The sequence below is a fragment of the Pinus tabuliformis genome, chromosome 3_1 (genome assembly GCF_031772625.1).
Source record: "Pinus tabuliformis cultivar Carrire ecotype Pingquan chromosome 3_1, CPIR1, whole genome shotgun sequence".
NCBI classification, from domain to species: Eukaryota; Viridiplantae; Streptophyta; class Pinopsida; order Pinales; family Pinaceae; genus Pinus; species Pinus tabuliformis.
In genome coordinates, this window is record NC_142301.1 from 740,604,875 (window position 1) to 740,749,053 (window position 144,179).

Sequence of the window (144,179 nt, forward strand, 5' to 3'; positions counted from 1 at the left end):
ATGTTATGTGCGATAGAAATTCTTCCTTTTTTTCTTAATGTTTTCATCGATCAATTTTTGTTTCCGCTAATGAGTAGAGTATATTATTGTATTATGTTTTAGCATATCACATAAGATGTTGAATCTACAAGTAAAAATGTGCATGGTATCGGAGATGAATACATTATAGAAGAGGAAAATTCAAGTTTGTTGTGCAGGTTAAATCGAATTTGCAGGTTCATACTTCAGATTCAACAATATGTCATTCTACGGTTTGAGACTTGAGTATGTCTTGGAGAGCAACTCGAATTACATAGCTTGGAAGGAAAAGATGGAGGCAGTGCTAGAAGACAACGAGCTGAAGGAATTCATAGATCATGACATTCTGAAGCCTCCAACACCTGATGATAAAGATCTCGTTGAATAGAGAAAGTGTGTGGCAAAAGAGCAAAGGATTATCCTAGAAGGAGTTAAAGATCATATTGTCTTGAATATCCAAGGTAAGGAAACTTCATTTGCAGTATGGAAGGCATTGACATACTTGTTCAAAATAAGAATAACCACAGGAAGCTGGCACTGAAGGAAAAATATAGAAAGATCAGATGGAGAAGGGTGACTATATTCCGAAGTACTTGACCAAGTTCACCCAATGTCAGGATGAGCTTGGAAGTGTCAAGATTACTATTGCCAAAGACGACCAAGTGATCCTAGCACTTCTAGGACTTCCCAAGAGCTAGAACAGTTACTAGGACTCATTTAATCAGAGGGAGAAGCTACCAGAGTGGGAGAAATTGTGGTCCAACTTGGTACAGGAAGAGATTTAGCAGAACACCAGAGACGGATCCTCATCAAAGCATAATGATGAGGAGAATTGTGCCTTAGTAGGTAAGGCAAACAAAGGGAAGGGGAATTCATCCCATTCTAGATCATATTATTGTCAGGGAGGCAAGAAGAAGGACATGTCAAAAATCAAGTTTTTTCACTGTCACGAGCTGAGACATTTTGACACAAAGTGTCTGCATGAGAAAGAAATCATGAAGGATCTTGCAATAGCAACAACAAGTGAAGCTCTACCTTCATAATTCAAACTTGATTTCATTCTCATTGCATGCATGGAAACAATGTAATGGGAAGCATGCAGTATCTCAACAACGATGCCTCATTCCATATGACATGGAATAGAGATCTCTTCATTGACTTGGGGGAGAAAGACCTCAAGCAGAACATAGACTTTGGAGATGATGGGAGGTATAGCATGACCAAAATTAGTACAGTTACCTTTCAGAGGGACTCTAGACCCCCTCTCAGAATCACAAATGTGATGTATGTTCTAGGACTAAAGAAGAATCTTGTTTTCGTCGTGGTATTAGAAGATCATGGCTACGATGTGTTTTTTTAGCAAAGGAAAGGGTTTCCTTAGAAACATTGCCACAAGACAAGTGAAACAGATTGGTGTGCGAGTCAAGAACCTATAAGCACTTAAGATAAAAGATGCATGCAAAGCCTTAAGGAGCAAGGAAAATTTTAGAGACTTGGTGGTTGAGAGGGAGCATGAATTACCTCTCAACATGCAGCCTCAGAATGTTGTGGAACAACCACAATTAGAGAAGCAGAGAGGAGACAGAGTGGAGACATCAACTCAAGCAAAGACCTCTAGTAGGGTGAAATTTCGAGCCAAGTGGGAAGAGAGAGCACATATAGCCATACCTCCAGGTGAGCGGTGGGGCGATGTCAAGTAATAGTCCCAAGAGTGCATAAATTTGGGCTTTGGTCTATTGAGATGTTTTGTCTCATGGATCATTACCTTGCTACGGGAGCCCACAATACATGGTAGAAGGATGTATCAATGGCAATTGATGCATTTAGATGTTAGAGTGATAGAGGAAAATACTGGTAGTAGTCATATATTAGGGAGCACCGAGCAGAGTTGGCATCAATGTAAATGGCATAGTGCAGAGTCAGCAATAGCGCATAGTTTTCAATAGATAGTAGCAGTTAGAGACTCTAATCACAAATGAATCATATTGATTTAGTTTGAATGCTTTTTTAGTTTCAGAAGTTGTAGTAGCAACAACACTAGAGAGAAGTGTTTCATGCAGAACATTCCAAAGGTATCGCATCAAGATAGAGTTGAATTCCTTTCTTGTTGAGAAGGAGTGTAGAAAATAGCAACAAGAAATGTTAAAGATAACATCTAAAAATTCTACTTTAATTTGTCCTTGAATTAAATTAGGAATTAAATCAAAATTCTATTCTCATAGCATTTTGTAATAGTTAACTAAGTTAATTTGACTTAGTTGGCTCAGTAAATTCGAGTTGGAAGTCTATCTAGAGTCATGTAGAGTGATTCCTAAATTTTAGGGGTCCAGGTTGAGTTCTTTTGAGTTGTAATTAATTAACTCAGTCTAACTGAGTTAAAGTCAGTTAAACTAGTTCAAACATGTGGAGGAACTAGTAGGAGGCCTAGTAGTGGAGACAAGCACCACTGCAACTTCACTACTCCACCAGTTAACTAAAGATTCACTCATAAATAACTCATGCGTTTCAGTTATGAGGAAGACCCACTTGAGATTAAAGTTCAGGGACAATGTACTATCAATTGTATAATTTTATGAGTTGTACAGATGGTGCATGAAATTAGTTGAGGGCCTATGGATGGACTACACAGTTATTGAGAGAGAATTTCCCAATTAAATATGGGCTAATTCTCTTAGGAATTGTGCAAGGAAGTAGGAGCTTGGAAGGCTATGAATCCGGCTAATTATTGGCAAAAGGCAATCAATCAGACAAAGGATAGAAAATGATTGTGCAGGTTGAGCTCAAGGTTGAGAAGAGCATATTGTGTTTATCCAAGGCTTGCCTAAGAAGTAGAGAGATAGATTGTACTTGTGCATGCATTGTTCAGGTTGAACAAGCATTGTATTTTCTTCTTACATCTTATGATTAATGCAATATACATATAGTTGGGATTTTGAGTAGTTGCTTTCCCAAGAAAAATATTGTGTTATGTGAAACTGAAATTATTCCTTTTTTACTTAGTGTTTTCATCGATTTATTTATTTATTTTACTTATATATATATATATATATATATATATATATATATATATATATATATATATATATATATATATATATATATTCAACGCTAATGAGTAGCGTAGATTCTTTTTTTATGCTTTAGCATATCACATAAGTTGTTGGATCTACAAGACCCGTGTCCTCTGTAAACTGCATTGAACTTCTTGTACGCCATTTCATTCTCCTTGTTACCTATATCCTGAGGTCTTCTCACTTCTTTCCCACTTTCCTTTTTTCTTGTCATCACCCTTCCAATCACACTTAGGCTCAGAATTACGCTTAGATTGCTCATAACAATGCTTCGACTTTCCAATGACTTCCTCCAATGACTGAGGTTCATCATACTCAATCTTATCCTTAAATGTTAAAGGCAATCCACTAATGAATCTTTGGAATTTTGTCTTCTCATCCCTAAGAAAAGGCACATACCTCAACAACTCCAGAAACTTATTTGTGTACTCTTCATCTATAATAGAACCCATCCTCATCTCATAGAACTCCTTATCTTTTACATCGTAATATCTCTCGGACAAGTACTTCTTTCTGAAGGTTCTTTTAAACTCATGCCAACTCAACTCCTCTATCTTGATGCCCCTGACACATTTCACATCTTCCCACCAGCTATATTTTTTCCCTTTGACACTGAAAATAGCTATCATGTCTTTCATATTCTCTATATAATGATGAAATTCGAAGAACTTCTTCATCGCAAGTAATTATGCTTCTGCATCTTCTAGGTTCTTTAACACTCTATCAAAGGTAGTAGGCTTGGATTTCTTAAACTCATCTGGAAAGTAATGCTTATCACTCCTCCTATAAGGATGATACTGGTGATGACCATGATGTCTCTTTGATCCCGAGCTAGAATAAAACCCATAACCACTACCTCTCCTCTCAGGTGTATCCAACCATATACAACCTTTGACTGTGTCATCCCTATTCAACCTGTGCCCTCCATGACACCTGCTACCATATGCACCGTTTGTCCTTTCCTCCTATCCATAACTGATTCTTAGTTTTCCATGTCTCTACAATTATGATAAGCTTTGAAGGATGACTGCATTGACCTCTTCTTTCTCTTCCTGAGCTCTAGCAAGCCTTTCTTGTGACTGAATTATCCCATCATTATCTCCCTTGCAACTTTTGATTTCTTCCTTTAAACTTCTCAGTGTATATTTTATATCAGGAGAGTACTCATCTCCTTGTCGCTCAATTGATCCATAAGGAGATTCACGTGAACTGTAATCCACCATTCTTCTTATCATCTCTGATGGTTTTCTTCCTGCAAACATATCGTGTTAGATAAACGAAACATACACATAATCAAACATGTCATAGTGTGTTTTAGGGGAGGCTATCTCATTTTCATAAATCAATCCATATTAATACGCTATACATGTATATATATAAATAATGACACTAACATATCAACATTATAACATACCAACACCATCATAATGACACAAGACTGCAACAATGACCATCGCCATGCATGAAGAGCAAACATATCAAAAACTGACATGCATGCATAACAATCACATCTACGCTGAGTTCCAACGTTGTAACCTCACTCTGATACCACTCTATAAAATGTTGGTATCATAGGAAATGTTGTAGGGAATGGAATCACTCTTATACCACCCTATAAATGCCTCACCCCACATTTCCCCAAATTTACAAGCTCGTCAGGGTAAGCATGAAACGAGTGTCACTATGACATGGTACAACCTCCAAGTTCTAGTTAAGGAAGTGGGGCCTACAACTGCACACTTATAACATCCTAAAGGGACTACAAATCACTTAGGATCTAAAGAACCATCCCAAGTGAAGAATCCTTGAGTTGGAACATGTTTTATCTAGCCTAGCACCCCAACCGCACACACAAAAAGGAAAGAGTGCAGTTATAGGCCTCCAACTACACGCATAGGCCTGCTTCCATGTGGTTATGGCCTAAATCCTTTAGTTCTAAGCATGTGATTCCAAGACCTATGCAACCTTTTCAGGCCAACTTCCAAACCACTACCTAAAATTTCCTACAACTTTCCAGAATCATAATTTACATGACAACAATGCTAAACATTCAAACTTGAAGCAAGAACTTGACCTAACCTACCTTATCCATAACAAACATTTCATCAAACATATGGGAAACATGTAAGCTACAAGTCATTAATGCATATTTAATCATAAATCGATAGTCTTCATTTGAAAATCAGCTAGCTGCAATAGCACTTGTTAGTCAATGCATTCATCAACCAATCAATAACTTATCAAAACATGTCAAGAGCCATAGATAGATTACACTATATAACCAACGTAAAACTAACATAGATACCATGGCAACTCAACCATAATATCACTAGAATAATCACTACAAGTATTCATAAATCATAGTAGGAAAATAACTCTTATTAACATATGAAAGTGCCAACCAAGTCAGGGACTTCCACGCACCACCCGACCATAGCTTGGGTTGAACCAAATATTTCTTTTAGTCAATCACCCTCGTGCCATATTCTATGCATGAACGTGGTATCTCGTGTAATAAACCAAGACAAAACCAATTAGGGCTTACAGAGGCCAAACCATCTCAACACTCAACCATAATGATTCCACCTCTATGGTCTGGAAATCACTAAGATAAACCAGATCAGTCTCTACCCACGTAGGCAAATGTGAAGACAAGATGACACCCAGACACGAAAGCAGAGAAGTGTCATGTTCAAGAGCGACATACTCCCGACTTAACAATGATTGTGACTCCATTTTCCCCACCATTTCTGGCGAGTACCCCGATTATTTTTGATGACAAGCTTGACAGGGATAGCATATTCTTGACAGGATCCGATGTCATCAAAGTTTAACGAGCTTGACAAAGGAAAAACTCGGTGTCTTTTCATGTTTAGAGAGTTTGAAAAGATAGCAGAAAAGAAAACTCCAGGGGGTCCTTTTTCGTAAATTTGTGTCTCACGAGCCCGAAAAAATATAAAACAATGCTCGAAAGAACTGCCCGACCATTACGATCGAGGAGTACTTTTCTTATGTAGTGACGCCGACCTGAAAAAGTAAAAAAGTGATCGATATCACGTCGTTTCATAACCATTAACGAGCTTGAAATGACAAGGGCCCGACAATCTTTTTGCTTTTTACACGGTTGGAAAAGAGTTTAAAGACGACCGCCTCTTATTTACGTTTAACGAGTCAAGAGGGAAAACTCGGCAATCTTTTCATCTTTAGACGGCCAGAAAAGAGCTAAAAACAGACCTTCATAACGAGTCAAAAAAGGAAAAATACTCGGCAATCTTTTCATATTTTACGAGTCAGAAAAAATCTTAAAGGAGACTTGTCCTAGAGGAACAAGTGGTATAAAGGGTAGAAACTGGTTCCGGTAATGGTGGAACTGCTCAAAACATATAATGGTCAAGAGGCTGGCTAATAAAACCACTCATCGCTGCAGTTCCTCAGGAAAGGATAAACAACCAAGTGAAAGCATATGATCAGCCAAAGAGATGGTGGCAATGGAATGAAACAACCAAGGCTCATCTAGCAGAATTTAGCGGATAAAAGGCAATCACAAGATGTAAATTAGGTATGGGTTCATTTTTACACAAGCTTGAACCATGGAGAACTCTGCTTGGATTTGGTTTCATGTTTACACAAGCTTGAAACGAAAAACTATGCTTGTTATAAGTTCGCATGCCCCCAACATAATAACGCAAATCGAGGTACATGCCCCCCAAGCTTCATTGCATTCAACAAAGTGGATGGAATGAAGGTTCACTCTCGAGATCTTAGAAAGACGCGACTTGGATTTTACGAGATCTTAACCAAAGACTCGATTTGGAAAGAGAGTTGTTTCATTTTTTAATGAGGTTGACACAGTAAAAGAACTATCCTCATAACCCTTATTTCATTTTTAACGAGCTTGACACAATATAAGGAACTATGCTCGGGACACGTTGTTTCGTTGTTTAACGAGGTCACCACAAGATCAAAACTATCCTCGGACACCTAGTTTCATTTTTTAAGGAGCTTGACATAGGACAGGGAACTATGCTCCGACCAAGCCGAGTTTCATTTTTTAAGGAGCTTGACACCAGAAAGGAACTATGCACCAACCAAGCCGAGTTTCATTTTTTAAGGAGCTTGACACCAGAAAGGAACTATGCTCCAACCAAGCCGAGTTTCATTTTTTAAGGAGCTTGACACCGGAAAGGAACTATAATCCACCTGAACTTCATCAGAATGAATAGAAAGTCGGGGCTTCCAAGATTGCCACTCCCGGTGGAAGGGAAAAATCTTGGAAGTCAGGGCCCAATGCCCCCAAGACATTATGCACGATGGCGACATCACTGGATCCAGGCATGGGATAGGTGACCACGTAGTTGATCTGTGGTGGGATAAATGCAACTGGTGGATGAAAACCAGGAGGGGGTGACAACTGCGCAGGAGGCACCTGGGAACGGACGAACGATAATTGATCTATAGTCACGATTCTTCCATTGTGTGGAAAGCAAACCACACGGAAAAGTGAAGAGACAAGGGCCCCCATGGCATAAACATAGTCACGGCCAAGGAGAAGACTAAAATCTAAAGCACCTTGGGTAACCGATACGTCTATATAGATGGTCTTGCCTCCCAAAGTAACCGGGAACTTTGGAAGGATCCCTAATGGTTGACTAGTTCCTCCGTCAAAAGCCGTCAGATTCGGTGCGACGGGCACAAGCAGTGGGAAACCCAAAGCTTGCCAGGTAGTAACAGGCATAAGACTAACAGAGGCTCCATCGTCCAACACAGTTCCAGGTAGCGCCGTATTATGGGCATGTACAGTGACCCAGAAAGGCACATGAGATGGAAGGGGGGAGGTAGTCAAACGACTCCAGTCGAAGGAAACGACTGAACTACTTGGTGGGGGGATCATATGATTGCCCCCCTGCTCGAACGGAACCGAAGCAGAATTCTCCGGAGCTACTGGAATGAGAGAGTCATTTGCGAGCTCAGGAGAATCGGAGGAGACGAGAAGAACATGGGAATTATGCTCTTCCGAAACAGAGTGATCGGGTGGTGGACTCGAATCGACACTTGTCCCAACCAATGGTTGGTCTGGAATAGGCTGGGCACAGCCAGGTTCGGGAAGAAAAGATTGAACAAGAGAAGAATTTGAACCAAACTCGTTGTCAGCAGGGGGATGACCTGTAACTGCAGAGAGATGTCTATATCCAACAGGGAGTTGGGGTGAAGGAGCTGCGAGACTTTCCAAAACACTGGAGGCTTTATCCATGAGCAGACAAAGGTGAAGGGGGTGATGGCCTTCACAAAGTCGACAGGGGAATTGAATCTTCCCTTTTCCCTTACCATTCCCAACGAATAAGGTAGCATCGCCATGAGTTTCAGAGGACGATGAGGGGCGAGCCGGATCACGAAACCATACTTCTAGGACCCTGGGAATGCCAGGACAATTGTGAAGGAGATGGTCCTCCTTGCATAATCGACAAGGAAACTTGACCTTCCGCGGAGGAGCAGAAGGTGGCCCGACTTCAGGGGGACTCGAAGAGTACGAGGTGTACTCACAGCCTCTCCTTTAGGAGACTTCTTCTTCTTGGTCCTCTTCTTCTTCTTCTTAGCCACCTGGTTACTCGAATCGAGACTTTCACCAGGAGAAGTAGAAGAGGAAGACGTAGAAGTAGGCGTCGAAGGGGAGAGGTCCACCTTAGAATCAACATGATGTTGTTCAGGTGGAGGGACTGATTGACCAGACAGTGAGATGGCAGGGACCAAAGAGGTTGAGAACAACCATACAGGCAACCCAACAGTTAACCCTGGGAGGGACAACGTTGCCATATAAGGAGCAACAACATTCCCAAGAGGAGGGAAATGACCAGGATTCCCGTCAGAGGGGATCCCTGGGTTGGTGAACCCCGGAAAAGTTGCCATCAAAAACGAAACCTACTCAAGCTAAGGCGAACAAGATCTAACCGGGTAAATGTGAACGTGGCCAAATAAATTTTAAGACAAAGGAACTGAACTTGACCTTTTCATGTTTTAAGAGTCGAGAAAAGGACAAAAATGTGACTCTAGTCGCCTTCGAATGTTTTGTGAGCTCGAAGTGACAAACTACTCAAGTGAGCCTTTTCTTTTAAAGAGTCCGAAAAGGATCAAAAGTGACTACTCTGGAGAAACTAGGCAAAGAGTTTACCAGACAATCCGTAAAACTGCATATACACCTTAGCAATCATATGAAAACCAAGGACTTTCCGTACGGTAGTCAATCTTCCCGAAGGCTATGTTCGGTGCGTTACGGCTTGTAAGGTGGCAGACACGACTTCCTATGGATCAAGGATGATAACCTAGTGGGGTCTCCCCATATACGCGACGGTACGTGGGAGCACAATCCGTGTTAGACCATTATCGAGTCACAAGAGGAGGAATCACCCAACCATAATGTGAAACAACAGTGACTAGGTTTAACGACTCCGGAACACATCTCTAGCCTATACCTCTAGATGTTTGCGTTAAGTTCCAATGCGTTGTTAAGTTTATTCAGTTCATTTTACGGTTGATCTTTGATTAGGTTTCAGTTTTCAGGTCCTACCGTATGTGATCTCTCAAAATTGCCTAAATGCAACTATATGCCAAAATATGTCATTTCATTCGATGAATGCTAGCTACGAGAGGGTTTAATAGCTTTCATGCAAATGAAATGATCACAACACAACAAATAACTTCCCTAATGTCGCTAATGGAAATTCACAAACTTTTCTTCAAGATCACTAATCACTAATCAAAATGAAAAGCTTCTAACTTTCATTAACTAATATAAAGCAAAAGAGATTTTTCTTTTTGTTGATGGCAAAGTGCATTAAACCAACTTTGAGAAATGATAACAAACAAATGTGGAAAACCGGTTGACCCCAAACAATTGTGATCTATGTCCGGGTAGCGAAGAGAAATCGAAACAATGTAAGGATTGGTTCAACAACGATCACTAGACAATCAACCAGAAGCAAGCAAAGAAGCAAGTCACTGCACATATTTTGTTGTACACTTCATAAGTTTATAAAATTTGATTGATAAGATAAAATGTTTTGGAATTCTAGTACAATTAAATTGACTAACAATTCCCATCTTCTCGAATTCAATGGTGTACTATAGTACACTCCGCCTCTATCTCTACCTCATGTAGTGCCATTGAATCCATTGGTCCTCCAAATACCCAACAAGGTGGAATCAAGCCTTTATGAGGGTTTTAAAATCCTCCCACGTAGTTATTGGGGAATCACCCTCCATCCTAAATGTCTTTGTATGACTTTCCCACTAGGAAAGGGAATGGCCCTCTAACTTCAATCTAGCAAATGATATTTTTTGCTCCTCATATACGGGGTGAACGATAAAGTGAATTTCTAATAGTTGCAACCAATGACTTAATTTTAAAGCATCAACCTTACCTTGATATGATTTTATGTATTTATTTGCATCCATCTTAAATAAGGATCATAAATGGTTCACGTCACTAAAACTTGGTTGATCCTTTTTAGGTTCTTTGCTTGACTCCTCAAGATATTACTCATCCCTCAATTTTCCATTTGATCTGACCTATGAGTTAGAGCCTCCATCCTCTTTGATAAACCTAGGTTTTTTTTATATGGCTACCATGAGGAGGTTCACATTATAGTTTATATCAATGAATTAAGCTTATAGCTATGGACATCTCCTCTTTGTTGGATCTCAAGGGCTATTATGAACATATTTGTTGGCTATGATTGGGATGTTACAAGTTCCTACTTAAATCGATCCCTAGATCCCCTGCAATTTCACACAAAATTCACAAAGAATCTTTCATTGATATCCATTAGGGGATTTTTGAGGTCTAAAATGAGCCTCCTAAAGAAATTATAAAATAATAGTGGAAATAATAAAATAAAATTAGATTACATCATCAAATTTTAGAGGTAAAAAGAAGAAACTATTTTTTCAACTCGTATTTTCAACTTATCTACTTATGGGTTTACTCAAATTTCCAGCGGAAACACTCATTGGATGCAAAATTTGATTCCTCATCCAAGGAATACACATGTTGCATATTTTCGATGGACCTTGTTACATGAAAAATGAGAAATACATGAAAAACGTGATTGCAATCACCTTTTTTCATGCATTTCTCCTTTTTTCTGTAGCAGGGTCCATCGGAAGTATGCAACATGGGTACTCCTTGGATGAGGAATTAAGTTTTGCATCCAATGAGTAGTTTTATTAATTTTATTTTTTTACTCCAAAAATGATGAATCATCCCCATGGTTGAAATCATCATCTTGAATCTTATTGGTTCTTATAAAGTTTATTTTTGTTGTACATTTTTCTTAGGAGGCCCATTTTAGACCTCAAAACTACCCTAATGAATATGATCCATAAGTTGTCATGGACATTCCACTAAATAGTTCATCATAACATATCTGATAAAAATAGACAAAAATATATAATATGGGGGTTAATTTCCTTTGATTCTAGATTTTTTAATTATAATTTTATGCTTATGCATGTAAAATACAAAATGTAGAAAATAGGGAACAATGAAATACGATAATGCAATGACCACATTGAACACAATATATTCTCTAGGAATCCATTATGGGAGAAAACTGAGCTAGAAGGTTAGGTTGCTCTATTGTTTCCTTCTCTAGAATATAGTAGTTCAAGTACAAAAATGGATGACACTCTCTGTGGAGTTACCCAAAACTCGTGGCTTGATAGGATCCTACAGACACCAAACCCCCTGTGTTATGCCCTCTCACTCTCACTCCCAAGTTGTTCTTCTCTAGTGCAAAACAATATATAATCGAAATGAATGGAACTGTTATTCCTCTTAGTGGCCCAATATTAACATATCTTAATAGCCAACTAGGATCAAGTTTGAATCCTTCATCTCTCAACTAGAGTTATAACTTTGGCTCTTCATGAGTATTCTTCATAATCACCATGTGGCTAGACTCTTTTGCATGAGTAACAACGATTGACATGGCGTCCTCTTGAACCATAGTGGTCAATAATAATAGCTCAACTAGAACAACATCACTAGATCTCACATTAAAGCAAGAAATTTTTACCCCCCAAAAATTATCATTTAAGGCTTAAAAGCAACACAAAAGGTTTCAGACTCCAATTCTCCAAAGTGGGTCCCACCGATTTTTAAAAAATTGTTCATGTAGTCTAACTCCTCCAAATTTTCCACTCTAAAAGCATCAATATGGATGAAAAATAATAAATGATCCAATCCTAACCAAATAATACTTTTTATGGGAATTCTTTCTTATTGGTTTTGACACAACGAATAATGGTTGGAAAAGGTAAACTTGAATTGAATTTATTGATACGTATTGTTCTTCATTAAATATTTGAAGATGGATTTTTAGCTTGGGGAATAAGTAATGAATTGGTGTATTATATGATATTGGTATTGTTGGAGTTGTAGTTATTTGATGGTGTTCGAAGAATATAATTTCTCCTTTATAACAATGTAGAGATCATCTCATTTAATAAGAGCTATACTAGAATGACTTATTAATGTGGTGGCATTAAGTTCAAAATCGATTTGTGTCTTGGAAAAAATGGAGTTCGATGATTCATCCACCATTCCTAAAATGTCTTCTCAGTGAATCATAGTGCATTTCATTTTTTGTTGTTTTGTCCACTCTAAACATGAATTTGAAAAAATACCATTTTGTAGATTTAGGGGTTTAAACTTTCACCATCTAGTGTACTCTTGAACTTAGGTGATGTTACATGGATGCCCAACTAGATATTGAGTTTAGGACTTGCCATTGGATTGGAATACATGAGTGCATTATGTTTGCATACATTGCGTTGCATTTTCCAATGCCTCCAAAGTCATGTTTTGGATATGTACAAATTGCATTGTTGTCATCATGACTTGAATTATAACTATGAAATTTTATGGACTTGGTTGTTGTTATGTAGCTACCACGTCTTTCAAAGGAGCCACATCTTAAGGTATTATCTTGAAGAAAATTAGGGGTGTTTTGTGCTTATTTTTATCATTTTGTTCAATCCACAAAAATAATTATAAGCTCAAAGATGGAAAATGAGTTCCTCTTGAGGTTAGCTAGGCTTTGTTTTTCAAAATTCTTAGTGCAGGGAGAAATGAGTTCCCTTTCATTTTAGCTAACCTTTTCTTCATATGTAAAATTCAATTGTGTACCAAATTAGTGTGAACATAGGAAATCAGAAGTGTAAGACCTTTGAATCCATAATCATAAATGTAATGCATTAGAATGACATAAGGTATATATCGACTCAATTAATACAACAAGACTAATTAGCCTAAAGTCACATTCATTGAGATTTATTTTTATTTAAGTTCTTATAGGATTTATTTACATATTGTCTCATCAATATGTAGGGATTACCATGCCATGGTGATTGCCACATACAATGATAAAGAATATCCATTAACTTAACACAATGACAACTAACCATTTATATTAAATAAAGGCTCTAGATTATTTATGGACTAACTATGTCCATTATTTAAGAGTGACTAATAAAAGTAATTTATGTCCATTATTGAATCAAATCGAAAAAGATTGAAAAAACACCAAAAAAATGTACCTCACTTCTTCCCAACCTTAACACATATCTCTACCATTTATTGCAATCCATTTAGCTCAAGAAATTTTCTTAAAAAGTATTATAATAATTAATTATTTATTATTATTACTCTACGAACCTTAACACATATCTCTACCATTTATTTTGATCTATTTAATTGAAGAAATTTTCTTAAAAAATATTATAATAATTAATTAATTACTACTATCTTTTTAATAATTTATATATTACCATGAAAATTAAAATTAATGTAATTTATATATTACCATATAAATAGTGTTGGTGGATTATTGCTAAAATTTGGTTTTTTTTTTCAAAACTATTTCATTATAACAAAAACAATTTTACGACACATTCTAAATATATTTTTAATAATTAATTTAAATTTAAGAGTTTTTATTCTAAATATATTTTTAATAATTAATTTAAATTTAAGAGTTAAAAAACTGTGTCTTCATTTTAATAATAAATCTAAACGATCCAGACTCGAAAATAAACATTAGAAGACAGGAAGGAATAAATAAAACTCCGTCTTTTATATTTACTTTGGAATTTTAAAAAACACAAAAAGATCGCATAAGCAAAACCCCATTCTCTCTCTTTATTAACCTCGTTGGGTAAATATTTCACGACTAGTACTTTCTCCTTTTACACTCACAAACTGGGTTCTGATTATCAAACATATATTAAAAAATTAAACAAATGCAGACATAGAATAAGAGAGTAGCAAAACTAAAAACCATATCTGCGCAATATTTACAAAAGCAGAGGCAGAATTGGTTAGTAAACTTAAACAAAGGCTGACAGATGTGGGAAGAAATACAAAATATATTTCTGTAATATTTACAAAAGCACAGGTGGAAAAAGCTGCGAACTCAAATTTTGCATGGAATTCAAATTGCAAGTGGGATGTTGATGGACCCACTCTCCCTTCCAAAAAGCTCCCAGTGACCGTTTGAGAGAATCATTATATAACGCCATCTCTCATAGAGCGCGTTCAAACTTTCATCTCATCATCTTCTTCTCTAGTCTGTATTGCATTGGCTTGCCAGGTTTCACTTTCAAGTTTATTTTCTCTGTTGGATGGCCATGCATTTTGGGTTTTGCACTGTTTTTATTTTCGTTGTGTTTCTCTATTTTGATTGTAATTATGCTTTTTTAAAGAGTGATTGCATGGTTTATTTTGGCGATTTTATTTTTATTTTGTTGTTGTTATGTTATGTTGAGCAGAAAGATCGATATTGATGAAATTCTTGATTTGTTAGAATGAAATTCTCAAAATTGTTGAAGAAATGACTGGAAATTGTTGAAGAAATGCTTGATCCTTTGTAATGAAATTCTGGAAATTGTTGAAGAAATGCTTGATCCTTTGTAATGAAATTCTCGAAATTCTTGATCAATAGAAGCAGGTATGCTTTTATTTTTCGATGTCTATGGTTTTTACTAATAAATTTGTACAGTGAAAAGCAGAGTGGTAGATAATCCTTATCTGAACCAAAACTTGTCAACAGTTTGAATTCATTATTTATTTCTTTATTACGGTGAAGCCGTGGGAAAATCTGAAGGGCTTTCACCGTAGAGGTTGTGCTTTTATTTTATTCGGCAATTTTTGCTTAATGGTTTTGACCTGCCTACTAATTTTGCAACAGGGAAAAGAAGGGTTCGCTATGGAGGGATATTATAAGACGAGAAAGCTTCGATTTCTGAATCTGTCTTCTGTTCTCTCACTGGTTTCTTATTTCTTTATCCGTCTAAATCCGCCGCCGATGTGAATTTTGTCTGTCAAATCTTTCTAATACGGTATTTAAACGGTTTGCGGTGAATCTAGACAGGTGAACAACACGCAGGACAAAAAGACGCGTTCAAAACGATGTTCGTACACCACTTTGCGGCATTTATTTTATTAGGTAAGGTGCGTAGCGATTCTTCTCTTCTCAAAGAGAGAAATCATCATTCGGTTATTTGGTTCGCTCTCTGCAAATTCTATCAATTCATCATTTCTTGTTTACTTACCAGTGATTTCCTCAATGCCATCAGTTAAATGTCCAGAACCTCCTATATTTATGGGTAGATGTCCAGAACAGGTAGATGAGAATGCCCAAGTAAACAGGTAAGGGTACAAATTAATTGATTAATTTGTTCAATATTGCCTGTATGTATGCAGTATCCACCATGGAATTGTTATTGTTATCAAATTTTGTTGTGCGCTGTTTTGCCATATTTTTGATATAGTAGGAGAGGTTAAATCATTTTCATTTATTATTTCACATGGTTTTAATTATTTGCATAAGGAAGTGATAACCGTGATTATATACATGTTTTAAAGAATAATTACTGATTTGGGCAATCGAATCGCGAAAGGAATAATACTTCGTTTGGCCTCGTGCAGAAAAAAGAGGACACGCCGGCCTTTTGTACTTACTTTTCAGTGAAAGCGATCAATCATCACAGACGCCAAATACTTACTTTTCAGTGAAAGCGATCAATCATCACAGACTAGGAGATCACGACATCTTCATGGTTTATGAGAGGTATTTTTATATTCATTATGGGTGAAGTTGGCCTAGCCTCCAGGTATGTATTATGGGTGAAGTTGGCCTAGCCTCCAGGTATGTATTAGTGAATGATTGTCCGTGCAGTCCTTTTTTCGTATTTAGGTAAGTTGCTAGCCCCACAGAAGATACGGTTGGTTAAAGTATAATGGTTATTTATAGATTTAAAGAATGTTGGCCTAGCCTCCAGGTATGTATTATGGGTGAAGTTGGCCTAGCCTCCAGGTATGTATTAGTGAATGATTGTCCGTGCAGTCCTTTTTTCGTATTTAGGTAAGTTGCTAGCCCCACAGAAGATACGGTTGGTTAAAGTATAATGGTTATTTATAGATTTAAAGAATGTAAAGTAAGTATTGGTTAAAGTATAATGGTTATTTATAGATTTAAAGAATGTAAAGTAAGTATTTAGGAATGGATAATATTAAATTTCATTAATCATATTTTTTTCATTTATAAAATTATATTGATTTAAGAAGATATTATTAAATTTTACTAAATATTTTTTTATATGCAAAATGATATTGATTTTGGAAATCCAAAGTGTATGAAATTTTAATACATAATCATAAATGTAATGAATTAGAGTTACTAAGGCACATATCAATTCAATTAATAAAATAGTACTAACTAGTCTAATTTCTCATTTGTCTAGTCCCACCCATATTGTTTTTACATAATCTATTTACACCATGTAAGATCAATATCCTAAAAATTATGCCAAAGTGATTGTCATATTATACAATAAATGTCTTGACTATTAAACCAACTAATCACCCATGTTAAATCTATTAAACCAACTAATCGCCCATGTTAAATCTCTTCACATTTTGTAAGATCATTATACTAAGATTAGTATGCCACAATCATTGCCACATACAATAATAAAGGTTATTAGCTATAACTTAACACAACCAACTAATCCTCAATAAAAACTATTAGCTAGGTTAACACAAAGTCAATTAATCACTCATTTTAACTAAAAGCTTTCCATCTCATTGACTAACTTTACCCTTTATTTATTTAGGAATAACAAATATCTTTACCCTATATTATAATTTAATTAGCTTAAAAAAATTTCTAACACATCACAATTATTCTTTCATGTAATTTTTATATTCAAATGGAAATAAATCTATACCAACTATTAGTTAGATATTTGTTTTTTCCACTTAACTTTTATATTTAAATCTAAAATATATACGAACTATCAGTTAAATATTTGTTTTTTTCACAAATTTCTAATAAAATTTCACGGCATACAAAAACACTTTTAATGTAATTTATAAAATTATTTTAATAATTAATTCAAATTAAAATATTATATATGCATTCTAATAATAGATTTAGATTACTGAAATTTTAAAATTTCACTGTATCCAAAAAACGCTTTCAATGCAATTTATAAATTTATTTTAATAATTAATTTAAATTAAAATATTATATATGCATACTAATAATAAATTTAGATTACTAAAATTTTAAATCGCTTTGAAAATATATATATCTATATAAAACATAAAATCGTACATAAAACCACGTCATTTTCACAATAAACCTACATTTAATCATATATATATATATATATATATAAACATACATTTAATCATATATATATATATATATATATATCTATATAAAACATAAAACCACGTCATTTTCATAATAAACATACATTTAATTTGGATTAGAAAAAGAAAATATCCACTCTTCTTCAACCTTGTCACTAATTTAAGTCAAAGCCAACTAATCACCAATGCCAACTAACTTATATTTACATCATGTAAGATCAATATACTAGGATTACTATACCATAGTGATTGCTACATATAATGATAATGACTATTAGCTAACTTAGGGCAAATCTAACTAATCATTAATACCAATTAATCACCAATATTAAATCTATTCGTAAAATCAGTATACTAAGATTATTATGCCAAAGTGATTGCCACATACAATAATAAAGACTATTATCTAACTTAGGACAAAGTAAGCTACTCACCAATATTAATCAAAAGCTATTTTGTCCACTAACTTTACCCATTATTTATTTAAGAATGATTCATCAAAGTAGTCTATAATTTTTTTTTTAAAAAGGGGAGGGGAGGGGTGGGATGGGGGACTAATCCCTTGAAGACATTGTTATATTAAGCTCATTGTTCAATATTTACATATATACATCAGTCACATCAATCACATATCACCGATATATAATTGCACCATGATAGCTGTGCAGCGCCACAATGGTGAGAATCGATCACACGGGTGCGAGAAAGCCGACAACCCCCATGGCGTGAACTGTGCCCCTAGATGCAAAGTAGTCTATACTTATTACTAATTGCACCATGATAGCTGTGCAGCGCCACAATGGTGAGAATCGATCACACGGGTGCGAGAAAGCCGACAACCCCCATGGCGTGAACTGTGCCCCTAGGTGCAAAGTAGTCTATACTTATTACTAAATCAAATTCACAAAATAAGATACCAATACAATCTACCTAACTTCCTATTAAACCTTTAACAAATATATCTACCATATATTACCATATATTATGATTCAATTAACTTAAAAAAAAATTCTAACCCATCACAACAACCATCCTTTCTTTCATCTAATTTTTATATTAAAATCAAAATAAATCTAATATACATAGAGAATCTATATATATATATATATATATATATATATATATTTTCCATAAATTTCTAAATAATTTTACCATCCAATACATACATTTATTTTAATAATTAATTTAAAATAAAAAAAATACATCTGTATTTTAGTAATAAGTCTAACTCACTAAAAAAAATCTAAAACAATTTTGCAGGCAATATATAAATTTATTTTAATAATTAATTTAAATTAAAAAATACATCTGTATTTTAATAATAAATCTAAATTACTAAAAAATATAAATTTATTTTAATAATTAATTTAAATTAAAAAATACATCTGTATTTTAATAATAAATCTAAATTACTAAAAAATTTAAATCGCTTAAATAAAAAAAATCTGTATAAAACATAAAAACTTAAATAAACACATACCACGTCATTTCCATAATAAACCCCTATATTTAATTTGGATTAGAAAAAAAAAACCCCATTTGGATTGAAAAAGAAAAACCCACTCAGTTCTTCAACCTAGTTGGCTAAATATCCCACCGCGAGCATCTATTTTCGTTTTTTCATTTTTCACCGGCGAACGGGTTACGAAAAATATATTAACATCAAACAAGGCCGGACAGAGATCACACAGGTTACAAATAAAAACCATGTCTGTTCAATATACAAAAACAGAGACATTCAAAATTGGGTTTTTGGTCAAGCGCGAAGGGGTTTCTAATCGTGAAATATATGTTATATGTTAAAATTAAAAAAAAGTAAAATCATATTTCTGCAATGCATAGAAACTCAATTTTTTTTCGTTCTGGGAACTCAAATTTTGCTTGGAACTCAAACTGAAAGTGGGATGTTGATGCCATGTCCACTCCCCTCCCAAAAAGCTAACAGAGATTATATAGGACAATCTCTCACACACAACACGTTCTCGCCTTAATGTCGTTATCTTCTTCTATCCTCTCCTCTGCATTGCATTTGCTTTCCTTGTTTCCTGTCCAAGTGTATTTCCTCTGTTGCATTTTGGGTTTTACGGTGATTTATTGTTTGCCTCAGCAATGTTATTTTGTTGCTGTTATGTAGAGCAAAAGAATTGATAGAGATGAAATTCTTAATCTATTCGAGTGGATGAGCAAGTATGTTTTTGTTTCTTTATATATAGTTTTTTATTAATAAAATTGTACTGTCTGGTAGATAATGACTATGCATAGTCCAGTTGTTCAACAGGTTTTATTCATTCTTTTTTTATTGCAAAGCCGTGGAAGAATCGCAAGGGCTTTCACCGCAGAGAAAGTGCTTTTATTTTCATTGACAGTCTTTGCTCACTGATTTTTAACCTGCTTAATAATTTTGCAGCAGGTGAAGAAACCGGTTTGCCATGGAGAAGAAACCGGTTTGCCATGGAGGGACAATATAGGAATAGAAGCTTCGATTTCTGAATCTGTTTTCTGTTTTCTCACTTGTTCCTTATTTGTTTATCCATCTAAATCCATAACAGATGCGGAGTTTGTCAAATCTTTCTAGCATGGTATTTAAATGGTCTGCAATGAATCTGGACAGGTGAAACAACAACAGGACAATAATACACGTGCCAAAAGAAGTTTGTAAACCATTTCGCGGCATTGATTTTATTAGATAAGGTAAGTACCGATTCTTCTTTTCTCAAAGAGAGAAATCAATCGGTATTTTGGGTTCGCTCCGCTCTCTGTAGTTACAAATTCTATCAATTTGATCATTTTTTCCGTTTACTTACGCTTGATTTTGCTCAATGTCATCAGTTGGAGGTCCAGAACCCATATTCATGGAGATGGCCCAGGTAAACAGGTAACCCGGTAGAGGATGAACATTAACATTAATTGATTAATTTGTTCACTATTGCCCTGTATCTCTGCACGACCGCATTTCTATTTTATTTTATTTTGTTGCATGACGGCATTTTTATTTTATTTTGTTGCATGGAACCGTAAGAGCTGTTTTTATATATTATTTCACATGGTTTTATTTTTTTTGGCATAAAGCCGCGATAATTGTCCTATGGTCGATATAGATTGTCTGTAGTTGTTCATATTTTTGGCAGTTGCTTTCTTATTGTTTAATTTTTTTGAAAGAGGTAAGCCGGAAAAGATGGGGTTCGCCATGAGGAAATGAAGATGACAGAGCTCAGGTTTGTTTCGTTTTACTTAAGCTGTGACTATATATCTATCTTTCCCTTTCACAAATGTTTTACTGTTGAATTATAGAAAGGACAAAGAATACTTACTTGTTTGTGATCGAATTGTAGGGGAAAGGAGGAAGAATACTTCCTTTGGAGGAAAAATAGGACATGAAAGCCTTTTGTACTGAAAGTGTGGACAGGTATGAGATCACGAAATCTTCATGGTTTATGTGAGGTATTTTCATACTCATTTGGTTTGAAGTTGGCCTAGGTATGTGTAATATCAGTGAATGGTTTTTTCCTACTTTCCATCTGGGTAAATTGCTAAACCCGTAGAAGATGGGGTTAAAGTCTTGCTAAATGGACGTGAAATAACAACTATTTAGAAATAGGTTATTGCTAAATTTCTGAGTGATCTCACTTTTGTGTTTGGGATGTTTATATGAAATCTGTTGGAGTGGATGAGCTTCATAGATGATTTTGCTAGATGGATTAATATGTCTATAACCGTAAGAGTTTATTTGAAAGAGTTAATAATTTAGAAGATATTAAACCTTTTTATTGATTATTTCAATCATAAGTTAATAATTTTTATTGATTATTTCAATTTTCAGAATGATGCTTATTTGTTTTTAATTTCTTTGGTTATTTGTTTGGGTCCCATTTATGCTTTGAAATGAACTTTGATTTGCAACAGGTTAGGAGGGTTTTTTGTTGATGTACTAGGGAGTGTCTTTATTCATGAAGTGAGTATGTCCCCCTCTCCTCACCTTTTTATTTATAGCAAAATGTTGCTTGTCCTCAAGCAACTGAAGTGATTGATGCTGCAAGATCTTCTCACTCTCCCAAGTGGCATCCTCATCCGGTAAATTCTTCCACCTCACCAAAAATTCCCAGACTGTCCTGCTCCGCAGCAGCCTCTTCCTGGTATCAATAATAGCCTCTGGCTGTAACACCAAATGCCCCTCATCATTCGTGGGTGGTAGCTCATTTATCACTATCACATGCTGCCCCAATGCCTTCTTCAGTCATGATATATGAAAAATGTTATGAATCTTGTTGCCTTGGGGCAGCTCCAACTCATATGCAACCTGTCCAATCTTGCATATCACCCTGTATGGCCCATAAAAGCGGGGTTTGAGCTTCTTAACCCCCTTCTGCTTTAGTGACGACTATCGGTATGGCTGTAATCGTAGGTAGACTAGGTCCCCTACCTCAAACTGTCTCTCCACCCGACCCCTGCGCATCACCCTGTATAGCCCATAAAAGCGGGGCTTGAGCTTCTCAGCCCCCTTCTGCTTCAGTGACGACTGTCGGTATGGCTGTAGTGTAGACCAGGTCTCCTACCTCAAACTGTCTCTCCACCCGATCCCTGTCAGCGTACAGCTTTTGCTGGTTCTGCACTATAGCCATATTATCCTTGAGAGCTCGGAGAATATCCTGACTCTCTTGGATACAAATCTTGGCTCTCGGAGCCTTGCTAGCACCAAACATCATGTCAACAAAAGATAAAGGATGATATCCATACAAAGCATAGAATGGTGACATACCGATGGACATGTGATGTGTAGTGTTGTAGCAGTACTCCCCCAGATGCAGCTACTTCAACCATGACCTCTGCTGCCCACTGACATAGTTACGCAAGTAGCCCTCTAGCCACTTGTTAACTATCTTTGTCTGCTCGTCCGTCTGTGGGTGATAACTGGTACTCGGTGTCAACTTCGTCCCCACCAACCGGAAAAGCTCCTGCCAAAACCCACCCATGAAACAGCTCTCCCTGTCACTGATGATGGTCTTAGGAAGACCATGTAGTCTGAAGACATCTCTGAAGAACAACTCAGCCACCTGTGCTGCTGTGTAGTGTGCGGATATGGCGAAAAAATGTGCGTACTTTGTCAGTCGATAAACGATGACAAAGATACAATCCTTGCCCTGCACCATGGGCAACCCTGTGATGAAGTCCATCGAAATACTCTCCCATTTCCCCTCTGGAATGGGAAGAGGCTGCAATAATCCTACGGGATGGCTCATCTCCCCCTTGTTCCTTTGGCAAACATCGCACTCCCAGACATTCTAGAGTACGTCCTCCTTGAAGACCTTCCATGAGAACCTCTCTCTAATGGCCCTGTAGGTTTTGGTAAACCCTTGATAACCTACCAATGGTGAATCATGTGACGCCTGAAGTATCTTCTTCTTGAGCTAAGACCCCTCAGTCAAAAAGATCCAGTCCCTATAGTAGATGATCTCATCGACCACCCTCTACCTGTCATCCGCCACCTGCCCATCCAGAACCTCACATTCAAATTTGTCCTTGGAGTAGTCTACTAAGAGTCGAGCCCTCCAATCTGCGTCCAAGCTCATAAGAGACAACGTGGATGGCCTATGTGAAAGGGCATCTACTACCACGTTGTTCTTACCCTTGACATACTCGACGTCAAAGTCATATGCTAGGATCTTGCTGATCCACTTCTGCTGCTTCTACTCCAAAAAGAACTTGAGGCTATTGTGATCAGTCCTCACCCTGAACCTGTTACCCGCCAAATACTGCCGATACTAAGCCAATGCATGCATGATGGCTAGCATCTCCAAGAAATACACTCAAAATAGCAAAAGAATGGCTTCTCTCTGGACTGCGTCCCAGCTGCTAGAAAACTATCGCGTTGGCGCTGCTGCTGAAAATAAAATGAAGGTTTGGGACTGTTCCCCTCCTCTGAAAAAACTATCGCATTGGCGCTGCTGCTGAAAATAAAATGAAGGTTTGGGACTGTTCCCCTCCTCTGAAAAGGCTGAAACTCTGGAATCGGACTCTACTTAAGAAACCCGGAAAGACCCAAAAAGCTTTTTTGAAATGGTCGACCTTCAAAAATCACCCCTTGGGGATCTGCGCAGTCCCTCAATGCTCTGTGCTGCCTCTGAAGAAACTCCTCCAGAACTCTGCCCAAAATCCTCCAATATGCAAGGGCTGGTCCCTTACTCAATCACCCAGCACAAATCCTCCTGCAAAACCCCAATCCAAAACTCCTGCCAAAAAGAACTGCATCATCCCTCTCAGTGTTGCGCAGTCATCCAAGATGCTCAATCCTCCTGCCAAAATGCTGGTGAAACTACTGCAAAAATGTTGATGGAAATACCTTGCCCGAGCAAGCACTCGAAGTCCCCCGGGGCTAAGGGTGAGATCTCCGAATGGAGACATTCAATGCACTAAACAGTGCTGCAGACTAGCTAAACAGCCTACGTGCTTTAAGTTGAAGTGACTAGCTCAAATGCACATAATTGAATGACAAAATGAGGAGGCTCCCCTCTCCTTTATAGTGTTGCCCTCTCTCAATCCCAAGGCCCAGCTCCTCCAACACAGTCCCTTTCTTGCCACGTGTTCCTTTCCATCTGCGCAGTCCCTCCAAGTGTCTACGTGGGCCCCATCTCTGCAACGTCCTTTCGCCCCCTTGGCTCCCCTTTAAGTCACAATGTTGTGCTACTAGGAAGTGACTTTATTCTAAAGGTGAGTTATGTCCCCCTTTTCCTCCCATTTTTATTTATAAATAACTATAGAAGGCAAAATGTTGCTTGTCAAAATTAGGAATATTAGGAATATTACAGTCTCCCTCGGCAAAATGTTGCTTGTCCTCAAGCAACTGAAGTGATGGATGCTGCAAAATTTTCTCACTCTCCCAAGTGGCATCCTCATCCGGTAAATTCTTCCACCTCACCAAGAATTCCTATATTGTCCTACTCCATAGCTGCCTCTCCCTGGTATCAATCATAGCCTCTGGCTACAACACCAAATGCCCCTCATCATCTGTGGGCAGTAGCTCATCTGTCACTGTCACATTTTGTCCCAATGCCTTCTTCAGGCATGATACATGAAAGACGTTATGAATCTTGCTGCCTTGGGGCAGCTCCAACTCATACGCAACATATCCAATCCTGCGTACCACCTTGTATGGCCCATAAAAGCGGGGCTTGAGCATTTTAGCCCCCTTCTGCTTCAGTGACGATTGTCGATATGGCTGTAACTGTAGGTAGACCAAGTCCCCTACCTTAAATTGTCTCTCCACCCGATCCTTGTCGGCATACAGCTTCTGCTGGTTTTGTGCTGTAGCCATATTATCCTTGAGAGCGTGGAGAATATCCTGACTCTCTTGGATCCAAATCTTGGCTCTCGGAGCCTTGTTAGCACCAAATATCACGTCTGCAAAAGACAAGGGATGATATCCATACAAAGCATAGAATGGTGACATACCAATGGACATGTGATGTGTAGTGTTGTAGTAGTACTCCCCTAGATGCAGCCACTTCAGCGATGCTCATTGCTGCCCACTAACATAGTTATGCAAGTAGCCCTCCAGCCACTTGTTAACTATTTCTGTCTGCCCGTCCGTCTGTGGGTGATAATTGGTACTTGGTGTCAACTCTGTCCCCACCAACCAGAAATGTTCCTGCCAAAACCCGCCCATGAAACGACAGTCCTTGTCACTGATGATGGCCTTAGGAAGACCATGTAGCCCGAATACCTCTCTGAAGAACAGCTCGGCCACCTGTATTGCTGTGTAGTGTGCGGATATGGCGGAAAAATGTGCGTACTTTGTCAGTCGATCAACGATGACAAAGATACAATCCTTGCCCTGCACCATGGGCAACCCTATGATGAAGTCCATCGAAATACTCTCCCATTCCCCTCCGGAATGGGAAGAGGCTGCAATAATCCTGTGGGATGGCTCATCTCCCCCTTGTTCCTCTGGCAAATGTCGCACTCCTGGACATGCTGGAGTACGTCCTCCTTGAGGCCCTTCCATGAGAACCTCTCTCTAATGGCCTTGTAGGTTTTGGTAAACCCTTGATGGCTTGCCAATGGTGAATCATGTGACGCCTGAAGTATCTTCTTCTTGAGCTGAGATCTCTCTATCAAGAAGATCGGGTCCCTATAGTAGATGATCTTATCGACCACCCTGTACCTATCATCTGCCACCTGCCCATCGAGAACCTCACATGCAAATCTGTCCTTGGAGTACTCTACTAAGGGTCGAGCCCTCCAGTTTGCGTCCAAGCTCATAAGAGACAATGTGGCTGGTCTACGTGAAAGGGCATCTGCTACCACATTGTTCTTACCCTTGACATACTCAATGTCAAAGTCATACGCTTGGATCTTACTGATCCACTTCTGCTGCTTTTCCTGTAGCTGCTTCTACTCCAAAAAGAACCTGAGGCTGTTGTGATCAGTCCTCACCCTGAACCTGTTACCCACTAAATACTGTCGGTACTTGGCCAATGCATGCATGATGGCTAGCATCTCCTTGTCGTATATGGAATACAACCTCTCGTGCGAAAGGAGCTTCCAGCTCTTAAAGGCTATAGGGTGACCTCCATGCATTGACACTGCGCCGATCCCCTCTCCCGACGCATCACACTCCAAAATAAATGGCTGCGTAAAATCTGGCAATGCAAGCACTGGGCAGCTGCTCATAACCTCCTTGAGCCTATCAAAGGCTCGCTACGCTGTATCCGACCAACTGAATGCCCCCTTCCTCGTCAGATCTGTCAGGGGTGCAGCAAGCTGTGAGAAACTCTTGATGAACTTCCAGTAGTAAGTACAAATTCCAATGAATCCTCGAAGTTCTGTCACGTTTCTCGGCTCCGACCAATCTCTGATGGCCCTGATCTTTTCCTCGTTGACCCTCACTCCATCCACCCCTATGATGTGTCCCAAGTATAACTTCTCCGTCAATCCAAACTCACACTTGGAGAGTTTGGCATAGAACTGATACTCCTCCAAGATGCGCAATACTGTCCCAATGTGTTGGAGATGCTCCTTCCAAGTCTTGCGGTAAATGAGGATATCATCAAAGAACACCCACATAAACTTCCTTAAGTGACTGCGGAAGATGTGATTCATGCAAGACTGGAATGTACCTGGGGCGTTGGTTAGCCTGAAGGGCATCACCAAAAACTCAAAGTGCCCATAGTGACACCTGAAGGTGGTCTTGGGAATGTCCTGCTCCCTCACGTGAATCTGATGGTACCCAGATCTCAAATCAGTCTTTGAGAAGAACCGTGCTCCTCTCAACTCATCCGTCAACTCATCGATCCTGGGTATGGGGTACCTGTTCTTCAGTGTCTTCTTGTTCAGGGCCCTATAATCAATGCACATCCTCAATGTGTCGTCCTTCTTCTTCACCAACACCACGGAAGAAGCAAAAGGACTTGTGCTCGGCCAAATGTGCCCAAGAGCCAGCAACTCCTGAATGGCCCACTCAATCTCATCCCGATAGGCCTTGGGATGCCTATAGGGGGTAGTAATCACTGCCTGTATGCCTTGCTCAAACTCAATGGTGTTCTCAAATCCCCAGTCCGGTGGCTGTCCCAACGGAATCTCCCCAAATACTATGGCATACCGGTCAAGGATTGATTGTATCTCCGGGTGCACTGTCTTCCCTGTAGTCCTTGTCTCTGATGCACGTAGCTCTACTGCCCACTCTATGTCTCCCTTCCGGAACACTACCTCCATCCAATGAGCCAAAACAGTCTGAGGCGGATATGTGTGTTGTCCCCGTATCTTCTCATGCCTCCTTGTCTTCTCATCATCCCACTCCATCTCTAGGCCCTTCCAATCTGTCGTGACCTTCCCTAGAGTGATAAGCCACTGAGCACCCAGTACTATGTTGGTGTCCGGAATATTGACCACGAAAAAGTGGTCAGTCAGTGTCTAGGTGCCCATTGTCACTGATAACTCTGGGACATAACAAGCACACACCATGGTCTGATTTCCTGTGACCAAAACTGAAAAGACATCGAAGCTCTCTGTCTGTATACCTCTCCGCTCAACCATCTGTGCATCGATGAAGTTGTGGGTTGCCCCACTGTCAACGAAAACTGATACACGCTGGCCACGTACTGCCCCCATACGCATAGCCTCAAATACTTGGGAACTCCTCACAATGCTACAAGGGCCCCTCCGGCAGGTGCAAAAGCTGTACCACCTGTTGTTGGTGGTGGAGGTGGCAAACGATCCTGCGCGGCATGACTACCTCCTGCTTCCACATCATCTTCCTCATCCTCTTCCCTGCTACTCTCGGAGAATACCTCAATGAAATGTGCTTTGCCAGCAGCACATCTATGTCCTGGTGCACACGGCTCCTGATAGGTAAAGCACAACCGCTTCTTCTTGAACTCCCTCCTGGCATCATGATCAATCTGTGCTCGTCCTGGATTCCCCTTTGTAGGCGGAACCCTCACATCCTTCCCTTTAGGCTGGAAAGCCTGTCTCTGGGGGTAAGGTGACCGGGTCCTGGGTAAGGCATCCTGTAAGTCCCGGGTCCTACTAATAGCATCCTGAAGTGTGGCTGGTCTAGTGGACTTGACTAGACCTCGAAGTGGCTCTGCTAACCCCTCAACATACATGTAGATCCTCCGTGTCATGGATAGATCAGGCACCATCACTGAAACCCTCAAGAAGTTTGCAATGCAGGTCTTTGGGTTTCCAATCTGTTTGAGCCTTTTCAACTCAACAAAATGCTGTTCTGGATCCCTCCGGTTGAACCTCTCTATCAGTGTCCTGGTGAACTCGTGTAACCAACCCATGGAACCACCAGTCCTGGGCCTCACCATCCAAATGTAATGTCGCCACCTTGATGGCCTTGTCTCCGACATCTGGTTAAGCTGGAAATAGATGTCTAGCTTCTCCACCCAAGACCTTGCCGAATTGTTTGATGAGCCATCAAACGTAGGCAAGTGAAATCTACTAGCTGTGCGGTGGGTGTCTCCATCATGATAATGTCGGTATCCTCTGTGATGGTCGCGGGGTCTACTATCCCGTTGGAGCTGAACAAAGTCTCTAAATGAGAGAGCATCCTTGAACTCCTACCCATAGGCCTGGTACTTCGCAAGATAATGGCCCATATGACCGGGGTTTGCCTCCTGCTGTGCTCCGGCCACCGTATCTGCTCCTAGGAAAGTGGGCATGGTAGAGCATATAGGGGCATGTGAGGCCACTTGCTAAGCAGTATCATGCTGAGTGGCACCCTGCTCTCGCAAACGGTGAGTTGCACCTCATACCTCTCCAACTTGGAAAACTCATGGGCTCTCATGCTGTCTAGCCTCCACTGCCATGAATCTCTGCCCCATCACCTCGATTAGCCTCGACAGATCCTGCACTGATTTGAGGAGCATCTCCGCAAATTTCTTCCTGTCATCATCTGCCATCGATTCCTCCTGCTTTGCGTCCACCACAGGCTCCTCCTGTTCTGTGTCCACCACCCGAACATAGTCTCCCTTTCTGTAGGTGTTCTCCAACCTACGCCCAGTGTCTCTGTATCTCCTACCTCTGTAACAAATGTAGGGCCTTTCCCCTGGTGTCATAGATTGCTAGCTCCACACGCTGAGCTAGATCTATGCTCTGATACCACTGTAATATCCCTAACCTGAAATATTCCTCAAACCCCAGCAAAATCTCAACCAGCGAAACGTACAAGTGGTATAGTAGCCGAGAAAATCACAGAGATATAATAAAAGCAGTACAACAACAATAATGTATATATGAAATATAAACAGATACTCGAGAAATGCAGTGAGAAATACTAAGCCATTTTTATATACTGAGTAGACGAATGAGTACAGGAGGTGATCAGGAAGATGGCACCTCAACTTGCACAAGTGAAGAAATACACTCATAATAGCAAAAGAATGGCTTCTCTCTGGATTGCATCCCAGCTGCTGGAAAATTGTCGTGCTGCTGAAAATCAAATGAACGTTTGGGGTTGTTCCCCTCCTCTGAAAAGGCTGAAACTCTGGAATTAGACTCTACTCAAGAAACCCAGAAAAACCCTGAAAGCTTTTCTGAAACGGCTGACCTCCAAAAATCACCCCCTTGGGGATCTGCACATTCCCTCAATGCTTTGCGCGGCCTCTGAAGAAACCCCTCTAGAACTCTGCCTGAAAATCTGCCCAAAATCCTCCAATATGCAAGGGTTGGTCCCTTTCTCAATCACCTAGCACAAATCCTCCTGCAAAATCCCAATCCAAAACTCCTGCCAGAAAGAACTGCGTCATCCCTTTCAGTGTTGCTCAATCATCCAAGATGCTCAATCCTCCTGTGAAAATGCTGGTGAAACTACTGTAAAAATGCTAATGGAAATACCTTGCACGAGTAGGCACTTAAAGTCCCCCGAGGCTAAGGGTGAGATCTTCAAACGGAGACACTCAATGCACTAAACAACCAGCGTGCTCTAAGTCAAAGTGACTAGCTCAAATGCACATAATCGAATGACAAAATGAGGAGGCTCCCCTCTTCCTTATAGCGTTGGCCTCTCTCAATCCCAAGGCCCAGCTCCTCCAACATAGTGCCTTTCTTGCCACGTGTTCCTTTCCATCTGCGCAGTCCCTCCAAGTGTCTGCGTGGTCCTTTGGCCCCCTTGGCTTCCCTTTCAGTCACAACGTTGTGCTACTAGGAAGTGACTTTATTCTAAAGGTGAGTTATGTCCCCCTTTTCCTCACCTTTTTATTTATAAATAACTATAGAAGGCAAAATTGAGCAAAATCGAATATTCCAATAGTCGTGGCTAATTAGGAATATTACACAACCAGAGATGGACTGGGAGAGCATTTACCAGATATGTCGCCTCTGAAAAGAGGACAAGATTTGGAGGCTACCTGGCCCTTTCCAGACTCTATCCAAGAGTATAGGAAAAAACACACAAGTGGTATAGTAGCTGGGACGCTCAAAGAGATAAAAATAACAATGCTACAACATATAACAATATAACCATAAGCAGATACTCAAGAAATGCAGAGAGAAATGCTAAGCCATTTTATTATACTGAGTAATAGAATGAGTACAGGAGGTGATCAGAAAGATGGCACCTCGACTTGCACAAGGCAAGTGAAGAAATACACTCAAAATAGCAAGGAATGTCCTCTCTCTGAACTGCGTCCAAGCTGCTGCTGCTAGAAATCAAATGAGGATTTGGGGCTGTTCCCCTCCTCAGAAAATGCTGAAACTCTGGAATCGTATTCTACTCAGAAAACCCAGAAAAACCCAGAAAGTTTTTCTGAAATGGCTGACCCTCGAAAATCGCCCCCTTGAGGATCCACGCAATCCCTCAAGGCTCTGCACTGTTGCTGAAATGAACGCACCACAACTTTGCCTGAAACTCAACCAAAATCCTCCAATATGCAAGGGTTGATCCCCTGCTCAACCTCCCAGCACAAATCCCCCTGCTCAACCTCCCAGCACAAATCCCTTCAGAATCTATGTAAAGAAAATATGGTGACAGGTCTTCCAATGGTATCTTGCAGAGATGGTGTTTGTTCCAGATGTGTACTCGGAAAACATCATCGGGATAGTTTTGAAAAACGTGCCTCTTAGCACGCCTCAACCCCTTTACAACTTGTGCATAGTGAACGTGCCTCTTAGCACGCCTCAACCCCTTTACAACTTGTGCATAGTGATTTATGTGGTCCACTTCCAGTTGTTTTATTCTCTGGCTACAAGTATTTCTTAACTTTCATTGATGATTTCTCCAAACACACTTGGGTATACTTCTTAAAACTCAAGAGTGAAGTATTTAACATGTTCTTGGCCTTTAAGGCCTTTGTTGAAAAACAATCTGGACATCAAATTCTTAAGCTAAGACCTGATAATGGCGGAGAATATGTTAACAACAAATTCATCAACTTTTGCACTGAGAATGGAATTCAAATGCAACATATTGTTCCATATACTCCACAACAAAATGGTGTACCTGAAAGGAAGAATCACACCTTAAAGGAAATGGCTAATTGTATGCTTCAATCTAAAGGACTTAGTCTTAATTTTTGGGTAGATGCAATTAACTGTGCAAATTACATAATAAATCGCACTCCTACTAAGGTTTTAAAGAATATCACTCCAAAAGAAGCATGGAGCTCAATTAAACCAGTGTAAGTCACTTTCGTGTTTTTGGATGTGAAGCATGGGCCCATATTCCAGATGAGAAACATAAAGCTTTAGAACCTAAGAGTGAAAAATATATTTTTGTTGGATATTCTAAAGATGTCAAAGGATATAGACTTATTCCACTTAAGTCCAAAAATGTTATCATTAGAAGAGATGTAAAGTTTGCTGAAAATATATCGGCCTACGAGCCTAGTTCGGTGGATGTGCCACCTCTCTCTATCTCTTCTACTTTTGAAAATATTTCTTCTTCAGATGATGAAAGCGAGGATGACAATCCTCCCCCACCTTCTCAGGATCCTCCTTCAGTTCCTCAGCTTCCAAAATGGGTCTGTGCTACTCGGGATGCAACAGGCGCTCTTGTCGGTGATCCAACAGATCAGCGACATACATGTCCTTAGGTCAATAGAACCTCTTCTTTACTGGCTCAAGCTTCAGCGAATTATGATCTTGACACCTTTGCAGAAGCTTTAGGCCATCCAGATTCGGACGTAGCTATGAATGAAGAATATCATTCATTATTGGCAAATGATACATGGGATCTTGTTCCTCTATCAAAGGGACGAAAACTTGTTAGATGCAAATGGGTTTACAGAACCAAGTATGGACCAGATGGAAAAGTTGATAAACATAAAACTTGTCTTGTTGCTAAGGGTTTTTCACAAGTTGAAGGCATTGACTATACTGAAATCTTCTCCCTTGTTGCCAAAATGAACTCTATCCACCTTGTTCTTTCCCTTGCTGCCTCTTTCAAATGGGAAGTCCATCAGATGGATGTTAAATCTGCCTTCTTCCATGGGGACTTGCATGAAGAAATCTATATGGAACAACCCACCGGCTTTATACAAAAAAACTCCAGCCTTGTATGACGGCTTAAGAAATCCCTTTATGGTCTCAAGCAAGCTCCTCGGGCTTGGTATGCCAAAATGGATAGCTTTCTTTTAGAAACTGGCTTTTCTAGGTGTCATTCTGACAATACTGTCTACACCAAGAAAGTGGGCAAGTCTCTTATCATTCTTGTTCTTTATGTTGATGATCTTATCATTACTGGTAGTGATCCCAACCCTATAAACCATGTGAAGTCCAGCCTTAAAAAGAAGTTTGAAATGAAAGACTTAGGACACTTGCATTATTTTCTTGGTCTTCAAGTCTTGCAATCCAAGGAAGGTATTTCCCTTTCCCAGTCCAAGTATGCATGTGATCTTCTACGCCATTTTCACATGGAAGACTGTAAGCCAGCCCCTTCTCCCTTTCAGTCTGGAGCCAAACTTTCAGTCACTTGTACTTCCCCTGAAGTTGATGCTACCTTATACCGTCAACTTGTAGGAAAAATTTTGTATCTGACCCATACTCGTCCTGACCTTTCCTTTGTTGTTGGCCTTATTGCTCAGTTTATGCAAAACCCACATGAAAGTCATTGGAAAGTAGCTAAAAGAATACTTCGTTATGTTCGAGGTACAGTTCAGTTTGGGATTCATTACAGTGCAAAAGCATCTCCTCTATTGGTTGGTTTCACTGATTCTAATTGCGTTGGTGACCCTGATGTTCGGAGGTCTACTACAGATTATGTGTTCACTCTTGGTTCAGGACCTATTACATGGGCTTGCAAGAAACAAAGTTCCATGTCTCTTTCTTCAGCAGAAGCAGAGTATTGTGGTGCTGTAGAAGCTAGTAAGGAAGCCATGTGGCTTCGTCAGATCCTGTCAGAGTTTGGCTTTTAGCAACAACATCCGACTACACTTTGATGTGATAATCAAAGTGCCATTCAACTATGCAAATATCCAGTCCAACATCAGTGCAACAAACACATTGAACTGCACATGCACTTCATCAGAAAGCTCATTCATGACCATGTTCTTGAAGTGCAATATTGTTCAACAGATGATCAAGTTGCAGACATCTTTACAAAGGCTCTCACAGAGGCGAAGTTTACTAAACTTTGATTTATGGTTGGAGTTCAGGAAGTTGTCACTAAGGGGGGATAGGCTCTAATGCCTCCTTCCTTCTCCTATTGTGTCATATTTGTACATCCTTCAATCCTATCCCAAGTTCTTCTTAAGGGGGGATGTTAGGATATTCTGACGCATAGGAAATAGTTAAGTATAGCTTGGTCTAGTGTAGAGTTAGGTAAAGTGTGTTTCTTTACTATGTACTTTTGTAATTTACAATCTGATGGTCACGATATGTAGTGATCCGACGGTTCATTCTCTCCTCAGTATTACCGACACTTGATCCATGGCTCAACACCCGATTGGTCCATAATCTCTATTTAAAGAGCATGGAGGGTCAGTTGTAGGGTAACCGTTCATGAGAGAAGCTTATGTAAATTTTCATTCTTTTATTAATAAATTGCCTGAAGTGGTCGCGTTGGCTCAGGCCATGGACTATTTCCCTCTTTGAGGGTTTTAACCACATCAACAATACTAGTGTATTGATGTGATTTATTTGTGAGCGGTGTCCTTTGGTGTTTTGTCTAAGGAACTTACCCTATAAATTCCTACAAAGAAAAATTGAATTGGTTTCTTAGGACATTGTCTTAGTTGAGATTATTAGATATATTATTTCCTACAAGGTTATTGACCTCTCTTTACAAGATAAAAATAATTAAGTTATGAAAATGAGCAAGGCAAAGAGAAGTTTTTGCAAGTTTAATGAGGATCTAATTTATAGCAATAACAAATAATCCAAATAGTAGGCATGCAAATAAAGCTCGATTCAAATGATTTAAACTTCAAGCAACATGTAGACAAACATAGAAATGACTTACACTTGCACCTTAAAAATAATACATGAGGAAGTGGGATATATGATTTGACTAAAAACAATCCAAAAATAGTAATTTGATCCAAAATCAAATGATTTTGTGTGGGGATTCATGAGGGAGCATATAGGTTTTGTTATTTTTTGTCTAGAAAACTCTATTTGGTACCTAATTCAAATCTCTAACATCTAGATATTCAATTTGTGAAAATAAATTTTAGTTTGAATATTATGGAGTTTGACAAAAACCAACCATGATTAATGAGAGAAGCATGTATAATAAATCTTTCATTAATACAAAAGACTCAAAGCCTTTGAGTCCAAATGACTTGAATGAGTGGAATAAATTTGGCACAATTTAATGAAAAAGGAAAAGAAAATAAAAAAGTTGTGCAGCTAAAACAAGAAGTACAGTTATTTAAGAAAAGATGCAATACATAAGATTAAGCTAGACTCAAGTCGATTGGACTCCAAATAAGTGAGGTTATCATGTGCATTACAACTCATCCTCCTTCACAAAAAATATACGGAGCAGAGGACAAAGAGACATACTCAAGATTGGGTTGTGCGTCCTCTTGAAAAACAAACTAATATTGCATCCTTTCTATAGATTTGAGAACAAGATTATCATTAACATCGTTGATTATAGGAGAAAACACTAATGGTTTGGCTATTCACAAGACTCCAAGCAACACTTATGGGGGGATTTCAATTTACCTTGTAGGGTAACCGTTCATGAGAGAAGCTTATGTAAATTTTCATTCTTTTATTAATAAATTGCTTGAAGTGGTCGCGTTGGCTCAGGCCATGGACTATTTCCCTCTTTGAGGGTTTTAACCACATCAACAATACTAGTGTATTGATGTGATTTATTTGTGAGCGGTGTCCTTTGGTGTTCTGTCTAAGGAACTTACCCTATAAATTCCTACAAAGAAAAATTGAATTGGTTTCTTAGGACATTGTCTTAGTTGAGATTATTAGATATATTATTTCCTACAAGGTTATTGACCTCTCTTTACAAGATAAAAATAATTAAGTTATGAAAATGAGTAAGGCAAAGAGAAGTTTTTGCAAGTTTAATGAGGATCTAATTTATAGCAATAACAAATAATCCAAATAGTAGGCATGCAAATAAAGCTCGATTCAAATGATTTAAACTTCAAGCAACATGTAGACAAACATAGAAATGACTTACACTTGCACCTTAAAAATAATACATGAGGAAGTGGGATATATGATTTGACTAAAAACAATCCAAAAATAGTAATTTGATCCAAAATCAAATGATTTTGTGTGGGGATTCATGAGGGAGCATATAGGTTTTGTTATTTTTTGTTTAGAAAACTCTATTTGGTACCTAATTCAAATCTCTAACATCTAGATATTCAATTTGAGAAAATAAATTTTAGTTTGAATATTATGGAGTTTGACAAAAACCAACCATGATTAATGAGAGAAGCATGTATAATAAATCTTTCATTAATACAGAAGACTCAAAGCCTTTGAGTCCAAATGACTTGAATGAGTGGAATAAATTTGGCACAATTTAACGAAAAAGGAAAAGAAAATAAAAAAGTTGTGCAGCTAAAACAAGAAGTACAGTTATTTAAGAAAAGATGCAATGCATAAGATTAAGCTAGACTCAAGTCGATTGGACTCCAAATAAGTGAGGTTATCATGTGCATTACAACTCATCCTCCTTCACAAAAAATATACGGAGCAGAGGACAAAGAGACATACTCAAGATTGGGTTGTGCGTCCTCTTGAAAAACAAACTAATATTGCATCCTTTCTATAGATTTGAGAACAAGATTATCATTAACAACGTTGATTATAGGAGAAAACACTAATGGTTTGGCTCTTCACAAGACTCCAAGCAACACTTATGGGGGGGATTTCAATTTACCTTGTAATAGAAGCTATGACCAATTCTCTCGTGCTTCAAAAAAAACTTCCATCTCCAATTGAATTGGGTTGATAACCATGTAGAGTATGCATTATGAAGGCTCAAGCTAGATTTATGGACCTCATTTGAAAACTTTTGAAATTGTCTTCTAGCGTAACATGATTATGGACCTCATTTGAAAACTTTTGAAATTGTCTTCTAGTGTAACATCATTGGATAGGTATTTCCCTATTTTTCTTAAGATTGGCATGAGTATGGCCAGAAACAATCTCTATGATCAAGTTATTATGAAAATGCTTTATTATTGTTTCCAAATTCATTTAAGCTTTGCTTTAAAAATACAAAATCAAATTATGTTATTAAACTAGTTTTGTGAAATCAATAAAATACAAAGTTGAAATATGAGATCCAAATGAATCAGGTAGAATTTGATATTTGTTGTTCATCTCTATGAATCTTACAATAAGATAACACTCATGAAAATAGTAAATACTCCAAAATTACCCCATAAGAATACTATCATCGGTTTGTCTCTTTCGTTGTCCTCGGGATTGACTACAGCATGTCGGACATGGACAAGGATGTGGTCTATTGTGCGACAGACCCTAATCCCTACGAGCGCATCTGGAAGAGCCCTAATGATTTGCCAGAGGTAACAGTTGCTCGGTCCTTGGGAACGCCATATCCGTTGTACACTGACTTTCCACTGGCCCGTTCTTGTCCCGACCCTTCCGTGCCTAGTTTGTCATTCGCTACACTCTCTATTGCCTCTCCGAGCCTTGACTGCCCCCGTCTCTCCAGCTACGCTTCACCTTCTTGCCACTTGCATCCCACCCTCCCCCTCATATGACTCTCTGGCACTGGTTTCATCGCCACATCTGCCCTCCGCTGCACTTCCCACCTTGGTAGGGTTTGTTCCTACAGTGGATTTATCTCCTCTCCAGCCAGATTCCCTCCCTTTCCCTCACATCACGGCGAAGCCCGGTCCATCTACCTCCCCTTCTAGATGCTTTGACTCGCCGGTGGTAAACCCTCGCACCAGTAACCCTTTATCTCAGCAAGAGAACCAAGGTATTCAGGATCCCCTTCAACATCACCCAACAACGCCTCACTCTGGTAAGGTAAAAAAATTGAAGTGTGTGAAAGCCTCCTAAAAGTATCAGTCTCTCAGTTTTGGGCAGGGGGTGCAAATGGGGGAAGTTGTGGATACGGCAAACAAGGTATTAGTGGGCAGAGTCAGAGGTAGAGCATATTCAGTTGCTCATCTGCGCCTTTGGGTCATGGAAATTTGGGGGAATATCTTCAAAGAGCTCCCAACAGTTACTACCCTAGCTCGGGTACAGTTCGCACTCAGCTTTCAAAGGGATAAATATACCTCTTAGGCACTCTCCCAGTATTGGCATATCGAGATGGCTCTTGTATTGCCCAAGAGATGGAACCCATTATTCGATCCTAAGCGGGAACAATTAGGCGCAGGACCGCTTTGGGTTAGGCTTCCTAGGCTACCCCTCCACTTCTGGTCTGAGGATATCTTCACTGGCATTGGGAATGTGCTTGGCACCTTTCTGGACTACGACAAGTCTTACGCTACTTCAGGGAATAAATCAATGGCTCGCATTTTGGTATACCTGGATACCAAAGAGGGTTTGGAGGAGAAGATTACATTGCATTGGAGAAGATTCACGCGTATACAAATTCCAGACTACGAGGGGGTGCCTTTCAGATGCAGAGGTGTCACAAGGTTGGTCATCTCTATAAAGAATGCCCTCTAGTTTGCTCTGTCGTCTCCCCCTCCAAAGTCGTGGATGAAGTTGTTCCTACTGCACCCTCATCTGTTAAAGGCCAAACACCTCGGTCACAGGGTCCTAAGACAACAGAGTGCAGATCAACTCAGGTGCCACCTTCGGCCTCTCCCCGTCGTCTCTCCCTGCCTATAACAAGATCCATGGCGGCTGTTGTGGTTGCTCACTCATCAGGTACTCCTCCTCCCCTCTGCTTTGTATATGCTATATCTTTAACTTGTTATGCACAACACTTACATGTTGCATATGCATCCATACTTGGAATATCTCCATCTGCTATTACTTGTCCTTTGGAATTCCACCATCCATCTATCTCGACCATTCCACCATCTATTCCTGGGTTGACTCTCACATCCTCACCCCGGGATCTTTCAACCACCTCTGGACATTCTCACTCATACAATCTTCGATCCTGAGTTTCACACCCTCCTGAGCATGTCGGGATCGGGTTGATCTCCCCTCCTAAATTTTCCAAGAGCACCAAGGGCCGACACTCTTTCATTTCAAAAGCTATCATACAGGTTTGGGTGGAAGTGGTTCATGGTAGACAATCCACACTTGACATGGTTCTTAGAGCATCGAACACCCTCCCACAGTCCCCCCCATGAAGTGGATCTCCTTTAATTGCAGAGGGTTGGCTAGCCCTCCTTAAAAACTAGCCCTCAGAAGACTATTAGACTCTGAGCCTATCAATATCATTTTCCTACAAGAAATCCTTGGTTTGGCTGATCAGGTTATCCCTAGCCCGCAATCTCTGAAAACAAGCTAGACTTTCCATACACTCGATGTCATTGTTAGATCTGAGGACATTGCCCCGGGCATTAATCCTCGCACCATCAAAATTAGTGCTACTTGGGGAGGGGATTGGTTTCATTGGTATGGATATTTTCTCCGTGGAGCTAGGAATGGACTTTAGAATTATCAATGTATATGCCCCCTGTCATAATAGAGCTGAGTTTTGGCACCATCTCCTCAACTTATCTCTAGCTAACTACGACAATCTTATTCTGGGTGGGGACCTGAATTTCTCTATTGGATATGGGGAATCTTGGGAAAGCAGTGCCCAACTGGATCCTTTATCGGACACTATGGAATACCTTCTGCAGCAACAACATTTGATTGATATACTCATGCATAAATCACAACCTACCTGGCGCAATAGAAGAACTAGAGAAGAAACTCTGGCCAGGCATTTGGATCGCTTCCTCATCAAGGAACATCTCGTAAGATCCCTGTCTAATTATAGATAGTGGGTAGGATCTGGTGGCATATCTGATCACTCACCTATTTTCTTGGCGCTGTCCGGCCCCTTCCGGAAGCCTAGGGCACCTTTTAAATTCAATTCTACTTGGCTGAAGGACCCCAATTACATCATTTTGGTCAATGATTACTGGCATACTCACCCACCTGCTCAAGGGAGAACCATTGCAGAAGGTTTTTGTCACAATCTCCTAAAGATAAAGAGCTTCTCTATCAAATGGGCTAAGGAAAAGCGAGACCAGGATGATTAGACTCTCAGCAACATTGAGACCAAACTGGTTGATCTCTTGGACGAGCAAGGTCGAGGGTTTACATCTGATGAGGCAAAAACAATACTCGTTGATTTGGAGACTCATAGATCCAAGATCCTCAAATATCGGGAGGAAAATTGGCGCCTTAGGAGTGGGGCTATTTGGTTACAGGAAGGAGATGATAATACGAAATTTTTTCATAATTATGCGAAGGGGAGAAGGGCCAGCAACCCTATTTGGAAAATGCCAACTGAGGATGGCCATTTCGCCAAATCTTTTCATTAATTAGCACACTTGGGCAATTCACATTTTCAGAAACAATTCAAGGCCCCCCTGGAGACACACTTGCCGAAATTGTTCGAATTGCTAGGCTCTTCCCTCGGTTTGTTGACCCAAATGAGGCAATGGAGCTCACAAAACCTGTTACTATGGGTGAATTGGAAAGTACGCTAAAATGGTTCAAAAAAGAAAATAGCTCGGGACTAGATGGTTGGCTTGTTGAATTTTACTTGGCCTTTTTTTGATACCACTAGACAGCATCTGCTTACAATGGTGTAGGATTGTAGGCTATTTGGGCACATGTACGAGGCTATTAACTCCACCTTCATCGCACTCATTCCCAAAGTGGACTCTCCACTTTCATTCAATGATTTTAGACCTATATCTCTTTTGCAATTGCCTCTACAATATCATTGCCAAGATTATGGCAAATCGCCTTAAGCCTATTTTATCTAGTCATATTTCGCCTAAACAATTTGCATTTTTGCATAACCGACAAATTCATGAGGCTATTGGCACCACATAGGAGGCCCTCCATTCCATTAAGATTAAGCAGCTCAAAGGAGCCATCCCCAAAAACGATCTTTCCAAAGCATTTGATCGGGTTAGCTAGCTTTACTTAAGAACGCTACTAACCCATTTAGGCTTCCCTCTCCCTTTCATCAAATGAATCATGTGTTGCATCACTACCCTCTCATTCAATGTCCTAATCAACGGTTTTGCCTCCAACTTTTTTCATGCAGAACGAGGTCTCAGACAAGGTTGCCCTCTTTCCCTGCTCCTCTTCCTCCTTGTCATGGAAGGACTCAACAGATTGATAACCCTCGCTAAAAGAGAGAGGCAATTTCAGCGTCTCAAAATTACTGATCAATGCATTCTTACTTACCTCCTTTTCGTTGATGACGTGCTTATATTCCTCAATGGAGGCATTTGGTATACCACTGTATTCTATGACATATTGTTGTTTTTTTCCTCAGTCATTGGTATGGAACCTAACAGATTGAAATCCACTATCACTCTCTCATCCTGTACTCCATAGGAAGCTCGGATTGCACTAGAGAATTTCCTTTTCAAAGCCTTCATTTGGAAGATGGGCTCAAATATCTTTGGTTCTGAATCAAACCCCATTGTTACAAAATTGCAAATTGGATATGGCTTGTGGCCAAGGTTGAAAAGAGATTACAGAACTAGAACCACAAGGTTTTATCCAGAGCAGGCCAATTAGTTCTTATTAAATCGGTCTTGGAGGCTACTTCAGTGTATTGGATGTCTTTCGCATGGATTCCCAAAGGAATTCTTTCTCGGATACAAAAACTCTGTTGCAAATTCCTTTGGAATGGATACAAGGAAGGGAAACCATTTGCTTGGATGAGATGGAGACACATTGCAATCCCAAAGAAATGGGGAGGATGGGGCTTGAAAGACCTTTCCTCTTTCGTTCATGCACTTGCCGCAAAGATGAGATGGCTTATTCTTATCTCCCACAGCCTTACATACAATGTTCCACCAAGACTCCGGTGCGGGGAGACACGGGTGCGGGGAGACGTGTGGGAGTACCCTCAAATTTTAGGGAAATTTCGGGGGTGCGGGGAGACGTGTGGGAGTACCCTCAAATTTTAGGGAAATTTCGGCGATGCGGGAAGTCGTCGAGGTGTATATATATATATATATATATATAATTCAAGTTGATATTCATTGTTCATTGTTCAATAATGAAAGCATAAAAATATTAAATAGACAATTGAAATTTGAGTCATTGATCCATCCTCATCATTCATTTTGATACATACATCATTCATATGACATACTCAAGTGCCAAGTCTCATTATTGAATTAATTATTATTCATACATACCATGAGATTCGAAAAACAAAAATAAAAATCAATAATAAAATATTCAAATACATTGATCGATAACTTATTCAAATCAGTGCTGCATGGAAATGCCTTTGCGTGGAAATGGAAATGACTTTGGGTTGAAATGAAATGAGCTTTTAACTTTAAGTTTTGCCTTTCCTGACTTTTAGGTTTAGGCTTTTAAGTTTTAGTTATTTAGTTTTAATTTTAATTTTTAATTTTTTTTCAGACTTTTAAGTTTTAGTTATTTAGTTTTAATTTTAGTTTAAAAATAAAAATAAAAAAATTTAATGGTTTTGATTTTTGAATTTTTTATTTTTAAGTCTTATTAGACAAATTTAAAGGGGATTCCCAGGTGCACCCTTTTTGGGGAGTCTAGACTCCCACACTGAAGGGGGACGCCCAGAAGCACCCTTTTTGGGGAGTCTTGGGGAGTCTAAACTTCCACACTGGGGAAACGCACCCCCTTGCGTCTCCCCAAGACTCCCCAAAAAGGGTGCGTGGGGAAACGCACCCCCAAGAGACTCCCCGTCCCGGGTACGTGGGGTGTGAGGGGTGTGCGCACCCAACCCTGGGGGACGCGTCCCTGTGGAACATTGCAATAATCTTGTTGACGACCTCCGTCTGGCCATTAGTTTGGGGATGGAAAGCTGTTGACTTAATGAGCTTGATGTCCAGCATCGACCAAACAATAGACCAAAATGTACTGAGGATCCTGTTGTCCCGAGCTGAGATGATATACTGTGGGATCCCAAAGTGTACCCACATTCGTTCAAAGAAGAGTTTAGCAGTGACTTCTGCTGTGATATTCTTCTTGCAGGTCGCCATAATAGCCATCTTCAAGAATCTGTCGACGTCTACAAAAACACAGTCGTTGCCATGCTTAGTAGAAGAAAGACCTGACATGTAATCCATGGAGATGGATTCCCAAGGTTGACTAGGGGTAGGCAACGAAGTATAGAGGCCTTGCTTCTTGATGGTCGGTTTGGCAATGGCGTAAGAAGTGCAGGATCCGATGTGATTCCTGACATCCTGTCGAAGATTCGACCAATAGAAATACTTCTGCAATATTGCCACTGTTTTCTTGACCCCGAAATGCCAAGTGGCCCGACTGTAGTATGCTTCCCAAATCATCTTGGCTCGCTCGCTTGAAGGAACACAAAGGTGTCCCAAGTGGCATAGCAAGGCATCCTGGAAGTGAAAATCTGGAACTTGTTGACCCTCCAAGAGCATCTGGTATGTGTGGCCGAATTCTGGGTCGCTTTTGTAGAGAAGTGGCCAATCAAAAGTCTTGTGCCCACAAGAGTTGAGCACAGTGGTTAACGCCATGATCGGTAGTCGACTGAGGCAGTCTACAACATTATTGGTGCTACCCTTCTTATACTTGAGATCCAAATGGAACTCTTGCAGGTATGTGGACCACTTCTGATGGTGATCATTTTGCAACTTCCCTTGCGTTTGTACGAACTGCAGGGGTTGGTGGTCTGTGTGGATGACTGTTTCCTTCCCCAAAATGTAATGCTTCCATTGTCAGCAGGCCTACACAATGGAATACATCTATTTGTCATAAGTTGGATACTTCTGGACTGTGTCTGAAAGTGTCTCACTGTGATATGCCACTGGATGCCCCTGTTGAGTAAGGACTGCCCCAACAGCATAGTTAGAGGCATCTGTCTCGATCTCAAATGGTTGTTGCAAGTCTGGGAAAGTGAGCATTGGTGAAAAACAGAGGCGATGTTTCAATTATGCGAATGGCTTCTGTTGAGATTCAGACCAAAAGAATTTTTCTTTCGCTCCTCAAGTGGTGACTTGACTCAAGGGCCAAGTGATATGAGAGAATCCCAACACGAACATGCGGTAGAAATTGGCAAGGCCCAGAAAGCTACGAAGCTATGTCAGAGTGGTTGGGGCTGGCCAATCCCGAATGACTTGGATCTTGGTTGGATCCACAGGCACCTCTCGTTCATCAATAATGTATCCCAGATACTGAACCTGGGTCATGCCAAAAGTGCATTTCTCCAAATTGGCACACAGCTTGTGTTGCCGCAATGTTTGGAGAACCTGTCGGATGTGGTGGAGGTGCTCTTACCAACTCTGGCTGAAGATCAGGATGTCATCCAAGTATACCACTACAAATGAGTTGGTGAATGGCCGCAAGATGCCATCCATCAGCCTCATGAAGGTTGCAGGAGCATTCGTCAACCCAAAAGGCAGAACCAACCATTCAAAAAGGCCCTCCTTCGCTTTGAAGGCAGTCTTCCACACATTAGAGGGTTCGATTGGTACCTGGTGATATCCGAACTTCAAGTCGATCTTGCTAAAATATTTCACCCCCTTGAGTTGGTCCAAAAGGTCATCAATCGGTGGGATCGGGTACCTATTCCGGACAATGATTTTGTTCAGCGCCCAATAGTTAATACAGAGTCTCCAAGTCCCATTCTTCTTCTGTACCAACACGATCGGGCTCCCACAGGGCGATGAACTCAGCCGGATGTGAACTTTCTGCAACAGTTCCTGAATCTGCCTCTTGATTTCGTCATTCTCCAGAATGGATCGCCGATAGATTGGTCCTTTGGGCAACGGCGCACTTGGGGTCAGATCAATGGAGTGCTTGACCTAACAGTGCAGAGGCACCCCACAGGGGAGGTGAAGATGTCCTCGTACTCCTCCACGACGTTGTCCATCTGTTGTTGTCGTGCGGAGGGGCCCTATCTGGAGGTCATGGCCACTGTCTTCTTCTTTCCCTGAGGGCATATCATCAGGAAAACAAATTTCCTGGTTTTGGAAATGAGCTTACTACATTGTTTTGCGGTAACCAAAGAGATGGCGGTAGGCGGTGCTACCTCTGGTATCCTGTACAACTTATTTCTCAAAGTAACAATAACAACGCGAGGCCTTGACTCATACACAGCATGTTCCTTCCACAAGTATGGTTGGCCTAATAATACATCACAAACATCAAGGGGAGAAACGTCACATAATACCTCATCCATGAAGGGCTTGATGTTGTAAGGAAGGCAGCACTGCTAGCTCATGCGAAGATCCCTTCCTTGGTGAAGCCACTCTATAGTGTATGGTTGTGGGTGTGTTGTGGTCGGTAAGCCCAGTCGCTTCACGCCCTCTGTCGAAATGAGGTTCTTTTGGCTCCCACTACCAACAATGAACTGTAGAGGGGAACCCTTTACCCACATCTAGGAGTGGAATAGGCACTCCTCCTCCTCTTGATCTTCAGGTTCCTCCTTCTGGATCTTCGTGGTGGTAATGGTGGCGTTCTGCTCCGCATCAATAATCTGCTTCCCTTTGTCATTCCCCTTGTTAGGTTCTGACTTAGAGTTGGAACATGCATCTGATTCTGAAGCCTTCAGCTCGGCCATCAATGACTGCTTGACCCGACACTCACTTGTGTTGTGAGTGGAGCTCTTATGGAACTCGCACCACTTTCCCATGTCCTTCTTCGGCTTCGTGCTGTTGTTTTGTCCTTGCGGCTTTGGCGGTTGTCCTAGGTCGCCCCGCCTTGGCTTTGTCCTTTGTTCTGTGCTTTGGGGGCACCTTTTCCTTGCTTCCGATTCGCAAATCCAAAGTCTCGCTTCTTCTGTTTAAACTTCTGCTCGATCTTGACAGTGTATGGGTACGCCGTGCCGAGAGAGGAGATGTCAAGGAACTCCATCTCGTCCTGGATGTACCTGTGTAGCCAACCGCAGTACTTGAGTACCAAATGTTTCTCAAAATCCTTGATACCCAACTTCATGCGAAGGGTATGAAAAACATTGGTAAACTCTGGCACATCTTGGTCCCTGCCCTGTTGCAGCGAGGTCCACTTTATGTATTTATCCTCGTAGTTTCCGACAAGGTAGTACTGCTCCTTGATGGCATCCCGAAATGAATTCCAAGTGGACACGGTTGAAAACAGTGAGGTCGTGCTGCTCGCAGTAGGTTTCCCACCAATCCTTGACGTGGGAAGCGGCTTTGAGAAGAGCAAAAGTAATATTTTCCCAGATGGAAAAATCACAAACAGAAAAATATCCTTCTAGCAGATTTAACCATTTATCTACAGTGTCTGCATCTATTTGGCCCTCGGGAATGTCAAAGTTTACTTGTATCTTAAAAGGAGTAGAGCCTCTAGAATGGTTGTTGGATGTGGATGCGCCTTCAACGGTAACCTTTGAAGGATCTGGGCAAAGTTATCCATCATCGCGTTCCTTTATTTCTCGAGGGCCTCCTCGAGCAATATTTTGATAGGATCCCCTGCCCCCCTCGTCTTTCTTTTCTTCTACCATGGGACGCTGTCAAGGTTTGCGGGGTTGATCTTGCAAAGATTCAACCAGATCGAGCCCTAACTTCTTATATCCCGACCTCGTTGGGGACATGCAAAGAAAAACAGAGAACGAGCAGACCGCTCTAATACCACTGATCCGGATTTAAACAGGAACGCAACAAATTACATAGATAACCATACATACAGAGATGCAGGAGAAATAATACTTATTTCATTAATGTAAAATACTGAAATATGCTTACAAATAGAATGGAAATAAGACTAGCTCGAGCGATGGTAGCTTATCTCTGAGAAGAGATGTGGCGGCTACATGCCTCTGAATTGTGTTACAATGAGGCTCGAAGGCCTATTTATTGTTGAGAAACAATGGAAAATCCTAAACATCCAAAAACCTAACTCTAGGAGATGAAGCGCCAAACTATGGGCCCCGTTTGGGTAAATTGGTACATCAACTTCCCGAGGTCGTAACTTTGACATAAGATCTTCGGGCTCGTGGTACCTGCTGCCTACCCTTCCGCTTTGGAAACCGTGTGAACGGAGAGTGGGCAGAAGGGAAGGAGGTCCTCATACAATACCTCGTTAAAAAGATTTATCCAAGAACTACAATTTTTGAATGACCAACATTGTTCTATGTCATGTTGGTCCTAGTTTTCCCAAAAAATGTCGTTTAGGGCCTCAAAACAGCACCGGAAGTTCAGGACCGGAAAAACTGCCAAAAATAGTAAATTGTGCTACAAATAAGGAAACTAAAAAACTGAAAGAAACGATGGTGGGGATCCAAGTGGAATAGGCGGGTGGCCACCAATATCCACCTGGATCAGGGGAGGCTTTGTAATGAAGGTGAGCAAATCTTCAATGCCATAATTCAGATTGAAGAGAGGTATCGCAAGTGAAAGCTCCCAAAGTACTTTCTCTATCTTGATAGAGACCTTCAACCCCAAATCCAAGTGTAAAAGCATCTTTAGGGTTTCTTTGCCAAATACATACCTTCTCCTATGGCAAATGAGTAGGACAGGTGGTTCACCTTCTCCTGTCGATGCCCTCGCATGCATCCTACCCATGGAGTCCAGGACTCATGGGAAGTACCTCTCATCTGGCCAATGAGTTGGGAAAAGTGGTTAGGGACCATAGCACTACTGATGGATGCATCGTGTACTACCATACTCCCTATGACTAGGACGCATGGTATTCAACAACTTGATCTGGGATTAAGGACTGACTTTCCTCAGTGGAGAGTGGTAAGTTCTTGTGACTCAATCTCGATCACTTCTTCATTATACTTCATGGTTCAGTAGAGCATGAAGACAGAGATGGTACATGACGACATGATAGCATGATGATGAGTGGTAAGTTCTTGTGACTCAATCTCGATCACTTCTTCATTATACTTCATGGTTCAGTAGAGCATGAAGACAGAGATGGTACATGACGACATGATAGCATGATGATGACAGATGGATTGACAGGTAGAATTATCCCTAGTTGAGAGGGAGTGTTAAAATTGGCAACTAGGGCCAAATTCCACCTTGGGACTGCATTAGATTCCTCTTTGCGAGAGGTCCAAGTTTGATATAAAGATCATCTCATACGGACAAGCAAAAGTTTGATTTTGAATTTATTCTCTCACATGTACAAATTGTTTAGGTCGGCCTCAGCTTAATGTAAGCTCAAGAAGCCCAATAGATGTGTCTCCTCACCCACAACAAAGTGTATAAATAGAAGAGACCTCACATCTCATTTGGACATCATTCACTCACACATTCTTCTCTCTCTTCATCAGATTGGTTCGTTCAGCTTGGGCATCTTCTCTCTCTCACACACACATGCAGCGAGGACTGTTTTTCTGGGCTAAAACAGAACATTTCAGACTGTTGACCAAGGTTTTTTTTAACAAATTTGACTGCATTTTTGGAGGCAGAATTTTGTTCTCTTGAGGCCGCATTTATTGGCATGGAAATCGAGGTATCTGGAAGTGTTTGACCAGCATTGACCACAGGGCTAACTGTTGTTTGACCGAGATTGACCAGTTTTTGAGGGACTATTTTGGGTTGACTTTGACCCTTGATGGAGGCCGAATTAATCTGCCTTTGACCGAGCTTCAAAGAAGGTAGTCTTGCTGTTGATTTGACCAGGGTTGAATTTCTGGTTAGGGCTGAAGTTTGACTACAGTTGACTGCAAAATTTGACAGGGCTGATTTGGCTGCAGTATTTGGCTAGTCTATTTGACTTTTCCTCTCTCTCTCTGCTAAACTACTGAATAATAAGAAGAAGATTTGATCAAAGGGTTTTCCCCACATTGGGGTTTTTCCCTGGCATCCGCCACATCTAGTGTCCTCTTGTCTTGGCTTGTCTTCTGCATTTGTTTTTATGTTCTATCTACATTTACTGTCAATGTGATTAATGGTTGATGTGATTGCTACTAGAAATAATTGGAAATTGTTATTGCGCTGCTAATGAACATCGAAGTAAATTGTGTTAAGCATAGAACGTACATTGTTTTCTAAAATTAACAAGCGTCCTACAGGTTGAAGCCAATAAATCAGGGAGTTGGAGCCTCCTTTAGTTGGAGATGAAAATATTGATGTACATTTTATTGAAAGACAAATATTCAGAAGCGTTCGGTGGTTTTTGTCCCGGAGGGGTTTCCACCTAAAAAACTTTGTCTACTGTCTTTATTGTAGTGCATTGTTGAATGTTGTCGATGAATGTTTACGTTTATCTACTGCTAATAACAATTAATGCTCTAATAAGTTAAAAATATACTAATTGATAAGAAATAGTGATTCACCCCCCTCCCAGTATTTCAACAATTGACATGCTTGTTTACCCAGGAAACCCAAAAGGGAAAACTTGTAGTCTTTGTTGTGGTATTTTATCGAGAGCAATTGGATCTATTACAAAGCAATTTGTCTCTGAGAAACATTATGCTTCTTCTCACTAATATCAGCTGATACAATTGATCCCGACTTGCCTTGATCATTGCTTGATCTCCGCCCTCTATCACACAATTGTTCCCCTGTTAAAGCCTTGACTCGTCCTTGTAATCCCTGAACCTTGCTCCTTGATCTTTGCGCATCAGAAGCTCATATTCCTTTACGCACTAGGTCCCTATTTCCTAGCATACTAGATCCCTATTTCCTTGAGCAAATCAGCCCCTATTTTGTAGCACAAATCCTCCTAAATCCTTGCACGCTTATGGTCTGTTATTTGCTAGGACACAAGCTCTTAAAACTGCACTCAATTGATGCTCAATTTTGCACTCTCCACAATCAAAGATGATCTCACAAACTTGTGTCAATTATGTGCCTTCGTCCTCCTGTTTATAGACCCAATTTGAGAATGCAAGGAAGGCCCAGTTCAATTTTAGATCGAATTTTGATAGCGATTTAACTGAGAGTGATACTCTTTCCCTCTCCAATCAACAGTTGGAGTCTTAACTTGTTCTTCCTTCAATCAAGACTAAAGACTAACTCACTCTAACTGAACTTGTAACTGCCACCTCATTCTGTAGTCAAACTGATGAGGACTCAACTTAATTGAAGCTCCAACTCTACGCATGCTATCTCGTAATCATTCCAATAACTAGAAACAAGCTCATCCTAACTTAAGGCTAACTCATGAGTTCACACTCATGCTAGAGAAAGACAAATTGAGGTCTTCACTGGCTAAGTCACAAACCAGAAGACCTTTACTCGCTACATTTTCAACACTCCCCCTTAGCGAGGAAGGTACTTCTAGAAGAACCTCCTCCACCTGAATTTGTCTCCAACACCACCACGTTATCCGCTATTGTTGAGTTGCTCCCTCTGAACTAGAAAACTTCCCTGTTTCCTGCTACGAAATCTATCTAAAGACCTGTTCCTTCCCACCATGCTCCTAGGATCCTGATCCTGAGCATCTAACAATGTCATATAATACCAGCTGAGGCTCCTGGCAGTACCTAAAAAATCACTCTTCCTTGCCACCTGCTCCGTCAAGCCCAAGGTTAAATAGGAAAAAATTAAGGCGAGCTCATTCCAAAAGTGTAACAAGAGAAACAGTTTGACATTAGTCTCAAGTGGTCAGTATAGAGCATGTTCAAGTCGCAAGTCATAGGAGGCACCAATACACATTCAATAAAGAGCGTGTTCAAGGCACCTATACACAAAATCCTGCAAAGAGGCATTAGATTTGCAAGTGTAAGGGTTTCTTATGAGAGAGAGAGCACAATGAAATGCGCGTGAGAGGAGTAAAATGCAACAAACAACTCTGAGTGTGACATGTCTAAACGAGCTAAAGACCAAAGCGTGACAAATCTGAGCGAGCAAAATACTAGAGCCTTACAAGTCTGAGTGAATAGAACACTAAGGAAACGCTTGGGGTTAGGAATACTTGACTCTAATACCATGTCAAGCCAAGGAGTAACACTTGAATTGATATTAATGCATTAATGTGAACATAATTATATAACATGGAGGTGTGACCTTTGGGATTCATATTCCAAGGTCACTTCGATTTCTAACTATTCATTTTCCTTTATTTACATATTTACAATTTATTCACCCAATATTTGGGGATTAGATGTCTAACACTTTATACTTTGGGTTGGTCAAGACCCTAGCAAAGGAAAGGTTCAAAATAGTAGGATAGAATCCTAGATTGTTGAAGAACCATTGGTTGGAACAGTGATTAATTCCAAGACTACAACAAATTCAGACTTGCAAAAGGCATGTACAATTAAGGCGCGGAAGGAGAAGATTATTGTTGGTGAGAACAATTTCCTCACAAAAGGGACTATTAGTGTTTGGGTTTCTCTGAAAGTTCTTACACCATGGTAGGGGTGTGCTTCATGTGATGTTGGGGTGTGTGGTGAACACTTCTTGTATCTTCGCCCCTTGTATCATAAGCTATATTGGATAATTGACAGTTGGAGAGCTTACAATAAATGGATGCTTGTCCTCAAGATACATGTTAGAGGTGGCACGCTTCTTGTGGACGTAATTATCTTATGTCCCAGTTGGCATCTTTTACATGGATGCATGTTGAGGAGGATGGGTGCTTGGCATAAGAGCTTAAGCTATTTTGTGAAGGAGCACTAAACATGACAAGGAAGGGCGCTTGGCCCTAGGAGCATCAGAACCACATGGCACAGAAGTGGAGGTAAAGCACTTAGCTTAAGGGAGTATTACTTGGAAGACACTGCACTAGAGGTTGCTTTTGGACCCAATTATACACACGTGGAGGAGGAAGAATGAGCTTGGTACCTTGCCATGGAGAGCATGCAGTGTTGTGATGAGGAGAGATTGACATGTGGAGGCGTTGCTAGGTGAGTGCTCCACCTGAGAGATGGTGGCAGACGCTACACTTGTGGACATAGCCTAGTACATTAGAGGTCATTGTGGACCTGGTCCACTTCTCTATTGTTGGCCTCCCTCAGCTCTCTTATATAAAAGAAGGAGAAAGCCTTTGTCACAATGAACTATTCACGAAAGTACTAGTAATCTTGATGTACTTGTATTGAAGTCTTTTGCCTGTGTGATACAAGAGCTGGAAGACTCAAGGTTTGTGCAAAGTAAACCCTAGATATGACTTGGAGCACCATGGCTTGTCTTGAATGCTTGGTGTGAGCTAAACCTAGGGTTTGTGTGATGAAACCCTAGAGCAAGATTTGTAGCACTCAGATGCAAGGGGACTTCGTGTAATGCACACTTGGTAAGTCCCCTTTATAGCTTGTGGAATGCAATGGTGGACTTGTTGATGTTGACGCTAGCTTGTTGTGGAGCCTTTGGTGTGGCTAAATATCTTGGTGGGATGCCTTGCCAGACTTTTGTATCATCAGTTAGGGCTTGTTGCTGATGGTGGATGCCCTTGACAGGGTCTGGAAGCATTGAAAAGTCCTTGCTTGGGCAAGCTAAAGGGACTTGTTGTATCAGCTTGAGATGAGCTAAGGTATAGTAATTTATCTTCATTTCTGTAATATATGAAGTGTGCTATATCTGTCCTAAATTTATGTGTTCCAGCACTGAAACTCGGATTTTGGTTTCTCATTGTTATGAGTAGTTTCATGGCTGTTTTAATGAACTGACTTGTTGAGACAACCAGACTGAAATGTTGTGTGTTTTAGCATGCCTAGAAGAAACTAGAAATCAGATTTAGTCCTGTTACAAATCTGTTCTTATTGAAGTGATTTTCAGATCTGTGTTGGTTGAGCTTTTGCCCTGAGCACTTGATATTCATCTATTCCTTCAAGTATATTCTCAGTGTCTATCTTCTTTAGCTTGCCTACTGAAAAAGTTGGATAAATTGAAGTATTTGTTGTTGTAATAAATATTTCAGATTCAACCATAATGCCAAAGAGTTTTATGAAATGGATCTAGGGAACTTCAAGTAAATGAGATGAAATTTTTTAAGTGTTTTGTTTTGTGCAGATTTTAAAAATTTCCACAGAGCAAACTCTATAATTTGCATTAGGCATAATTCAATCTTCAAGGCAACCTTGTGTCCCATTGTACAACAGGTATTTGATTTTCTTCTTTATTCAGCCTTCATGTATTCTTGTTCATGTTATGTGCTGAGGAATGTTTAATATAAGTATCACCTGGCACTTGTCTAATGAAAATAATATCATGGAAATAGAATGATGGCAATTCCTCTTCACTCCAGCTCTGATGTTGAATTATTGATTTGCCAAATGTTTAAAATTGGCTACATCGATTGCATGGAGACTCCTCTTCTTATTGTACCTGCAAAAGGAAATCTCTAAAATAGTATTTCTTGTCGTTGTCTTTTATCTCCAAATAAAATTCCAGCATCGAATTGTTTGTTTAATTCTCTTTTCCGTTTAAAACCCCCATTTTGGCAAAATGTCAAATAGAGAAAAACCTAAGATGGGTTATTCTTGAAATTTGTCATCCAGGAGAAAAAAGGTCTGGTTGTCTTTAAAACTAAAAAACTCAATGTTATTAAATGCAGAACTTGGAACTTAGAAAAAAGAGGAGAAAAGAACAGGAAGCGTTCGAGCCAAATACCACTATTAACCATCGACATCATATGACAGGAGGAGAAAACCTAACCTGTTTTTGACAAAGTTGATACAATTGTGAACTGGCAAGGCAAGCACCCATAGAAGGTCACTCCAAGTGGAGGTTCCATGATATTAGTCGGAAATTCGGAATACAACAATACTGCTTCTGCATCAAACTCCTCGAAAGCTGCTTTGTTACATCATTCACACTTCAACCAGCACTCCCCTCTAGCATACCTAGCTGTTTTTCTGAGCTTCCCTGGAGACAATATATTACTTATTTCACACATACAAACCAATTGTCCCAGGTTTCCAACTTCCAGCAGTGCAACTTATTTAGCATTGCAATTTGCAACTACTTGTTTAAACTCAGATGCTTGGCTGTGTTGCTCTGTTACTCAGGTAAAAGGCGACCACACATTATCAAGTAATTCAGTAGCTTAAGAGATTCCAAAAGTCCACTTCCCCTGGCTATGTTGTGTTTCAATATACTGTAAGAGACCGTGTGAGGACCACAACCATCAATTGCCATGTTAAGTAAAAGCTTGGACACTTGCTGTACTTTACCTTCCTTGCATAGACCATATAACAATATATTGTACAAAATAATACTTGGTCGATATCCATTCTCTAACATTTTATCATATAGTTCAAGGGCTTTGTTTACGCTGCCTACCTTGCAATGCCCGTACATTATGGAACCATAAGTAAAAATATCAGGAGTCCAACCCTTGGTATGCATATCACGAACCATCATTTCTGATGTTGACATTTGCCCTGCCCTACAAAAAGCATGGATTAATATATTGTAAGAAATTTGATCAGGGGTACATCCTTTGTTGGACATCACACTGAAAAGCCTGTATGCTTCCTGCAAGTTTCCTTTCTTGCACAGGCTATCCAACAATATATTGTAGGTAACAACACTAGGAAGGCACCCTTGTTTTGGCATACAATTCAGAAATTGAAAGGCTTCGTAGAGCGTTCCAACCCTACAATGATAATATATCAAAGAAGTATAAGTCACTACATTGGGAGTACAGCCTTCAACATGCATTTTACCTAGAAGTGCTCTTATCGTTCTAAAATTCTTACCGTCCTTGCATCGTGCAGAGATCATTATGTTATAAGAAACTGTATCAGGAAACAGCCTCTATATGACAGCTCATTAAAAGGTTGAAATGCCTGCTGCAACTTCCCCTCCTTGCACAAACGATTTAGCAATGTATTGTATGTAACCAAATTAGGTCGGTAACCCTTGCACTCCATATTTGTCAGAAATGCACAAGCCTCTTCTGACTTGTATTTTTCACATAAGCCATTGGAAAAAATATTACAGGTAACAATATCAAAAACATAACCCTTGCGCAGCAAATCTTGCAACAACTTATGGGCCTCTGCAACTTGGCCTACCTTACAGAGTCCTCCTATTAGTGCAGTGTAAGTATATATATCAGGATAAAAGCCCTTGTTGGAAATAACATCCATTAATTGGCAGGCTTCTAAAAACTTCATAGCATTGCAAAGAGCATGAAGAATAATGTTGTAAGTGACCAAGTCCGGAGAACAATCATGCTTAACCATCATATCAAGAACCCTACTGGCCTCCCTGGAGGGGAAGTTGCAGCAGGGATTTCAACTTTTTAATGAGCTGTCATATAAAGGTTGTTCTCCTGATACAATTTCTTACATAATGATCATTGTACTATGCAAGGACGATAATAATTTTGGAACGATAAGAGAATTTCTAGGTAAAATGCATGTTGAAGTCTGTACTCCCAATGTAGTGACTTATACTTCTTTGATATATTATCATTGTAGGTTGGAACGCTCTGCGAAGCCTTTCAATTGCTGAATTTCAATTGCAGGAAGCATACAGGCTTTTCAGTGTGATGTCCAACAAAGGATGTACCCATGATCAAATTTCTTACAATATATTAATCCATGCTTTTTGTAGGGCAGGGCAAATGTCAACATCAGAAATGATGGTTCATGATATGCATACCAAGGGTTGGACTCCTGATGTTTTTACTTATGGTTCCATAATGTACGGGCATTGTAAGGTAGGCAGCGTAAACAAAGCCCTTGAACTATATGATGAAATGTTAGAGAATGGATATCGACCAAGTAGTATTTTGTACAATATATTGTTATATGGTCTATGCAAGGAAGGTAAAGAACAACAAGTGTCCAAGCTTTTACTTAACATGGCAATTGATGGTTGTGGTCCTGACACGGTCTCTTACAATATATTGAAACACAGCATAGCCAGGGGAAGTGGAATTTTTGAATCTCTTAAGCTACTGAATTACTTGATAATGTGTGGTCGCCTTTTACCAGAGTAACAGAGAAACACAGCCAAGCATCTGAGTTTAAAAAAGTAGTTGCAAATTGCAATGCTAAATAAGTTGCACTGCTGGAAGTTGGAAACCTGGGACAGCTGTTTTGTATGTGTGAAATAAGTAATATATTGTCTCCAGGGAAGTTCAGAAAAATAGCTAGGTATGCCAGAGGGGAGTGCTCGTTGAAGTATGAATGATGTAACAAAGCAGCTTTCGAGGAGTTTGATGCAGAAGCAGTATTGTTGTATTTCGAATTTCCGACTAATATCATGGAACCTCCACTTGGAGTGACCTTCTATGGGTGCTTGCCTTGCCAGTTCACAATTGTATCAACTTTGTCAAAAACAGGTTAGTTTTTCTCCTCCTGTCATATGATGTCGATGGTTAATAATGGTATTTGGCTCGAATGCTTCCTGTTCTTTTCTCCTCTTTTTTCTAAGTTCCAATTTCTGCATTTAATAACATTGAGTTTTTTAGTTTTAAAGACAACCAGATCTTTTTTCTCCTGGATGACAAATTTCAAGAATAACCCATCTTAGGTTTTTCTCTATTTGACATTTTTCCAAACTGGGGGCTTTAAACTAGGAAAATAGAATTAAACAAACAATTCGACGCTGGAATTTTATTTGGAGATAAAAGACAACGACAAGAAATACTATTTTAGACAATTCCTTTTGCAGGTACAGTAAGAAGAGGAGTCTCCATGCAATCGATGTTGCCAATTTTAAACATTTGGCAAATCAATAATTCAACATCAGAGCTGGAGTGAAGAGGAATTGCCATCATTCTATTTCCATCATATTATTTTCATTAGACAAGTGCCAGGTGATACTTATATTAAACATTCCTCAGCACATAACATGAATAAGAATACATGAAGGCTGAATAAAGAAGAAAATCAAATACCTGTTGTACAATGAGACACAAGGTTGCCTTGAAGATTGAATTATGCCTAATGCAAATTATAGAGTTTGCTCTATGGAAATTTTTAAAATCTGCACAAAACAAAACACTTAAAAAATTTCATCTCATTTACTTGAAGTTCCCTAGATCCATTTCATAAAACTTTTTGGCATTATGGTTGAATCTGAAATATTTATTACAACAGAAAATACTTCAATTTATCCAAAATTTTCACTAGGCAAGCTAAAGAAGATAGACACTGAGAATATACTTGAAGGAAGAGCTGAATATCAAGTGCTCAGGGCAAAAGCTCAACCAACACAGATATGAAAATCACTTCAATAAGAACAGATTTGTAACAGGACTAAATATGATTTCTAGTTTCTTCTAGGCATGCTAAAACACACAACATTTCAGTCTGGTTGTCTCAACAAGTCAGTTCATTAAAACAACCATGAAAGTACTCATAACAATGAGAAACCAAAATCCGAGTTTCAGTGTTGGAACACATAAATTTAGGACAGATATAGTACACTTCATATATTACAGAAATGAAGATAAATTACTATACCTTAGCTCATCTCAAGCTGATACAACAAGTCCCTGTAGCTTGCCCAAGCAAGGACTTTTCAATTCTTCCAGACCCTGTCAAGGGCATCCACCATCAGCAACAAGCCCTAACTGCATCTATTACAGAAATGAAGATAAATTACTATACCTTATCTCATCTCAAGCTGATACAACAAGTCCCTGTAGCTTGCCCAAGCAAGGACTTTTCAATGCTTCCAGACCCTGTCAAGGGCATCCACCATCAGCAACAAGCCCTAACTGATGATACAAAAGTCTGGCAAGGCATCCCACCAAGATATTTAGCCACACCAAAGGCTCCACAACAAGCTAGCGTCAACATCAATAAGTCCACCATTGCATTCCACAAGCTATAAAGGGGACTTACCAAGTGTGCACTACACGAAATCCCCTTGCATCTGAGTGCTACAAATCTTGCTCTAGGGTTTCATCACACAAACCCTAGGTTTAGCTCACACCAAGCATGCAAGACAAGCCATGGTGCTCCAAGTCATATCTAGGGTTTACTTTGCACAAACCTTGAGTCTTCCAGCTCTTATATCACACAGGCAGAAAGACTTCAATACAAGTACATCAAGATTACTAGTACTTTCTTGAATAGTTCATTGTGACAAAGGCTTTCTCCTTCTTTTATATAAGAGAGCTGAGGGAGGCCAACAATAGAGAAGTGGACCAGGTCAACAATGACCTATAATGTACTAGGCTATGTCCACAAGTGTAGTGTCTGCCACCATCTCTCAGGTGGAGCACTCTCCTAGCAACGCCTCCACATGTCAAGCTCTCCTCATCACAACGCTGCATGCTCTCCAAGGCAAGGTACCAAGCTCATTCTTCCTCCTCCACGTGTGTATAATTGGGTCCACAAGCAACCTCTAGTGCAATGTCTTCCAAGTAAGACTCCCTTAAGCTTAGTGCTCTACCTCCACTTCAGTCTCGGAGTATGTACCACTGGTCCCAGACCAGTCTCAACTGACCCGAAGTCAACGTCATAGTATGGTATAACTCCTACCACTGGTCCGAGACCAGTATCATTGATCCCCGATCAATGAAGGTCATCCTAGCGTAGGGAGTATGGTAGATACAACGATGCGTCCATCGGTACTACTGTGGTCCCTAACTTCATTTCCCTGCTCGTTGATCAGATGAAAGGTACTTCCCATGAGTCCCAGACTGCACGGGTAGGATGCCTCGACAGGAGAACTAATCAATCTTGTCCTCACAGGAGAACACATCAATCCTACCACAATCGCCGTGGAGAACACATCAATCCAGGCTACCATCCAGAACACATCAATCCAAGCCTCACAGGAGAACTAATCATCCTGCTACATAGGAGAGCGAATAATCTTGTTCCACAAGAGAGCGAATCATCTTGTCCCATAAGAGAGTGGATCATTTTGTTCCAGTTTGCACCACCAGGGGAGGGTGAGTCACCCTGTGGTCATATGTTGCTCCAGTAAGAACCGCAAGCCCTCAGAGCTCCTAGAGCTCAATGTATGCAACATGCAGGACCCTTGTACAAGGGTTTCTTGCTGACTCCAAGTCGTTTGGGAAAATCACAGATTAGATCTTTCCTCGGGGCTTTGGCGAGGTGTATCAACCTGTACATCATCTTAATGCGATGGAGCCTCCTTGCTCATCAACTTACCATATCCCAGATGATGTCTAACTGCTGGAGCAATCGATGAATATGGGATTCCTCAATAATCGAATCCCACCTCTAGTTGTTATAGAGAATCACAGTGGTATCCAATGTAAATCCAAAAACTCACTGAAGAGCTTTCTCACACGAGGTTATGCTAGCAAAAATATATCTTGCTTCGGCAGTGCTCAAAGCCACCGACTTCTTCTTCCTACTCATCCAGGATATCGAAGCAGATCCCAAGGTGAAACAGCACCCGAAAGTGCTCTTACGGTCCACCACACTGCCTGCCCAATCAACATCAGTATATCCAAGTAGTCTCACATCCTCGGTAGTGTATCTTAATCCATGAGAGATTGTATCCTGAAGACATCTCAGAATATTCCTGGCATCAATCCAGTGAGGCTCAACCAAATATGAGCTCACAATGCTAACTGCAAAACATATGTTCGGACGGAGGTTCACCAAGAACATCAATGCGAATGAGTTTTTGAAACTCAGAGGCATTTCCCAAGTCTGGTCCGACATCACTACCATATAACTTCTAAAAGTTAAGATCCTCGAGGTAGTCACAGGCTTGCAGTCCATCATACCGAATCTTTCCAATATCTTTACCACATATTTTCCTTGAGATAGGAAAATTTCCCTTGGCTTCTGCCACACTTCAAGTCCTTGGTCCTTCATTTCAAATTCAGAAGCCATCTCCCTCTTACATTTGTGAATGAGAGGGTTTGCACCTGTTAGAAAGAGGTCATCCACATGCAACACCAATATGATAGGCTTGTCATCTTCAACCTTAAAGTAAATGTTAGGATCGGATCCACTCCTAGTGAATCCCAACTTCATCAAGTAGCTATCGATCCTCTCATACCATGCTCGGGGTGCTTGCTTCAGCCCATAGAGAGCCTTCTTCAACCTACATACATGAGATTTTCAATCATAATTCTCAAATCCTTCGGGTTGCTCCACGTAGACCTCTTCTTTGATCAAACCGTGCAAGAACACAATCTTGACATCCATCTGATGTAGGTTCTATCCTTGTGAAGTGGCAAGGGCTATGATCGAGCGGATGGTCGTATATATGGCAACCGGTGCAAATATCACATCATAGTCTATACCTTCCTTCTGGGAGAAACCATGAGCAACAAAACGAGCCTTATACTTTTCCATACTTCCATTTGCTGCATGCTTTATCTTGTAAATCCATTTTGAAGTAACAATTGTCTTGTCCAGGGTCTGGGAAGCATCATTCTCCATAATAGACTCATATTCTATGGTCATAGCATCTTCCATAGTTAATGCTTAACGACATCTGAGAATGATGAAGGCTCATTTTGTATGATCGTGCTCATGATGGTCAAGTATCCCTGATACCTGTTAAGTTTCTTACTTTGATGGAAGGTTCCTCAGGGTGCAGCATGTTCTTCAGCATCATCAAGTATCCCCCTAAGCCATGAAGGCCTCTTCCTAGAAGAGGAAGGCTCATGTGGATGAGAATCAATCAGATCCATGGGTTCTTCTATATCAGGCATTGATTCATCATCCTTTCTTTTAGTTCCCTAGTGTCGGCTTCTTAAGAGCTCCTCAAAGTCGAAAGATTGTTCACCTTGCAGTGAACTTTTCTTCAGGACTCTTGGAACCCAATGCATGATGAGGGCATTGATTTTGTACATATACTACAGTGTTTGTAGTTTCATCCCATAGAAACTTCAGACGTCTTTGATCATGTAGCATGGCCCGGACAGCTTCCACAATCGTATGGTTCTTCCTTCCCACCACACCATTCTGCTCAGGAGTATGTGGTGTAGTAGTCTCCCTCTCAATGCCAACCTCAGGTATGCCTGAGTGAACCAACTATAATATATCGCAGGTCTTGCTTTGGCTTGAGGGGAATGGTCCGCTTTTGGCATCCCTGTCACCATTTGTCTTACACCGAGTATAGCTTTATAATGAAGGGGGGAAAACCTCTAATGCCAAAGTTCGGACTGAAGAGATGTGTCATAAGACATGACACCTAGCAGACTTCCATCGACCTGATATAATGAATCAACACTAAACCCAAGAGTAAAGGCATCTTTAACATTATTTTTCCATATACATACCTTGCCATTGCTGAAGGTTACCTTGTAGCCTTTGTCTTCCATTGCCAAGATGGACACTAGGTTCCTTTTGAGGTCAGGTGCATTTAATACATCCTGGACTTTCTAGCCTTCTTGAATGGTTGTCCTCTTCCTCGATCTCCAGCTCTCCTCTTACCTTTGCTGTTGAATTTGTCATTCCTTTGATTTGCCATCAGAGGGATTTTGATCATCGTCCTGGTGTGAGTCATTTCTTCTCTTTGCATGAGAAGAAAAGGCAGCAGGAGGACCTTTAGGCATGGGCATTTCTTGCACTTCTTCCCTTGTTTCTTCTTGAATGCATCTAGCCATTAATTCCTCAAAACCAGGAATTACATTATAGTTCAGAAGAGTAGTCTAGTCTATCGTAGATTTCCTTGGAGGTATCCAGTTCAGAGATGTAGGCCACCTGTCGATAGAGTCCCGAATGATCTTCTATTGTTTTGACTTCTCCATTTTTCCATTTGTTCCAGGCAACAGCGGATGCATTTGATGGAGGCTCAACAATATTGCCTCTCACATGATCCAACACTCCTTGATTCTCAAGAGTTAGATCGATAGACATCTTCCATGTGTGATAGTCATCCTTCTGACGAAGCTTGCCTTCGGCAGAGCGTTGAGGACCCCATAGTTCTTTTAGGATAGCCTTGCCAATCTTCTCTTTGGTGATTTCTCTTGCTCTTGCTCGGGCTTTGTCTTCACCTCAGCTCTGATACCATGTTAAGTTATGGTATGTTCTATGCTTATAATAGTTTACTTCTTTTTCTTATTATATTCCACAGATTAGCAATCACATATGCATAAAGTAAAGTGTAGATAGAACATTAAACGATCGATAGAAAACAAGCCAAGACAAGAGACACAAGATGTGGCGGCTAGCCAGGGACAAACCCCACAATGTGTGGGGAAACCCTTTGATCAAATCTTCTTTTATCTTCAATAATTCAGCAGAGATAAATAGTACAATAAATCTGATTCATATCAGCAGTAGCAAACCCTAGATCAACAACATCAACATTAGCGGCTTCATTATCAAACTAGGGCAGACGATATGTCACAAACCGACAGTCGGATTGACTTCATTCCACCACCAAACGTTTCAGCGTCCAGAGGAGGTTCAGATGAACCTACAGCGCAGTTCAGATGAGGAGATCTTCTAGGCCACGCAGGTTAATCTTTACTTCGGCAGTTGCAGCTTTAGTTTCAACAGTTCCCAGCTTCAAACTAGGGCAATCGATATCTTGCAAACCATTCGTCGAATTGACTTCATTCCACCACCAAAAGTTGCGGCTTTCAGAGGAGGCTCAGATGAACCTACAGTGCAGTTCCAAAAATGAGATCTTCTAGGCCACGCAAGTCAATCTTTACTTCTGCAGTTGCAGCTTCAAATTCAATAGCGTCCGGCTTCACATGTGTGAGAGAGAGACCCATTTCAGCGCAGTAGAGAAGAGACTCATTTCTGCGTAGTAGAGAGAGAGAGATGTGATGAGATGAGTGAGTGAAAATGAGGAAAAGTCCTCTTATATTTATACACAACGTTGGTGTTTGAATAGATGCCACTGTTGGGCTTCTGAGCCTAAATGAGTTGTAGGTCGGCTTGATAATAATTCCATAATCAAAATAAATTCATATCTCCATGAATACTTATCGGAATCAGATGATCTTTATATCAATCCTACACCTCTCGACGAGAGGAATCTAATAAAAATATTATCAACCATGAATAAGATGACCCACATGAAGTTTTGCCCTGGTTGCCAATTTTAACACAGCATTATGAAAAATCAGATTGAAGGGTTGTCAAAGTTATTGATTGATTTAGTTGTGGTTGGTGCAAAGGAAACTGGTTGATGCAGATATATTTGATGATTGAATGATGTTATCGATGGATCCATTCTGAAAATTCATGAAACGTGGTCCCTAGAAAAAAAGAGAAGGTTGTAGCCTTTTGTAGGGCGGCACCTAAGTACTAGTAAATATATCAGCGAGTACAAGACTTAGGGTGTTGTAGCTCCCTTCCAGGAGAAGCTGGAGAACGAGAGAAGGTTGTAGGCTTTTGCAGGTAGAAGCTTGCGTACTGGTATAAATTTTCACCAGTACAAAAATTGTAAAAAGAAGTTTCTCATTATTAAAAAGAAGATAGAGACGATTGCAGCAGGTGGTTTTCACCCACATTGAGTTTCCACCTTATATCTTGTGTTTATGTGTGTGATTGTCTATTCTGTTTTTACTGCACCTGTTACTGTTTATGTGGTTCTAATGCACTAATTAAAGATCAACATATGATGAATTAACTGAATCATAAGTTTGCAGGATATACGCTAGTTGCCTTAAATACAGTTGTGTATACACGCAAGTTCCATTAACTAAAGTAGCGTATATGAATCTGATTATGGAAATGAAAAATTGTTGACTTGCTAATACTGATTCACCCCCCTCTCAGTGTTATTTCCAACACTTCTGACCTCTGTTATAGCCTGAATCCCTCTGCGTCAGCCCACTGAAGCTCTGTGCAGCCTCTCTAGGCTTTTACGTCACTCCTGCAGCCTCTACGTGGATGACATAGGCCCTTATGGCTCTGCGCAGTCTCTCTACCTCTCTGTGGCTTCCTCTAGCTCTGCGTCTACTTCTTATGCGTTGATCTCCCGTCTCTCTGTTCCGTACTTGCTGCCTCCTGACTGCTCTCTAGACCACTGGTTCAATTTCTCAGTAAACCCCGCTCGAGAAATTGAACTAACTGATCTCCCTCAGTGTGTTCTCCAAGTGCCCCTCAAGCCTCCTCTTATACTTTTTCTGTTGACATCTCAACGGCCGAGATTAAGTCCCTAATCAACAGCTAAGATTAGATCTAGCTTGATCCATGTCTTTTGAACCATTCTAACACAGATTCATATTAACACACATTAATATTTTATTTTCCCTAAGTTTAAACTTAGGGAAACTTAGGGACTCCATTAAAAAAATTAGTTATTTTAATATCTCCTGATCTGTTTAGAATCTGCCCAAACCCTTTCTAGGTATTGGAGATATTATGTGCCCCAACCTCTCCACCAAATTTCGTGGCTAGAGCACATCCAATGCTACCCCAAATCAACACTCCCTCTTAGCGAGGACTATGTTCTAGCAATATTCCTCACTGAGTATTACTCTGATCATCCGACATCAGTACATGTGGTGATGCTAGGCCTTCCTGCCCAACATCCTCTGCACTACTGCCTTCTGTATTGCTGTGCATGACTCTGTTACTACCACTGCTGCATCTGTACGACTACTCCCTCTGCATCTGTGTTGTTGCTGGTCCTTTCTCCCAACACTGCATCCACACTGCAACTCCCTCTGCATCTGTGTTGTTGTTGGTCCTTTCTCCCAACACTGCATCTGCACTGCAACTCCCTCTTCTTTCGTGCTGCTAACACACTACTTCTGAAAGGGGTTCTTTACCATCCCCATCCTTTCCTTGAAGTAGTTAAATTTTGCTTTCCAAGGGCCTTGGTGAGGATATCTGCCACTTGTTCCCCTGTAGGAGTGTAGCTCAACTGTACAGCTCCTCATTGGACACAATCTCTGAAAAAGTGACACTGGATATCACTATGATTCGACCTATCATGAAATATTGGATTCTCAAAAAGTTTGATGCAACTCTGGTTATCACACATGATCTTAGTCACCTCCATATTTCTTCTGAATAGGTTTACCAGCATTTTTCTAAGCCGTATGGCCTCACATGAAGTTGTGCTTGCTGCCATATATTCTGCCTCAAACGAGCTCAGAGCCACAAACTTTTGTTTCCTATTGCAGCAGGAGGTTATTCCTGATCCAATGTTGAAACGGTACCTAGAGGTACTTTTCCGATCCACTGAACTTCCTGCCCAATCTTCATCAGTAAATCCACTTAACCTGATATCCTTCCCCTTTTTGTACAAGAGCCCATAATCAACTGTTCCTTGTAAATACCTGAGAACGTGCTTGGCTGCTGCCCAGTGAGCCATCTTTGGTTCAACCATGAACTGATAGAGGGTGTTGACAGCGTAGAAAATATATGGCCTGGTATTGACTAGATACATCAGGGACCCTATGAGTTGTCGGTATAGGGTGGGATCGACATCCTTGTCTTCTGATGCATCAATCTTCTTCTATTTAGTGATCATTGGCATAGCCATAGGTCTACAGTCTCGCATCCCGAACCTTTTCAAGATTTCTATAGCATACCTTCCTTGTCCAAGGAAGATTTCTCCTTTCTGCTATCAAACTTCCAACCCTAGGAAATAGTGCATTCGTCCCAAATCCCTCATATCGAACTCTGTGACTACATTCCTCTTGCAGTCTTCAATGAGTCTGGATGATCCTGTCAGGAAGAGATCATCCACATATAATACTAAGATAATTGGCTCACTCTATACGACTAGATAGTAGAGATTCGGATCTACGTCACTCTTGACAAACCCCATCTGCTGCAAATAGCCATCTATTCGACCATACCACGCTCTTGGTGCCTGCTTCAACCCATACAAGGCTTTTTCCAGTCTGCATACATGAAACTTCTTCTCATGAGTTTCAAAGCCCTCTGGCTGTTCAATGTATACTTCTTCTTCTATTCCCCCTTCAAAAATGTCGTCTTGACATCCATCTAATGGATCTCCCATCCCATCTGGGCTCCAAGAGATATCACGACCCTAATAGATGTATATCTGGCTACCGGGAAGAAAGGTTTCCTCATAGTCAATCCCTTTCTTTTGAGCATACCCCTTAGCCACAAACCTGGCCTTGTAGTTTTCAATATTTTTGTCCGCAATATATTTGATCTTGTAGATCCATCTTGAACCTACCACAATCTGTCTTGAGGTCTTGACACCACCTCCTTGAAGCTAGCAGGATCTCCATCCTGAGCTACTAATGCCTGATACCTGTCTGGTTGTTTTTGCTCCCTTTTACTATTCCTTGGTTCTCTGATGAATTTCCCTGCATCATGTAGAATCTGACGAAGTTCCCTTCTGGTTCTTCCTCTCCCACCAAGTGCTTCTATTTGCTCCTCTTCCTCATCCCGAGAATCTCCCTGATCTGAGGAAGGATTCTTCACTTCCGTTGGTTGAAGAGGCATGACCAATAGATCCTCTTTCGACTGCTCCTTGGAAGGCATTTCGAGAGATCTTTTGAAAGCTCTGTCCTCCATGAACTTTACATCTCGTCATACTACTACCTTCCTGCTCCCTAGAAGATAGATCATGTATGCCTTGGCATTCTTGCTATATCCTGCCTGATACCCCTTTTCTACAGTCTGATCCAATTTCTTCCTCTTTTCTTCGGGTATGCACCAATATGCCAAACTCCCAAATATCCTGAAATGACTGACTTCACGTGTCTTCCCAGTGAAGACTTTCTCTAGAGCAATCTTGCCCAATACCATATGAGGAGTCCTGTTCTAAACGTATACAATTGTGTTGCATGCTTCTGCCCATAAGAATTTTGGCATATTTTGATCATACAGCATGGCCCTAGCTGCTCTACAATAGTCTCGCTTTTCCTTTCTGCCACCCTATTCTGCTCTGAATTGTAGGGAGTTGTCCACTCCCTTTTGATGCCCTCCTTAGCACAATAATCAGTGAAGTCCTTATCGACATATTCTCCACCATTATATGAACGCAAGACTTTTATTTTCTTACCTGTCAAATTCTCCATTAGAGCCTTGAACTCCTTGAATTGACAGAAAACCTCATCCTTGGTTTTTAGAAAATAGATCCAAGTTTTCCTCGAGTGGTCATCAATGAAGGTAAAGAAATACTCGGCACCGCTAAGAGCTTTGACAGACATAGGTCCGCAGATATCTGAGTGTATCAATCCTAGTACACTCTTGGCCCTATGGTTGCTCCTAGGAAATGTCGCCTTGGCATACTTTCGTAGAGCGCATCCCCTGCATACATCATCTCGTTCCGTACTCAGGTCCGGAAATCCTGTTATAGTGCACCTAAGAATTCTCAGAGCCCCATGGTGAAAGTGACCCATCCTTCTATGCCATAGTTCGTTCAAGTCTTTGTCCCCATGACTGCCTATTAGTGCCATTGGAGATTCTAGTTGAAATTTGTACAACCGATTACTTTTGATCCCGCTCTGCACTTTCTTTTTCCAACTCAGGTGTTTGACGTATACCTTTTCCTTGATGAAGTAGACGTCATAGCCCTTGCCTTGTAGTTGTGACATGGAAAGTAAGTTCATTCCCAATCCTCGCACATGCAGCACATTTGTGGCACGGAACCGATCTCATGATTTTGTCTGAAAAACTATGGTACCCTTTCCTACTGGAGTACACTTTGCCTTGTTCCCCATGGTGATCTGAAAGTTCATCTTCTCTTCTCGATATTCTGAGAAACACTCCCCGATTTCGTCATATGCCACAAGGCTCCACTGTCTATATACCATACTTCTGATGATGCGGCACTAGTCATGCACACCACTTCTTCTTCCAACATGGAAGCCAACATAGAGAAATCGAAATCTCTCTCTCTTCTGCAATCTTCGGAAAATCTGTGAGTCCCCTGAGGTGGATGCCTTTGCATCATGGTCTCAATCCATAATTGATTTTTCCTTTCTGTCTCTGATTACTTGCTTTGATACCAAGTGAAAATTCTATCACTCAACAAATGATTTACTTTTCCTACTTATTTCATCATAAGTTATTCATGAAATTATTTCAACAAACATTAAAATAAATATTGTTGCAGATATCACACCGTAATACAGAAACAAACATACGCACACAATGACACAGCTATTTTGGACTAATGTCCCCGGGAAAACCCAATGTGGGAAAATCGGTGCAACAAGGGAGGATTTTATTATTAAGCAATTTTCTTGTACGACAAGGTGCCAAACTGGCTTACCCATAGATAGACAAACTTCTAGCACTTTTCTAAACCTAGCGTAGGCCCGTCTGACCTCTACTACAGCCTGAAACCCTCTGCGTCAGCCTGAAACCATCTGCGTTAGCCTATTGAAGCTCTACGCAACCTCTCTGGGCTTCTACATCACTCCTGCAGCCTCTGCGTGGATGATGCAAGCCCTTCTGGCTCTGTGTAGTCTCTCTACCTCCGCATGGCTTCCTCTGGCTCTGCGTATGCCTCTTCTATGTTGATCTCTCATCTCTCTGTTCTATACTTGCTGCCTCTTGACTGCTCTCTAAACTACTAGTTCAATTTCTCAGCAAACCCCGCTGCAAAAATTCAACTGACTGGTCTCCCTCAGTGTGTTCTCCAAGTGCCCCTCAAGCCTCCTCTTATACTTTTTCTGTTGACATCTCAACGGCCAAGATTAAGTCCCTAATCAACGGCTAAGATTAGATCTGGCTTGATCCATGTCTTTTGGACCATTCTAACACAGATTCATATTAATACACATTAATATTTTATTTTCTGTAAGTTTAGACTTAGGGACTCCATTAAAAATATTTATTATTTTAATATGTCCTGATCTGTTTAGAATTTGCCCAAACCCTTTCTGGGTATTGGAGATCTTAAGTGCCCCAACCTCTCTACCAAATTTCATGTCTAGAGCACATCTGATGCTACCCCAAATCAACAGTGGAGTCTATCTTCTCCCCTATCAACCCTACCCGTCACTAATGTTGATGGAGATCCAAAAGTGTGAGGATGCTCAGTCACTGGATTCGTCACACAGCCAATACCCTCACCAGCCAAATCCATGATGTGGTGGGGAATCCCACCTGGATCCTAAACAACCGTCATCCTACGTCTTGAGTATATTGTAGGAAGTCCCACTTGGATCCCAATGCCAACCTAGGCCTCCAGTATCCCCAATGTCTGGAAGCTCCTGCTAAGCTTCACTTTCGACTACGACTGTCTCCATAAATCTAGCCCACTCCACTTGGTACCAACTCAAAATTTCTCACCATCCAACCCCAAGGGCAGTGTCGAATGCATGTGTACCCACAAACGCAATAACTCCAACCTACGAATGTTGCACCCTGCACAACTCATGTCGCCTCATCTTACAATCCTGGTCAACACATGAGATTTGTCAGAGTGACTCTTCCTTTCTCTCTCTCCAATGTGCATAAGTAACTTAACACAGATATTAGTCCCACCTATGTATGCCTGTAGAGGAATGCTCCAATGATCCAATGTGTGATGTAGTTGTATCATTAGGGAATCCAACCATTCCCCAATCTAAGTCTGCTTGGCCACTGACTCAGCACAAACCACTCTCACGCCCTCCAACTCCTCGTTCTGCTGCAAAATGGTTTGTTGGATTGTTGTGGCCTTCTTTTTTAATGCTAGAATGTTGGCTTGGAGCTGATGAAACTGTTGTGGGCAGATATCATCTGTAAACTCAGTCACAACTATGGATACCCTTGTGTATTTTGACACCTCATCAACAGTGGATACCTCTCAATCTCTTGACACCTCATCAACTTGTTGTGGGAAGTGATCATTTGGAAACTCAGCCACAACTCTGGGTACCTCATCAATGGATACCTCCTCAACCGATGGCCCTACAGGTGTATGCTCAACTGTGTCCACCATTGTGTCAACAAGAGCTATCAAAGGAATCTCCCACAAGGGTGACTCCTGTGTCACTCTGGGTATATCTATGTGCTCCTCATGCGTGTCATCAACCTCATGCTCAATCTTCTCCTCGGGATTTTGATACCTAAAGCCAGGTGTCGACCAGCAGAAGCGCCTCCTAGTCTCACCCTCCAATTGTCCATGTCTTGTCCACTCCTTTTGAGGAGGTCTGATACCTTGAATTTGTCGACTTTCCCCACATGGTGTAAATGGTTTCGCCCCCGTTACATGCTTATATTTAGGGTCTTGGTCATAGGAATGAAGGTGGTTTTGGTTTACCCACTTAATGCTACACCATTGGGCCCACATTTTTTTTAATTCTTTTAGTTTCTCACTGTTTCTGTTGATTTTCTCCCTGAGCCTTTGTGTGCTCCATCATTCTTGCATCATTGGAATGTTCATACTTTCACCAATCATTTTACATGCATGCCTACACCTCCATGATCTTGCCAACTTCCCCACAGCTGAAAAAGATCATGCTCTAATAGCATGGTAATGTTCCCAACCAGAATATTCCAATTTTGCAATAAAAACTTCTGAGTTTGAATGAGTTTCAAGGAGTCTTCAATGAGGTGTTTTGTCAAATGGTTTATGAATAGACTGTTGTAGGTGCGTTTTTGTGTCAAATCACACAACAAATGAAATCCAAAGCGAAACATGTATCCGCATGGACAGTCCCATTCAAGAGAGGAAATTACACAAACACTAGCATAACATTTACGCATTAAATATGGAAGCTACAACCCTTTTAAACGGTTATTTTTCCAACATAGAAATCGAATATATATATATATATATATATATATATATATATATATATATATATATAAAATCAGATGTGCAACCATGGAACAATCATCAAGTAATAGAGCACAAAATCTGATCTTACATAGGAACAAATAGTAGAAATCACAATGATTCTGGAAGAAGTACACCTGGACTAGACTCCCAACTGATTGGAAATTGAACCAACTGATTTGCTACATCTCTAAATTCAATTCAGCCTCTTAAATAAGTAGGCTGCCACAGGAATCAGGGCATAGTTCAATAAGACTCCAAATCTAGAAAACAAATGATGATTAGATGCACAGGGAATGACTCATCCTCCTTCACTACCAAGCTGCTACAACACTTCCTTTTCTGCTTAGAAATAAACTTGGCCTAAGGAAGAAATCAGATCTGGACTGATGGCTCAATTCTGTGATGAAGCAGACCTTTTATATTCTGATCAATGATCAATTTTGATATATTCTGATAGACCCTTTTCTATTGTGATAAATTATGTGATTTATAAACCACCCACAAGTTTACGGCCCTCCTGCACTATGCAATAAATCTTTCTTTCTAATCTACTGCTAATATACAAGATAATTTAGCCCTTCCCCCTATGTATAGCTTGGCTTGTTGTTGGTGGAGCACTGGAAAATCTCTTGAAAATATGGTTCTCAAACCCTTGATTTCACCGAATATAAAACACGGCCTTGATCTGGAACAATTGGTCTCCAAAATAGTTATCAAATTCAGCCTCTAATTCTTCTTAAACTTGACTCTTCTTGGAGATAGCTGTTGGCCTTGGATAATCTTGCCCTGGAAACACAGAGATTTCGTCAAAATTGTCCCCTCAGTCTTGTACTCGGCTCCGTGGTAAAGCAATTTCACTCGGCCCTTGATGGAAGAAGTTGGTCCCGTAAATATTGAATCAAAGTGCCAACAATCTCCTGCAACAAATTAAACTCACAATGTTGGAGATTCTCTGTGAAAAACATAAATGGAAGGTTTGAAGTAATCTTCCCCCAAAGCTAACTAGGGTGGCACTTGAAGTCCACCAAATATAGCTTGAGTTTCGCTTGAAACTCTTGAGGCTTGCTTGAGCTCTTTTCATTTGTCATTGAGATAGATAGAATAGAATGATTTGCAATTGAGTTTTCCATGCCTTTTATAATTTTTTGTGGAGCATCCATCTAGCTTCTAGATCCTCCTTTTTCCTATTATTTTATTGGTGGGGACCAATTTCCACTAGGAGACTTTTTGCCGCCATTTTGAATAAAATAATAATTTGCCTCCTTTTTGTAACATCGCCCAACCCCTCAAGTCCTGATAAAGGAATGGGGTAATCATTTTTTTGTTTAACCGATGAGTCAATAACTTCGCATATATATATATATATATATATATATATATATATATATATATTGACATACTTCACTAAGCCCATCAAAACTCAACGACTTTTTCTCTTTGCATCATCCCCGCGCCATTAAACAACGCTTCTATGCCTTCCGGGTGGGTACCACTGGACACGTCACCCTACTTACATCACCCCACATATTCTCTCCCAACATTTCCCAAACTGCGTGCTTGGTTAATGTTGGGCTCTCTATTCCGGGCTTACTTGGACAGTGGTTCCCTTTGTTTCCTACTCATTGGCCCAAAGTTTGCCCACCAATTTCCGCTTCTATTGTCTCACATCGTCCCAGTTACACTATCTCGACACCTTCTCTTATGGCATCTCTTCATTTTTCCCAGGTCATAGTTTCAGGTTGACCTCACTATGGGTCCTCCTCCTACCAATGAGAACTCTATCGAGCTTGCGTGTAAGGCTAGCGCAACTGGCCTACGCCATTCCATTGAGACCCTCCTGGCACACTCTAGTGAGCTCCCTTTTGTAACCACCAAGCCATACTACTCGACTTACGTGGATGGCGAGGCCATATGGCTCCTCTCCCATTGGTCTGCCTTCTCGCTCTTGTTGCCACCGCCTGTTAACCCACATCATCATGCTTCTCTTATTCCTCTAAGGTCACCTCGTCAGGCTAACTCGACTGGCAAGACCCTTTCTCCACCAATAAGGTGTGCACTCTGCCAGCGTGGTATGACTTACGTTATCCCGTGTCTCCTCCCAACACTTGCAATCAACTTCTCACTTTAATCTCCTGAAGCGAACTTATTGGGACGACTCGGCAACTGGGTCAATCCCTGACAAATAGCATCACGGTAATAGGGCAGGCCCTGCCATGCACCCACTTTCGTCATCCTGCCAGGCCTTACTTGGCACCTTCAACTCTTTCGCACCAACATTTCTCCAAGGTGAGACCACCATGGTGATGTCAGGTGACACCATCCCGCTTTTGCATTCTCGATGCTTCTTAGAGCACCACCCCTTCATGCTTCCAGGCTTATGTGGATTATGGGCCAAACGTCCAGCCAATGGCAAAACCATCGAGCACACGTCATTCTGCTGCATTATCCCATCACTCTAACCCAGTTCTCCTCTACCTTCACCCTTAAAAGTGTTCCGGGGTGGAACTGAGCAGCCCGACCTGTCACGAGGGTCCACCTCTAACCAATCACAGAACGTTTGGGCTGGCGTGTCCACCAACTCATCATAGTCGTTCTATCTCGGTTGGTCCCATTGCTTCTTATGACAATCTTCAGGGGTAACCCTTCCGAGTTCCACCTCCGAGCCACGTCGATACTCTCATGACCAATCGCATTTAGGGGGAAATCCGGTCACGCCAATGTGAATTCTCCACAACTGGGGTTTTCAGCGGGCAAAAGGATGAGGTTCACTAGAATCGTTATTATAAGATTACACTTATCATCTTGCACCGCTTCAAGTCTTTCTTCTATCTCTGCCATGGCGCAACTAAGGGATTTCAACCTTTCCTTTTGTGATGAAGTAGATGGGGATTTCCATGATTGCCCCAAAGCCAAGTTCTGTTGTTTTGCAGACTTCGTTGAACCAATGTTTTTGACCATAGCTTTGTCTCAGAGGTCTAGTCGACCTTTATATTAACGACAGGGCCTCATGCCAACATCGATGATTCGTTAAGGCTACTTGGGTGCTACACAGAGCCCTCAAGTGCCTAACCAACAAAACTATGGTGCTAGCGGAATATATCCAAGCACTGTCGATACATGGATGAGAACCCATTTATGTAAAGCATATGGGGTTTGAATAGCCCCAAGGGAAACAAGCCTTCTATGTTAAAGCAATGCTTGCCCTGCGAAACAACAATTTGTAACTTCAGAAAATAAGTTGATCTAAGCAAATGCAGAGCCTGCTAGCCAAACGGTCTTCCATGTAACTGTTTCATATTAATAAAAAGGGTCTTTGTGCCCAATATTCCATGCTTCATTCCAAGTTCTTATGGCTCTTGCTATGGCCTGTAGCATGGAATGATGTTTCTATGTCATCTATTAATGTGTTGTTCTCAATACAATTAAGCATTTCATTTAGATTAATGTTCAACTCAGCATCGTAGCTTAGTCCTTATTATCATATGGTTTATTACACATTTTGTGCATTACATATTCTATGATCAACATCACCAAGCTATTCACACAACACTTTTTTTCCAATTCAGAACCACACACTTAGTTTACTTAACAATATCATTCGTTTCAAAGAAGCACACACATTCAAATATCTGTACCCAAGCCTCCATCTGGTTAGTATAGTAGTGTATCACCAAGACTGGCAAGGAAGGGCTATAGCTCAGCAAGGTAGAGCACCTCGTTTACACGTGCGCCAATGGTTTTCGGGAGAGTTTATCGATTCGTCCGATCCACGAAATAGATTCTATGTGAAATAGTCTTACTCTATAAATTTGTTTCTCTGGGGAACAATAGCATGACAAAGATTAAGTTCGATCTGATTCGAATTACGGATCTAATTGATATGGTCAATCCCAGCTCTGTTCAATGCCAGGCATAATGAGTATAATACGGGGACCTCAAAATAGATTCTTTTCGCTCTATGAACTTTTAGGTGTATGAAGTGTCATATTTTACTTTTGGAGCAATAGAAGAGACTCTATTTGAGTCAATCTATGCCCGAGCAAGGTTTTGTGCATTACATATTCTATGATCAACATCACCAAGCTATTCACACAACACTTTTTTTCCAATTCAGAACCACACACTTAGTTTACTTAACAATATCATTCGTTTCAAAGAAGCACACACATTCAAATATATGTACCCAAGCCTCCCTGAAAATTTTGAGGCCTAGAGCACATCCAATGCTACTACCCCAAATAAACATTGCCTAGAACGGTCTGCATTTGCTTAGATCAACTTATTTGCCTAAGTTACAAATTGTTGTGCCGCACGACAATCATAGCTTTAACGTAGAAGGGCTTGTTTTCCTTGGGGCTATACAAACCCCATACGCTTTACCTAAATGGCTTCTCATCCATGTATCAACAATGCCTGGATATCTTCCCCCAGCACCCTAGTGTTGTTGGTTATGCACATGAGGGCTTTGTGTAGCACCCTAAGAGGCCTTAATGAATAATCGGTGTTGGCATGAGGTCCTATTGTTGATTTGAAGTTCGGTCGAACCTTTGAGACTGCTATGGTCGAAAAAAATGGCTCAAGGAAGTCTGCACAACAACAAAGCTGGTCTTTGGGGTGATCACGAAGATCCCCATCTACTTCATCGCAAAAGGAAAGGCTAAAATCCCTTAGTTGCGCCATGGTAAAGATAGAAGAAAGACTTGAAGCAACGCAAGAGGGTAAGTGTAATCTTATAACAAGGATTGGAGTAAGCATCATCCTTTTGTCGATCAAAACCCTAGAGGTGGAGCATTCGCATTGGCACGGCCAAATTCCCCCCTAAACGCGATTAGTCGTAAGAGTATTGACATGGCCTAGAGGTGGAACCCAGAAGGGTTACCTAAGAAGATTGTTATGAGAAGCAATGGGTACTAACGGAAATAGAACCGACTGGATGAGTTGGTGGACATGCCAGCCCAAAAGTTCCTTGATTGGTTAGAGGTGTACCCTCATGATAAGTCACGCCACTCAGGTCCACCTCGAAACACTTCTAAGGGTGCAGGCAAAGGAGAGTCAGTTTAGAGCGACGAGATGATGCAACAAAAGGACGTGTGTCCAGTGGTGTTGCCATTGGCTGGAGGGTTGGCCTACAGTCCACATAAGCCTGGAAGGATGAAGGGGTGATGCTTTAAGAAGCGTTAGGAACGCAATGGCGTGATGACATCACCTGACATCACCTTGATGGTCTCATCCTAGAGGAATGTTGGTGCGAAAGAGTCAAAGGCGCCAGGTAAGGTTTGGCGGGATGATGCAAGTGGGTGCATGGCAGGGCCCGCCCTATTACTATTGTGCTATTAGTTGAGGATTGGCCCACCTTCCAAGTCAGCTCGACAAGTTCGCTTTGAGAGATTAAAGTGGGGAAGTCGATTACAACCACCAGGAGGAGACTAGCAGGATGATGTAAGTCATACCACGCTCGTAGAGCGCGTTCCTTATTTGTGGAGAAAGGGTCCCGCTAGGTGAGTCATCCCGATGAGGTGACCTGGGAGGAATACAGGAGCACAACAAAGGAGGCTCCAGGATAAGAGAAGCAGGATGATGTGGGTTAGCATGCGGTGGCAGCAAGAGTGGGAAGGCAGACCAATGGGAGAGGAGGCCATACGACCCCACCTTCCACGAAAGTCGGGTAGTATGGCTTGGTGGTTAAAAAATGGAGCTCACTAGAGTGCACCAGGAGGGTCCCAACGAAATGGCATAGGCTGGTTGTGCCGGCCTTACACACAATCTTGGTAGAGTTCCCATTGGTAGGAGGACCCACAGTGAGGTCAACCCAACACTACGACCCCGAAGAATTGAAGAGGTGCCATAAGAGAAGGTGTCGGGATAGTGTAACCAGGATGATGTGAGCCAGTAGCAACGGCAATTGGTGGGCAGAATTCAGGAGACCCACTATCCAGGTAAACCCGAAACAAAGAGTCTGATGATAACCAAGCACGCAGTTTGGGAAACAGTGGGAGAGGGTATGTGGGGTGATGTAAGCAGAGTGACATGTCTAGTGGGACCCACTCGGAAGGCATAGAAGCATTGTGTTTAATGGCGCCAGGATGATGCGGAGAGCGAAAGTCAAGTTTTGATAGGATTTGTGAAGTATGACAATATATATATATATATATATATATATATATATATATATATGCGAAGTTATTGACTCGTCGGTTAGACAAAAAAATGATTGCCTCATTCCCCTATCAGGACTTGAGGGGTTGGGCGATGTTACAAAAAGGAGGAAAATTATTATTTTATTCAAAATGGCGGCAAAAAGTCTCCTAGTGGAATTTGGGCCCCACCAATAAAATAATAGGAAAAAGGAGGATCTAGAAGCTAGAGGAGGCTGCATGAAAAATTATAAAAGGAGGAGGAAACTCAATTACAAATCATTTTGTTCTATCTATCTCATTGACAATTGAAAAGGGCTCAAGCGAGCCTCAAGAGTTTCAAGCGAAACTCAAGCTAATTTCGGTGGACTTCGAGTGCCACCCTAGTTAGTTTTGGGGGAAGATTACTTCAAATCTTCCATTGATGTTTATCGTAGAGAATCTCTAGCATTGTGAGTTTAATTTGTTGCAGGAGATTGTTGGCACTTTGATTTAGTATTTACAGGACCACCTTTCCTCCATCAAGGGTCAAGTGCAATTGCTTTACTAGGGAGCCGACTACAAGACTGAGCGGACAATTTTGAGGAAATGTCTTTGTGTTTCCAAGGCAATATTCTCCAAGGCCAACAACTATCTCCAAGCAGGGTTGAGTTGCAGAAGAATTAGAGGACGACTTTGATAATTATTTTGGAGACCAATTGTTCCAGATCAAGGCCGTGCTTTATCTTCAGTCAAATCGAGGGTTTGAGAGCCATATTTTCAAGAGATTTTCCAGTGCTCCACCAACAAGAAGCCAAGCTATACATAGGAAGAAGGGCTGAATTATCCTGTATATCAGAAGTAGATTAGAAAGGCAGAATTATTACATGGAGCAGGAGGGCCGTAAACTTGTGGGTGGTTTATAAATCATAGAATTTATGACAATATAAAAGGGTCTATCAGAATATATCAGAATTGATCATTTATCAGAATATAAAAGGGCGACTTCATCACAAAATTGAGCCATCAGTCGAGATCTGATTTCTTCCTTCATCTGAGTTTATTTCTGACCAGTAGATTGAAGAGGAAGTGTTGTAGCAGCTTGGTAGTGAAGGAGGACGAGTCATTTCCTGTGCATCTAATCATCATTTGTGTTCCAGATTTGGAGTCTTCTTGAACTATGCCCTGATTCCTGTGGCAGCCTACCTATTTAAGAGGGCGAATTGAATTTAGAGCTGCAGCAAATCAGTTGCTTCAATTTCCAATCAGTTGGGAGTCTAATCCAGATGTACTTCTAGAATCATTGTGTAATATTCCTAGGGAATTTTTACAGTAAATAACAAGGAAAACACAGACATAAAACTACGAAAATAAAACACATGAATCAGACCATGAAATTTCACCAAAATCTGCATTGCTGATTCATTTTATTATAATAAGAATAGGGTACAATGAGGTATTGGAAAGAGTGCACCCAGGCTTACTCAAGGAAAGCTAGCTAAGCCCAAATGAAGAATAAGAAATCCCTATCCAATGTGTTACTTCTCTTTCCTAGCTCTGTGCTGACACTACCCAGAAATATGCTACTAGCTGTGAAGAACTGCTGTTAGGGCCTCCTTGGGTGCTTAGAAAATTCCGGGAAGTTAACCCCAGGCTCTCCACCAAATACCCAGAATAACACATGAAGAAATTTGCCAAATGTTGACCTCGGAATTTCAGCCCAAATTCTCCCTAGCTCCTCTAGCTGCTAGCTAAGTTGGGTCCCCTATTTTGCCCTTCAAACCTGTCTAGAAAATTATGCAAAATTAATCTGGGGCTCCTCTCACCAAACTCAAAATTATGCCTAGAGTTAGACTTCTGTTCTTTGCCCTTCTTCCAAGGGCATTGTGCGGTGAAATGACCCATTCTCCACATCTGAACTATCTGACTTTGGATATGTTCTTCTTCTTTCATTTTTGTTGCCCTTGTTGTCCCGCTGATGCGAGAGTCGCATCCTCCTATTCCTCCTCCTTGATTCTAATCCCTTTGATGTTGCTTCCTGCCTTTGTCAACCTTCTGATCTCTTCATGTTGAAGAGCTGCCCACATCTCCTCCCAACTGGGAAGAGAAGCCCTTCCCAAGATACTTTGGACAAAGGCTTCCCATTTTTCAGTGACTGCATTTAGGGCAGCCCTTACCATAAATTCAGGTAAGTGTAGCCCCTATGGAAGTTAGTTGGTCACGGATCCTTTGCAACCTAAGAAGGAAGGGATCGATTTCTTCTCCCTTCTGCATCTAAAACTGTCTCAGCTGACTCTCAATCAACATCTTTTGCTGAACGAAGGTTCCCTCGTACAATGTGGTCAAGGCCTCCCATATTTCCCTTTTTGTTTCCTTCTCAACAATGTGGAATAACCTAAGTCACATGACACGAGGACACGAGACATGGAGGACACGTAAATATGAGTATTCAATACGAAACGCAGCGACCTGGAAACAGGAGACGGGGGACACGTTTTATATATATTTAATAAATATATATATATATACACACACACACACCAAAATATAGTTTTTTATCCATATTAAATTGCAGGTTGCAACTTATCTAATCAAATTAAAATATAATTACTTTTCAAAGTTCATAGTTCACTGTAAAAAAATAAATAGAATCAAAATTTACTATTTAGAAATTAGAATGTGATATGCTTGGTCTTGATTCTTGAATATTCAATGTTCATTGTTCATGTACAACTTACAAGCACATAAGAAAATAACTGAAGTCTAATGCTATTGATTTCCTCTGCCCCTCTTGCAAGAAAATGCCACAACTTTCCCTTTCCCTCTAGACGTAGACGTTGGTGCTGGTGGAGTTGGCATTGGAGTTTGCTATGCTCTAGAAGCTGAAGAACTAGAAGTAGGAGCTATAGGAGGTAGACTACTTCCTCTACTAGTGGCAGGGGTAGCCTAGGCAGGTGGTGTCACCTAGAAACATTACAATCTCCCAATCCTGAAATCCTGAAAAACTGATAAGTTTGCTGCATTTTGAATGAAATCTAAAATTCTACTTTCTCCATATGAAATCCAATGAAGCCGGAACCACTCTCAAACATCCTGAGTCATTTCATGGTAATGTTAAAAATTTAAGTAAAAAGATGAAAATGAAGATTAAGGAGAATGCCACTTTTACTTTAAGAATTTAACATTACCATGAATAACATATCAATACTAGGGCCTAGACTTGATCATTAAGTTGCCCCACTCAAAAATTTGTTTCTTTCAAAAAAAATTGCAGCTTATGCAGGGAACGTTTTCTATCAACCGAATACGCATTTTCCAAATGCAGGACACGACGAAAACCGGCAAATACGTTTTACATTTTACAGGACACGATGAAAAACGTTTTCGACATGTTTTAGGGCCGTTTTCGTGTCCGACATGTAAAATACGGGACACGAGACCTAGGAGGACGTGTCCTGTGACTTAGGGAATAACATGATCCTTGACCCCAACCAAGATCATGCATTTTTCTTTTCCCTGAGCCTCCTTGTACTTCTTGAGAGGATCAACATCAACTGGAACAACATCTGTCCTCAAGGCATAATACTTGATCCGATTTTTATCCAAACCTACCAAGACCTTGGCCTTCAAAATGATGAAGTTGGATGCTCCATCCAGCCTGTCCTGAGCCCTCAGTGTATTAATGACCATCTTTGCTCAAATAAATGTCAAAATGGTTCTCTTCTCCCTCTTTCGTTGTTGCCCCAGCAAAACTCAGATCTAGATTTCTTTGGCGCAAGAAATCCTCTGAATTTTGATTTCCTTCACAAAAATCTTTCTGCCAACCACTGTCGAATCACCCCTCTCTGATCTCTCTTTGTTGCTGCTCAACATTGGATCTAGATTCCTTGGAAAGAAATATTCTGAGGAACTAATTCCCTCTACTTTGCTTCTACCCCACTAGGCACTGTTCTGCACCAACAGAATCAGCACCCCACTAGCAACTCCAGATGAAATCTGCACTACACCTCTAGCCACAGCAACTAGAATAACGAGACTCAACAGTGTCTGCGTTGGCCCAGTAACCACAACGTTTCCCGCTACAGCAACAACGCCACCCAATCAGGCTCACACAGGCTCTGCGTGAGCCTCCCTTGGTCACTGTGTCACCCCTCCTTTGCTCTCTCGGCCAGAAACTGTGCCGTCTATCAAGACAATTGTCTTAACACACATATTTTCCTCTGTCCTTTTGTCAATGGCTTCAGTATTTCTTGATTTGCAATCGCTCTATACTTGACCTGTTGTTAAAATGGGAAATGGGAAGTTATGGGGTAAATTCTTCTTTTAGGTATTTTGGGCAGATGTGATCCTTTCGAGTGGATCTACCTGGATATATTTCTTCGAAATTTACATTTCATGTGCTATAACAATATATAGTATCACGCTTCAAAAACACCTAAGTTTGAGCTTTGTAGATTATTAAAGTATTATATTTATATATTTAAAAATTAATATCTTAAAATAACAAAAAAAAAAAAATCAAATTGAAAATTTATGTTTAATTTTTTAAAATATGTTATTAATTTTAATTTTTTTTTGTGACCGAGAGGAACCGAGCATCCTGCCTGAAAAATAACTACTAGTAGACATCTGGTGGTCTACGACCTGTCCTCCACTCTATAAATCAGGTTGCAAACAATGGATTTGAACATGGGTCTCTTGAGTTTTAACAATTTTACATATCTCGGATTACCAATTGAGCTTCCCACCTGGACTTATTTTTAATTAAAATTAAAAAAGAAAAAGAAGACCAAAACAATGAAAAAGAAAGAAAAAAAGGAAAAAGAAAAAAACAACAACATTATTTTATATTTTTTGTTACGAAATTAGGTTTCTTAATATGTAAATGATTTAATCATTTAATTTTATATCATGTATTAATTATTTCAGATATCAAAAAAATTATTAGTCTTTTTGGATGTTTAATTTAATCTAAATTAAGTTACTTTTTAAAATGATTCAGTGTATAGTTCTTTGGGCAACTCAATTGGTGATTGAAGTAGTGTGAAATTGAAATATCCAAATCACAGATTCCCCAGATTGTGACCGAGTAGATTCCCCAGATTGTGACCGAGTTTGATGCTTGGTGTTACCTTTTAACCCGAGTTTGTGACCCACAGCGATTTTCTGAATTGTGCAGTACTAGTTCGTCCGAGGATAAGGCTAAATTAGCGGAGTTCTACCTCCATAATTTGGCCTTGCCTAATGTAGTTTCCTGGGATCCCAATACTGCCTTGGGAGATATGCAATTAATGGCGTTCGCTTCATGGTTAAACCATGAGGATCAAATAGCAGCAGAAGCAAAATCGGTCATGAACTGAGAATTGAACGAGCCATTACTCATTCGAGCAGAACCAGAGGACCCAGTTGCACTCATCTCAGCACACCAACACTTGTCTGCTGATCCTACAGCTTCATTAAGATACATGGATAAACAAGCCCAAGCCATAGCTCATTTTGAAGACATTGAAAGACTGTTAGGAGAAAATGCTGCCCAAGCATGCACACGTAGATGGATTACATTGGCACACAGTTTGAAAATCCGAGAGTACCATACCCCAACTCGGATGAGGGAACCCTTGGTTAGGGTAGCCCTTTACAAGAAATCCATGCAAGACCTCCAGGCCAACTGGATTAGCCTTAAACTCAGCCCACCACTGCTGCTAGGATTGATTGAAGGCAGCACAGAGAAGGATGACAGTGAACAATGGGAAGAGGTGAACAGGAAAGCTGGGTTTCATATCAGCAAAGGGGACACTACTACAGAGGCTTGGGATGTAAGGGTAGCAGTAAAAGCAATGAAGGATGAAGAGTTGGACTAGTTGCTCAAGGATGAGCAAATATTTTAGCTGGGGGGTGATGATGAGCCCCAATTTTTGGTAACAATTTGGGCTCATTTGGCCTACTTACCTTGCTCAACCCTTCATCTTTTATCACTTATGCATCATTTCTTAGTATATTCGTGTTATTTGTAGGAAGAAGGGCAGGCATGATTCCTATGAGACTAATACATGATGATTTCAGGTTTTTTGACATTAAATGGAGCAAAGACCACGCAGATGGAGACAAGGAAACAGCAAAGGTGGCATTGCGGGTTTATAGGGAGGTTGTCTACAGCCTTGAATGACCTCCCTCGTGATCTCCACCCTAACTCCGAGCTCCAACAGCTATCCCCACCGAGCTAGAAGGCAGCCAACAGATTCTACAAGAACAACAATTTACTTTTAGTTGGACAGCCAAGCTCCACTAATTGAGGAAGCCAGCATTGGTCCTCATCATGTATAAATATTGAGGCCGTAGCCTTTGATAGGGGCTTTTTGAACTCGGGAACTATTGTCGCAATTTCTAAGCACGAGCTACAGCTCGGTTTTTGCTTTTGTAAGCCAGTTTTGGCATGATGTTAGACTGATGATTATGATCTTTTAATAAATGCAGGCAGCTTTGGATTCAATTCTGAGTTCTTAAGGGAGCTATAGTTCTCAGGTTAGGGCCCAACCTGAGAGAAATAGACCCCCTTTTCTTTGTATTGTTACTTGTCTTTCCTTCCAGCACTTCATTTCTTTGATTTAACATGCATTTGGAAAACACAGTTTGCTGATTTAATTTCTTTAATGTGATTGAGTAGGATTAGTTCATGGTTAAAGTGCTTTCAGTAGTTTAGATTAGAGTAGGAGGATTAGAATTCATTAGAGCTCCAAGAAAAGGTTGATAGTGCACTCACTGCCATCTTTGTTTAGAGATTAGGGGTGTAGATCGTACCAACCAGAAAAAAACGCAGTCTTATACGTTCATGCAGGCTGCAACACAATCATTTCAGTCATAGAACCGTCCATGCATGCTGATCTTGAGCAGTACTTCTTCGTTCCAACACCATGCACGATTTCTCTCCACGATTTACATTGCTATTCAATAACACAGTTAGAATAGGTAGATGAATTCCCGGTTTTGTGCAAGACATAGAGGATTTGTTCCATTTACACTGCGCAATATCACTCTGTTATCTTCTTTTTCTTCTCAACCGCGCCTAAGCCACCTACTCAACCTCTGTTCAGCTCGTTTGCCTTCCAACCCTTCTACAGCCCACGTAGTTCCATCTTCTTGACTTTTCATTGCTTCCACCCTTCTATCCACCAACCAACTTTACGCACTCACTCTCCATCTCATCTCTCTGTCCCTGAGCCATCACTAGCTCCCTTTTCATCCTACCTATCCACCCATACCACTCCTCATCACCCAAAACTCCAACTGCAGAACATCCTGTAGAAGTTAGCAGACTTCCTGTAGAAATCCCGAGCTTCCTGTAGGATCCCCTGCAGACATCCTGTAGAAGCCTGCAAACTCGGTTGCCAAGCACTTGAACATTGTGGACTTCTGTGGAATGATGTTAGGGATCCCCTGGAACCTCTCCTAGCCCTCCTGACCTTTTCCAAGCCTTCCTTCCCGTCGAACTACCCCTGCACAGTCAAACCCAATAAGAAACAAAATCATAATAACTCCAACCACTTAAGCAAAAATATAAAAACAATTTTCTCTTCAATGGAAGTAGTTTAAATTCATGCATCTCATATCACTACAAGTAATGTCATCGTTGTTAGGAGTTACATTCCCATTATTGCATTGTAAGGATTAAGCTAGTCATATTAGGGTTTACTAGGGTTTCCATGTTTGGTTGGCTTTCAATTCATTCTTGCAAAGTAGGTTAATTTCTTTTAATGTAGTCTTCGTTCATCATTTAGAAAGCTTCTTCTGAGAACATATAGAAGTTGGCTCGAACCCTAGCGGACTTGTGCCAGCTGACCAAGTGACAGCTGCGACAAGAGCTAGTACTTGTGCATACAACACCGTCGCTTCCAAGTTTGTTACGAACTACCGGGTTGATAAAATTAGAGAAGGAAGCTCCAGGAGTTGTAGCATTATTGCTACAATACTGGAGCCCACCATCTATTTCATCCTAGACTCAATTCACTGATAGGACAATGCACTAGTATAATCACTTGGTGACCAACCTTAAATTTTCTCCATAATTTTGTCTCCTCAAATTTGATCATTTAAAGGATAGGAAGGAGAATCTATGGCTTGGAGAGAAATTCTAAGGAGGAAGTTTTTGGTGGTATGAGACGCTAAACATTAAGAGGTAGGTCTTGACTACTTGACCTATCATTTTGGTGGGCATCCACTCAAATTTCATCCATAAAATCTCTTTCCCTATGCCCTAAGAGGGAAACCCTAGTTTGATCTCCCTCAACTTGAGGACTTTATTGAAGGTTAGATGAGTCTGGTATGTTAGAGTCCATCACAAGGAACGTTTTCTCTATGGTCTTGACATTTGGAACTCCCATTATCATCAAATACATCAAACCCTATGTCTTGCACCTCCCTTTTCTAGGTCTTTTCATTCTAAGTGAATTGCTTCCTTAAAGAAGCCTTTGATATCTTGTATCTCTTTTGAATGAGCCCTAGTGAGATCATATTATACCTTATTTGCAGTTTATCTGCCTTAGAATTGATCTCTTCCTCTCTTACCAAGACTCCTTCCATCAGTGAAAATTCGTAAAAAGCAGGGGTTTTTGGCTAAGGTGACATTGGGCCTCTACCCCATTGTTAGCACTTTTTCTAGCTTTTGTCTTGTAAGGTTTAACTCTCCAAGGCCATATAGATTTTGTTGTTATAGGCCCACTATCACATCTAAAACCCCTTACTCGTTATGGATTGTCACCAATGGAATGAGTGTCGATATGTATATAGGTCACCTAAAAGGTATTCTAAGCTTAAAGGTGCAAGGTGACAAAGAGGCCTCCACAATTCAGGCACAAGGCTCCAAGAGTGCGCAATTTGCTTTCCTTGAAAGAGGCCAAATTAGGTCACCACAAAGCCCAAGGTTTGATTGATACGTTGAGAGTCGAGATGACCAAGGTCTAGGTGAAAAGAAATGGTTTCCCACAATGTATTCCAATAAGGTTATGGCACATGAATCCCTCAAGAGGCTCCCAAATTGAAGCTATAACCAAACTAGGGTTTGCCCTAGGGAAAACAACTAGAGAAAGAGAGATTATGGATGAAATTGGAATGACTACCCACCAAAGGGAGATGATTTGTGGAAACCACTCGACCCTCATTGTTTATACTTTCCAAGACCAAAATTCCTCCTCCTTACCAATTTGTACTTGCGCTAGTTGGCCTCTTGGCCTTAAGACGGTCGAATTAAAAGAGAAAAAGAGCAAAAATTATGGATGAAAATTGAATTGATCACCAACAAGGGATGGCGAACGCCTTGTCCTTGGGTCGATGAAGTCTACTGATGTTTAAGGTTTTGCTAATCCCTATAAAGGAGTAAATATATTCTGATGCCCTAACATCAAAACCCTAACTATTATCTTTGTGATAGATCAAAGGCACTTAGGAGAGCTATAACACGAGTTGTTGTGGGGATAATCATTCACATTCCATGTATGAGTAATGCACACAATGAGGCTATCTATATCGTATGCAATTGATTCTCAAAAAATTAGGGCACAACAAAAAAGCCCTAGATAACCATTACATTCCATCTATTACACATGAAATCAAAATTTGCAATTAACATGGAACTTACAAGAAAATATGCATGAAACAATCCAATTATCGATCAAAAGTGACTTCTCCAAAGACAAGAACAAATGCTCAATATAATGTTCGTTCCATAGGTCACATTTGTCCCATTCAAACAAGAGGCCGAAATCTCCAAAGAGATTGAGTTCACAAGTCCATGTGATGATGATTTTACAAATGATACTCTCAATTTAAATGAAGCGTAATACCTAAGTAGCCTAAAATCACTTACGAAAACAAGTAAACACACAATGATGCATTGGGTTACAAGCCAACCCACTAGCTTAGATAAAAAATCACATGATTTTCCTACACTCATCACTTGTAGGTCTAAACATGATGTTGTCATCCATGCATTGATCTCTATGTGGCATGCATTGAGGCTTTTGAGTGCCAAACACGATTTAGAAGCCTCTAAAAATCTTCCTTTGAGGGTAACCCTCGGGCATCTATCAATACTCCTCTATGGACCCAAAAATCTAACATGGAGTGCCAAAGGTGGTCTCAAGGGTCTCCAAATAGTCAAAGTGTCAAAATTTTCTCCAACGTTGAGGGCTTCTAAGGTGGTGCTAGCCCTCCCATGTCTAAAGGGGTGAGACCATTCTCATCTGGGCCCTCGATCAACTACCATCCCTAAAAATTGCTAAGTCCAGCTAGGTGCATGCTAGGTCTAGGTGCCTCATCCCAAAAAGTCATCAAATGTAGGCAAAAGTGTCGGAACACTCTGGGTGTTAGAGGTGACCAAGGGTGTGTGTGATGCTTTGTTGCTACTTAAGAGTCCTATGGCTCTCAAAGCTTCACCTGTGGGTGTCAATATGCTCCTCTAGAGCACTGGGTACCTATGGGTGAGATATCGATGTCATGGTTGTGGAACCACCTGACAATCGCAACAAAAAAATTAGTACAAGCAACCAATCATGACGTACAATAATCATTTTTACATCTAAGGGAACCAAGCTTGAATGTAAAAGACTATCTAATATGTCAAAAGTAAACTTATCTTCCAAAATTGAGGTTTTATACTCATAATGGTGTTTCCTCCCTACGTAGGAGTGGCTAAAGGACAACCCTGTTAGGTGTTTCCATCCTCCAAGGGGAAGTAACATTTCCTCAATCACCCTTGAATCAATGGGTGTTATTTGAATAACGATGACAACAAAGGGGAGGAAACTCCATGGCCAAGTGCCATGCTCAAAGGGACCCACATGATGGGCAACCACATCATACGTGCCTAGATGTGTGGAGGGAGCAATCGTTGATACATGAGTTAACAACTTGGCCTTCTTTTTTCCACCCCTCTTGTGCGGCTTTTACTTTTTCTTGATTTTTATTTGTATTACTGCTAGTAGCTCAAAGAGTTGGAGCAAAGTTAGAGCTTGCATTGTATAATGTATAACAGTTGCATTACCCCTTAATGATGACGCTGCTCCTTGCCCATTAGAGTTGAGACATGCAAAGGTTCCTCTCATAATGTTTAGGAGCCATATGGTGCTTAGGAACCAGGTGATGGCCATAATGAGTGAGGTAGATCTCATGCTAGGCTTTTGCCCATGTGCTAATGTGTATGTCCCAACCATCTTTTGCATTTTGATAATCTTTGTTACCTTACATGCTTTTTCCTTTTTTTTAGTTGCATGACCCTTACGGGGAAAAGTGTTGGGCCCTGTTGACCACTACGTGTCAACTTCCCATAGTAGTATGAGGTTTTATACTCACAATGGTGTTTCCTCCCTACGTAGGAGTGGCTAAAGGACAACCCTGTTAGGTGTTTCCATCCTCCAAGGGAAAGTAACATTTCCTCAATCACCCTTGAATCAATGGGTGTTATTTGAATAACGATGACAACAAAGGGGAGGAAACTCCATGGCCAAGTGCCATGCTCAAAGGGACCCACATGATGGGCAACCACATCATACGTGCCTAGATGTGTGGAGGGAGCAATCGTTGATACATGAGTTAACAACTTGGCCTTCTTTTTTCCACCCCTCTTGTGCGGCTTTTACTTTTTCTTGATTTTTATTTGTATTACTGCTAGTAGCTCAAAGAGTTGGAGCAAAGTTAGAGCTTGCATTGTATAATGTATAACAGTTGCATTATAATGATGACGCTGCTCCTTGCCCATTAGAGTTGAGACATGCAAAGGTTCCTCTCATAATGTTTAGGAGCCATATGGTGCTTAGGAACCAGGTGATGGCCATAATGAGTGAGGTAGATCTCATGCTAGGCTTTTGCCCATGTGCTAATGTGTATGTCCCAACCATCTTTTGCATTTTGATAATCTTTGTTACCTTACATGCTTTTTCCTTTTTTTAGTTGCATCACCCTTACAGGGAAAAGTGTTGGGCCCTGTTGACCACTACGTGTCAACTTCCCATAGTAGTACGCCCCCTTTTTCGCAAAAGTAACAGCAATGGATCGACATGTTCGTGCCATTCGATTGTCATCATCAACCTGATCGTGTTATGTTGTAAACCCAGTCTGCATGTGTAAATTCTAAATAATCTTAGTAGATCTGAGTCATATATGTAAATTGCCTAGGTGGACCTACGTTTCAGAAGGTTTTTTGTCTCACCGAATCCATGATCGGCAGAGTTTTCCTTCAGCCTAACCCCAAAGCCGGAATGAATTTTGTCATTAGAATCTTGAGGGAATCCTAGTGCGTTGATCTGCTAGATTATATTTGGTCGCAGATCTGGGTGGTCTATGAGGGTCTATGTCAAATGGGTTTTCTCCCTTGAGATGTAAAATTGTAAAAGTCATGATGTAAAGTGTTTTGAGGATTAGAAAATGTTTTAATACCCTCATAAGTCCTAACTCTTAGGTTAGGTGATCCTTTCCAAGGATCCAAAAATAAAAAATAAAAAATAAAATATATAAATAATAAGGAATATAAAGAACAACAACAACAAATTAAAAAATTTAAAATTTAAAAATTTATAATTTAAAAATAACAATAAAAATTAAAAGAGAATAAATAAATAAAAACTAAAAAATTAAGAACAAAAAAAAACTACAAAATAAAATAAAATAAAATTTTAAAAAATAATAAATAAATAAATTTTGAAAAATAAAATAAAATAATAAGTCAAAATTTTGAGAAAATAAATGCAAGATTTCAATTATCTAATATATTAAAATGCATTTAAAAATTCAACGGATGAGATTAAAAGGGATTTTGATCGTCATCAATAGTCGAGATTAATTTGACATGGATCACTCGAACTAGCCGTTGGGAATTTTTCCTTTATATAGGGTGCTAGGGGTCATTTGAGAAGAGATTCGATCTAAGAGTCTAGTGCTAAAGAAAGCTCTCTTGTAGTCAGTTTTGTGCAATAAAGAAAGACTTTGGGGTTAAAAATCTTGCCGGTGTTACTCTTCTGGAAACGCTGTAAGATCTTTTATTTTTTCTGCATAATTTTATTTTCAGCCATTGATAATAGCTTGATGAAGATTGATCTAAGCACAGGTATCTTGTCTAATCTCTGGGGTTTGAATGATAGTTTAGATTCTGAAATATAATGGCAGGTATCTCCATTTGATCTGTAATTCGCTATTGTTTTCTCCCTCTATGTTAATGGTTGATTTTAAGCTGTGCAGGATTTCTTAGTTTTGAGTTTACCGGGCGTTAGGGGAAGTTCTCGGTTGAACCAACCAACTCCTGGATTGTGTTTTCTGAAAAAGCCCAGCGAGCTCTTGATCCCGGGCTTATCATTTGAAATCCTTTTATGAATGCATGAACAGTTTTTTGAAGCATCTCACATTAAACTGAAAATTTTGAAAATATTTCTGTGGATTATTGATAAATCTCGCTGCTTAGAGTCATTAATCTGTAAACACTGTAATTATTTCGCTGGTTTTTTAGGGGTTTTAGGGTTTCATTTATATTTTTGCATTTTCAGGTTGCAGGTTAAGTCTGAGAAGAAATTTTTGTTTGAAGCCAGATCTAGGCTTTGGACGATAAGATCTAGCCTCAAGATCAACGCTAGCAAGAATATTTGCTTCAGAACCACTTTTTTGCAGGTGCACGTTTCTGTTGTTTAAGGGTTCAAAAATCCGGTAAATTTTTATAAGGGTTAAATTGACAAGTCTAAAGCAGCTGATCTCTAAATTAAGTTTTCTGAAGAGGTTCAAGGTTTTCCAAGCCATTTCTTTGCTGCTGCATGGGGGTTCATTTTACAGAATTTTTTTTTTTTTTTTTTTTAAACAGGTTGTGGGATTGCTGCCTCACCTCCACACAACTTTTTCCCATTGGCAGCCTCTTCTCCCTCTATGTCTTTCTCTTTCCAAATGCTACTCAGCTTCTGTGGCTCATCCAGCACTCCCACACAACAAATCTGTTGTCCATTTCATGCATTCACCAAGCCTACGTTTCCCCCTAGCACCCTCACCTATTGCTAACCCTTTTCCCTTTGGATCAACGACGCAGCCCCTATCCTTCCTCTTTCCAGTCTACTCTTCATCGTTATCCAAATCCGCACTTATCTTCTTCCTCACGCTGCCCAACTGCTCGTTTTCCCCTCAACCATCCTTTCATCAAAGCTGCCAGCAGATATATACAGCGCTGCGTTTCAACCATCAACTCTCCCTCCATCGATTTGCTGCTCTCCCATTCCCGCGTACCTACAAGAAAAAAAACCACCAACCTCATATGCTACTCCTTCCATAAGTTCATCATTCCTCTCCACGCTGTCATAAATCCGCTGCCTTCCTCATTTCTTCTCCACGCTGCCTTTCTCCTACGTAAAACCCTCTCCTATCCGCTGCAATCCATTCCATCTTCACGCAGCCAGCTCCATCGAAACTACAAATCCTTCTTGGTGCGTTCACCTCCGTCAAGTCTTGCCGCTGTCAAACTCCTCAAACCTGCATACGATCAATCAAAATTCAACTTTCATTTTTTTTATATATTTGCTTAGCGTTAGGTTAGCGTAAGTCTCCATTTTTCATTTATTTAGTTTGGTTTTATATTTTATTTAGTTTAGTTTGATTCTTTGAAAATGAAAAATTTTGATTTAGTTTAATTATATTTTTTATCTCACCTTTTTAGTTTAATTTATATTAATTTAAATAGAAAAAGAAAAAAAAATTAAGTTTAATTTAGGATTTAGATTTGATAATAATCGAATTTCATTTTCAATTATATGCATGTAGATTAGGTGTTAGTTCTTTCATTTTGTTTTTAGCTTAGTTTTTTTTAGTCTTAGGTTTTAGTATTAATTTCGATTTAATTTTGTTTAAATTTTGATTTTAAAAATAATATCAGAAAGTATAAAAATATAAAAAGTATAAAAAGCATAACAAAAAAAATTAAGAATTTTGTTTTTATTGAATAGTTTAGATTTTTGTTATCATTTAGATTTATATTTCTGTTTATTTCACTTTAGCAAAAATACATATATATATATATATATTATATATTTAAAAAATTAATTATTTTTTTTTTGAAAAAAAGACTAATTAAAAATTTGAAATTTCTTTTAAAGTCTTTTTTCTGTTGTGGTATAGTTAAATGTGCTTCAATGTTTATATCAGGAGATTAACTATTTGAATCTGGTTCGCATTTAAAATTTCGTGGTTTTTTATAGCACTTGATCTTTCGAATTTTAATTGCTGGAATATTGTTAAGCCATTGAGCATTTATCGATTATCTTGCATTTGGCAAAAATTAACCTTTGTTTGAGTTATTTGATGGTAAATGATTGTTAATGAGCTCATATTTCTGCAAGCATTTGATAAATAATCATTCAGTGATTAACTCCATAAGGCACTGGTCTATTAACTTAATAAAATCAGATAAGTGCTTGTTTTCCCTCGTGTCTCCCAACCCAACTGGTCCACAATTGGTCATCCATTGTTCCATAGGGTCTACCCCCCTTAGCCACGTAAAATACGCTTAAACGGAGAGATTAGGGATCAAGGTGACAGCCCCTAGTCTGAGTGTTGTTGTGATAATCTGTGCGACAAGAAGCCCTACCCAAGTATGTGGATATATGCATGCCAAATCCCAGAGAACCAATGGTCAATTAAACTCAAAGAATGGAGGTGGAATATGGGTTTGTAATGCAAGATGGAAAGTAGTGAGTATGGAATAGGGATAGATGGAACAAAATTATCTCAATCAAGAGTTCCCGAATAATACCCCTCCTATACCTAGAGGGCCATTAGGGGAGGTCCCGTTGAACTAGGGTTGAATATTAACCGCACATTTAGGGTGTGTTAATGTGAGTAGTAGCTTCAGAAGCTCTTCTACATAGGCTTGGCATCTTAGCATGTGGAAGACATTATTTGCCTCTTTTGTGTACTTGTTTGGCAAAATAAGTGATTTATGTCTTCTTCCTAAGTCTAACTTTAGGAAAAGTACAATAATTAAAGTCAATTAATTACTATGCATTATTAAGTCATTTTCTAAGCATAAATAATTTAATTTTTTTAGTGACTTAGTAATAGTTCCAACAATTTATGTTTGAGATGATTCTAGAAGGAGACTAGGGTTAGGGATTTGGGCTTGATGAATATTATAAAAGATCCCTAGCAAAGAGGTGAAGGCACAAGTGAGTACACAAAGAAATCAAGTGAGCGATCCATCACAAAGAGAGTGATTTTTCTCCATGTATAAGTGGCTCAGTGGACCAGGAGCATAGAGAAGGAGAAGTGTGAAAGAATTGAGGGTGAATCTAGGAGGCCGAGCGCAAGACATTGCAGGGCCAAGTTGCAAGGGGGAGATCAATTTGATCTGGAGGATGGTGGGTTGTGTTATTCTTTCCACGACTAGCAAGGGGGTCACAGGGGGGGCGGCAACCCCCCCTGTCTTAGGGGCCTTGGGGGTTTGAGGGGGGCAGGTAGCCCCCCTCTACAGGGTCCAAGGCAACTCCCCGGGAAAAAAAATTTGGACCCTACATTAGGTTGGGCGGAACTACCTATGGTTTTGTGCATGATTTTCGCACATGGGTCTGGACACGATGCTTTTTGGTCCATGGTATTGGATGCTTCGACATGTATAAATATGTATTGTAACATTGAAAGGAACATAATGAAAAATAAAACTAGTAGTCTCGGTTTTGGGATCCAGAGGAAATCTCTTTGTATATGTGTTTTATGTGTTATGATCTCGCATTGTTTATTTTCTGTGTTTTAGAATTCGTATGCAGGTAATTTTTGTACGAGGTTAAAACCTACAGAGGAGACCAAATTTCTGGACGACCAAGTTTTCCCTAGTCTGCAATAGTGGCATGCAAGGAGGGCGCAGGTCGATTTTGTTGTCTTATTATTTGGGTCAATTTCTTTCGATCGATTTCTTCTATAGGTCGATTTCCTTAAGGTCGAATTCATTTTGAGGGAGTCCAGTTACAAGTTCTGGATATTGTATTTCTCCCTGTATCTTTGTGGGTCGAAAAACCTAGATTTTTCAGATTAATAGATGATAGAGAATTGTTGTGGGTGAATGATTTTTGCAATGTATGATTGATCTCTCTTATTTAAATTTCGTTGCATATATATTTTTTCTAGATGTTAAAAATACCCGTGATTTCATTTTTTGGTAATTCAATGTTTATTTGAGTAAAAAATAAATTGTTGGAGTTAAAATAAATTGGCGTGAGAAAATATGTTTGGCTAGTATTCAAAATTTAACAAGGTGAGCGAACAAGATCGTGGTCAAAACCTCTCCTTCGTCATGGTCACCCCATAATCCATGTCAAAAGCCCAAATACAAACAAGCATAAGCACCCGATTGCAAAATGAATAAAGTACTTGTTGATCAGAAGCCCACCTTCAGCAATGTGATCTTGTTGAATGGGTGGGAAGGCATATGAATGATTCAAGTGGCAGAGATAAAATGGCATGCCCTTGGAAAGTGGTGGCTATCAAGGGTTGCATGGTTGGCTGGTTGGATGTGAAGAATACAAGAAAAATTTTCTGCTATTGGGTTACCCAATTTGGTGGGTAACAGTGTTTAAAAAAGAATAACATAACGAGTAATTAAATTGCAAAAAAAACTAATTTGAAAAGCCAAAAGCGCACGGTTGATCTAGATTCTTAAGTGACTCATTTTAAAGTGATTAAAATTGTATAAATGCAAAAATTTCTAGAAGCATGTGCTCAGTAAACCTGAGGAAAAAGGGAAATGAGATGCTCGACTAGACGAAAACTAAGTACTTGAATTCAGAAAGAAAACCCAAAAAAACCATGCAAACTCGGGGAAAGATAGAAGGTTTGCCAATTAGAAAGGACTAGTTGGTAGACAAGGGGCGGCCTTAGTGAAATAGGGATGGCAAGGGAATTAAAAAGGGAAAACAAGAGAACGAGGATGGCACAAGCATTCTTCCATGGAAGGAAAGGGAAAAGTGGAAAGAAGAGATCTTTCTAACCAAGAGTAAATCCAACCCAAGTATAAAGGGTTCAACTCCAAAAAAGCCACCAAAAGCATGAACTAGATCAAAACTCACCGTAAGGAAATCAGGTAGTCCCAAAATAATTAGATCTTACCTAATTTCCCTTCTTAAAAGGATGGGGAATCAATAGTTGACTTAATTCACTCGAGGTTCAATTTTAAGCTCAAGGGAAGGCACGGGTGGGACAAAAAATGAAACTATTGTGTTTATCAACATTTTTACTATTGTGTTTATCAACATTTTTAGCTTGTGTTTGTTTCAGAGGAATCTAATTTAATTCTAGACTTATTTTGTCCACACCATTGCCAAAGAAAAAAATTCATTTCCCCAATTTCATTTATGTGAGCCTAGTTAGCCTATTTTTGTGCATAAAAGTAAAAGGGAGAGCAAAAAAGATATTAATTTTCACATTCCAGAAACTACCTCTTACCCCTCATGTGAGCAAGGGTACATACAAAATTGTGCAGCATATTTCGCCAACGTTTTGTTATATTTTAGGTACTTCGAAAGGTATTTCCGAGAAGGATACCCATCAAAAGTGTTTGGTTGGGAAATTTACCCAAATATGGTGTTTTGGACCCAAATAAGTGGAATACATCGATCCAAAAATTGGAATACATGAAGGATGTGTCAATATTCGATGGCGATTCACTTTCAACAACCAATCATCTATTAAAGTTCACAAGGTATACTTCAAGATTCAACAGAATGCATCCTAGTGACAAGATTGAATTGTTTATTATATCTATTGGTATACATATAAATTGGCTTGAATCATGTGAGCCTAAAAGTATTTCCTCTTTCTCTATGTTGGTTGTATATTTCTTCTTACATAAAGGACCAAGTTTTCAAAACCTTGAAGAAGCATGCCAAATCTTGGACATAGCCCAACAAGAAGAGCTCATTGACTATACCAATGAGGTTGAAGGAGAATACGTTGAGCTTGATTCCTTTCTGGATGAGAGCATTGATGAAGAACTTGAGGATCATACTAAAGAATAATGTAATAAAGGCCATGATAAAGAGGTAGCATCCATGGGAAGTGAGATTGCTAGCCCTACCCCTATCAAGGATAATTCACCTTTTAAGGATTTTGAAGAAAGTGACCTCATTGATGATTTCTTCCATGTAGAAGAAGGGAAATAGGATATGAGTGGTTATTTCTTTGACAAGGACCCAAATTATGATATTGATGATGATACTGATAGGAGTCATGTCTTGTCATTTAATCACAAAGGATTGATTATTGATATTTTTGAGTTGTCCTTGGACCCTAGTCTTAAGGAGGATGAGCTTGTGTTAGTTTCCTCTTCACAAGATGATCCCTATAGTGAGTAGCCCAATTGTAATCTCACATCCCTATCATCCCCTTCCCTTTCCCCTTCCAATGTTTTCCCATAGGTGTTGAAATGAATCACATGCTTAAAGGGGGGTTTGGGAAGGACTGCTTGGGATTGATCACAAATTTTTCTATGTTCAAGCTTGAAGGAATGGTCTTTGATTCCCATTTCTCCTCTGCTTTCATGATCCCATGTCATAAAGCATGGTCATCCTATTTTCCCACACCACACCCTTCGGACCTTGCATATGATTGTCATAATCATCATGAAAGCTTTCAATTAATATATCATAATTGATCACAAGGGTAGGAAATATGATTTTGAGCTAATAATATGTTGGTTACATTAGCTATATGACTATACCTAGCACTTGAATAATGTAGCATGCATGGTATTATAAGTTGCATTACATATTGATTTTGCATATCTACTATCATCATATCATGTTCTCATACTAGAATAGGTGCATTTAGAATAGATTTTCTTTTTTGTATGGTTTTATTATTTGATGAAAACATGGGCGATAAAAGTACACCCAGGACACATGCTTCCAACATTGTTTGTGATGTGCATGATACATGCCTACAGTCTGAGAGGATTGCTGGTGTTATAATGACCTCCCCGTTCAAGTACATTGATCGTAGACTCTACAGAGACATCATGCCCCAATCCGAGCCAGATGTTACTCTCCTAAAGTGCATGACCCCTAGGACAATTTTTCTCGTAAATATCTCTTTATTCGGCAGCCAACAACCCCTGACAGCCACCAGTGTAGCCAATATGTTGTGCCAGTTGATCTTCGCTCCCCGCATCACTCATATTTCCCCTCGCTCATCTGTTAAGAGCATATGCTTGAAGGTGGGAAATCCAACCCAAAAGGTATGTTTTTCATTATACAATCGAGTATTTTTGCTTGTTTTTCCTTGGGCATCTTGGACATGGATCATTAGGCGACTTAGAAGAAGCAAAGGTTTTGATCGTAGTTTTGTTCTCTAAACTTAAATGGGGGGTTAATAGAAGGTTGTTAATGATCTCCCAATAGAAGGTTGTTAACGCTTTGATGCTAATGTAGCAAACAAAGTTCGTTTACACTTTGGTACCAATGTAACAAACAAAGTTTGTATACATAGTAGAACACTCATAAGATTTGGTATATGTAAATATCCATTATAGGACAAATATATTATATAAGAAATGTATAAAAGATATGAGATATGATGTGGCCCAAGAAGAAGCCCTCATACATCTTCTTCAACCATCAATCAACATTATCATGGTGAAGATTTCATCTACACAATACAAGTAAGCATTTTTTCAATTTATAGATTTGGTTAAATGACTTCATGAATTGCAAGGACATCTATAAGTTGATGGATCAACAAGATCCCTTGCATGGAGAAGAAAAACAGTCATAGTCCTCTAAGAAGTTGAAATCATTAAAAGGTCTCCTCTGAATTTATGGAAAGGGATGCTTATGAACGATCCCCTCACATAGCAATATTGGAGACATCAAAGTGACGTAGATGATAAGAACTTCTCTAAAGATGAAATGAAGAAGTTCACATGAAATCTGATCTACATGAAAGTAAAGGGTATCAAAGGATGTAGGATATCTTCCATCTACAAGACCTAGAAAGGAGGATAACCATAATGCACTAACAAGATCATCAAGGTAAGAAATATCCATAAGATAAGAAGGTTACCTCATTTGACAACTTATTGTCTCTATGCTAAACAGAGAAAGACAAATTGGTGGCAAAAGTATTGAAAGGTAAAGAACTAAAATATGTGAAGAAAGGAAAGGGAATTTTGGTCCTCAAACAAGTCAGAATAGGTATAGCTAAAATTATCAAAGCTCATATCACCAGATAGATGGGGGAAGATGAAGAAAAGGGTCAAGAAAAATGCGGGGGTAACAAATCTCTCACATGATTAAGATGGTATCCCTCACAAAAGGGTCCTATCATAAGCTTCTGCTATAAGATACGACAATGATGATAAGATGCATCTATAAGATACGATAATGATGATAAGATGCATCGTGGCATTATAGGAGCATTAGAAATAAGAGCTCATGACATCACCATGGGAATCATGAAGGACAAAACATGAACGATATAGCTCTTGGGAACCTCAATGGACATTGAAGGAAAGAATCATCTAGGATAAGGCTCATCATACATCAAGTGAAACGGGAAACATCTGCCAATTGGGGATATACAAAATCCTCAAAATTTTATGATGGAATCCTCATCGAAGGGTTCAAAAATCTAAAGAGGAAGCAAGTGTTTCAATAGGAACTCCAACAACTTATGGAATCCATTATACGATTATGTGATGACATGAATCAGATCAAGGGATTGAAGATCTCTTCAATCAAGGAAGTTGCTGGAAGAAACCTCGATGATATGAGAGTAAAAGTAAGGTATGTATACTTGTGTTTAATATTATAATGTCATGTCATATGGTTGTAGGTAACATGAATCATTACTACTATCTTTAGAAACATGATGAAGAGAAAAAGGATCTCCTCCTCTGAAAGAATGAAATAAGACATAAGACACACTAGATGAAATCATCATAATATGAATCCATCTAAGAAACTCTAAACAAAAAAAGCACCTGGGAATGGAATGTGTGGAGAAGGAAGAGATTGTGAAATATGCAACCATCCTGAAGGCAATCAACATCCAAAAGATCAATAAGACTTGACTAGAAAATCTCCCAGACATATATGAAGACTTTGATGATAAAGATTAAGACCCTTGACAATGGATATCTTTGAGAGATGTGTCAAAATGAATGCAACATCCTGATATCCACAAAAAGATGTCATGATGAAGAGCCACCTAGTAAGGTACAATTTGATTTAATGATATATTTTGATTCTTCAATAATATCTAGATAAGTTCATGCAGGGCTACTTACAAGTACAACTAGAATACATGTGATGAATGGAAGAAGCATGATGCGAAAGAAGTAGTCATATCACGAAGGTTCCAGATATGAAGAAAGGAAAGATGACGAACTAAGAAGGAAAGAGATCAACGGTTGTTGCCCTACAAGAAATAAGCTAAACTAATTTTCATGACATCAAGGAGAGAAGTTGATTAATCAGCTACAGGACCCACGAAGAAGAAGTTGCTAAGATATAAAAGAGTCCCTCGCTAAGAGGGAGCTCTAAGAGGTCCGGGATCAAGAGGGAGCTTCAATTAGATCACCCCTGATTAAAAAGGAGTGAAAGTTATGTTTTTCTATTTCATGTGTCATGCACTAGATCAAGACTAGCATCCGTAAGTCTAGATGAAGGCCATGAATGGAAATGTAGATAGATGATAGACACAACATTCTTGTCTTCACTTTGGTAGAAAGAATGGAGGATTAGGTAATCATCCAACATCCGATGCTCTTTGAGGATGTGTAAGGCATCCAAGATAAGAGTAGGCAAGAGGATTGATATTCTTTGAGGGTTGCGAACCCAAGATAAGAATAGTCCTAAAAGGTCATACTCAGTGAACACCTGGGTGGGTATGTATCTTGAGAGACAATGATAAAGGTGTCTATAAATCATTGGTCTCGCCAACATTGAGAATGAACAAGTACCATTATAAATACCTCCCTAGTTAAGAGGGAGTGTTGAAGAAAATGTAACTAGGTTCAGTATTTACAAAATATAATTTTGATCTTTGTACTTGTCACGAAAATTAAATTTTATTTTTGTAAATTATAAGAATGAGTTTCTTGCTCATTCCATAGGTCTAGGAAAGTCAAAGAGTGAAAGACACGTAAGGACCTCTTCATGAGCCTATGTAAAATATATACAAGTCTAGAACAACCCTCCAAGACAAGCACAAGCCTTCAAGGATAAGAACAAAGAAGATTGCCTACAAAACGATGAAGATATCAGTTAAGTAGACCTCAAAATGTATATTGAAGAACAGTCATGTCGGCTCAATTAAGGTGACATATATATTCATGAATACAAGTTGGCTTACACACATGACAGACCACTATATATACCCAATAAGGTCTACGCAAAAGTGAGGAGATAACTCTGATTTTCTGTGTAATTCTTCATGGGTACAGTTAGAGGATCTTGGACTACTTAATGATAAAGACCTCACAATCTCAAAACGTAACTAATTCTTCAGATGGACAAACTCAATGACTTCATCGTAACTAGGTCTTGGTAAACACAATGAAGGATGGTATCTTGGCATACAATCTCGGTGAATACCCTATCTCGGTGAAGGAAGAGAATACACTGTCTCGGCATTCCTGTGATCACAGTTTCAACGCAATCACAATCTCGACATTATTTCTGAGTTAGCGCATAACCTTTATCACTGATATAGTCTCTCTGTCGGTATAATAACATTCTTGGATTAATTATGGATCACAGCATATTCATTATAATGTGACTCAACTATGATGATCTCACAACAAGAAGAGGATTGGTGTCTTGGTCTTGGAGTGGCCTGGAAAGTCAAGGGTTGTATTTGTCAATTGGAATCACTCTAAGAAGAATTTTGTGTGGGTTTTCCTCTCAAAGAGGGAGAGGTTTTGGCCCTGGAAACATGCCAACATCTCGTGTTCGCCTCTCTTTGTTTTTGGTAGCTATTTAATGAACTAAGAAGACACTCTAATAATAACAAGTGAAGACTATGCTAAGAAGAAAAGTTAAAAACACCTCACAAATATTTATCAAGCTAAGAAGAATCTCACTAACTATAACTGCCTTAGATTCTTCAACATGATGGACTAAGGCACAACTAGTGAGCAGATTGATAGTCGAGGTTTAGTGGCCAAATGGACTTCGAGCATTGATAGAGGCAGGAGTTGGAGATCAACAGCCGTAGGATCGTGCAATGTTAATTTTAGGTATGTTCTATGCTAGGGCAATTTATTTTAAATTTTCACAGTTAGCAATCACATCAGCATTAAGATAAACTGCAAATAGAACACAAATATAAATCGTAGAAGATAAGCCAAGACAAGAGGACACAAGATGTGGCGCGAGCCAGGGACAAACCCCACAATGTGTGGGGAAAACCTTCATCAATTCTTCTTTTATGTTCTTCAAAGTTCAGCAGAGAAAGAGAAAGAGAGATAGTACATTTACAACAGAAGTCAATACTTTGACTTGTCTATATCTAAGCATAGATCATCTCCTATAACGATGAGATCAGTTGAAGACATTCTGCTTCAACTGATACCTATCATCATGCGACATCTAGTCCTCGTGCTACACCATGCTGCACTAATCATGATTATTATCATGCTACCCATGTCCATGATCTTATCATGCTGCCTTTCATGTCCATGATCTCATCCATCATCATCATCAAGCTGCCCATGCTCATAATTACATTCATCATGACGTTGTCCATGCTCCATGCATCATTGTGCTTCCCATGCACATCATACATCATGATGCTCATATATCATGCATCATGCTGCCTAGATACATCATGCATTATGCTGCTTATATATCATGCTGCCCAGATGTTGCCCATATACATCATGCATCCATATGCTGCTTATATATCATGTTGCTCAGATGCTGCCCATATACATCATGCATCCATATGCTGCTTATATATCATGTTGCCCAGATGCTGCCCATATACATCATGCATTATGTTGCTTATATATCACGTTGCCTAGATGTTTCCCATATACATCATGCATTATTCTTCTTATATATCATGCTGCCCATATACATCATGCATCCATATGCTGCTTATATATCATGTTGCTCAAAAGCTGCCCATATACATCATGCATCCATATGCTGCTTATATATCATGTTGCCCAAATGCTGCCCATATACATCATGATTTATGCTACTTATCTATCATGCTGCCCAGATGTTGCGGATATACATCATGCATTATGCTGCTTATATATAACGATGCCCATATACATCATGCATCCATATGCTTATATATCATGTTGCTTAGATGCTGCCCATATACATCATGCATCCATATGCTACTTATATATAATGTTGCCCAGATGCTGCCCATATAACAATTTATATGTTTTCACCTGCGAGTATATATGTCCATTTTGTCAACCACATACATTTTCTGTGTATGACAATTTATATGCATTCTGGACCAACGTATATATTACTGCCCAACATCCAGCGTTTATGTTACAGCCCAATGACCAACGTTTACATTCATCATAAATATGACTTCGTTCATAATGACTATGACCCGTATATCTCTGTGTTCCATATAATTGCATCCGTAATGAATATGACCCATATCTCTGCGTTCTATTCATCATAAATATAATACTGCGTATTTTATATATCAGCGAGTTTTATGACTGGGTTCCTAACTACGGCTCTTGATAGCAATTACATCGTGTCAAGATAACACATGAACAACGTGCATATCAGGCTGTAGCTTCAAGCTTTGACTGTGGTTACAACATGTCAAGATATCTCATGAAACCATGACTGCGTGTGCAATCAGCTACCTTTTATGACTGCGTTCCTTGACTGTGTGGATTAGGGCCTGCATATAAGGGTTTCTTCCACAACATATTAGAGTCTTCTTAGGGCCTTTCCTTTGGCTGCGTATGAGGCCTCCTTTACTGCGGCCAGATCTCTGCGTACAACAGCTAGGGCATCACTTTCTTTAGTATCTCTCTTTCTCCAAAAACCCAAGACGTGGAGAAAATATTACCTCAAGAATGTTGTGCTAATGACTCCAAATCCTCTCTTATTTATACTAAAAGCGGATGATTGAATAGACATGACGTTTGGGCTTCTAGAGCCTACATAAGCGCTGGTTGGCTTGATAATAATTACATAAACAAAATAAATTCATATCTCCATAAATACTTATTGGAATCGGATGATCTTTGGATCAATCCTACACCACTCGACGAAGGGATCCAATAAAAATATCAACTGCCATAAATAAGCTGACCCACATGGAGTTTGGCACTAGTTGCCAATTTAACATGCAAGTGCAGGGTATGACCAAGAGGAGCTGAGAAAGCATGCTACATCAACTAGATAGTCAATGTATCTTGTATGGGAAGATTGGTTGTTGAGGGACTGACACCAAGCCCTAGTTTTGTATTCTTGTACTAATGGATGTATGAGGGCCATTATCCCCGGTACGAGAGCCGTAGATTGTTGTATTTTATAGTGATTAATATAAAGAAGTTGGTTTGAAAATTGTAAAAAGTTGTGCATATTTTGTGCACTATTAGATTTAGTGTTGTTTATATTCTATTGTACAAAGTAGTATCGTTGTCATTCTTGGTTTGGTAGCGTCATAGATTCTAAGATTCTATCCTAGACCTAAGAACGTGGAAAAACAGCAATACCCCAAGCCTGCTTCTATGGAACTTGAATTTTTTTCTTGACAAGGCCTTTGATAAAATATTTGAATCTTCTTCCTCTGTCGGAACATACTACAACAACATAATCCGACTCTGCACACAATCTCATTGATGGTGACACCGAATATCAATATGCTTGTATTGATCATGAAATATTGGATCTCAGAGAGTTTGATACAATTTTGATTGTCACAGTAAATCATTGTAGGATCCATCTTCTGACCAAATAACCCAACAAGAATCTTTCTCCTCCGGAGAGCCTCACATGCTATTTGACTTGCAACCATGTACTATGCTTCTGCTGAGCAGAGTGTCACAGATCTTTGCTTCCTGTTCTACCAAGAAATTGTCGTTGCCCCAACACTGAAAATTCCTCCTGAGGTGCTCTTCCTGTCTGATGGACTCCCCATTCAATCTAAATCTGTGAAGCCTAGCAGCTTCACTCCCTTTGTTCGTCTGTACCAAAGACCAAATAGAGTAGTGACTCTGAGGTATCTCAGCACATGCTTTGCTGCCTTCCAATACAGTTCGGTTGGCTTAACCATTGCTTGACTAAGCTGTTTAACTGCATAACCACATGTTCGTTCGAGCGTTCACCAAATACATAAGTGAGCCCACAAGCTCCCTATAAATGGTAGCCTCCACTTCCTCACTTGAAGTGGCATACTCTTTCCTACATTTACCTGCTAGAAGAGTGTCCATGGTTTTGCTGCTCTCCATGTGGAACTTCTTCAGTATCGCATTGGCATACTTTCCTTGAGAGACAAACAGTTCCCCATCTCCTTGCCATACTTGTAACCCAAGGAAATAATCCATGAGTCCCATGTCCTTCATCTTGAACTATCTTGCAAGGTTCTCCTTGCAACATCTGATCAGCTGCTCATCACCAATAAGGATCAAGTCATCGACATATAGAACAATAATCAATAATTTACCTTCTACCACAATGTGATAAAGGTTTTCATCTGCCTCACTTTTGGTGAAGCCCAAACTAGTGAGATAGCTATTGATCTTGATATACCAAGCACGGGGTTCTTGCTTGAGTCCATACAACACTCGCTTGAGTCTACACACATGCAACTCTCTTTCAAAGGTCTCAAACCCCTCCCACTACTCAATATACACCTCTTCGTCAATAACTCCATTGAGGAATGTTGTCTTCAAATCCATTTCGTGGATCTTCCACCCCACCTACACTGATAGTGCTACAATTAACTCGATGGATGAGTACCTTGATGTTGGAGCAAAGATCTCCTAACAGTCAATTCCCTCAACTTGAGAGAATCCCTTGGCCACAGATTTGCCTTGTGATTCTCTATCCTACCGTTTATCGCATGCTTTACCTTCTAAAGCCATCTCGAACCAACCACTGATTTGTATGTTGGTTTTGGGACCACCTCCCAAACATTGTTTCTGACAATGGAATCATATTCCTCTACAGTAGCATCAACCCATACCAGTTGCTCTACAACTTTCTAGAATGAGGATGGCTCTGTCTCTCCAAGCTCGCTCATCAGAGCCATGTAGCCATTATACCGATCTGGTGACCTCCTCAGCCTACACTGTGATGTGGATGATCACATGTTCTCTCTAACATCCTGCAATAATTTTTCAGCTTCCCTGGCTTGCTTCCCTCCTTCTCTAGATGTCTCCACTCTCTACTCCTTTGCTTGTGGTTGCTCCACAACCTCCTGAGGTTCTTCCTTTGGAGCAAAAACCTCTTGATCAAGTTGCAACTGAAGCTCCCTCTCAAGAGAACACCTCATTGCCTTCTCCTCATCAAAATTCACATCCCGTCTAACCACTATCATGCTGAGGGATGGAAAGTACACCCAATAGTTGTGACGTGTATCTGTGTACCACACAAATATGCCAACCTCTATTGTCGGCTCTATATTTTTCCCTGCTCCCTTGGAAACATGACAGTAAACTAATGAACCAAAGATCATGAAGTGTGACACATTTGGTTTCTTCCTTGAGAAAACTTCCTCTGGTGTACTCATGCCAAGAATCCCATGAGGACTCATGTTCTGCAATAGATTGTTGTGTTGGATGCTTCAACCCACAAGTGTAGAGGTAGGCTTTGGTCATGCAACATCGCCTGTGGTGCTACCACAATACTCATGTTTTTCCTCTCAGTAACCCCATTCTGTTATGGGTTATGGGGTGTTGTCAACTCTTGTCAAATGCCTTCCTTTGCACATAAACTTTTAAACTCATTTGACACGTACTCACCATTGTTATCGCTCCGGAGAGCCTTCACTTTCCTACTAGTCTCTTTCTCAACAACTGCTTTAAAATCAACAAAATTGGAGAATGTCTGGTCTTTCTTTTGCATGAAGTAGATCCAAAAATTCTATGAGAAATCGTTTACAAATATAACATAATACCTGTGCTAGATAGTGGAGGCTATAGAGAAAGGTCCACAGACATCAACGTGGATCCTTTCAAGGATTGCAAATGCCTTGATATCCCGATCATTGAAGGTTGATTTTGTGTACTTCCCCAATGTACACTCTTTGCAACTATCTCGTTGCTCTAGTGCTCCTTTGGGGAGTCATGTGGAAATCCACTACATGATCTTCAAAGCGCCATGACACAAACGACCAAGTCTTCTATGCCATAATTCGCTAACATCTCGACTCTACAACTTCTCTGCTTTTCTCTGCAATGTTGCACAGTCTTCCATGTCTGATTTTCAGAGGTTCTTCAGTCAAAACTCGGTCTGTGTCACTTGTCCCGTGGCGATGGGTCTCAAGAAAGCCTTCCTTTTGCTGAATATGACATCGTAGCCATGTTATCCCAACACCGCGACGAAAACTAAATTCTTCTTCAGACCTGGTACATACATCACATCCTTGAACCCAAGAGGGGAGCCAAAATCGCTCTGAAAGTAATTGTACAATTGTCGGCCACGCTATAACTTCCATCATCTCCCATCTTGATGTGCATCTAGAGATCCTTCTCCAAGTCACTGAAAAAATCTTTGTTGCTCGCCATTTGGAATGAGGCACCGCTATTGAGATACCACATACTACTCGTAACTATGCTTGTCATGCATGCAATGAGGGTAAAATCAAGTTCGAACTTCGAATCCAAGGCTTCACTTGCTACTCCTCCTACAGTCTTCTTGCTTGCTATCTTGTGTGGACATTTCATGGCAGTGTCCCAGTGCATGACAGTGAAAGCACTTGATTTTGGACAAGTCTTTCTTCTTGCCCCCTTTGACCAGATTTTGCTTTGGATTGGGATATCTTCCTTTTCTTTGCCTTTCTATCCACAACATTGTTCTCTTCATCCTCGCCCTTGGATAAAGTTTTGTCTCTACTGCTCCGCCTTATTTCTTCCTACACTAGGTCAGACCATAACCGCTCCCAACTTGGCAGTTTCTCTCTTCCATTTGCCAAATCTTGATCACTATGCCAGCGCTTGCGGAAGGCCAAAGATGGATAGAGCTACCAAACGTTCTTCAAGGACAATAACACCGACCCCACCAAGTTCATTACGACACTGTGTAAACCTCCTCAGGTACTGCAAAATTATTTCATTCTTTTGCATCTTAATACTTCGAAGCTTGTCCTTGAGTGCCAACTTCCCGTGATCACTATTCTTCTCAAACAACTCTGTCAATGTTTTCCACATCGCGAACAAAGTCTCTTTCCCATGGAGATTCGAGACAATATGATCACGAACTAATATGATCCTCCTCGCTTTATCCACATCCTTCTCCTCTAAGGAGGATCCTGGGCATCATATGTTGGGTGTTTTGCTACATCTGTCTTAATGTTTTCTAGCAGCCCATTATCATCTAATATTGCCTCCATGGCACAAAATTTGTGGTTCCTTCCAAAGTATACTCAAGCCTGAGTCCATTTAAAGCCATCTTCTCAGTACTGGAGAAAACATGTAACATTTGTTGGGTTGTGTTATATTCTTTCTACGACTAGCCCACGTAGTTAACTAGGGGGTTAGAGGGGAGGCGGAGCCCCCCTTCGTTGTGCCGATTGTGTAGCCCCGAAGGGATCACAGGGGGTTTGAGGCGTACCTGTAACCTCACTTTAAAATTTTGGTTTTGGACCTGTTGATGCCCCGAAAATCGTTGCAACAACATTGGGGAAACCACCCGGTCCGGACCTTAGTGCAGCTCCTTTTCCGTTTGGAATAGTGGTTCCGACTGGGGATAATGGGACCAGTTTCCCAAGAATTATAAGTAAACGGGATGGATGAGTGACTTATGACATAAGATGGTAATAAGCGAACAGCTAATCTATAAGCGAAATGTAATAACTATAATCTAATCCCGGGACTTATCACTTGGTAAAGCGTAGCGTTTGATGATCTGTGCTTTAAGGTAGGCATATAGATGACTCTAACACTTTAAGCATAGATGTTTAAACCATTTAAAATTGCTCTGCATAATTAGTTATGCAGAGCGATTATAGCGAATTACTACACTTAATCATTTATATCATTGATACATGCATGGGTGAAAGAGATAACAAATCACCAAAACATTCAATAGTGAAACGAAATGAAGATTCGTTGTTATATCGCATACATGCATTCAACAATAGCAAAGATAATAACACAGTAATTCATATAATAAGAAAGAACACAGATACAGATAATAGTACCATGTAAGCTGCTCGATCAATCCAGTATATTAATCACTATGTCGCAGTCCTTCCTTGAAATCAGAAAGCATTCCAAACAACAGACAGTCGTGCGCAATTGTGTAAAACAGCCTTCTAATCAAAATTAAGAACCGTTGGTCGAGTTTCACAAAAGAATATAGACTGAAGCACAATAGTGCAAACTTCAGCCTTTAAGTCTATTACAAAATTTTACGACCCTTTCCAAAACAATGAAAGGGTCTATAAATATTATACTAATCTAAATATCTAAACAACTGAAAAGCTATTAAATTGGCATTAATAAATGTTTTTTCCATCTTTCTCGGCGATCTGGCAGTTGGCGGCAATGCTTCATTCGGTGGGTTCTTTGCCTTTACTCCTTAGCTGACATATCGCCAGCATTGGCTCTACTTCTGGTGGAGTGTTGAGACGCGAAGTTAGCTGGGCATCATATGTAGCATCCTGAATGTCGGGGATCAGGCATCCGAGGGCATCTGTTAAACATTTGAGAGCAGACCTTTGAGTATGTGGCTTGACTAGAAAGAGCCAATATGCTTCAGAGGTTAAAGTATTTACTCCGGTAATTAACTTCCTCTGTTCCTCTAAGCCATGATAACTTGCTTGTTCAAGCATATCTGCTGTTGTTATGCTTCCAGGTGTGCACTTGGAGGTCATGTTTACCAAATAAAGTGTATCATTGACTAGGTCGATCATATTGCTGGCAATTATTTTACACCTGGAAGCTGCCCTTTCTGCTTTCATTACCTGAGTGTTCCATTCCGTGAAGAGTATGTCCTTGTATGCTTCATGGATTCGGGACAAATTCGCCGCTTTTCCTTCTTCAGTGTCTTGCCACTCAAGATAATCGGATATGGCATCTTCGGCCTGATCTAGCTCATTTCTGGCCTTCTCTATTTGCTCACACACTGTTGTAGATATTTCGCATAATGGCTCAGCCTTGGCAAGTTGTTGACATAGAAGTCTGATCTGAGACAGTAATGCGCTATTTATTTGAGTTGCCTCTGCTCTGAAATTTTTCACATTCTGTGTGCTCTTGATACCTTCGAGCTGTGTTGATAGTTGAGCTATTCGCTCATCTTTCGATTTCATCATTAGCTCATTTGATGCTTTCAACTGTGACAATGCCTCCGACAATTCTTTTGCCTTCTGCGTTTCACTTTGGTTTATCCTTTGTCTTTCAATTTGCAGTTGCTGGGTTAACAAATTGTTTTCCTGCTGTTGAGCCAGCAACTGCTCTTCCACCTGTGTTGCTTTGTTTTTCGCTTCAATTACCTCTGCCTGTAATGCATATATTTCATGGTCCTTAGTCTTCAACAGAAGACTTACCTCCGATGCTTTGTCGATAGTTGCTGCAGAATAAGCTCCCGCGAATTGAGACAGTTTTGTTAGATCATCGGAGGGATCCAAATCCTCCTTCCAGACCATATTGCCCGTGACTGTTTGCTCAGGCAAGATAGAAGGTTGATCAAGCCTTCGTCTTTTCTTAGAGCGCTTAATAACGGCTCTATGCTTTCGGCTGTAGAAAATATCCAGGGGAGGAATTTCTTCCACCTGGAGAACAATTTGATTTCTTCCACCTGGAGAACAATTTGATCGGAAGGGTCCTTATTGATTACCTCGACATCCTGTGAAATGGGTGGGCCGCTGGTTCCTCCTAGAACCTGAGAAGAAGTGGTATCGGGCGCATCGCTTATTTTAGAGGAGCCTGTGTCTTTGGAGCCTTCTTTACCACTGATAATGGAATCGAATTGGTTCCATTGTTTAATCAATTCAGGATCGATGAAGGTTTGCTTATGTTGCTCTGTATGGGCTTTGCTCCGTTCCTTTTCTTGTTCTAACTTCTGCTGTTCTTCAAGTGCTTTTTGCTGCTGCTCCTCCTACGTTTTCCGCTGCTGCTCCTCCAATTCCTTTTTCTGCCTATCTGCTAGTTCTTTCTTTAGTTTCTCTTCTTCCTTCTTCTTCCTCTGCTCTTCTTCCTTCTGTGCCTTTTGCTGCCTTTCTATCTACTCCTTTTTCTGCCTCTCTGCTTGCTCTTTTCTTTGCTTCTCAGCCTGCAGCTTCTTCTGCCTCTCCTCCTGTTGTTTATCCTGTTCTTTAGTTGTAACAGGAGGTGGATGTATCTGTTGCCGACCAGGCTCGCTTGAGGAAGACGCTGGGGTTGTGGATAATAAATCTAGAGGCAGAGTTTGCAACCTCTGCTCCCTAAGTTTATTAAACTCAGTCAACGCCTCATCATTTTATTTCATTCTGGCAAGCTGTTTGGTTTGGCTTATTGTATCGGCACCTACGAACAGGTCATCAAACATATCCTCTTGATGATCAACTTTTGTTAATTTTGCTTGTTCTAGGGCAGTGTAGGCAGTTTGCTTTGGATCATAGAGTCTGTTTGGGATAGTGGCCAGGGATAAAGTTTGGAGTTTTGTCGCTTCTTTTTCTGCATGCTTGTAATTAAGCAGAGTAAAAACCCCAATTCTTAAAGGAAAAGAGGGCCAACCTTTCTTCTTCTCCTCTTTGAGAGTTTGTGTGACACTCTCGGCCATAATCTGGTAGCAGATTTCCCGGGCTAACAGCTTGTCTTGGATATATAAAGGGAGGACATGTGGCCTAGCCTTACTCCCAAAAACTCTAATATAGGTGAAATACTCTTCCCCAAACCAACTCGCTACGGCTAGTAAGTCAAAAGAAGCTTCATAGGAAATTCTGGAAATGGGCTTGTCATAAATAGAATAGTAAATGGGCACCATGAAACCATTACAAATTTGGTACAAATGGTCCTTGTAAGAGAACTTCCACAATTTCTGATGGTATAAATGAATGGGTGTTGGATCTTGGGTGGTCCATCTCCAACTGAGGACAGGAAACTAAGAATTAAAACACAGGGTATCCATAATGTAAGCAGTATAATAAAATGGCGGGATTTTCCTTTCGATGACTATAGTTTTGGCTCTAAATTCACGAACAGCTACGACCAACTTATCAGAAAGAATAGTGGCCCAATCCATAATTATACTATTGATAGCCGCTTCCATTAAGGGAACCATGTCAATATTGATATTAACGGAGTCATGTAATCCCCACAATCTACACATCATAATCCCCGCATAGCAATAGGGAGAAACCAAAGAAACGTTGGAGTACTTACCCGAACTTTCATGCTTGTGTTTGGCTGGGTTCTGCCTCCAATCTCGGAGGGGTTCGGATGGTGATTCATTTTCTTTTGCGAATTTCTCCACGAAGGCTCTGTTATATACTAGCTCCGGTTCAGGCAGATGATACATTCGCCTCAGGTCATCAGGCTTGAATGACCCGAAAATCCTTCCGTCCCTTGTATGAAAAGTTCTATCAGTGATGGGGATTTCTTCAATTGCCCAGCGCACCACATCTGTGTAAGGGAGAACCTGCTCTCTGGCCGCTATTCTGTGTAAAAAGGAATCGGCCAAGTCTTTGAGAGTTGCATCAGACTTCCTTAATACATCTACACTAGCTGTTCTCACTGTCACTTTTGGTTGCTCGGCCTCCAACAGATTATATGTGCCCTGCCATGTGGTCCTAGCAAGACCAGTGCACGTAGTGTCCGAGATTAGGCCTTTCTTCGAAATTGTAGCAGCTTGACCTGCAACAGGTGTTGTAGTGGAACCAGAAGACCTCTTATTTTTCTTCCCCATCATGTTCAGGCTTTTCTCAACAAACGAACTCTACACAAATGCAAGAGAAATCGTAACACGAGGAATAATGAAGACAAAGCATAATGGGAAAGATATATATCACTTGAAGCGTGGCGCTATTAATTTTCAAAAAGTGGCTACGGATCCAATCACTAGTAAGAGATCGCATATGCATTAATGGTGTTTTTAAGGCCTGCTACCCATTAAATGACCTTTACACTGTTATTCAGTTGAATGACCTCCTAACGCGTGCAACAGATATGATAATGCCTTAGACGCAAGTATTCGTTAATCGAAGGGGCAAAGTTATTAAATACGCATGCATTACCTTATCCCTGCATTTAACGGCATTTTGAAATCTGCGCTTTATCAACCGGATTTAAATATAACTTTAAAGCTTAAAGCAATCACTTTTTGAAAATGCCGATTACTGATGAACAATGTCGCATCGCATCGGAGGAAAGAGTTACACTATCGTTTGAAAGTAGTCCTAGCGAACGCCGATTGCGATATCGCATCGGACTAGCATGTGAACACATTACCAGATGCATATTAAGTGATTTGCCGACTTCCGATAGCGATATCGCATCGCATCGGGGGAAAGACCTGAGCGCCTTATGAGAGTGCATAGGATACCGCCGACGGCCGATAGCGATATCGCACCGGGTCGGGGTTTATAACTTAAAGCGTTTTCCCACAAGAGGCAGTGCCGATCGCCGATATAGCGTCGCATCGGGGTATAAGATATGTGCTCTTTTTGTGTATGCATTGAATACCGCCGATCGCCGATTGCGATATCGCATCGGCAAAGACCGAAGTGCCGTTTTAAATGCGTCTCTCTTGTTATTGCGATATGCGATCTTGCGATCGCTTTATCGCAATAACAAAAGATTGTTTTCTTTTGGGAACATTGTTATTCGAAAAAGGCTTCAATTCACAAACACATTTGATTATCATACCTCTTTCGAACAAATTCATTAATACCAATTAATTTTTTTAAAAGGGACCCATTTCATATGTTGATTGTTTATAAATACAGATGATATGAAATGGGGGGTTGTTGTAGGGCACAACAGGACCCTATGTAAGGTTGGGAGGAGCCATCTTATGGTTTTGTGCATGATTTTTCACATGTTTTTGGACGCGATGGTTTTCGGTCCATGGTATTGGACGTGATGGGTTTCGATCCATGGTATTGGATGCTTCAGCTTGTATAAATATGTATTATAACATTGAAAAGAACATAATGAAAAATCAAGTTGGTAGTCCCAATTTTGGGATCCAGGGGAAAATCTCTGTGTATATGTGTTTTATGTGTTATGCTCTCACTATTGTTTATTTTATGTGTTTTATGTGTTATGCTCTCATTATTGTTTATTTTATGTGTTTTAGAATTCATATGCAACGAATTTCTGTACTGGGTTAAAACCTACAACATTGATCTTCAAATTTGAGCCTCCTACAATTACTACGAAATCTTTTCTTTATTGTGAATCTAACTCTGATACCATGTAGAAATTAATGTTTAGATTAAAAATTGCTCATGATTTTTTCTAAATCACAAGACTAGAACCTACTATACTGATATGTGAAAGTAAATTCACGATCGAGAACACAAATAATTAACACGCATCAAGATTCAATACACATACACAAAGATTTATGTAGGGGAAAGGAACTGCTCAAAACCCCTTACTATCTGTATTTCATTAATCAAAGAATCTGTATAAATACAATATGCTCTGCTCAAGCTTGAGCTCAACCTGCACCTATATCTTCTATCCTTTGCCTCACTAATTGACGTTGGCCAATACTTAGCCAAATTTTGGAGCCTCCAAGCTCTTATTTCCTTGCATTGTTCCATTCGGAAATTGCCCCTATCATTTAGGAATTTCACACCAAGGAATTGCGCAATTACCATAGGGAAATTGTCTAACTACATGCACCACTTGTACAACTTGGATTAGTTTACAACTGATAGTACACTGCCCTTGAACTCCAATCTCAACTAGGTAAATCTAATTATCTGCATCCAACAATTATTTTAGGTTGATTGATTAGTTCACTAGATGATCACTCAATGTGGAGAAAGTTACACAACCACAACTTTACCTCCACTAGTTCCTCTGACAATGAGAACTAGTTAAACTGACAATAACTCAAATTAATTGAAATAGATTGCTACAAATTAGCAATCAATCACGTAAAACTGAACTCAAGTGTCTCCAACTCGAATTTACTGAGTTAACTAAGTGACAAAAGCCATGTCACCTCAGTTAACTACCTCGAAGTACTCTGTTGAAATTGAAATTCGAATTTTAATCTAGTTTGACCAAGGCAACGTCAAAACTAGATTTTCTTGCTGCATTTTCAACACGATTGTGGGCATATTTCACTAAGGAGGAGATGCGACTTGTTCTAGTCAAGAGAAGTCTCGGTGGAAATAACAAAGGATCGAAGAGTGTGAAGGAGGAAGAGAACGTACCCCTTACATCAAAGGGAAAGGCAAAGAAAGTTCCCAGTCCGAGACAAGGATTACAAGGAGGAGAAAAGAAAAAGAACAATCTATCAAAGATCAAATGCTTCAAGTGTCGTGAATTTGGTCACTAAAATAACCAGTGTCCTTAGAGGAAGAAGGAAAAGAAGAAGATGCAGGAGTAGGCAACAACTTCGACAGAGATTAACGAGTTGTCCTAATATAGATTGGAGGAAGACTTCACTTTGTATGCAGGGATAACTCCAGGAGAGAGGTGGGGAGAAATTCAGCTCTAGAATCTAGAGTTTCATAGGGATGGGTAGGTTCCTTCGTGTTAATTTGGCAACTCACTGACAAATTCCAACCATTGGATAAAATTCCTATTTTCGAGAGGACAAAAATTGACTTTTGAAACTGGACGAGGAAAAATATACTTTGGATGGGAAACCCACATTGCCACATTTGTTCAGGTCGGCTTTGTCTGCCGCTGACACACCTGTACAAGTTTTGATTCCTATTTGTTTATCTCCATCCCATGGCATTTTCCCACATAGGTGTTTTCTGGCACGGGTGTATGAACCTGTGTAATTATTGTTGTAATGGGGGCAATGAAATTTAGTGGTTTCACCCCCTTTCCCTGCTGCAAGCCTGTTAACATATTTCCACAATGGGGTTTGGTCTTGTTTAGTTTTTTGAGCTGACTCATGTTCACTCTCCTCCAGCTCCTCACCAGGGTCTTCATCAAATCCACTATGTTCCCCTTCTTCATTTTCAACCCTCCTTTTTCTACTCTCCAGCACCATAATAACCAAAAAAGGAACCAAGAAGAAGAAAATGCCATGAAATATAACCATGATGCTTGAAATCTGAAGTTTTGAATCTGCAAAATTTTAAAAAATGGAATGGGAATGGGAATGGAATAGAGAAAAAAATATTTATTTATTTAGAAATTAGGAATAATTTAATAAACATTAAAAAAAAATTTGCTAGACATTCTATTCAATATTGTAGAGCGGCGAGCCTACCTCAAATGCGTCCAATCTCCCCTTACTCCTTGCTCTCTCATGAGTCCTCACTCTCTCCTTGCTCCTTGCTCTCTCCTTGGGACCTTGCTGTCTCTCAGTCTCACTCTCTCCTTGCTCCTTAGTCCTCACTCTCACCCTCTCAATCTCCCTCTCTAAATCTCAATTGAGCTCTCACTCTAACTTTCACAATGATAATGAAACCCTCTTACCCTCCCTCCCTCAATTTATAACAAAAAAACTATTTTTTTTTCCGCGCCATTCGCTCCCGCCGATCGTTTTAGTCGCTCCGGGAGCGAATTTTATAACCTAATTGCTCCCGACCACTCCCGAGTTATAAATTCGCTCCTGGAGCGATGAGAGCAACGCTCCCTTATTCACTCCTCAAAATGGCAAGGAGCACAAATTTTTTTAACGTGAGCGCAATCTCGAGTAGCTCCCGCCCGGAGCGCGGATTGGGAGCGGGATCGGGAGGGGGAGGGGGGCGCTCCCCCGCAACACTAGATCTAACAGATCAACGGATGAGATCAAGTCGCATGGAATAGAACTATTGATATCGCATCGCAACTTATCACGTGAATGAATAAATCGGCCTTCAGGGAATTGCGATTGCAATATGCGAGACCGTTACTGAATGTTGGATCGAGTTATTGGATCAACAGTGGAGGATCGTTGTTGAATCTCGCATTGCAATAGTCCAATGGTGAGTGATTTAACCTCGGCCATAAGCAATTGCGATATGCGATTGCGATGTCTAATGCGATCGAAGATTTGATCGCATCACAAATATCCATGGGATATAGACCTTAGCCCTTAATCAATGCGACATGCGATGTGTGAAGGTGAGATGGAGCGAGCCGATGAATATTGCGATATACGATGTAAGCGGACGAAGGAGCATTGTGAAGTGCGATAGAGCGGACTTGCTAAGGAATAGACACAGTTGTAGAGTATTTGAGGTCAGATTGTGTTATCACATCCCGAATGCGAAAGGAGAAGTCTTAAGAGTCTTGTGAAACCCCGAGAGCGCAATTTCAATAAGGATCATCGGGTAATTTGCAAAGTCTGAGGAATACGAGGAAAAAGGTAAGTCTGCACATGATTTATGACGATTTCTATTATAAAAGGTATGTAATAGAAACAATGTCCGATGGCAAGAATTAATTAATGGAAATACTGGGCTAGTTTAATGAATCATTTCGTAGAGATTTAATAAAAGGGGCCTTAACCATTATCTAATGAAGATTTGACTTAGTAGGTCATATTAGATCCTGTGGCAAAATGGTTTATGCATTTCAATATGCATATTGCGGCTGAAAGCAGGGTTTTCCTGCGTCACTTTCAAGAGCTCCAGAGAAAAAAATAGCGTTTCTAGAGGTGGATCTATGCTGAGGAAGGAAAGATCCACCCTCTATTTTCATCCTCAAGCTCAATTCAAGATCTAGAAAAGGATGTCATATTTCAAGAAGATTTTGGACTATTTTAAAATAAAATTCAACTCCGAAGAAAATCTAAAATTTGTGCAGGGATTTTAAATTGGTTTAAGGCTTCCTTGGTTAAGTTTACCCTAACTGCAATTCTTTATTCCTTCCTTGGCTAGATGCTGGCGTGTTTAGGCTTTGAAGCCCCTACCGTGAGCCCTTTGGGGTTGCTTTCCCTTGCCGCAAGCCCTAAGATTGCCTCCTCTGCTTGTCACAACCGTGATTTAACCCTCCCCTGCCCTCCTTTCCTCTTTCCTGCCTATTGTTACCATCTTTGAGCCATCCTTCCCTTGCTTCCTTCATCTTCAGCCTTCAACAACCCCTTAAATCCTCTCTATAGCCTCCTTTCTGCTTTTCCCTTCCTCCGCGACCCTCTCCTTGCCTTTCTCTACCCTTCATCTGATCCTTTGCCTATTTAGTAGCATTCTATTACCTTTGTCGCACCCTTTACATCTCCCCTTCTTTTCGTTTCTTTGTTCCCTTTCCTTTCTCCTCATCTTGGCCTATGCTAGTAAGAGTTTTATTTTTAGAGTAATTTTCGTTGGGTTTTGCGGAGAGTTTGTGCCACAATTTTTCTCTCATAGACAACCATACTATAAGAGGGACTTTGGGCACATAAAGGATCAATTTCTAGGCCAAAAGGCCTGTAGGTTTGCACCTTCTAAACCCTCCTCGTATCACAAATTACCTGCAAGAGTATAATTTTATTTCAACAGTGATGTTTAGCTCGCTTAGATTAAAAAAAAACTCATTTCACATATGCTTTAACTCATGAATAAGTCATTTGCAAGAATTGGGTTTCTATTTGAGTCATTTGTTTTATGAGAATTTTTGACCTCTGAAATTTGAACATAACAGTGGTACAATTGTCTATTCATTTGCATTTCAAGTTGTTTTTAAAGAAATTGAATATTTTGGGTTTATTAAATGCATTTGGCATAAGAGGTAGCTCATTGTTAACATATTTCTCTCAAGATATCTAATTGTTGTCATAAGATATAATTGTAACTCGTTTAAAGTCATTTACATTTGTTCAAGTTATATTGACAGTAATTGCTCTCTGTGGGAAGGATTTGTTTAATGAACTATTCATAAAAGATTGTTAACATCAACATTATTAGACTGGGATCTGACATGGTGTTTTCCTTAAACTCTAAAGGCATTGCGCACTAATTGATTCACCCCCCCAAAGAAACTTAACACACTGTTGTCCTAATACTTTCTCATTGTTGTTATAAAGTTGATTTATGTCTCATTGAATATCAATGATCATAGGTAGCTCCAAGTGCTTTCATTGCTCTATGCTATAACTATTAATTGTTTCATGGGTGCATAATATTCACCATTAGAGAAAATTTCATCCCAAAAGTACCCATGAAATTTTCACGTACATAATATGTAAACCAATCAAAACCCTTTAATTTAAAAAGAGGTACATGTAAATATTTTGGAGTGGAAAAAAACTACATTTTTTAATTGTATTTTTGGCTTATCTTCTTCTAGGTTTACTCAAATTTCAAGTGTAGACACTCATTGGATGCAAAATTAAATTTCATATCCCACGCGTACCCATTATGCATACTTTTGAGAAGATCCACATCGATTAAAAAAAATGAAGATACATTAAAACACTGTGTTGCACAAGTTTTTTAATGTATCTTCATTTTTTATGAATGTGGATCTTCTCAAAAGTATGCATAATGGGTTACTCATTAAATCTGCACTTGAAATTTGAGTAAACCTATTAACTCTTATTTTATTATTTTAGTATTTTTCCTTAGGAGGCCAATTTTAGGCTGGAATTTCCTCTAATGATTGATTTCCAACTGTTTCAAGAGCACCAACATATTTGTTGTTTCATTGAAGTTTTCATAAGATATCATCTAAATTAAATCACTCTCTAAAGCACATAGATCTAAATGCTCTTTACTTGAAGTCTTTGAATTGGCATTAAAGTAACTTGTTTATCTTAAGTGGCACTCTAATTGGAAAATAAATACTCTAATAAGGTCATTGTCGCCTCACTATTTGTGAATGATAAATACACAATGGTATTGAGCTTCCAAGTATTTTAAATCTTATCAACTATATCTTAAATAATTGAGTATTATTGGCATTCATCTTTTCTTGGAGTGTCATTAAAGTTTCTAAGTAAGAGAAATGATAATATTGTGAGAATATTGAGCTTCCAAGTATTTTAAATCTTATCAACTATATCTTAAATAATTGAGTATTATTGGCATTCATCTTTTCTTCGAGTGTCATTAAAGTTTCTAAGTAAGAGAAATGATAATCTTGTGAGAATAATCGTTGGTATCTTATCGAGCATTGGTTAAATCATTCTAAGTGATTCAATTATCATTGAGTAAGTATTATGAAATTTGAGCACATCCTGTGATTGTTGAATAATTGCATATTTTGGGCATCTATTGTATCTTATCAGCACTTGGTAGCTTGGCAGACATTCTTATGGTTAAGATTGTATTTCATCAAAGTACTTGTTGATATAATTGAATATTTAAATCTCAAATAAGTACTTAAAGAAGCCTTAGACAATCTCACCTTAAGAATCACTCAACTTACCTTGAGTTACATTCTAGAATTAGTTGTGCATTTAATAACTAACCTCCAAGCATAATTTTGGTTGATAAAGAAATAAGAAAATCCTTCATCTTTACTTGAGAAGTCTAGCCCCTCTAGTAATTAAAACAGTGACCTTGCAGTCGTAAGAGTCATAGTCTCTGCAACGCCAGAGGCACCGAATATGTTAGATTTCAAGGAGAGGTATCATTAATCACACCTTCGTGTGCTTCACCTTGACTTCTCTATAGAGTTTAGACTAAACATAGATAAAGATCAAGGGACACATTTAGATTAGGCATTTAATTAAAAATAACCAAGATCTTTGAATCCCACCTAGGTCTTAAGAATTGCATCTCATATAGGATAGTAGCGCATTAAAGCAACAGTGGTCCATTCGGTACTTGGTCTCAATTTTATAAAGCAAGAGTGTTGACTCCATAAGGCACTGGTCTCAAATATATAAATTCAATCTAATCCTTCAAATCTTTCTAGATTTAACCAAGTGTTAGGCCACTCAACTGTGTTTCTCGGACTAGTTGGTTCCCAACTTGTCCTTAATCATTTCATTCCCGTAAGGTCTACCCGCCATACCCTGTTGCTAGGAGATAGCTAAAACAGAGAGGTTGGGGATCAAGGTGACAGACCCGACTTGAGCCATTGTCGCGGTGCCTGTACAATTTGAGCGACAACAAGACCCAACAGTGTCTCTTTGAATTCAGAAATAACTGTCAAATGCAATGGCATTACTCGGAGAGAGATGACCTCTGCACTAAAATTTTAAGAACTTAATCATGAGATTTACGATTTGTTGGACATTGAGATCATGGGTAGGGCACAATATTTTGAGGGTTAATTACAAGTGGATTCATCAGGTGTTTGACGATATCATGCGGTCAAATAAATTGTTAGACCAAAAGTTTAGAAATCGAGCCGGTGACATGGCTACCTTTGAAAATTATTTTGGACTTGGAAACTAACAACACAGAGACGTAAATGATTTCCAAATGAAAATAGAAATCTTGAAACCTTGTCCAATTGTATTGTTTATAGAACAATCTTTAAAAAATTGCAACATTCTCAATGATTGTGACATTATCAGACAATGGTAAAGTCTGAGCGATTGACTTTGGTGAAATATGGCCCAAAGAATGACATTCCTAACATTTAGATACACATCACAATTGCAGTTTTTAGAGAGACAACCATATATTCTACTAAATTGTACTAGAGAGATTTGAACAAAACAACTTGAAGGTTTGCTTGCAAACATTATGGACGTTGATGAACTCGATGAAATATTGGTTTCTGGAAGGTCAATTGATGCAGAGTGTAATTTTGAGATCTACGATGGCCAGCAAATGGCAAGGATCTTCCTGGTTTCCATAAGACTGGATATGGGCGAGCCTATTCAGTGAAGTCAATTGCCTTTTGTATTTGCCCAGCCATTATTCATAGAAGTGATATAAAGCTAATTATTGAGTGATATAAATCCCCAGGGAAGATCTCAACGATCTCCCCATGTAGTAGCCATCTCATCCCTAAAGTTCGTTGAGTTTTCAGGTTTTGTGATGCCCGGGTCCCATGCTAATCTCAAAAGGGTGCCTCCATGTTGTCACTGGGCCACTTTGTCTCCAACAAGTTGCCCATCGTGCACACACTGTATCCTCCTCCCCTGAAACATGATGGCGAAACATCGAAGAAGGCCAAGCTCATGCTGCCCAGGTATCTCTATGATGTCAATATCTACCCATCCATTGTTAATTCCAATCTTGAGATGCAACTGAGAAAACTTCTCTCCATACAATGGAGGTCTCAACAATCCCCCATGTGTCAACCTCAAAGTGAGCTAGATCACCCTCTACTATGGTCTTGCACCTCATGAAATGTAGTAGCCTCTCAGCCAACTGAATCCCTATGTCCCATAACTAGATTTTTTGTGGTGTAATCCAGAAAACTACTGGAATCCACCTGCCCCACATCTTTGCTCCTGGCATGTAAAAAATATAAAGACACCAACACATAAAGAATCAATCTAGTTCATGCAAATTTGCCATATTTCTACCATACCACACCGTGGGATTTGTTATCCTGTCTCCTGGAAGTGCACCCTAATATTGCCAAGAGACTAAACATTCGCTCATAAGAAAAGTCAACCACCTCTTTTATATGCTCCTGTGGCACCTCGAAGTGCCTTACCCAAAATGTGTCATGCATCCCCTTACGTGTGAACTCAAGGGTGGAACATATGCTACCTCCGCAGCAAACCACGCACTCCCCAAACTTGTACCTGCCAACTCGTGCCCTGACCCAATGCCATCGTTGAGAAGCCTTTACCTTGGTGCACTGAGTCCCATCCAAATATCTTAGGTGAGCTCCCAGCACCCTCCTGCTTGTGCCCATAGTGTCAAAAGGACAACAACCAAATCATTTGTGCCTACAAGCGATGTGGAAGAGGGACAAGAGTGTGAGTCCCCATGGATACCATCAAACATTTCTCATTTGTGTCCTCATCGATCCTCAGTGAACTACACCCACATGTGTGTCTAGTGTCTCTGTCCATAAGTCTCCTTAGACGCTCCAAGACCCCACTGTGGAGCACCATATGCCTCGGCATACCACCGAGTATCCTTGTACTCCTTTGCATGCCACTGTACACCATGGCCTATCCCTATATACCACTTGATACCACTTGTTATTGTTGTACCATTCGGTACTCATATCGTGCATGTATCACTGTACTTGACACTGCCTGCATGTACTCAATGCAATGTGAGTCATTCCTCCTACTCCATAACGCAAACCAACACACTACAACACACCACCATCTATCTCCATGCCCACCTACAAACCACTACTCAACGTTGTATGCTCCTACACACCATTGGATGCCATGGCCTAAAGCTAAGACAATGTGCTCAGTCCACACCCTGTAGATATCATGACCTCCATTATCGCATCATTGTACCCTCTGATGCATGGATCTCTCTTCCAAACTCCACCAAAGAGACCCAAGAGGTGAATCTCTCTATGTATGAGGGTGATGCCACCACTATGTTGCTCCTCGGTGACCATTATGTCCCAACTAACTGGGGAGAGTCCTTGGTTCCAAACAAGGCACTGTTTGGTGACATGTCGATGCCACCTACTCCGACAAACTCCCGCCATAGTATGTTGATCATCCTATAGTCCCATGTATGCCCAACATGCCCTGACAACCAACGGAGTATGCCCGTTGTCCTGTCAATCCAACCTGTCACTAGTGCCGATGGAGGGTTAAAAATGTGTGGGCGTTCAGTCACCAAACCCATCGCACCACCAATACCACCACTAACCAAGCCCACGCTACGGCGAGGAAACCCTCCTAGATCTCAACAACAATTTGGCCCTCGGGCTCCACTGGTAACCCACAGCACCCGCCGGATTATGCTCATGGCCATGGATATATCTAGGCACCTAACCGGCTCCATCGGATACCAACTCAATAGCTCTCGCCCTCTAAGCCCAAGAGAGGGATCGAATGCATGAACAATCGTACATGGAACAAGCTCGTCATCCTGTGAATGTTGCACCCTCCACAACTCATGTCACCTTGTCTCACTAGTTTAGTGAACACATATAATCTGCGTAGGTAACGCAACCTCTCTCTCACCAAAGTGTAGAGACAACCCAACAATGTTGCAAGCCCCATTGATGTATTCCTGAAGAGGGTTGTCGTCTGAAAGTACGACAATTTTGTTGGTTTCCAATGCACCTGTTTTCTCCTCATTGATGGAAGAATCCAAGGATGGTTGCTCATTCGCCTCCATCATGGGCTCAACATGAGCCTCTAACTGCCCCTCCCATATGGAAACTCTATCATGACTCTGGAAAACATTGTGCCTGTTGGCATCTCATCAATGGATATGTCTCCTGACACTTCATCCATGGGTGGCACCTCATCAACAGGTGGCCCTATGAGTGAGTGTATGCTACACTCTCTCCACTAAGTTGTCAATCAGAGCTAACAAAGGGATATCCAACAAAGGTGACTCCTCCTTCACACTTGGTATTTCAACATACTCACAGTTTTGAGTGCCCTCAGCCTCCTACTCAACCTCCTCGGGCTCATTGTAGCCTATCAGTATACATAAGCCCTAGGCCGCACGATCTGAAATAATATCTCCTCCTATTCCCATCATCTAACTGCTCTCATCCTATCCAATTCCTCTGAGGAAGTATGGTGCCCTGATTATGTTGACTTTCCCCATATGGTGTAAATGCCTTCACATACATGACCTATGCACCCCTAGCATCTCTGTCATAAGAATGAAGACGGATTTGGTCCATAATCTTCCTCCGTTGGGCCAACTTCTCATTCTCATTCCTGCGAATCCCATCCCAAAGTTCCCACATACTCACTCTCCCTTGAGATACTAGCTTGTTGGTAATTCCACCCAGTACAATGCATGCATGCCCAATGCCTCCATGATCTTGCTAGCTTCCCCACAACTGACCGAGATAATGCTCGGATACAACTGTAATGTTCCAAATTGAAACTTACAGCAAATAACAAAGACATGTACAACGAAGCAACAATAATAAACAAATTCCAAACATACACATCAAAATACACAAGAAACTGAGGGAAACAACTGAGATATTTTTTTAATACAGAAATTTGAGTACAAAAATGGAAAGGAATGATAGAACCTAGGCCTATTATGCAACTAGGGCAAACCCCAGGTGAGATCTCACTAATCCAACTACTGGAAATGACTGCCACAAAATATGTGCACTGCACAAAAATTCTACTAATTGCTACTGGAAGGAAACTGAAATTCTAACCTCAATAATGCCTGAATTGATCTGAAATTGTAGCCACAGGCTCCTCTCCTATAACCCAGAGATACTCATAAAAGGTTTGGTCTAACTACAAGCCAGAATTAAACCCACAATGTGATGCAAATTGTCGAGTTCACCAACAATACACCCTACTATAAGATTGCATAATTCTACCCTGAATATTACCCAAAAAAAATTATAAAATTAGTTATGGACTCCTCACACCCAAAACATTAAAACCCATAAATCGTTTGGCCTAATTCCAACTGACCCAGAATGCCCAAAATAAAGCGAATTTCCAACTACACAGTTTTGCGCCCAAACAGAGAGAAACTGCTAAGAAATGATAAAACTCTCCTATAAATGGCTAAGAAACTATGCACAAATATCGTCCAATAAATAGCTATTACTACCAACTAAAACTCCTTGCAAATACCAACACTAAACAGCAAAAAAAATTATTTTTTGTCCAACACCTGCGCAACCTCTATAAGAGAAAATTTGGCCCAACCAAAAGATACAGGAACAACTCTGAAAAATGGTGCCAAACTCCTCCTCTAACCAATAGAAAATATCCTGCAAATACCCAAAACCTGTAATAGAAAGATGTTGCTCCAAATAACCTTTGGGGTTTGTCTTCTATGCCCAGAAATAGCGAATTTCTGAGTGAATATTCTGTAATAAACTCCAATGGAAGTCGTGAACTACAATCCCCCAAAGCCTCACGAGGGAGAGACACACAATTCTCTGAAATGAGGATGAGTTTCACTTGAAACTCTTGAGCTAAGCAACTTTGTTTCTCTTGTGTTGAACAACCTCCAATAGAGAGTTTGATCTTCAGAATTCCAAATGTGTTATCTATAAATGTTGGTCCTTTTTCCCTTGGTGGTCCCCTCTCTCCACAATCTTGAACTCCCCGTCTTTTCTCTTTCCTTCTCCTAGTGCGAATTTTTCAAGGGAGTCGACTTTCCCTCTTTGGTGGTGCCCATATGTCACTTAACAAAATTTATTTCCTTTTTCCTCTAATGTTCATTTCTCCTTTTTTCCACCAAAAATTAAGTGTGGCCTCCATAACCCACTTTTCCTAAGGTTTATATGCCAAAATTACAAAAATGAGGATTTTACTGAGCAAAATTATTTATTAGGGACATGACATTTTGCCATAGGGTCATGACAAGTTTTCTATTGGAAACAGATTTGAATAATTTTCAACTAGAAGTCCAAGCTCTGGTTAATCACCAGAATGAAGGAAATAGATAGCTTAGTAGGGATTTGGAGAGGCAAGTGCTTGAACTTGAGTGTAAACGACAAGAATTAGAGCAAAGAGAAGCTCAAAATGATTTTCATAAATTGCATATGATTTAGCAATCAAGTGACATGAAGGATCTACAACAATTGTGTTAGAAGAGAGTTGGTTGTGGCACAAGCAACTTGGACATACAAGCTTAGATGACTTGATCAACATCTGCAAGAGTAATGCAGTATGAGACATCCCAAAGTTATTCAAGCCAAATCAAGGAGTATGTGTTCCATGTCAACATGGAAAGTAAACTAGAACCAAGGAGTCTTCTATGTCAAAGTCTTTGGAGATCATCCATGCTGATTTATGTGGACCAACTAGAACTCTGGCACTCCAAGGAAAAAGGTACTTAGATTTATTTGTTGATGACTATACTGGAATGATGTGGGTATATTTCATAAAATATAAATCTAAAGAATTTGAGGTTTTTAAGAATCTTAAAGCTCTTGTAGAAAATGAAAATGACTCTAAGATTAAGTGTCTCAAAACAGATAGAGGGGGAGAATTCACATCAAAAGAATTTGATGAATTTTGTAAAGTATATGGAATTGAAAGAGAACTCTCTCCTACCAGAACACCCAAGTAAACTGGGTAAGTTGAAAGAAGAAACCGAGCAGTTCAGGAAATGGCAAGAACAATGTTAATAGCAGCTAACTTGCAGCCAAAATTTTGGAGAGAAGCAGTCGGGACAGCTATCTATACCTTGAATCGAACTCAATTAAGACCAAATAATGAGAAGACTCCCTATGAATTATGGAAAGGAAGACCTGCTTCAATACAATACTTCAAGATTTTTGGAAGCAAGTGCTTCATAAAAATCAAGATGGCTCATTAGGAAAATTTGATTCTCGGGTTGACGAAGGGATCTTCCTTGGATATTCTACAAGGAGCAAAGCCTACAAGTGCTACAATAATCGACTACGGAAAATAGTGGAAAGCATTGATGTGAAGATTGATGAAGACCTTCCAGAAAAAGAAATTGAAGAACATGAAGTTGACCCTCTCATTGAAGAAGAACCTGAAAAAGAAGAAAAAGATCAAGAAAACCCCAACGAAAAAGAACCATCTCAAACTCCTTCAAAGATGAAGTTTCTCCAAAAACATCACCCAGAAGAGCAGATTATTGGCAATATAGATGAAGGGGTGCAAACCCGAAGAAGGATGACATGTACACCAAAGAAAAATGATATTGCTCTTCTATCCATGATAGAACCAGAAACATTTACTCAAGCAAGGATCCTCATTGGGTAAAAACCATGGAAGAAGCAATGTCTCAAATCGAGAACAATGAGACATGGGAGCTGGTACCTCGTCCAAAGGATAAAAATATAATTTGAACCAAGTGGATGTTCAAAAACAAAATGAATGAAGATGGAAAAATCATTAGAAATAAGGCAAGGCTTGTTTGTAAAGGATATTCACAAATTAAAGGAATTGACTTTGAAGAAACCTTTGCACCAATAGCTCCTATGGAAGCTATCAGGATGTTCTTGGCATTCTCTTGCTCAAAAGGATTTAAAATCTATCAAATGGACGTAAAATCAGCATTTTTGAATGGTGAACTCAAGGAAGAAGTCTACATGGAGCAACCAGAAGGGTTTAATATAGCAGAAGGAAAAGACTTTGTTTGTAAGTTGAAAAAGGCATGATATGGGTTGAAACAAGCTCCTAGAGCTTGGTACGCAAGATTGGATCACTATCTACAACAACAAGGGTTCAAGAAGGGGGTGGCAGGAAGTAATCTCTACATAAATACGGATGAGGATAAGTTACTAGTCACACTTGTCTATCTTGATGATTTGATTTTTGCTAGTAATAATAATGAGATGAGCCATGATTTTGCTCAACATATGCCAAAAGAGTTCGAGATGTCGATGATAGGAGACTTATCTTACATCCTTGGACTACAAGTATCTCAAACCACGGCAAGCATGTTCATATCTCAAGCCAAATATCTTAAAGACATGCTTAAAAGATATGGAATGGAAGATTGTGCACCCATGAGCACACCTATGACCAAAGATTACAAAGTAAGCAAAGATGATGACTCCCCCCAGTAGATGCAACTCATTACAGGTCAACAATTGGAGCCCTTCCATACTTAACAATGAGGAGACCTGACATTATGCAAGCAGTAGGAATGGTGGGAAGGTTTCAATCAGCTCCTAAACAATCCCATTTGTTGGCTGTAAAAAGAATTCTCAGATACTTGAAAGGAACTCTTGATTCGGTCTTTAGTACCCTAAGAGCTCAACTCTCACTGTGACTGCATACACCGATGCTGATTGGGCCAGATGTGTCGACGGTCGAAAAAGTACTAGTGGAAATGCATTCTTCCTGGGAGACTGTCTAGTATCTTGGCTCAGCAAAAAACAAACATCCATATCACTATCTACAGTTGAAGCCGAGTATATAGTTGTTGCATATTGCTGTACCCAAATATTTTGGATGAAGGAAGCTCTGAAAGATGTCAACATAGGTACAAATCAACCAATCACCATCTATTGTGATAACACAAGTGATATCAGCGTCAAAAAAAATCCAGTGATGCACTCAAAGACCAAACATATACCAATCAAGTATCATTTCCTTCGTGAACAAGTAGCTGAACAAAACATCATCTTGGAATATATCAATACTAAGGAGCAGATCGCTGATATTTTCATAAAAACCCTTCCTCGAGAAGCATTTTAACATCTTCGTCAAAAGATGGGGGTTATTTCTTTAGAATCACTTTAAGTTGATTCATAAAAATGTTGCATGACATGGGGAGAAGTTCGACAAGGGGAGTCCTTGTGCACTCCTTTGCCACTGATGTCAAAGGGGGAGAGAAGAAGAATATTGCCATCAATGACAAAGGGGCAGATTGTTAATCTACATTCTCATTAATGTCAATATGGCAATATTCTAGCATACTAAATGATGATAAGAAATAGGAGCAAGAAGCCAAGGAGTAAAGCCATCAGGAAAGCCATCGGAAGAGGTCATTGGAAGCCACGAGAAGCAAAGAGGAACACATCGGCGGAGGTGCATAAACAGTGTTAATGGAGGAGTTAACATGAAATATCGGAGAAATATCAAAGGAGTTAACATCAGAGGAGCCATATCAGAGATATCACATGAAATATCAAGGGAATATTGCAAAGTATCAGTGGAGCCATATCAGAGATATTGCATGAAATATCGAAAGGAGCAGAGAGGAACACGCAGCGAGGAAAGACCCAAAAAGAAGTCACAAGAGAGAGAACCCAAGAGCCATATCGAAGGAATTAAGGAGAAATATCAAAGGAAGGAACAAACTGTGTAAACCCTTTAAAAGTTCACAATGCATCAGAGAAATCAATATCGCCAATATTCAGCGACGATATGTACTGCGGACCCGAAACATGTTATGGCAACACGCCCTAATTAATATCGCATCGCAAGGTATGAAGGCTTGTCACATTGAATCCCCCACTGCAATATAAGGTGTGGACTTGATCACTCCATTATAAACCACCCTATTGTAATATCTCATCAGCGTGTATCGGAACCTTCACATCGCAGGTCTTAAAGGAATGCCACTTGAAAAATTGGATTGTGATAGCATTATGGACCCGCTACACCATTATAGCATGGCTTAACTAAAATATCACATCTGTTTAATTGCAAAGTTCAGAAGAGTTGACATCGCCAGACTTCCCATTGCGATATAAGTTGTGAACCCCGTTGAGTTATCAAAAGGAAGCTTATTGGAATATTGCATCCGTTGCATATCACAAGTCTTGAAGAAATGTAACGATGGTAAACAGCCGATTGCAATAAGGTTGTGGACCCGACGGGTTTATTAAAAACTGCTTAAGATCGCAACGCATCCGCTCCATCGACAGTAGCGGAATCACTGTGTTATGTGCAAACCTCTGAAAAACTGCAATTGCGATTAAGGTGAAGATGTGGCTAATGGGACCGCAAATTACATGTTATTTTAACTATGTTGATATATGAAGATCGATGATGTTGATGTCGGAGGACAGAGTATGTTATGGGCACGACTTGTAAAAGACCTCCGGAAGTTGCGATTGCAATTAAAGGAATGACGCGACATGTGGGATCTCCAATATGGGTATAACCTCTCTTGTGATGCGATTTCCGTGAACAATTAATGTCTATTGTATGAATATTAAAAAGGGCCTCTCTGATATAGTTTTAATATGCAACGCTTTTGTAATTCGACCTCCCTTCCGAATGAACGTGTCTTTTGAGTATCCGTGAATTCGAAGAGATAGAGGAAACCGAAGAGCGAGCGTAGAGGAAGCCGAAGATCAAGCAAGCGAAAAGGAAGCCAAAGGTCAAGGGTATCAAACATATATAACACAGAACAAGGAAAGTTTACAGGTGGGTGAACTGTAAGAAACAGAGGAAGCCGAAGGTCTGGCAGACGTGGAAGAAGCAAGAGGACAGAAGTCATAGGTCCAGCAAAGTTGGGACCAGAGAATTACTACCAAACATATCCAAACAATTTACAGCAGAGGGTTGGAGTCCTTGGGGTTGGTGCCTCAGAACTGGAAGGATTGGTGTCCTGGGAGTTGGTGCTCCTAAATCCAAGGTTGGTGCTCTGGAGGTTGGAGCCTCACAAAAGGTCCAAGTTGGTGCTTGGCAACTGGTTGAAGCCCTATATACATTGTACTTGATTTATTGCAAAGATTATATTAATAAAAGCATTTTTTCTTGTTATTTATTTATTTGTTCTAAATATACATGATTTAACTGAAAAAAATAACAATTGAAAAGAAATACTGATTCACCCCCCGCCCTCTCATTATTTCCAACATATATATGAACCAAAATTGATTGTTGTTGATGTTAATGATGCTATACTTGTAAGGATGCTGGTGTTGGAAGTGCACATCGTCAACGTAGGGCATGCACCTCTAGATCCTGCTGTTGTGTGGATGACACCGGAAGTGTGGAGGATGATCCATGATGAAATCATGTGCATAGACATGGACTTGCAACTACGGAGTGGGAGTTCAAGTCATTTTGCATCAACAAAATCAGATTATGGGTATTTGATGCACTAAGCACTGTGCATAAAGAAAGGAGAGAAGGAATGTAATACCCCTTCGTAACCCCTGTATTTTAAATATATGTAAGTGGATATTAAGGTTGGGGTGTCTTTGGAAGTTTTTGCATGGTTAGGCCGGTGGGCCAAGTTATGACATAATAAGGCCAAAGTGCCTATCTAAATAATGTACAGTAACATTTAGGTTGGTGGGTCAAATACTTTGGACTATTAGGTTGTTGGGCTAGAGTTTGTGTTATGGGGCCTGCGTGCCCATGTAGCCATATTAAAATAAATTGTGGGGCCTGCATGCCCATGTAGCCATATTAAAATAAATTGTGGGGCCTACATGCCCATGTAGCCATATTAAAATAAAGTGTGGAGCCAGCGTGCCCATATTTATATGCCTCAAATGGTTAAGTGGCCTCAGAGCCAAATTGTAATTACTTGTGTATAAATATTATAATAGTAAAATAAGGCAAGCTTTGGAGCCCACTCCACAAAAAGAGTATGGGGGGGCGCAACTCTAGAGAGAAAAGGCAACAATTGGGTTTTCAGTATAGGGCGCACCCTAGGGCCCATGTGGCTTCAAGGAATGCCACATGGGCAATGGAGGCCATGCATTTAAAAAGGAAGTGCAAGTACTTGTGTTATTATGAAGGGGCATCAAGGGACCATTAGGGATTATTATGGGGGAATTCATTCCATTCAAACAGCATCTAAAGGAAGAATTTGATTATGGATTATTCAGTCTTGGAGATTGTTAAGCGAGTGAGACTTGATGAGTGGACTTGACACTGGCTAATGGTGGGATTACTCGATTAACCACACCAAAATAGATACATATTGTTTATGTGAACCTTGGTGGTTCTAGAATCTTGGTGGCTCAGAGCTTTTGTTAGCCCCTTTTATGGCTTGGTGCCATGGAGTTTTGGTGGAGAATTCAGTTTGAATATAGTCAGAGAGACATAGTTTGGACTCTAGGACCGATTAAGCGATTTTTTCTCAGTTGGCTATTCGACACTTGGACACCAAGCAACAGTAGGGCTCCTGGAGTTGCAAGCATAAATTGTCTTGGCCAGCCGTAATTCAACGTGGAAAGTAGGCACCGCTAATGGATTCGTGTTGTACTACTTATGTGCCAATCAAGGGGATTAAGCTTGTGGCTAGAGACAGAGGTTGTTGGGGTTGGTGTTGTGGCCTGGGTTTCTGATGTTATTTGTCAATTGTTGCATGGAGTTGTTGCCTCGGCTCGAGGGTGAACTGTGGTTGAGCTTATGAACCACATGATCTACGGCTAGGAGGAATGTGGAGAGCCTGCAACGAGTCAACTCTTCATTTCCAAATAAGTGTTGCCTATGCCATGATATAGTTCATGTATATTTTGACGTGTGTTGTGTTTAATTGATATATTAAGGTATTTCAATGTGTAATTACAAGTCTGGATAATAAACCTGAGACAGGTATTTGTTGTATTCATATGCTATGGAATTATTTATGTGATATCTTTGGTTGTAAACCCTGGTATCAAGATTCAAGTTAATTTACCGTTAATGCACATTTACTTTCGCTGCAATATAATGTCTCTATAAGTTATATGGAAAAATATTGCTTGCTTGGCACATGGTATAGCATTATGTATTTATGAAAATGGTTAGGTCCAGGTTAATTATTGGGATTATGGTAGATCTGAGCCTATACGCTTCAACAGATTAATTGACAATTTTATGCAGTACTATTGAGTTATATTTCTTGGCTAAGAGTCGAGGATGCTACAAAATTTGTTGTCATTTTTCGTAATTGAGATTAGTAAATTTTTTTCCACTATATTTTTTTTAATGAACCTAAGTGTGCATTTACTCAGCAGATCATTAATCTACTAGGAATTATTAAGTGCCAAGTGTTAGGTTTGCAGGAATTCTAACATGATATCATAGCATAAAATATGACGAAAACTGATCTCTGAATCTTTCGCCTCAGGTTCATACAGGATTGCATAGGCGAGGTTTGGTCACGATTGTACAAGCATAAGTCTTTTAAGGGAGGTTGACATAATTGGTCGTATGGCCTAACTACCGCTAAGGCAAAATATTTGTTAAGAGGGGCTTGAAATCATTTTTTTTTTAATGAAAATTAAATATTAAGAAAAAGGGGTCTAATGGCTAGTAGCTGACAACCACCCAGCTGTCAATGAATCAAGTCAGGGCTAACAGAGGGACACAGTTAGCACCGAAATCTACCAAAGTCGATAGGCCATGGCTAGGTTTCAAGGGGGAGCAGCAAGGGGGGGGGGGGGGGGGGAAGACAAGGTTACGAGAGCAGCGAGGAGATCCATATTAGCCAAGAAGGGCTTGATCAGTATCATATCCAGTGTTGTATGTATTTCCTCAATTAGGTCGTTTTCCCAAGAAGCGAGCCCAAGTAAGTTCTAAAGAATTTAATTAAAAAAAATTGCTTAAGAGAATCTATTGTGTCATTTTTAATGATTGAGATTGGTAAATTAGCTTCCGCTAAATTTTTTTGTTAATGAACCTACCGATGCATTTAACCAGTAGATCATTAATCTATTAGGCATTAAGTGTCAGGTGCCAAGTTTGCCAGAATTCTAACATGATCTCAAAGCATAAACTTTGAAGAAACCCAATCTATGAGTTATTGCATCCAAGTTCATATAGTATTGTAGGGGCCAGGTTCGGTCACAATCATACAAGCAAAAGTTTTTTAAGGGGGGTCAAAATAATAGGTCGTATGGCCTGACTACTGCAGAAGCGAAATCCTTTTTACGAGGGTATTGAATTCATTTTTTCTCATAAAGTTAAATATTAAAAAAAGGGGTCTAATTCTTGGTGACCGACAATCACCAAGCCGTCAGTGAATTAGTTCAAGGCCGACATAGGGACAAAGTTAGCACTGACAACCGTCAAATTCGGCACATCATATCTAGGTATTAGAGGGAAGCAACAAGGGTGTAATGTGCCGATGGTTGGGGGGTTTTCGTTTTCCCAAGAGGAGAACCCAAGTAAGTTATAAGGAATTTAATGAGGAACTTTCTTTTAGTAGAATCTATTGTGTCATTTTTAATGATTGAGATTGGTAAATTTTCTTCTGCTAATTTTTTTTGTTAATGAACCTACATATGCATTTAACCAGTAGATCATTAATCTACTAGGAATTAAGTGTCAGGTGCTAACTTTGCAGAAATTATAACATGATATCAAAGCATAAAATTTGAAGAAGACTGATATTTGAATTGTTGGTCCCAAGTTCGTATAGGATTGCAGAGGCCAAGTTCAGTCACAATCGTACAAGCATAATTTTTTTTAAGGAGGGCCGAAATAATTGTTCATATGGCCTAACTATAGCGGAAGCAAAATCTTTTTTAAGAGGGGATTGAATTTATTTTTCCCATAAAAATTAAAGATTAATGTGATCAGTGCCAAAGTATTGAGAGACCTATCCCTAGGGATGAAATGCCCTTACAACCTCAAGTGAATTTGGAGCCATTTGACAGGTGGAGAATGAATTTCACTGGGCCAATTGATCCACCATCAGAGCAGAAAAAGTACATCATTGTGTGCACTGATTATTTGAAAATTAGGCTGAGACAAATGCTGCAAAGGTAGAAACATAGGAGAAAATGTGTTCTACCAATTTGGGTACCCCACAGAGATGGTCACCGATCAAGGAGCTCAATTCACATCACATTTGATCGAGAACCTATTAAGGCAACATCATATCAAGCACATAAATTCTACTGCCTATCATCCTCAGGCCAATGGACAAGTAGAGATCATAAATATGGCATTAGAGGGAATCCTCACCAAGGTTGTGAGCAGCAGCAAAAAGGATTGCACAGAAAGATTAGTGGAGGCCATTTGGGCCTATAACACAACTTGGAAAACAACTACTGGTTTTACCCTTTATGATTTGGTCTATGGAAATAAAGCTCTTCTCTCTATTGAGTTTGAGTACAATACTTTCAGAATGGCAGCGCAATTGGATTTATATGTGACCTAAGTACAATAGGAGAGGTTACTCCAGTTAAATGGCTTGGAAGAATTCAGAATGCGGGCAATCCTACACACCAAAGTAATCCAATTGTAGAGGAAGGTCTAGCATGATAGGAATATCAAGGACAAAGTTTTTCAAGAAGGGGATTGGGCTTCGCTATATGACTCTAGGTTCAATGACTTCAAAGGGAAATTGATGACAAGATGGTTAGGCCCATACCTGATAGAGAAATGCCATGACAATGGATTTGTTCAAATCAGGACCATTGATGAGGATGGGATTCCCTTGCTTGTCAATGGCTATAGATTGAAGGTTTACAGAAAACCTATGTCCAAGGAAGAATTCATCAGCACCATCAGCACAGAGGTGAATGTGATTGGAAGTCGCATACCTTGTGACACATCACTTCAGTCTGAACTATGGCATCGGAGGTTTACTCACCTTCATTATAAAGCTCTACACAATGCAAGACAAATGGTGACAGGGATGCCCGAGTTCCAAGTAGAGCAAGAAGGTGTATGTCCGGGATGTGCCGAAGGAAAGCTCAAAAGGGGAATCCGGGATGTGCCGAAGGAAAGCTCAAAAGGGGACCATTCCCCTCAATCCTAAGCAAGACCTCCAATATATTGCAGTTGGTTCACTCAAACATATCTGGTATGATGCTTGTGAACTCCTTGGGAGGATATTTATGTTACCTCACTTTTACAGATGACTATTCTCGGAAGGCTTGGATATGCTTCTTGAAAAAGAAGGATGAACTATTCACTTGGTTTCGTCACTTCAAAGCCTTGATCGAGAATCAAACTGAAAAGAAAATCAAGATCTTAAGGACTGATAATGGGACTGAGTATGAATCCAATGAGTTCCATGACTTTTGTAAAGAAGCTGGCATTAAGAGGGGGACTACCACACCATATACTCCTGAGCAAAATGGTGTGGCCGACAGGAAGAATCGTACAATTGTGGAAGTTGTACGTGCTATGCTTCATGATCAAACACTTTCGAAGTTTCTATGCGCCAAGGCTACAAATACCGTTGTATATGTGCAAAACCGTTGCCCTCATCAAGCATTGGGTTCCAAGACTCCCAAAGAGATGTTCATTGGCAAGAAACCTGACGCATCTCATTTTAGAATTTTTGGAAGTCCGATATATTTTCATGTGCTGAAGGAGAAGAGGAATAAATTGGGTGCATCTGGAAAGAAAGGAATCTTCGTGGGCTACAGCGAAAACACTAAGGGCTATAGAATCTATGTGGCTGGTCAAAGGGAAATCGAGATTAGCCATGACGTCACCTTTGACGAATATATGGCTCTTAGCAAAGTTGACAATCTTCCTACCCAAAAGGGATCTAAAGAAGCTGACACCAAGGAACCAAAGGAAAAGGAAGATGAGACGATGCACAATGTGGAAGAACCTATGGATCCTATTGATCCCCCTCCGCAAGAGCCTTCCTCTTCTAGGAAGAGGGCTTCATGGCTAAGGGGGGACACTTGATGATGATGAAGGGCATGTTGCACTGAGGGGAACCTTCCAAGAAAGTAAGAAGTCGACCAGGTATCAGGGATACTTGATCATCATGAGCGTGATCATTCAAAATAAGACTTCATCATTCACAGAAGTTGTCAAGCATCAAGTATGGAAGGATGGTATGACTGAGGAATATGAGTCCATGAAAAACAATGTCTGGGATGTGGTCACCAAACCCCAGGATAGAGCAGTTGTCACTTCAAAATGGCTTTACAAGATAAAGCATGCAGTTCATGGAAGTGCGGAAAACTATAAGGCTTGTTTTGGCGCTCGTGGCTTCTCTCATAAGGAATGTATAGACTATGACGAGATATTTGTACCTGTTGCCCGATATACCACCATTCGCTCGATCATAGCCCTTGCTGCTTCGCAAGGATGGAACCTACATCAGATGGATGTCAAGACCGCGTTCTTGCATGGTTCGATCAAAGAGGAGGTCTATGTGGAGCAACCCGAAGGATTTGAGATTCATGATCGAAAATCTCACGTGTGAAGATTGAAGAAAGCCCTCTATGGGCTAAAGCAGGCACCCCGAGCGTGGTATGAGAGGATCGATAGCTACCTGATGAAGTTGGGATTCACTAGGAGTGAAGTCCACCCTAACCTTTACTTTATGGTTGAAGATGACAAACCTCTCATACAAGTGTTGTATGTTGACAACCTCTTTCTAACAGAGGCAAACCCTCTCATTCTCAAAAGTAAGAGGGAGTTAGCTTTCGAGTTCGAGATGAAAGACCTAGGACTGATGCACTATTTCCTAAGATCGAAGTCTGGCAGAAACTAGGGGAGATTTTCCTATCTCAGGGAAAATACGTGGTGAAAATATTGGAGAGATTCGGTATGGTGCACTGCAAGCCCATGACTACCCCGATGGAGCTTGACTTCAAGAAGTTAAGTAGTAGTTCTGCCGGACCTATTTTATGAAATGCTACCGAGTATCGTCAACTCGTCGGAGCATTGACGTTCTTGGTGAACTCCCGTCCAGATATATGCTTTGCAGTGAGCATATGGTTGAGCCTCACCACATACATTGGATTGATGCCAAGAATCTGTTGATATATCTTCGTGGCACAATCATTCATGGGTTGAGATACATTGCCGGAGATGTGAGACTACTTGGATATACCAATGCTGAATGGGCAAGTAGTGTGATGGACCGAAAGAGCACTTTCGGGTGTTGTTTCTCTTTGGGATCTGCCTCGATATCCTAGATGAGCAGGAAGCAGAATTCGGTGGCTTTGAGCAACACCAAGGCAGAGTACATTACTGCTACTATGGCCTCCTGTGAGGCGGTCTGGTTGTGAAAGCTCTTCAATGAGATGTTTGGATTTACATTGGATACCACCGTGATCCTGTGTGACAACCAGAGTGGGATTCGTTTATCAGAGAATCCTGTATTTCATGATTGCTCCAAGCATATCGATATCAAGTACCACTATATTCGGGATATGGTGCATCGAAGAGCAATAAGGCTCCAACATATCGGTACATATGAACAGGTCGTTGACATTTTGACGAAGCCCGTGGGAAGGGTCAAATTCTTGACTTTCCGAGAACGACTTCGTGTCGTTCAGAGAACCTCTTATGAGGGTCGAGTATGATGTATTGAGCTCTGGGAGGTCTAGGGGGGTGCGGGGTACTTCTTGGAGCGACATGCTACCACAGGGTGACTCACCATCCCCTAGTAGTGCACTATGTACAGGGTGAAAGGTTCAACCTTCCCCTCTGACACCCCATGGCGACTACGGAACATGATGATTAGTTCTCCTGTGGACTACGATGATTAGTTCTCCTGTGGCAACTATTCGACAAGATGATTTGTTCTCCTGTGGACAAGATGATTATTTCTCCTATCGAGGCATCCTACCCATGTAGTCTGGGACTCATGGGAAGTATCTCTCATTTGATCAATGAGTAGGGAAATGGGGTTAGGGACCATTAGTAGTACTATCAATGGACACATCGTTGTATCTACCATATTCCCTATGTTAGGATGACCTCCATTGATTTGGGATCAATGATACTGATCTGGGATCAATGAGAGTGGTATGACACACTCAGAGACTAACTTCGGGTCAGTGGAGGATGGTATGATACATCCTCAACCGTTTCTTATTTTTCATAGTTCGAGCATAGCGGAGCAAAGCAGGGCCAAGCAGTGCAGGGCAGTGCATTTGATGGCTGGGATAGTAGCGATGGTCAAACAAATTGCAGATGGAGTTAGTTGAGAGGGACTATTAAAATTGGCAACTAGGGCCAAACTCCATGTGGGTCACCTCATTTATGGAAACTGATATTTTTCCTAGATTCCTCTTGTCGAGAGGTGTAGGATTGATCTAAAGATCATCTGATTCCAACAAGTATTTATGGAGATATGAATTTATTTGTATTTACTTGACAAATTGTCAAGGTCGGCCAATAGTTAAATGTATGGCACACATGCCCAGTTAATCATATAAATACAAGAGAGGTTGATTCATTTTCTCATCATCTCATCTCACTCAGTATTCTCTCTCTCTCCTTAGCTTTGGGTTATACAAGGAGCAATTCACACGTGAGAAGGAGGAGGCATTAGGGCAAGGAGGACACTGAAAGGAGGACACAAAAGCTGTTGAAGGTCTCTTTGACTTGCATTAACGAAGCATTAACTCATCAAGGGTGCAGTTTTTGTGTGGTTGCCTCTCCTAAGCAGGCCGCATATTTTGGCACAAAAATCGAGGCAATCTGTCCACAAGTTTGACAAGCGTTGATTGCCCTAGTTTTGGGCAACAAGTTGACTTTGGTCAACAACAATTTGATTGTGCTTTTAGGGCTGTTCAAGGGCTATTTCTTCAAGTTGTTCGAGGGCTAGTTTAGCGGAAATTGACCAAGCATATTGGAGGTCAATTTCAACTCGTTTGACCAAGTTTTACTTTGTTGATCTAGGGTTTGTTGCTGCTGATATAAAATTATAAAATTCTGCTTTTGTATTATTTCTCTCTACTGAACTATTGAAGATAAAAGAAGATTTGATCAAAGGGTTTCCCTGCAATGGGGTTTGTCCTTGGCTAGCCGCCACATCTTGTGCCTCTTGTCTTGGCTTGTTTTTTGTTGATCGTTTAATGTTCTATCTGCACTTTACTTAATGTATATGTGATTGCTAATCTATGGCTAATTAGAAGAAAAGAAGTAAACTGCTCTAAGCATATAACATACCATAATTTTACACACATCCTTTTCCATCACAACTCATCCTCCTTTAGAAACAATCCATAGAGCTGGAAAAAGGGAGCCATACTCTAGATAGATTTGGAGACCTCGTAGAAAAACAAACTAATATTGCATAATTTCCATGGATTGGAGAGTAACGAGATCATTTATTACAAAAGAAAATGTATTTGTTATGGCTATGCACATGATTCCAAGAAAAACACCTATGCAAGAATTTGAAGTTACATCGTAATTGAAGCTATAAATTTCAACCAGTGTTGCAGGGGAGCACCCACCCCCTCGATCCCGCTCCCAATCCACGCTCTGGGCGGGAATGAGTCAGGAGCGCACTCTCGAAATCGCTCCCGAGAGGGATCGATTTCGGGGGCGCATTCCCTGCCATTTTGGGGAAATAATAAGGGAGCATTGCTCCCGTCGCTTCGAGAGCGAATTTTATAACCCTAACCGCTCTTGGGTCATAAAAAAAAATTTGCTCCCGGAGCGACTAAAAGGAGTCCACAATGGGAGAACGACTGCAGGCAGAAAATATATGGTTGAGGAAAAAATTACAAGAGAAGGAAACCCAATTGGCCACAATGGCAAGCCTCTCCATGGAGGCATTACAATGCAGAATTCCATCCAAGTCTTATGCACTCTTCCTCAAAGAACAATGAATGCAGTTCCAAATCAAGACATTAGCACAACATGGATCCATGCCATTTCAAGATTACAAATAGTTCATTGAGTTGTGTGACCAAAGTAGCATAGAAGACAAAGCCAAATTAGCTGAGTTCTACCTGCACAACCTCACCTTAATTGATATGAATGTTTGGGATCCTAGTGCAAAGTTGGGAGACCTGCATCTGATGGCCCTTGCATCTTGGATGACTCATGAGGAGGCCAGAGCTGAGGAGGTGAAGAAAGTAATGACAAAGGAAGAAAAAGAACCCTCTATATCAGAGCAGAGCAGATAAGTCCCATCGTTGTAATCAATACTCACAACATCATCTCCAATGATACTAAGCTATCGCCTAGATATATTGCCACTCAAGAGCAAGCCACCTCCCATTTTGAGGAGACTCTCAAGCTATTAGGGACAAAGAGCCAACAAGCATGTCACAGAAGATGGAATGCCTTGACACACAGTCTCCAAATCAAGGAGTATCACTCTCTTGAAAGGTAGAGGAATGCATTGGAAAGAACACCCCTGTACAAAGGGTTATGCAAGGATTAAAGGTCAATTGGATTGGACTCAAGTTCAATCCACCTTTGTTGTTGGGTTTACAATTAGGAAGGAATGAAGAAGAGAAATGGAGGCAGTGGAGAGACATAGAGAAGGATGCAAGCTTCTATCCTCGAGAGGGCACACCATCTCCAGAACCTTGGGATGTTTGAGAGGCCACCAGGGCCATGAAAGACATGGACATAGATGACTGAGTTGCTCAGAGGATGAGCAACAGTTTCAGTAGGGGGGTGATGATGATGCTCATCAATAGTTATATCATGATGGTCACAATGCCATCCTCCAACTTAATAAAATACCTTTTTCTCACATTTATCTACAAATTTTGTTATATTATGCTTAGTGTAAGGAGAAAAAGATGTTTTTCTATGTCATGTGGCCAAATGTGTGTTAAATGCAGGAATTGGAGCAATTTTGAGATAATTTGAATGCAAGAGCTCGAAGTAAACAACAAAGAGAGATTTTAGGAGGTTGTCCACCTCCTTATAGCAAAACATCACCACTCCATCTCTCATCAACTCGAGGTCAATGGCAGCGAAGCCTATGCAGTTCAAGAGAGATCTAGATGCACCTATTCTCAAGTTAGGGAGACAAACATCCCTATTTTCTAGGGAGTTATTGCTAGCTCCCCTTTTGGATAAATAAACATGCTAAGCAACTCATTAGGATTTGAAGTTTTATTGCAGAAAAGAGGTCATTGAGATGAACCACTTATGACTGTTATTTTGCTGATGTATTTGACATTTCTGGAATGATAATGAGAAGTTTTATCTTGATCCATCATTGAGTTAGCTCAGAGAGCTGAAGATCTTGGGTTTCAACCCAATCCTAATAGCCTAGGTCCCTCTTGTGCATTTCAATTTCCCTTACCCTAGAATGTTGATTAGTTGCTATAGTTCACTAGAGTTTTGACGAAGCCCCTGGGAAAGGTCAAATTCTTGACTTTCCGAGAACGACTTGGTGTCGTTCAGAGAACCTCTTATGAGAGTCAAGTATGATGTATTGAGCTCTGGGAGCTCCAGGGGGTGCGGGGTACTTCTTGGAGCGACATGCTACCACAGGGCGACTCACCATCCCCTGGTAATGCACTATGTACAACGTGAAAGGTTCAACCTTCCCCTCTGACGCCCTGTGACGACTGTGGAACAGGATGATTAGTTCTCTTGTGGCGACTATTCAATAGGATGATTCATTCTCCTGTGGACAGGATGGTTAGTTCTCCTGTCGAGGCATTCAACCAATGCAGTCTGGGACTCATGGGAAGTACCTCTCATATGATCAATGACTAGGGAAATGGGGTTAGGGACCATTAGTAGTACTATCGATGGGCGCATCATTGTATCTACCGTATTCCCTATGTTAGGATGACCTCCATTGATTTGGGATCAATGATACTGATCTGGGATCAGTGAGAGTGGTATGACACACTCGGAGACTAACTTCGGGTCAGTGAAGGATGGTATGATACATCCTCAACCATTTCTTATTTTTCATAGTTCGAGCATAGAAGATCAACGCAGGGCCAAGCAGTGCAGGGCAGTGCATTTGATGGCTGGGATAGCAGTGATGGTCAAACGGATTGCAAATGGAGTTCTCCCTAATTGAGAGAGAGTGTTAAAATTGGCAACTAGGGCCAAACTCCATGTGGGTCACCTCATTTATGGCAGCTGATATTTTTCCTAGATTCCTCTCGTCGAGAAGTGTAGGATTGATCTAAAGATCATCTAATTCCAACAAGTATTTATGGAGATATAAATTTATTTGTATTTACTTGCCAAATTGTCAAGGTCGGCCAACAGTTAAATGTGTGGCACACATGCCCAGTGAATCATATAAATACAAGAGAGGTTGACTCATTTTCTCATCATCTCATCTCACTCATTCTTCTCCCTCTCTCCTTAGTTTTGGGTTATACAAAAGGGTGCCTCCATGTTGTCACTGGGCCACTTTGTCTCCAACAAGTTGCCCATCGTGCACACACTGTATCCTCCTCCCCTGAAACATGATGGCGAAACATCGAAGAAGGCCAAGCTCATGCTGCCCAGGTATCTCTATGATGTCAATATCTACCCATCCATTGTTAATTCCAATCTTGAGATGCAACTGAGAAAACTTCTCTCCATACAATGGAGGTCTCAACAATCCCCCATGTGCCAACCTCAAAGTGAGCTAGATCACCCTCTACTATGGTCTTGCACCTCATGAAATGTAGTAGCCTCTCAGCCAACTGAATCCCTATGTCCCATAACTAGATTTTTTGTGGTATAATCCAGAAAACTACTGGAATCCACCTGCCCCACATCTTTGCTCCTGGCATGTAAAAAATATAAAGACACCAACACATAAAGAATCAATCTAGTTCATGCAAATTTGCCATATTTCTACCATACCACACCGTGGGATTTGTTATCCTGTCTCCTGGAAGTGCACCCTAATATTGCCAAGAGACTAAACATTCGCTCATAAGAAAAGTCAACCACCTCTTTTATATGCTCCTGTGGCACCTCGAAGTGCCTTACCCAAAATGTGTCATGCATCCCCTTACGTGTGAACTCAAGGGTGGAACATATGCTACCTCCGCAGCAAACCACGCACTCCCCAAACTTGTACCTGCCAACTCGTGCCCTGACCCAATGCCATCGTTGAGAAGCCTTTACCTTGGTGCACTGAGTCCCATCCAAATATCTTAGGTGAGCTCCCAGCACCCTCCTGCTTGTGCCCATAGTGTCAAAAGGACAACACCCAAATCATTTGTGCCTACAAGCGATGTGGAAGAGGGACAAGAGTGTGAGTCCCCATGGATACCATCAAACATTTCTCATTTGTGTCCTCATCGATCCTCAGTGAACTACACCCACATGTGTGTCTAGTGTCTCTATCCATAAGTCTCCTTAGACGCTCCAAGACCCCACTGTGGAGCACCATATGCCTCGGCATACCACCGAGTATCCTTGTACTCCTTTGCATGCCACTGTACACCATGGCCTATCCCTATATACCACTTGATACCACTTGTTATTGTTGTACCATTCGGTACTCATATCGTGCATGTATCACTGTACTTGACACTGCCTGCATGTACTCAATGCAATGTGAGTCATTCCTCCTACTCCATAACGCAAACCAACACACTACAACACACCACCATCTATCTCCATGCCCACCTACAAACCACTACTCAACGTTGTATGCTCCTACACACCATTGGATGCCATGGCCTAAAGCTAAGACAATGTGCTCAGTCCACACCCTGTAGATATCATGACCTCCATTATCGCATCATTGTACCCTCTGATGCATGGATCTCTCTTCCAAACTCCACCAAAGAGACCCAAGAGGTGAATCTCTCTATGTATGAGGGGTGATGCCACCACTATGTTGCTCCTCGGTGACCATTATGTCCCAACTAACTGGGGAGAGTCCTTGGTTCCAAACAAGGCACTGTTTGGTGACATGTCGATGCCACCTACTCCGACAAACTCCCGCCATAGTATGTTGATCATCCTATAGTCCCATGTATGCCCAACATGCCCTGACAACCAACGGAGTATGCCCGTTGTCCTGTCAATCCAACCTGTCACTAGTGCCGATGGAGGGTTAAAAATGTGTGGGCGTTCAGTCACCAAACCCATCGCACCACCAATACCACCACTAACCAAGCCCACGCTACGGCGAGGAAACCCTCCTAGATCTCAACAACAATTTGGCCGTCGGGCTCCACTGGTAACCCACAGCACCCGCCGGATTATGCTCATGGCCATGGATATATCTAGGCACCTAACCGGCTCCATCGGATACCAACTCAATAGCTCTTGCCCTCTAAGCCCAAGAGAGGGATCGAATGCATGAACAATCGTACATGGAACAAGCTCGTCATCCTGTGAATGTTGCACCCTCCACAACTCATGTCACCTTGTCTCACTAGTTTAGTGAACACGTATAATCTGCGTAGGTAACGCAACCTCTCTCTCACCAAAGTGTAGAGACAACCCAACAATGTTGCAAGCCCCATTGATGTATTCCTGAAGAG